The sequence below is a fragment of the Aquarana catesbeiana genome, linkage group LG03, assembly GCF_042186555.1.
Source record: "Aquarana catesbeiana isolate 2022-GZ linkage group LG03, ASM4218655v1, whole genome shotgun sequence".
Lineage (NCBI taxonomy): Eukaryota > Metazoa > Chordata > Amphibia > Anura > Ranidae > Aquarana > Aquarana catesbeiana.
In genome coordinates this window covers 228,852,042-228,996,220 of record NC_133326.1, presented here as the reverse complement: position 1 = coordinate 228,996,220, position 144,179 = coordinate 228,852,042, and the positions used below count along the sequence as shown (strand labels likewise).

General features: G+C 44.3%; 2 protein-coding genes, 1 long non-coding RNA gene and 1 pseudogene across 3 annotated transcripts in view; 3 read left to right on the top strand and 1 right to left on the bottom strand.

The window, feature by feature from the left end:
* LOC141131967 (F-actin-capping protein subunit alpha-2) overlaps positions 1-29,205 on the top strand; it is a 75,518-nt gene extending 46,313 nt beyond the window's left edge. The window contains exons 5-10 of the mRNA XM_073619839.1: positions 16,280-16,486; positions 16,604-16,683; positions 18,476-18,554; positions 20,186-20,257; positions 21,925-21,987; positions 28,917-29,205. Coding sequence (XP_073475940.1) covers positions 16,280-16,486; positions 16,604-16,683; positions 18,476-18,554; positions 20,186-20,257; positions 21,925-21,987; positions 28,917-29,057 — 642 coding nt within the window. The 3' untranslated portion in view covers positions 29,058-29,205. The remainder of the gene's footprint in view (positions 1-16,279; positions 16,487-16,603; positions 16,684-18,475; positions 18,555-20,185; positions 20,258-21,924; positions 21,988-28,916) is intronic.
* A 49,422-nt stretch (positions 29,206-78,627) lies between these two features.
* Positions 78,628-135,681, top strand: LOC141131965 (F-actin-capping protein subunit alpha-2-like). Its single transcript, XM_073619838.1, has 10 exons — positions 78,628-78,781; positions 83,782-83,845; positions 94,672-94,723; positions 102,828-102,891; positions 106,501-106,707; positions 106,848-106,927; positions 125,589-125,667; positions 128,026-128,097; positions 131,220-131,282; positions 134,735-135,681. Exons 1-10 carry the CDS (start codon positions 78,743-78,745, stop codon positions 134,873-134,875), a joined length of 861 nt encoding a protein of 286 aa, XP_073475939.1. The 5' UTR covers positions 78,628-78,742; the 3' UTR covers positions 134,876-135,681.
* LOC141131966 (uncharacterized) lies at positions 115,377-124,860 on the top strand. Its single transcript, XR_012242845.1, has 2 exons — positions 115,377-120,116; positions 120,150-124,860. It is a non-coding gene; the product is annotated as an uncharacterized lncRNA (long non-coding RNA).
* LOC141135835 (U2 spliceosomal RNA) lies at positions 124,348-124,480 on the bottom strand (annotated as a pseudogene).
* Positions 135,682-144,179: the final 8,498 nt, after the last annotated feature.

The window sequence follows — 144,179 nt, the reverse complement described above, 5'->3', positions numbered from 1 at the left end:
CCACATTTCAGGCTTCAAACATAAAGATATAAAATTTTAATTTTTTGTGAAGAATCACCAACAAGTGGGACACAATTGTGAAGTGGAACGAAATCTATTGGATATTTTAAACTTTTTTTTATTAAAAAACTGAAAAGTGGTGCGTACAAAATTATTCGGCCCCTTTACTTTCAGTGCAGCAAACTCACTCCAGAAGTTCAGTGAGGATCTCTGAATGATCCAATGTTGTCCTAAATGACTGATGGTGATAAATAGAATCCACCTGTGTGTAATCAAGTCTCTGTATAAATGCACCTGCTCTGTGATAGTCTCAGGGTTCTGTTGAAAGCGCAGAGAGCATCATGAAGACCAAGGAACACACCAGGCAGGTCCATAATACTGTTGTGGAGAAGTTTAAAGCCGGATTTGGATACAAAAAGATTTCCCAAGCTTTAAACATCCCAAGGAGCACTGTGCAAACGATCATTTTGAAATGGAAGGAGTATCAGACCACTGCAAATCTACCAAGACCTGGCTGTCCCTCTAAACTTTCAGCTCAGACAAGGAGAAGACTGATCAGAGATGCAGACAAGAGGCCCATGATCACTCTGGATGAACTGCAGAGAACTACAGCTGAGGTGGGAGAGTCTGTCCATAGGACAACAATCAGTCGTACACTGCACAAATCTGGCCTTTATGGAAGAGTGGCAAGAAGAAAGCCATTTCTCAAAGATATCCATAAAAAGTCTCGTCTAAAGTTTGCCACAAGCCACCTCGGAGACACACCAAACATGTGGAAGAAGGTGCTCTGGTCCGATGAAACCAAAATCGAACTTTTTGGCCACAACGCAAAACGATATGTTTGGCGTAAAAGCAACACAGCTCATCACACTCAACACATCATCCCCACTGTCAAACATGGTGGTGGCAGCATCATTGTTTGGGCCTGCTTTTCTTCAGCAGGGACAGGAAAGATGGTTAAAATTGAGGGGAAGATGGATTCAGCCAAATACAGGACCATTCTGGATGAAAACCTGTTGGAGTCTGCAAAAGACCTGAAACTGGGACGGAGATTTATCTTTCAACAAGACAATGATCCCAAACATACAGCAAAATCTACAAAGGAATGGTTCACAAATAAACGTATCCAGGTGTTAGAATGGCCAAGTCAAAGTCCAGACCTGAATCCAACCGAGAATCTGTGGAAAGAGTTGAAAACTGCTGTTCACAAACGCTCTCCATCCAACCTCACTGAGCTCGAGCTGTTTTGCAAGGAAGAATGGGCAAGAATTTCAGTCTCTCGATGTGCAAAACTGATAGAGACATACCCCAAGCGACTTGCAGCTGTAATCGCAGCAAAAGGTGGCTCTACAAAGTATTAACGCAAGGGGGCCGAATAATTTTGCACGCCCCACTTTTTTCATTTTTTTATTAGTTAAAAAAGTTTCAAAAATCCAAAAGATTTCGTTCCACTTCACAATTGTGTCCCACTTGTTGGTGATTCTTCACAAAAAATAAAAATGTTATATCTTTATGTTTGAAGCTTGAAATGTGGCAAAAGGTTGAAAAGTTCAAGGGGGCCGAATACTTTCGCAAGCCACTGTAAGCAGGCTGTTCATATACAGTATAAGACAGGACTTAGACTTTTTTTTCAGTTTGTTTTTAAAGTGTAACTTCACTTTCAGGCTGGGTTCACGCTTGAATGCAGCGGCTCACAGCAGGAGTCCGGTGTGTCTGCATTCACCATTTCAGGTCCGATTTTAGCCCAAATTTTGGGCTGAATTCGGACCTGAAACGGACCAAAAGATGCACAGGACTCTTTTGCATTTCGCACTTGAGCCGCTGCGGAGATGTGTGAACCGGCTCCATAGAGAGACTGTCACGATCTCCTATGCAAATTGGATGAAGGGGGAAACCTCCATCCAGTTCGCAATAGTGTGAACCCAGCATTACAGAAAATCTGTGAGGTAAACTTACAAGGGATCCCTCCCCCGTCCCGGAGTCCCGTGATCACTCGCTGTGAGACATCAGGTTGTTGCTTTACTGGTCCAGGGATTTGAAATCCCTACAGCTTTCTCCTCGTCTCCAGCGCTGTCCATGTGACTGCGCCAACCAATTAGAGTGCCTCCTAATACGTACCTTTTTAAAAATATGATTTTTATAACAGCTTACCTGTAAAATCCTTTTCTTGGAGTAGATCACGGGACAAAGAGCCACAGTAGTAACTATGGGTTATATGGCACCTTCAGGTGGTGGACACTGGCACACCCTAAACAGGAAGTTCGATTCCTCATATAACCCCTCCCCTTACGAAAGAGAGGAGGGACCTCTGTGTCCCGTGATGTACGCCAAGAAAAATTTTTTACAGGTACGCTGTTATAAAAATCCTATTTTCTTTATCGTACATCGTGGGACACCGAGTCACAGTAATAACTGGGATGTCCCAGAGCAATGCCACCTGAGGGGAGGGGACACAGACAAAAGTAGGGTGCAATCAGACCTGAGGACCTACACTGCGCCCAAAGGCGATATCCTCATGCCTTCTTACATCCACCTGATAGAATCTGGTGAATGTATGGACTGAAGACCAGGTTGCGGCCTTGCAGATTTGAGCCATGGAGGCTTGGTGATGCACTGCCCACGAAGCACTGACAGCCCTGGTGGAGTGCGCTTTGACCTGAAAAGGTGGGACCTTCTTCAAGCCATAAGCTTGAATAATTACCTGCCAAATCCATTTGACAATAGTGGATTTTGATGCTGCCTGTCCTTTTCCTAGGACCTTCAGGCAACACGAAAAAAAAATCTGTTTATCAAATCTGAGCAGTCGCCTTCAAATAGATCTTGACTGCTCTCACTACATCCAAAAAGTGTAGTGACCTTTCTTTCTTAGAACAGGGTTCTGGAAAAAATGAAGGTAAAACAATATCCTGGTTTAGGTGAAAACCTGAAACCACCTTTGGCAGTAAGTTAGGATGAGGACGCAATACTACTCAATCCTTGTGAACGACTAAATATGGCTCTTTACAAGAAAGAGCCGTCAACTCTGATACCCTTCTTGCAGAAGAAATGGCTTCCTTGTCAAAAGGACCAAAGGAATATGTTGTATCGGTTTAAAAGGCTGTTTCTGTAATGCCGACAGAACTAAATTCAAGTCCCAAGGGTTCAGGGATGCCCTAACTGGTGGATTAATCCACGTTACCCCCTGTATAAAGCTTCGGATCAAAGAATGAGAAGCAAGCGGAAGGCTGAAACAATACTGATAAGACCGAGACTTGGCCCTTGATAGTACTCAATACCAGTTTCATTTCTAGCCCGATTTGCAGAAAGGCAAGAATTCTACCTTTGACATACCTCCTAGGACGACAACCCCTGGGTTCACACCAAGAAACATATGCCTTCCAGTCTCTAATAAATGACTCTGGAAGCTGGCTTCCTTGCATTAATCAAGGTAGGTATCACTAGCCTGAAAGCCCACGATCCCTTAGAATGTGGGTTTCAATAGCGAAACCGTTAAATTTAGCGTTCGTAAAGTAGGATGGAACACTGGTCTCTGCGATAGCAGGTCTGGACGTGGTGGTAGGGGCCATGGGGCCCCTACCACCATCTTTACTATTTCTGCATACCAAGATCTTATGGGCCACAAGAGCTACTGACTTCCTTTATCGCTTGATCCTGCAAAAGAGTTGAGGTAGCAGCAGAATAGGAGGAAATGCATAAATCAGTGAGAACTGATCCCACGGGGTCACCAATGCATCTGTTCCGCATGCGAGTGGATCCCTTGTTCTTGACACAAAGTTGTTGATTTTTTTTTGTTGAACCTGGACGCAAACAGATCTACATCCGTGATCCTCCATCTTTGGCATATAGCCAGGAAGATGTCGGGGTGAAGGGACCATTCCCCCGGGGAACAACTGCTGGCGACTTAAGTAGTCTGCCTGCCAGTTCTCTACCCCTGGAATGAAGATTGCAGAAATGCACGGCACATGTTTTTATGCCCAGGTTAGGATATGGTTTACCTCTCCCTGGGCTGCCTGACTTCTGGTGCCCCCTTGGGGATTTATTTAAGCCACTGCTGTGGCATTGTCGGATTGAATCCTGACAGGAGAATTCTGCAACCTGAATGTTCAGGCCCTTAGGGCTAGATGTGCCTCCCGAATTTCTAGAATGTTGATGGGCAAGGTCCTTTCGGTTCTGGACCATTTCCCTTGGACAGATGCTTTTTTTCAAGACTGCTCCCCAACCTGAAAGGCTGGAAACTGTTGTTACCACCTTCCAGGAAACCGGTAAGAAGGATTTCCCCTTCTGCAGATTCTCGGATATCCTCCACCCACTGAGGCTCTGGCGCACTTTTGGTGACAAACGCATTGAAAAACTTAGTGCCTGAATCTTCTTGTTCCAGACCAATAGGATACTGTTTTGCAGCAGGCTCGAATGAAACTGAGCATAGGGGAACTGAAAATTAAGTCCTTCTACTTCAAAACGCAGTTGCTTCTGGTGAGCGGGGAAAATAGGTACATGCAGGTATGCATCCTTGATGTCGATTGATGCCAGAAGCTCTCCCCCTTGTAGGATGGAGACTACTGATCGGATTGATTGCATGCGAAAAGAGCGAATCTTCAGGAATCGATTTAGATCTTTGAGATCTAGAATGGGCCTGACATCCCCGTTTTGGTACCGTGAAAAGGTTTGAATAAAACCCTGACCCCTGCTCTTCCACAGGAACCACCATGATGACCTTTTGCGACAAAAGTCGGTCTAATGCTAGAAAGAGAGGTTTCTTTTTCTCTGGATCTTTGGGGACATTTGACCTGAGGAAGCGAGGAGAGGGGAACTCTCTGAACTCTAGTTTGTAACCTAGAGCTATTGTGTAGACCACCCATCTATCCCGAATTTCTTCCTGCCAGACCTTTTTGAGAACTGCAGAAGTCTTCCCTCTACTCGAGCGAGCGGGGGCGCCCCTTCATAAAGAGCCTTTAGCGTTCTGTCTTGTGGGGCTTCCTCCCCCAGGACTTCTTTTGTCCCTGGGGTTGACCCTGAAGTTTACCTCTTGAACCTGACGGTGAAGGCCGTCGTGACTGCCTGGAGGCTGATGCCCCTGGCACTGGAGAAAGAGCCCGTTTAAATGAGGGACGTTTACTCTTTTTCTTAACTGACAAAAGGGTATTTCTTTTCATACATCAGGGGACACAGAGCCATAGTAATTACTATGTGGGTTATAGGCCACCTTTAGGTGATGGACACTGGCACGCCTTAAATTAACAAGTGCACTCCCTATATAACCCTCCCATTACTGAGAATATTCAGTTTTTTCGCCAGTGTCTAAGGTGATGGTCACGAGTAAAGATGTACTGTGCTGAGCTCCACTGGAACAATCCTTGCTGGGGCTAGCCATGCTGACCGGATCCATTCAGAGTGTCTTTCAGGCCAGGTTGAATGGTACCCGGGCCTCGTATCCAAAGAAACAAGGTTTTTGCTTGCGAATGCTTCTCTTTCTAGAGAGCTGGACCCGGGGATCCAGTACTTTTGGTAGTAAGGCCAATAAAGTTTTACTGGCAGGGTGCTGATGCAGGTCCAGGATTGTGGGATACCTCGAGGTTCCTGAAGGTTTTACGGAGCCCACTGTGAAGGATGAAGATTGGGTCTGATGGTTTACCACAGAAAACCCTGCGGCGGGAAAAGGTAAGTGGAGATTTTGAAATTTTTATGAAGTCTCCTTTAAGTGTATAATGTTGTCATGTCTATGTGTCACCACTGGGGGCTGTATTGAGCACTCACCGCCTCCTGCTGGAAACAGCCACTGTGTCAGGAGCGAACACTTCCTCCTTCTCCTCTGGCAAAGCAGCAGGATCCTCTGGTAAGAAGGGGTAACTTGTCCTCCTGTCGGTAGCCCCTGCGCCGGAATTCCCCCCTCGTGGGTATTAAAGGCCCAGATTCCATTTTAAAAAATAATACCGCTGCGGCCGCCTGGCGGTTGTTTTACCCCCCCAGCAACCTAACCACCCCCACCCCCGCCGGACCGCTTCGGGATTCCAGTGGAACCTATAGCCCGCCGCTCGCGCTGGAAAACCCGTCCTTTTGAAAAGGGGGGTGGAGCCGTAGAACATCACGGAGGGCCGGGGCTAACGGGGTTGGCTTTCTCCAACGCCGGGAACACATGGAGGAAGTTTTTAAAAGCACACTGGGTGCTGCTGCAGGCTGTGAAGGGACACGAGCAAAAAGGTGGCATTACTTCAGGTTGGTGACACAGGCATTTCCTTTGACACATTATTACTATTGCTTCAGGCTGGGCATTAATAGCAGCATTTTTTATTGCTGGACTATAGCCTAGCAGTGTATGCAGTGTATGCATTCTTTTGGTAGTGCCTCTGTTTTGAACATTAGGCTTTGAGTGGTAGTGGTTTGATTATTTTACAAACAACCTAAATCCATGTCCAAAAGAATGTCCTCCTCAGAGTGATGCGATCGGTCAGAATGAGCTGTCAGGGGAGACTGGTGTTGCAGCAGCGCTGAACACTTCAGTCCCTGTATATATATCACACAGGAGGTGTTTGGTTTTTTTTTTTTTTTTTTTTTTTTCTTCTACCATTTCTAGTGGAAAAGAAGATTGATGCTAAGATAACTTTCCATAGTGGGTTCAATCATAGCAGATCCCCATCCAGTGCTCAGGACCCTCATTTTGAGGTACAAGAGGCAGGGGATCAGGAAGGTCTTCCAAAGAGACCCGGAAGATACTAATATATCCTCTTCTGAGGATCCTCGTATGGAGGGAGTAATCTCACATTTCTGGTACACTCCCTCACTAGATTAGTTCGTTTAACCCTTTTGCTGCCTGTAGTGCAGTCTAGTGATGAGCCCACCTCTGGTTGGGATCACTAACCTTCCCCGTCTGGGGACGCTTTTCCTATCCATTCATGGCTAAAACAAAGCTGATATATTCAGAATTGGAACACCTGGATAAACTGTTTTTTTTCCTCCAATAAAGTGTATCTATGAAGGAAGAATTCTATAAGAAGTGGGAGGTTCCAGCAATTAATGCTGCAATCACCTCGGTGAATAAAAATCTCACTTGTCCGATAGACAATGCGCAAATGATAAAGGATCCAACAGTTAAAAAGTTGGAACTCCCGTTTAAGAACAACATGTCTCTGGCAGGTTCAGTAGCGCAGCCGATCCTTAAGGCAATTGGGGTATCTCAGTCCATAAAAGGATCAGTTTGTAGAGATACTTGGGATTCTTCCTGATCAGCAGGCCCAACCATGGGATGGCGTATCAGATGCACTATGTTTTTTACGGTGGATGCAATGAAAAGTTCTATCATTTAAGCCTCACGGCTTATGTTGGGACTAGTACATACAGAGTCCTGTGGCTGGTAAATTGGTCAGCCGAAGCACCATGTAAAAAAACTCCGAGCCAGTTTGCCTTTTCATGGTGAGCGGTTATTGGAGACGATCTGGACAAATATATACCGTATTGGCGTATAACACGCACTTTTTTCCCCTTAAAATCAGGGGAAAATCGCGGGTGCGTGTTATACGCCGATCCCCTGCGATCCTGACCTGTCAGAACTAAGAAATCGCCGACCGCGATTTGAAAATGGCGCCGCCGGCGCCGAAATACACAGTGGCGGTCCTCGGCTCTTCTGGGCCACTTTCGGTTTCACTCGAGCGCCGCCCGAACCTAGCCGAGTATACTCGGCTAGTTTCGGATAGCTCCGCTCACCGTCCGAGTGGAGCCGAAAGTGAACGAGAGCCGCCGGAAAGAGCCAAGGACCGGCTCTGTGTATTTCAGCGCCGGCGGCGCCATTTTCAAATCGCGGTTGGCGATTTTGAAGCTCAGAGGCTTCAGCAAGGCTGGACTGGGGCAAGGCTGGACTGGGGCAAGGCTGGACTGGGGCAAGGCTGGACTGGGGCAAGGCTGGACTGGGGCAAGGCTGGACTGGGGCAAGGCTGGACTGGGGCAAGGCTGCACTGAGAAGGCTGCAATGATGGGCATTTAAATGTAAGTTTTTTTCCCTTCAAGTTCCCTCCTAAAAGTTTTTTTCCTTAAAATTCCCTCCTAAATTGGGGTGCGTGTTATACGCCGATAAATACGGTATATCCAAAGGATTTCTAATGGGAAAAGTTCTCTTTTTTGCCAGTAAAAGAAGAAGTTCAAACATTTCTCTTTTTAGCATGCTGCCTCTCCAGTACCAGGAGCATCTGCCCCTAGGCAGTCTCGATGGCCTCCACCGTCAAGGCCAAGAGTCCCAGGGCCAGAAGAGGTCTTGGGGCAGGTAGCCTGCAAAGCAAAATGCTAAGGCCTCCTTATGAAGGCACGCCCCGCTCGCTCGGTTGGAGGGACGCCTTCTGCAATTTCCAAATCTGGCAGGAACAATGTCAGGGCAGTGGGGGGGCTTACTCAGTTTCTCTAGGTTACAAACTAGAGTCCCGAGAATTCCCGTTTCCTCGTTTTCTAAAATCAAATGTTTCCAGAAATCCAGGGGAAAGAAAGTCTCTCTTTTTAGCTCTGGATTATCTTTTATCTCAAGAGGTGATATCGGAGGTTCCCTTTAGAGGAACTGAGTTCAGGGTTTTATTCAAACCTTTTCACGGTTTCAAAACCAAACGGGGAGGTAAGTCCTATTTTAGATCTCAAAGATCTGAACCGGCACTTAAATATCTGGTCCTTTCGCATGGAGTCAATCCGATCGGTGGTCTCCATTTTGCAAGGAGGAGAGTTCTGGCATCAATCGATATCAAAGATGCAGATTTCCACGTACCGATATTTCCCGCTCATCAGAAATTTCTACGCTTTGAAGTAGAAAATCACATTTTCAGTTTGCGGCTCTGCCATTTGGTCTAGCCACTGCTCCATGGGTATTCACAAAATTCCTGACACCTCCCTTAGTCAGGTTAACGGCCCAGGGCATAAGTCCTAGCCTATTTAGATGATCTGCTTTTAGTAGATCAATCAGTCTCTGGCCTAAACCAAAGAATCTCTGCTGTAAGCTACCTGGAATGCCTAGGTTGGATACTCAACCTAGAAAAATCTTCCTTAAAACCATCAAGGAGATTACAGTACTTGGGGCTAGTCATAGATACCATACAAAGGAGGTATTCCTACCTCAGGCAAGAATCGGTTCCATTAAAGAACTGATTCAACTTGTCCAAGCAAAGAGAAATCCTTCCATTCAGATGTGCATGAAATTGTCAGGGGAAAATGGTGGCCTCCTTCAAGACCGTTCCTTATGCGCAGTTTCATTCAAGACTGCTACAAAACGCTATTCTGTCGGTCTGCAACAAGAAGGTTCAGGCTTTGGTTTTTTCCAATACTCTCATCCATCTAGGTGTGTCTGAGCCTCAATTGGTGGTTAATATCAGCAACCTCCAAAAATGGAAATTCTTTTTTTACCAGTATCTTGGAAAATTGTAACAATGAACGCCAGCCTTCTAGGTTGGCAAGCAGTCCTGGAAGAAGCTTCTGTCCAGGGGAAATGGCCAAGAACCAGAAAGGACCCTGTCCAACGTTCTAGAAATTAGGGCAGTACATCTGGCCCTGGAATTCTGGACGCTCAGGCTACGGAATTGTCCTGTCAGGATTCAATCCAACAATGCCACGGCTGTGGCTTACATCAATCACAAGGGGGCACGAGAAGTCGTGCAGTCCAAAAAGAAGTGAATCATGTTCCAGCTTGGGCAGAAAGCAACATACCTTGTCTATCAGCAATGTCCATTCCAGGGATAGAGAATTGGCAGGCGGACTATTAAGTCGCCAACTATTATTTCCAGGAGAATGATCCCTTCACCACGACATCTTCCTCTCGATATGTCAAGAATGGGATTATCTGGATGTAGATCTGTTCGCGTCCAGATTAACAACAAAGTCGACAACTTTGTGTCTAGGACGAAGGATCCACTAGTGTTCGGAACAGATGCCTTGGTCTTCCCATAGGATCAGTTTTCACTGATCTATGCGTTCTTCCGGTTCTGCTACTTCCGCGCCTTCTCCGCAGGATCAAGCAGGAACGAAAAGAGGTGATTCTGGTGGCACTAGCGTGGCGCCGAGATTATAAAGATGAGAGTCGAAGTCCCTTGGACCCTGCCATTATGGCCAGACCTTCTAGCTCAAGGTTCGGTATTTCATCCTACCTTACAAACGCTATATTTAGCGGTTTTGTTATTGAAACCCACATTCTAAAGGATCGTGGGTTATCTCCTTCAGTAGTGTCTACTTTGATGCTAGGAAGCCGTCCTCCAGAGTCAGTTACTTAGAATCTGGAAGGCACATATTTTCTGGTATGGATCCAGGGGTTGGCACCCCAGGAAGTATGTCATAGGTAGGATTCTTGAATTCCTGCATATGGGATTAGACATGAACCTGGCCCTGAGTACGATCAAGGGCCAGGTCTCGGCCTTATCAATATTTTTTCATCGGCCTTTTGCTTCTAACTCTCTGGTGCGTACTTTTATTCAGGGGGAACAAGAATTAATCCCCCTGTCAAGGCACCACTAAATCCTTGGGATTTGAATTTTAGTCTTGTCGGCTTTACAGAATCAGCCTTTTGAACCTATACGGGAAATTCCCTTAGTTCTTTTAAAGAAAAATAGTCTTTTTCGTTGCCATATCTTCTGCCAAGAAGAATATCGGAATTGGCGGCTCTGTCTTGTAAAGAGCCATATTTTTAATCATGCATAAGGATAAGGTGGTATTGCGGCCTCATCCTAAATTTCTACCGGAAGTGATGACCGGTTCCCATTTGCACCAAGATATTATTCTGCCTTTTTTTCCCAGAGTCTCGATCTAAGGAAAAGGAGGCACTACATTCCCTTGATGTAGTAAGAGCGGTTAAGGCCTATTTTTAGGAAACCGCTCAGATTCGCAAAAACAGATATTTTGTTTGTGCTGCCAGAAGGTCCTAAAAGAGGACAAGCAGCATTGAAATCTACTATTTCCAAATGAATTAGTTAAGTGATTGTTCAATCTTATGGTCTGAGGAAGAAAGTTCCTCCTTTTCATGTTAAAACACATTCCACCAGGGCTGTTAGTGCCTCATAGGCGGTGCGTTACCAGGCCTCTATGGCTCAGATCTGCAAGGCCGCAACTTTGTCTTCAGTCCATACACTTACCAGATTCTATCAAATCGATGTAAAAGGTCATGAGGATATTGCCTTTGGGTGTAGTGTACTGCAGGCTGCAGTAATAAGTCCTCTGGCCTCTTAATGCCCAACCTTTTATTGTGTCTCCCTCCCTTCAGTTGCCATTGCTATGGGACATCCCACATGGTAATTACTATGGCTCTGCGTCCCCTGATGTATGAAAAGAAAACAGGATTTTTAAAACCGCTTACCTGTAAAATCCTTTTCTTTGAGTTACATCAGGGGACACAGAGGTCCCTCCCTTCTTGGTATACACGTGTATTGCTTGGATACAAAACTGAATACTCCCAGTAGTGGGAGGGGTTATATAGGGAGTGCACTTGTTAATTTAGGGCGTGCCAGTGTCCATCACCTAAAGGTGGCCTATAACCCACATAGTAATTACTATGGCTCTGTGTCCCCTGATGTACCTCAAAGAAAAGGATTTTACAGGTAAGCTATTTTTAAAATCCTGTTTTTTCCCACTTGATATTTTTTGGATATATTTGTTCAAATCCTCCCCAAACAGCTTTTCACAGCGAAAAGGAAAACCAGCCAGGAGCTTCTTGCATGGCGCTTTGGCTGACCAACCTTTTAACCATAAGATTCCAAGCATATGTACCAACCCAAGCGTAAAGCGAGAGGTTTGAAGAATAGAATCTGATTGTGTCAATTGCAAAGCACAAAGCTGCTGGCAGCTCAGCTAATTTCTGGGCCTGCTGTTCAGGGAACACCTTGAGCACGCTTCAAGTGGTCTCTCAAGGATGACATACCCCAATTGCCGCTGATGCAGGTTGAGCCACTGAACCTGCCAGGGAGAATTTTTTTTTTTAACAGGAATTCCAATTTTTTATCAGTTGTATCCCTAAGCATTTGCGCATTGTCAACCAGACAAGTCAAACTTTTATTCACAGAGGATATAGCAGCGTCAATTGCTGATATACTCCACATCTTAGAGCCCTTGCACACTGGGGCGGTGGGCGGCGTGGGCGGTAAAACACCGCTATTATTAGCGGCGTTTTACCGTCGGTATGCGGCCGCTAGCGGGGCGCTTTTACCCCCCGCTAGCGGCCGAGAAAGGGTTAAATACCACCGCAAAGCGCCTCTGCAGAGGCGCTTTGCCGGCGGTATAGCCGCGCCGTCCCATTGATTTCAATGGGCAGGAGCGGTATACACACCGCTCCGAAGATGCTGCTAGCAGGACTTTTTTTACCGTCCTGCCAGCGCATCACTCCAGTGTGCAAGCCCTCAGGGCTTGCACACTGGAATGAAAGCAGCGGCACTTTTGGGGCGGTTTGCAGGCGCTATTATTAGCGCAATAGCGCCTGCAAACCGCCCCAGTGTGCAAGGGCTCTTAGTGAATTTTTCCGCCATAGGATAAAGTGTTGAAAACATCTTAAGAGGAAAAAAGTGCTTATCTGGGTGATTCCACTCAAAATACATAAGCTTTTCTAGTAATGAATGGACAGGAAAGGCACGCAAGGCTTGCGGGGGCTTTAGTGAACCTAAACAAGAAGTGGGCTCTTCAACCAACTCTATTAGGGTAGCTTAAATGTGGCGTGGACCATTTCAGTAAGAGAATGCACCAGCAACTTCTCAGCATGTGAAGCTGAAGAAGGTCCTTTCTCACTTGATCCCTCGGAAGAGGAATCATCGGCCTCTTCACAGTCCCCTGAGGGGGTTTCATCTTCCCCCTCCCACAGTTCCTCCGTTTGAGGATCCTAGGTGGTAGAAGGGGACCTAATGCATTTTCTTCCACTCTGTGAAGATGTGATTAAAGCCACTAATCTTTCCTCTAAGCCACTCATAGCTAAGGAGAAAACCTGCTCAGTCATATAGACAGGGGCTGAAGTGTCAGAAGCAATTGCAGCCCCTTATGACCCTGATGGTTCACTCTGACCAGCCTCCTTAGTACGGATGGTGTTGCAGAGGGAGGGTCCTTAGGACCTGAGGGCGACCCCTTTTGTGTCCTTGGTCTTTGCGGAATTTGAACCACCTCCTCTGGTCTGCCGAGCACAATAGCAGAGGTACCACCAAAAAAATGCACCCACTGCTGAGCAATAGTCCAGCAACTGCCGCTGCAATTAAGCTCAGCCTGATGCTTAAAGTAAATGTGCCTGCGAATGCCTGTGTCACTCACATGCCACCCGTTCGGTCTGTGTCCCTCCTAGCTGTATGCACCTAAAAAAAAGTGCATTTTAAAGCTATGCAGCCCACGTTGTGGACGCTAAAGCGCGCCAACGCCGCTAAGCCCCGCCCCCTTCCGACGACCCATCGTGGTTTCCCATGCAAGCGGGCTCCAAATCTGACCGCAGCGCACAGAGGAGAGCAGCTGCCCATGGGAACCACTGTAATGGCGGGAGCGGCACGGCACACTGCCGTCTGATGCCATGCTCCTACTGCCTGAAGGAAAACTATCCAGGTGAGGGGACATTCCTAGGAGGAGAACCCCCCCTTTCCACGATTTTACCTGGAGCCTGGGCCGGAGGGAGCGTGCAGCTTGTACACAGAGATTAGATTGACAAGCAAGGAACAGGTACGTGCTCTTGACAGCCCCCGGTGGTGACTATAGGCATAGCAACATTTACTTTAAAGGAGAAAACCCACAGGAATTAGAAAAAATCCTTAGGAATCTCCCTTACCTTATCCAGCTGCAAGGTTCTGTGGTAGCAGACCCAATCTTCACCTCTCACGGTGGGCTCAGTTTAGAAAACCTTCAGGGACTGGGGCCCCTTTTTTTTTTTTTTTTTTTTTTTTTTTAATCGGGGGAGTCATAGCCCTGGGCCTGTAAAAAGCACCCGCCCGGAATATGGCTAAAAAAAACAAATACTGGATCCCGGGGTCCAGATCTCTAAAAGGAGAAGGGTTACAGGCAAAACCTTGTTTCTTCGGACACAAGGTCGGGTACCATTCAATTCGTTCTGGAAAAGAGAATTTGGATCCGGTTGCATGGCTTGCCCCAGTAAGGAATATTCCAACGGAGCTCAGCACAGCACATCTTTACTCTTGACCAACACCTAAGACACTGGCGAAAAAACTGAGGTACTCCCTGGTAAGGGGAGGGGTTATATGGGGAATTGAACTTCCTTTTTATGGTGTGCCAGTGTCCACCACCTGAAGGTGCCATATAACCCATACAGTTATTACTGTGGCTCTGTGTCCCGTGATGTACGATAAAGAAAGGTATGTTTAGGAGATTAAGCCGTGGGGATCTCAAATCCCCAGACTGGTGAAGTGGTGACCGAATGTGTCACAGCGGGTGATCACGGGACTTTTGTATAGCAGGACTGGGGGGGTCGCCAGTGTAAGTTCACTTTACAGATTTACTTATAACTAATCTTCCCATTATGGGATAAGGTCTTACTTGAACTTAGAAAACTGAGCACTGCCCGGCTATTGCAAGCTAAAAATCTTTTGTTTATGGGGCAGGTACTCTCATATGGTACAGCGAAATCCAACTCCCAGTTGGATTCTGGCTATGATCTTTCCTGCAACTTAGGCAAGCACCGTAGTTTCCATTTCAGGACCAAATCCCTAATCCCACTGATTACTTGGTACAGATGATACAGGAAAGATTTAATAGGAGACCTTTTACAGATTGTTGCAGCTAGTTGGCAGGCACAAGGGCCAAGCTCACATTTCAGAAGGCCTATGAGACCTGGTTATAGGAAATTATTGATCCAGGAAAGGACTGATAGGAATGTTTATGGGCACCTGCTAATGTGTACTTATATGCAGGGGGAACGTAAAATTCAAACTTGCATTATTCATCAGGCATTCATAACTCTGGCCAAATTCTATAATTTTTTTTTTTTTTTTTTTATAAAATTCTATAAAGCAGAAAGAATGGCAACAACAACCAATGCTGTATTTTATGGAAACCAAGCTAGGAATGATGGCAGACACAGAAAGTGAGTTCATGGGAGCCATCTACTCTTTTTATAGTGGGTAGCTTTAAACGTTAGGTTTTTTTGATAGTTTTTTAGCAAAACGTGTACCTAATAAATGAGGGGGCTGCCACTGGCTTAAAAGAAATTAGTCAGTATGGAAACAAGGAAGTTGCCATTGCTAAGCTCTCCTAAAAATGCCAGTTGCCTGGCTATCACACTTGATCCTCATTCTTCAGTGTATCCAACCAAAGAATCAGATTCTCTCTTCTAGCTTTTTAAAATTGTTCTTGTGGGTCAGTTTAAAATTGGACAAGTGTGTGGATCAAGATATATAATATATACAGCTGTGTGGTGTGTTTAGTTTTTTTTTTTTTTTTTTTTTTTTTTTTTTTAGTTTTGGCGAGGTCATAGAACCTCTGTCAGCTTTATATGGCTGCCTGTGCCCACATTGGGGGAGATTCGCCCTCCCTTGAGGATGTGAAGCAACTTTACCATAATTCTGGTCTACAACTATAACAGTTTGCTGTGACACTATAAAAAAAAAAAATTACATTAAAGTAATTCTAAAGGAAAGTTTTGCAAAAATAACATGTTCTACTTACCTGCTCTGTGAAATGGTTTTGCACAGAGCAGCCGCAAGCCTCTTCTTTTTGGGTCCTCTGCTGGTGGTCCTGGCTCCTTTCCCCTGCCACAGGGGCACTCAAGCAGGCTTGCTTCTGAGCCATGCTCTGTGTATCCATTCACATAACACGCCCCGTCCCTGCACTCTCTTCATTGGCTGTGATTGCCAGCAGCAGGAGCCAGTGGCTCCCTTTGCTGTGTGAGCCAATGAGGAGAGAGACCCGGGAAAGCCGCTGCTCTCGTGCACATGGATGGCTCCTGATGGGGCTCAGGTATGTATAAGGGGGGGGGGGGCTGCACCCCAAAGGTTTTTTTACCTTGGTGCATAGAATGCATTCGGTAAAAAAAACCTTGAGGCTTTAGAACCACTTTTAAGATTCAATTCGATTTTTAGGGGTGAAAAGCATCTACTTCAAGATAATTTCACAGCGGGAACCTCCCCATTTCCGCTCCCAACTACATCAGCAATTGTCTAGTTAGTAGGCATTACTCTTGTTGCCTCTTATGTTTACTTTGTATACAGGGTTCTCAAGTTGTAAAGTGTCTATACAGAACTTTCGGAGGGAAACACGATAGATTACCAGCTAAAACTGAACAAACCGCTTGGGACATCGAGATTTGTAGTTGTCTTCTCAGGATAATTGGTGTGAGAATAACAGGTTTCTTTTCCCCTAGGTATTAATAACTGAGCATGGAGACCTTGGTAACGGGAGGTTTTTGGATCCAAAGAACAAGATTTCATTCAGATTTGATCACTTAAGAAAGGAAGCCAGTGATCCCAGGCCCCATGAGGGAGAAAATGCCATAGAATCCTGGAGGAATGTTGTGGACACTGCAGTGAGATCCTATGTGAAAGATCATTATCCTAATGGAGTTAGTACTGTAAGTATAACTCTTTGCATTTTCAGGATTTTTCTCTCATAGTGCAAAAATTGGATGAAAAAAAATATTTAGTCACGTAGCGTTGTTTACTGACCATTACATTTTGTTACCTTTTAGGTATACGGCAAAACAATTGATGGACAGCAAACAATAATTGTATGTATAGAGAGTCATCAGTTTCAGGCCAAAAACTTCTGGTAAGTGTTTTTCCTAGAAAGATGAAGTCCGCTTTATTTCTTGCTTTTATTTGAATGACGGTTTAGCCTGATATAAAAAGTTAGTAATTTGAATGCAAATGCTTTAGTCACTTAAAGGGTAATTCCACTTTCATAAAAAAAATCATATACAATCCACTGTAATTTTCTGTAAACTTATTGCAATAGGGCAACCTGGAGGTGTTCTTTACTCTATTGGGGTACAGAATGCCCCAAAAATTGTAATTTCCTGCTTTGTGTGATTGGCTGATTTTTTCAGATATCTGCACTAAGCCAAGTTTTAGGCACCTTCTTCAATGGACGTTTTGGTGATATACTCTACTAGGGGTTAAACGCGTCTAAAGGTATGCAGATCCTGCAGCTTTTCTCATTGAAACAGAGTGCACCAGGCCATTATAATGAAGCAGTCACTCCTATTCAGAGACATTACTCAAAGGACATAGTGGAACAAGCGGCTTTTCCTTCAAAGACATGGGTAGGAATCAGCTTGCTAAAACCCCTGCAATGTACACTGATCACCCAGAGAGGATTGTGTTTTTTTTTTTCTCAACAAAAGTGGAGTTATATTTTAAGTTTTGAATGCCCCAACAGCTAGCATATATACTTTCTAGAAGGGGTGTGTGTATATAAAATGTACCAGTGCTTCTTTAGGTGTTCTCCAAAATCAACCCCTCCCTCAGCAGCTGTTTCGGATATCCCCCAGATATCTGAAATTTTAAGTGTACTGCACTTACCCAAAAATGACTGCATGTTAATTAACCACAAACGTGTCAACTAATAGGTGAAAAAAAAAAAATAGAAACAATATAAAAAATGAGTAATTACTAAAGCACAGTGGACTTGCCTAATAATTTAAGGGGTCTTTACTCTCTGGTGAGGTCTCCTATAGTTGTAGTGGAAGTGTCAATACAAGTTAGGATGTGCATGAAGTGACATATACATCACACGGCGTATTGTTTTGGGACATTAAAGAGCACTAATGGTGCAGTGTTTGCATAATAATTCTGTTGGTGAATTGCACTAAGGTTTTTAAAAATTAATTGTACACATTGCAAATATGAGTGAATTTGTTACTTAAGTCACTTTATGCTATTGATTTTGCACATTTTGCGTGTTTTGGATATTAGGAAATGTTACATGTAATATTTGGATTTAATATTTAAAAATATTTTTACACATTTTATTTGCACTGGGGGGTGGTGGTGTTGCATTGTAATTTGTCAATTATATATTTTTTATTTTTTTTATACTATTTCTATTTTATTTTTTCCTCCATTTTATTGGTTGGGACATGTTTGGTTAATTAACATGTGGCAGTTTTCAGGTTAGAGCTGTGAACTTTTTATATAAAATATACTATTTTTAGGGTATATAAACATGGAATTTGAAACATGGAATATAAACATGGAAATCCAGTCATGATTACCTCTTAAAGGGGGGCTCTTCATTAGGGTGAATGCGCAACCAGTCTCTACACAGCTTCCTTTTAGTGGTGACTAGGGCAGTCAAGAACTTGCTGGTGAAGGGTGGACAAAAATGCCATTCAATTTTTCTACATCCTACAGTGATGATGGAAGTGCAGTCATACTGAAGTTCCCATACTGTCTTTTTATCTGCATCACAACTACATTTGATCATTTGCTAGAATTTGAAATAATACATTTTTTTGATGATATAAAAATAGTCAATTTTTAGGGAACTGATGCTTGAATTTTATTTTACTAGGCTGTAGTGATTACTACTGTTAAAGCTTATTTTATTTTTTAATATATAGGAATGGACGCTGGAGGTCAGAGTGGAAATTTACCATAACACAATCTACCACAAAGGTGGTGGGAATTCTAAAAATTCAGGTACTTGACTGGCCTGCCTTCTGTGGTGGTAAAACAACCTGTATACTGTCTATTGCAGTCCGTTCTGTTCATCATTTAGATATCATAAAAGTCCATTTGTACTGCTTATTTGTATTTATGTGAATACTAGAATATGAAGTTAGTGTTTTTGTGGATTTGTATGTTTTGAAGCTTTGAGTTTGTTGATGTTAAAGAGACCACTATAGTTTCTTACCCTAATATGCGCATGACATTTCTTTAAGGGACTATTCACAATTGTGCATTTATAAAAAAAGCACCATTAAATGCATGCGTTGCCATAACGGATTGCAACACACACTCATGCACTGCCTTTCTTTGTGATTGGAACCCTAACACTGTGCAGTAGAGTGCAATGTAGCACACAACATGCATACCATATGTTGTAGTGCACTGCATTGCTAATATAGGATTATTTGTTTTTTTATCTGTTGTGTGTTGACATCTTATTCATAATAACTTTCCTCAACACCGCGCATATTAAAACGTTGCCCTAAAAAAACAAAAACAAAACGTATCCTGTTCCTTTAAAGCATGAATAACAGCACAGTGCTTGTGCTGTGTAATTTGGCCCCCATAACACCTGAAATACCTGGCTGATCCTGCCTGGTTTGGCCCCCCTTGTTAACTGACCACGGTTTATAGCTTGAATTTGTAGAAGGCCAGTTTGTCTACAAGTGTGTGTGTGTGTGTGTGTGTGTATGTATGTGTATATATATGTGTGTGTGTGTGTATATACATATTGTATGTATATGTATATATATATATATATATATGTATATGTATGTATATATATATATATATATATATATATATATATATTCTCTCATTTTTTTTAATTTTTGTAAACTTCCCTTGTAATAGAAGAATGACAGGTCCTCTTTATGGAGAGAGCTGGGGTCTTTTTAAAAAGAAAAAAAAAAACTCCAAAAACATTTTTGATCTGTTGCGTTAAGGAAGTGATGTCATTATGTCGCTCTGGTCCTCCAAGGCCATAGAGACAATCAAAGACTATCTAGTCTCTTTGCCTCTGTGACCAGCCAGCAGCACCATCGTTTCTCGGGTGTGCCAGTGCAAACGGTAAGCCCAAGAAACAGTGGAGGGGGGGGGGGGGGGGTTATGATCCCCTCCCACTGCTTCTGAAAGCGACTACTGAGCCAATCGGACTGCTTTCATGAGAGAGCCAGCCGTCGGCTGAAAAAAAAAATACTGGGGTTACCAACCATAGCACCATAGCAACCACTTGCAAACCACAACGTTTATATGTATGTATTGCGGTCGGCAAGTGGTTTAAAAAGGTTCCTGCAATACTTTGTTCCAACTATTATGCAAATTAAGTGCCATGGACTGCAATGTAAACCCTCAAAGTCGCACCTGAATGTTATACATGCAACAGTATTCCGTTATCATTGGTCAAAGTCGCATCCAAGTTACACCCATCCAAAGTCGCACAACTTTGGAGTCTTACAAGTGTGAATGAAGCTTAAGTGTTTCCTAAATAAGCATTAGTTTACTGATGGGTTACACATGTAGTCTGTAATTTCTTTAATTAAAACCTTCATCATGGTAGTACTAACTGTAGCATATAACAGAACTTTGTAAATTTTATATAGGTCCATTATTATGAAGATGGAAATGTACAGTTAGTGAGTCATAAAGATATTGAAGAATCGCTAACAGTGTCTGTAAGTATGTTCTTTATCCATCCAGATCAAATGCCATGTTGTGTGTTTCAGTAATAAAGTGGGAATATCTGTCAATCTTGGATACTAATAGGTATCAGGTTGACTCACAAATGCTATCCAGTGTTTTTCCCCAGCTTCTAAATATGTTCAGACAAGTAAATTATTTGAACAAAGTACTACTAAGCATGGGTCGAATAAGGGGATTATTCCAGGATAGTGGCCAGAGACCTGCAAATAATTCCTTTTTATCCCGTTAGTTAACTGTACATCCAGAAACACTGGTGTGTAGCACAGATACAATCATTGTACATGTTATTTCAGTAGCTGAGGAGTGTTGTCGGTTATAGCCATTGCTTTCTGTTGTTCAAATGGACACATATTAATGATATTGTGCTCAGTGTAAAGACCACTTACAATGCAGCTTTTTGTTTAAGGCTCACATCTTGGCATTTATGGATCGCGGGCGGAATCGCCGTAATTCTTCCCACGATCCCGAATCACGACACATCACGGGACACCCGTGCGATCACTGTCACTTCCAATGGCACCCCAATCACGGAATGATTTTACCGCGATTCGTTGGGTGACAGTCGCGGTAAAATCATGCAGAATCGTTGGACGCCTGTCGCCCAAAAGAAGTTCTTGTACTTCTTTTGGGCGACAGGTGTCCCGTGACTCTGTTTGCGTGATTGTACCGCGATTTGTCAGACGACATTCGTGGTAAAATCGAGCCGAGATCAGGGTGGCGTTGGAAGTGACGGGGATAGCACAGGCGTCCCGCGATTTGCAGTGATTCAGGATCGCGGGCAGAATCGCGGTGATTCCGCCCACTATCCGGAACACCAAGATGTCGACAAAGCCTAAAATGTGTTGTGCCTTTGTGTCTAGAAACTTTAAAAATTACAGGACTGCAGTCCCATTTGATAAGATACAAATGGTTAGATCAGCAGATGCCTGGGAATGTCATTACGAATCGCCTATGAAAGCATTAGAACATGTAGTGATCCATGGCCAATAAGATTTCAGTAACTGAAGTCAAACTTAAAATCTAATCAGCTGGTATTGATTACTGCACATTTAGGCCCATGCAGGTCTATGGAGCAACAGATGTCAGCAGTTACCATGTCCACTGAGATCCGATCCGCTAAAATCAGACGTATGGCCCTACGTTCGCATCCGTCCTGGCGGATCGGATGAGATCTGATGAAAACTGACATGCTGTCCATTTTCGTCTGATCCCTCCATAGGAATCGGCGGCGCTCTGACAGGCCCCTCCCCCGCTCAGTGAGCAGAGACGGACCTGTCATCCGCCGGCTCAGCGGAGATCAACAGAGATCTCCTGCTGAGCTGGCGGACAGAGCTGAGCGGATCCGCCTCGTGGGAATGTGGCCTTCATGATATGATACTTAATTAGCCTGAAAGTGCAGAGCTGCAGGACACCAGGCACAATTATATCCATTACTTCAAAATAAATAGTGGCTGCATGCTGTTGTGCTTGTAAATTAGAGTTTGGTTGGCAACACGTGTCTTTGCATTTTATGGAAGATTGTCATAAAAGAAAACTGGGTCATGGTATAATAAGTGTGAGGAACTTTATTGTCCGACAACAACCTTCCAGTTTCTCTTTTGCACACATTTCAATTTTTAAATGTATTTGTATTTTTCAGAATGATATTCAGACTGCAAAGGAGTTCATTAAGATTGTAGAGGACGCAGAAAATGAATACCAGGTATGTCTGTTAAGGCTTAAAGTTTAACCAAATGCAAAACTTTTTTTAGTTTTGGATTGACATTGGAACAGTAATAGAGGGGAAATCTTCCAATGGGGACACTAGTTCTGATGACGTGCCAGGATTCCTTCACTTTGGAGGGATTTATTCTCACTTCCTTTTTTGGCTATGGGACAGGAACGGAAGGAAAATCTCCCGTATGGCACACAGATGGCAAAAAAAAAACCCTGACAGGGGTAATAACCCTCCATTGCTCTATCCAAAATAAGTTTTTTTTGTCCTTAGGGCTTGTTCACATTGACGGACCAGCGCAGTGTTAATGGACTAATACTAGCGCATCGCAATGTTCATTTTATTTTTATTTTTTTCAGTGCGGTGATCTACTCTGCACTGGAAAAAAGTTCTTTATGCAGTACATTTTTTTTAAGGGCACACCACCGCAGCACCCCCTGACGATTTTGTCAGCAGGTCCCAGAATTAACACTTTTTAGACTCGCTCTTAACCTATTACCCTGAGATGTTCACCCCTTCCCAGCCAGTGTCTTAAGTACAGTGACAGTGTATAGTATTCTTGCTGATCACAGTATTGGTGATGCCAGTCAGTTCCCACCCAGCGTCGGTTAGTGTCAGATTGTCCGCCACACTATGACAGCCCCACTGCAAGTCGCTAATCACCACCATTACTAGTATAAAAAAGAAAAATTAGATAAAAATTCCATTATACACACCGTACATGACTGGCTCTTGAAATGTGATTTAATGCAGCACTTCAGAAGAGGGAAGCACATGCTATAGGAAAAACAAAGCTGAGAAGGCGCTTCTAAGTGCAGTAATAAAACACTTTAATGAGAAGGAAGTGTAAAAAACACTTACAAGATGGAAGTGAAAAACAGGCATATCAATGAATCCATAACGTCCAGCGGGATGCCTCCTGGGAGTAAAGATAGCTGCAGGTGGACGTTCCAGCCAACCAGTGGTGGTAAACCCTGTCTCTCTGATCCAAGATGGAGAGCTGAGCTGTCAGGACCAGCATGGAATCCAGGCAACGGAAGTGACACCAGAGTGGACGGGACATGTTTCAGAGCGTGCCCAGTCGCTCCTTCAAACCAATGGAATAATACAAGGGAAAGGGTTTATGAGAGGCAGGGGTGGGACAAATGGGCAGGGGGTAGGCAGGACTGATAATGACTGCCAGATCACTAGATGTCAGTATGCAATGGAATAAAATACAGTAAAATAAAATAAACTTGCTGCAGTAAAGGTAAACTGCAACAAGTAAAACATAGATAAATTAAATTCCAATATTTAGACAGAGTGTAGACACTCCTATGGGATACAAGGTGAGCAGCATGGGACTACAAGTGTCAGCAACACCATAGATGGGTAAATATGACAAACATGTTATGTTATACTTACCTGCTCTGTGCAGTGGTATTGCTCAGAGCAGCCCAGATCCCCCTCTTTGGTGATCTTGGCTTCTACTCCTCTTCTTCTGCGGGACTACCATAGCCAGTCGTTGGCAATGGTAGCTCCCGAGCTGTGTCTACGGAGCCGCGCTCCATAGACTTGCACAGTGGGACTTAGCCAACCCCCACCCCACCCCACACACTTCCTGGATCCTGCTGCTGCTTGAATGCAGTGTAAAGAGGAAGTAAGGGGAGAAAAGATGCAGCCCTGCACAGTGCTGATCTCTTCTCCCCTCTCTTCCCCTTCACACAGGGAAGGGGGGGGGGGGGGCACAGGGACAATGAACATTTTTTACCCTAATGCAAGCAATGCATTAAGGTAAACATTTTTAGGTTCAACACTTTAACCGACCAGCCGCCGTATACTGCGGAAGGTCAGCACAATTCCGCGAACCGTCATAGCTGTGCGTCGGTCCCTTTTAAGTGGGATAGCAGGCGCGTGCCTGCCCGCTGCACTGTAGGAGCACCGATGCCAGAACAGACGTGTGTGTAAGCACACAAATCCCTGTTCTGTGAGGAGAGGAGAGAGAGATTGTGAGTTCCTACTACCTAGGAACAACGATCTGTCATTTCCTCCAGTCACTCCCATCCCCCTACAGTTGGAACACACACTAGGGAACACAGTTAACCCCTTGATCGCTCCCTAGTGTTAACCCCTTCCCTGCCAGTAACATTTACACAGTAATCGGTGCATTTTTAAAGCACTGATCTCTGTATAATTGTCAATGGTCCCAAAAATGTGTCAAGTGTCCAATCTGTCCGCCAAAATGTCGCAATCCCGATTAAAAATTGCAGGTCACCGCCATTACTAGTAAAAATAATAATGCCATAAATATTTCCCCTATTCTCAGATGCTATAACTTTTGCGCAAACCAATCAATATACTTATGCTTATTTGATTTATATTACCAAAAATATGTAGAATACCTATTGGCCTAAATTTGCTTTTTTATTTATTTATTTTTTTTTAAAACGCAAATAATAAAAACCGCAGAGATGATCAAATACCACCAAAAGAAAGCTTTGTGGGGAAAAAAGGACGTCAATTTTGTTTGGGTGCAGCGTCGTATGACCACAATTGTCAGTTAATAGAGCAGCCAAATCTTCTGGGGCTGAAGTGGTTAAGGTAACTGGACAGATGAAATGCTGTGCAGCAGGGGACAGTAAGTTTCAGCAAAATCACAAGTAAGGAAAACTATATATAGTTGTGCTCATAAGTTTACACACCCTGGCAGAATTTATGATTTTTTTGGCCATTTTTCAGAGAATATGAATAACACACAAACTTTTCTTTCACTCATGGTTAGCTTTTGGCTGAAGCCAGTGGCAGCTGGTGTAGTTTTAGGATGGGGGGGGGGGCTCCAGATCCCGCCCTTTTTGACCCCTCCCACTTGGCGAATATGGGTGTGGTTCCAGCTTAATAGTGAGCGTGGCTCTAAGGGGGTGTGGTTAGCGTCTTAGATGAACGATGGAGGGACAGCAGGCCCAGATCCTACACAACAATAGAAATGTGTATTCCAGAAAGTTTAACTATCGGCAAATAAAGATACTCCAAACACCTGGTGTTAGCGCTTCAATCATCCCGCCTCCATGGTGGTTATGGCGTCAGGATGATTGAAGCGCATTATTTCTATTATTACATTGTAATATAAAATGAAATCCTTTAATGCACCATAATGCAGAATCAGTGGGAGCCATGAGCATGTCATCGGCCAAGTCGCATGCCATCAGGGGCACCCGGCGGTGGAGTCCCTCCTTGCATCAGGGGCCCCCGGCCTACCCCATTAGGGAATTTTACACCTGTTCCTCCTATTATGTTATCTATTGCTTATCCTGTGGTCTCCTTTATGTGGGTAGAACCATTCGAACACTGTGCAAGCGCTTCGGTGAATACCGCTGCTTCATTTCAAAAGGCAAGGACCATCATAGTGTACCCAGACATTTCTTGGAACACCACCATAAATCCACCAAAGATTTAAAAGTTTGGGTCATTGAGGCCGCTCCTCAGGACCTCCCTCTGGCGGAGTGATTCTGTATGCTCTACCAGAGGTAGACCTATTGGATATACGCCTTGGATATCCCCCGGAGGCTTGAATGAGGAGCTGGAAATTCATACTCTGCACTAGCCCCTAAGCATGTCCACTTATGCCAATTGACACCATGGATTTTGCGTATGTACCTGTGTGTATGTGTGGTTATAAAAAAAGAGGGAGACCCCCCTGCAGGGGTAGCCCTCTGGATATATCCATTCATCCACCACACTTACATTGTCCCTGATGTATAATGTTCATATGCTCACAGCAATGACCCTTATTGTATTGCGTTGCCTCTGTTCAGCAGTGAAAAACGTTGGATCCTAGGTGTAAGGGGAGCAGTCCAGACAAATAGGGCCTCTCTGACTTACAGTCCACTAACCGTTCTGGAGCAGCTTGCAGTATCCCTTCTCCTAGGACCTGGAAAGTCTGGACCATTTTCTCCTGAGTCAACACATTTGGTGCCTTCAATAGCCCTGTCAGGTGTGACCCCCTCATCTGCCTTATCCACAGAGGAATTTTCAGCAACCATGCTTGTGTTAATTGATCAAATTGCTTGCTGACTTAGAACACAGGTGCCATAAATGTACTTCTGCCCCCCCCCCCCCCCCCCCCCCTCCAAAGAAAAAAAATCTGTCTTGGAAATATATGCTGGGATAGAGGCCTTTAAGCCTTCTGCCATTGAGGATCTGTCTTACGAAGTGTCTCACAAATCCTTAATACTTCAGTACTGGACACTTTCGCCCTTTTCCTTCCCAGGCCAATCTTCAGCTTTCAGCGCTCTTTCAATAAGATTTGCGTGGTCATACAACACTGTACCCAAATGAAATTTGTATCATTTTGTTCACACAAATAGAGTTTTCTTTTGGTGGTATTCACAAATCAGGTTTTTTTTTCTTTTTTTTTTTTTCGCGATATAAGCGAAAAAGAGTGAGAAATTAAAAAAAAAAAAAAAAACATTTTCTACTTTCTGTTTTAAAGAAATCCAATAAAATCTAATGTTGTCATAAATTTAAGCCAAAATGTATTCTGCTACATGTCTTTGGTAAAAAAAATCCTGTTAAGTGTATAATTGGTTTGTGTGATCACGGACATATGTACGCAGATGATCATGTACAGGTGTGCGCAGATGATCACAAACATATGTGTGCAGATGATCATTGGGACATATGATTTTACTTTTACATATGTGGGGGACAGGTGTTTTTACTGTGTGGGGACACTGGGCTGGTGATCAATGTGTAAAAAGCTGTAAAAAAACAGCTCATACTCACTGATCACCGGCTGGCTTCAGCGATCCGCTCTCCTCTTCTCGCTGAAAACTTCCGTGTGAAGAGAGGAAAGCCGATCGCCTAGCAACTGGCTCTCTATTTACGTCACATGACGGCTGTGATTGGACACGGCCGTCATGTGATCAGGAGGGCCAATCACTGCCCTCCTGCCGATTGGAGATGCGTCGTGTCCGGGTGATGCAAGCACATTGGGATCGCACCGCTGCATGGGCACACACGCGATCCCCCCCCCTCCTTCTGAGGGACGTTCCTGAACATCCACTCAGGAGGAAGCGCTAACCTGGCCGTATATGTGCAGTGGGAGGTGGTTGAAGTTATTCTGAAGGTTGTATTTTTTTTTCTTTTTAATACTTTCGTGTTTTAACAAACATGGTTTTGCACAGAGCAGCACCGATCCTCTTCTTTGAGTCCCCCACTGGTGATCCTGGCTCCTCCCCCCTGCTGAGTTCCCCCAATAGCAAGCCTCTTGCTATGGGGGCACTCGAGTAGACTTGCTCCTGTGAATGGACATTGTCTATTCACACACAGTGAATATTGTGGCTCGGCCCTGCTCTCTCCCCCTTGGCTGTGGCTCCTGGCAATGAGGAGAGACCCGGGAGAGCCACTGCTCTCATGCACGTCGCTTAATAGAGATAGGGCTCAGGTTAGTATAAGGGGGTTGTAGGGGGGGGCTGCACCCAGAAGGGGTATTTTTTTTTTTTTTTTTTTAACCCTAAAGCAAAGAATGCATTAAGGTAAAAATATCTTCTGCCATTAGTATCGCTTTAAAGGAAAATTTTGTTCTTGAGGAGCCACATAGTTCCTGCAGCAGCTGAGAGGTTGATTTAACCACTTGTCTACCATGGCGTTTATAGATGTGCTTCGGTGGTTCAAGAGGGAACATTTAAGGAAAGTCATTTTGGTAGGCATAAAAGGTGTTCATACTTCCCACGTGGCTTCCCCTACCTTTTTAGCCTGGGTTTACACTATAGCGATGCAGGAACCAGCGCGATTCCAGCATCGCATCTCTCCCGCAGGCAGTTCACACTGCCCTCTGTGAACCTCCGCGGGTGTCAATACAGTGTTAATGTGGATTAAGATAGGAATCTGATTGCATGGGTGAGAACACCCATGCAATCCAATTCCAGTGCAGGGAAAAAGTCCCTGCACCTTTTTTATGCGAAGCCAATGTGAGTTCAGCCATACAACTGTATGGCTGAACTCGCATTGCACAGACATCACATGTGATCGGCACAGTGCGAATCACACGCAATGTCTGTGTTTGTAATAGTGTGAACCCAGGCTTAAAAAAGCTAACCGTTGCAGTGCCATTGTAAGTGAACAAGAAAGTAAACCTTATTTTCTTGCCATTACATCCATTTCTTAGAGTTCATTAAAGAACACAGATCCCAACCGTCTGTATTTGTGATTTACTCCTGCTTTACTACAAAACCAAAGACAGGATTGGAGTTGGAGGGGTATACCTGGCTGGCCAATGGCTTTTTTGCTTGTCAGTTTCTAATTCCTCTTTAAAGGAGAATCGTGGCCAAAGCTTTTTTTGGCTATACTTCTCCTATGTATCACAGGAGTGCAGTTACTTCTGCACTGCTGTGACCAGTTTTCACTCAGACAGTCCAGCTTGGACCAGCAACTGGCTTAGCCTCTCAATTGTGTTGCTTGGAGACTAAACCAGCCCCCTCCACAGCCCAGAGCTCTAGTGATTGCCGGAGGAGCAGAGAACTGGTGACAGATTGTCACAGCTCTGCTCAAAGCAGAGGGGAAGAACTGAGCAATCAGGGGTCTCTGATTGCTCAGCTCTCAGTGCAAGGGGGTGGGGAACAGATGCAGCATCGGATCAATGCTGCATCCACCAAGGGGAGTATAAAGCTTTTTGTTTTGTAAAACTGAACCTCTTTTATAGCGAAAATATAACACAATTCTCTCAAAATAACAGAATTCTGTATCCCTAAGTAAGGCAAATACAAAAATTAGATTTTTCTAAAGGCATTTTGGCAAAAGGTTGATGTCAGAATAACCCTGCAAAATTGAGTTTTAAACGATGTCTGGTCTTGAACATTATCATGAATAAATTCATACAGCCACTTTGTAAATGCATTGATTGTCGTGATTTTAACCGTTTGTATTTCTTCTTGTCTTAGACTGCAATCAGTGAGAACTACCAGACTATGTCTGACACTACTTTCAAAGCCTTACGCCGGCAGCTGCCAGTGACACGCACGAAGATTGACTGGAACAAGATTCTTAGTTACAAAATTGGAAAAGAAATGCAAAATGCCTAACAGGAATGTTGTGTGACTTTAGTGTCAGTGTACATACAAATAAACATGGCTGCAAAAGTCTTTGAAGCTGCCAACTTCCCTGGTCAGCATGGCCCTTTGCTATACATATTAAATTACTGTAATTAAAAAAAATTCAGCTACAGCACAATTTACATTATGAATTTGTTTACATTTTTGTTTTGAGGGTTGGTACATGTACTGCATTTATGTCCTTTCCCTTGTTTACATTTTTAGGAGGTCAGAATGATTTTTAAGATTTTTCTAAAACTCCGTTCAAATAATATAAGAAGTCCAAATAATCCTGGTAAACTGCCATGCGAAAAATAAAACAAATTTTGGTGCCAGCGTAGAACAAAATTGCTCACTATGGCTTCAGCAGTTACTGTAGGTAGTCACAGGTGGGTAATGCTCTAGAAGCCAAATGGCTTCCATCTTTAGGATGGGAAAACTCTGCTTCATAGACCTTTTTGACAATTTTGTTCTGTCAAACTGATCCATTTCTTAAAATGCAAACTTTGCAAGGCCAAGTTCTCATGTTACATTGAGAATTTTTCTATAAAGCAAACAACGCTTGAATATATTAAATGCTTTGTTCTTGTGATAGCATTTTCAAATTGGCTTGAAATTCGTCTGCATATAACTTCCTACTTTTACAATATAATCTCCGCTGTTTTATAACAAGGCAAATTGTATAATCCTGTGATCTTTAACATTTCTGTCATTTTTTATTTTTATTTTCTATTCTCTGCCCTTGACATGTATGACAAGTTATTGTGACATTAAAATGCAGATTTTCTATTTGTACGAGTAGAATGTACTTGCAGGCATCCATCACATTTGGTTCTTAAAAATGAATTATAGGTAAAACTACTTCTCTCCAAAATAAAAAAAATCAAGTTTTAGAACCCCTGTCAGATTTTTTTGTCACCATCTGTGTCCCATTGCTGAGATCTTCACTTCCTGTCCCATAGTTTAAACCAGAAGTGAGAGGAAATCCCTGCCAATTAATCACTTCAGCCCTGGAAGATTTGGCTGCTCAATGACCAAAGCATTGTTTGCGATACGGCACTGCATCGCTTTAACTGAAAATTGTGTTGTCGTGCGACGCTGTACCCAAACAAAATTGACGTCCTTTTTTTTCCCACAAATAGAGCTTTCTTTTGGTGATATTTGATCATCTCTGCGGTTTTTATTTTTTGCGCTATAAACAAAAAAAGTGACAATTTTGAAAAAAACACAATATTTTGTACTTTTTGCTTTTGTACTTTGTACTTTTTTAAAACTTTTTAAAAATCGCAATAAGCGTATATTGATTGGTTTGCGCAAAATTTATAGCGTCTACAAAATAGGGGATAGATTTCTGGCATTTTTATTACATTTTTTTTTTTTTTTTTTTTTTTGTGATTGCGACATTATGGCGAACACATTGGACACTTTTGACACATTTTTGGGACGTTTGACAATTATACAGCGATCAGTACTATAAAAAAAAATGCACTGATTACTGAAAAATGTCACTGGCAGGGAAGGGGTTAGCTGTGCCCTGACTGTGTGTTCTAACTGTAGGGGGAAGGGACTGACTATAGGAGATGACAGATTGTGATTCCTAGCTATTAGGAACTCACAATCTGTATCTCCTCTCAGAACTGAACTTTGTGAAATTTACACACACACACGTCCTTGTTCTGCCTCTCATGCCCGCGTTTGCTCGTGGCTGGCAGTCATTGCTATCGCCGGCCATGAGCATTGGCACCCCCTCAGAGTGCTATTCCACTTAAAGGAGCCGACGTATAGCTACGACGGCTCGCGGGAGCATGCGACCTGCCGCAGTATAATGACGATGGCTGGTCGGCAAGTGGTTAAGGGAATTGGAAGATTTTCCCCTCTTACTTTTCTGGGGACAAATTTAGGATTTTCTTTTACCTTCTCTTTCAATGGTAATGGTAAACAGGACAAAAAGAGAGGTTCAATCTACATAACGGGGGCACAGACAGCAGTAAAAACAGACAAGCGTTCTAATCTCTCTACACCCTATCCAAAAAAAAAAAAATAGCCTTTAATTATAATTTACATTTTGTGACACTCAAATGCAGTATACAGCCATGTACCCTCAATCACAGCCAGTACCCCTTGACAGCCCTGTTGTCCCCAATCATAGCCAAAACCGCTTGGCAGCCACTTACTCTGGCCATTCACAACCAGCAGCCCAAAACGCTGTGATAGCAGTTTGCTCTGATTCACAGCTGGTACTGCCATGCACCTAATCATTCCCCATGTGCCACAGTCTGCATCTGTCACAACTTGTAAAATTTAAGTGCATGCCAAAAACTACACTGTAACTTACCATTTATTATACTCCATGCTGCCATGGTTGGCATGTGTGTACTGCAGCTGAGATTACTGTGGTAGAAGGCGGAAAGCCAGGCTACAAAAGGTCTGCATATAACAAATGTTTCATCTGGCTTTGGAAGTCAGGTGGAAGTAAGAAAGCAACCTGTATTATTTGGGTGCTGCACTGGCAGAATGAGGATGATGCATCTGGGACAGAACAGAGACTTGCAATATCCAATTGCTATAATTCCAGTCTATTCCTTTCTGGTTATATCTATTGGGTAGTTCCCATCTTTGCGTGCCCCAACACCTGCTTTTACTACATTTTCTATCATAAAACAACTTCAAGGAGAGTGGTGAAAATCTCATAAAGACCACAGCAGGCGTGTGGACCCAGGAACCCAAGTATAGACATCGAACCAATAGTAACACTCTGACTCACAGTGACAGTGTTCTGTGGATGAATCGACTACAAGTCCCATCTAGCCATTATCAATGGAAAGCAAGTGCAGTGCTTACTGCACTCGTAGTCCATTGACACTTCCACCAGCTCAGTAACTGAAAATTGATACCTCAGTATGGACACAGAGCTGGATAGAGTCTGCAGGAGTCTTTGCATTGCCCTGGCAATACACGGATAACATAAATGCAGTTTGTTTTTTGTTTTTTGCAAAAGGGGGACTTGGCTTTTAAGCCAGAGAATTAGCATAACAGGCAACCAGATAGCATTTTCAAAGGAAGGACAGCAATGGAAGCCTCCATATTCCCTTCATGACCAATTACTTTTAAGTTGTGAATCCAGTTACAACACTTGTAAAACCAAATTATTGAGTAACATATGGTCTAATCAAGTTGTGAAGTTTTCACATACTGCTTATCCGTACAATAAACACTCATGTTACTATTTTAGTAAGGTAGGTGTTCAAATATCCCTTGTAATGTACAAGTCAGCAATCTATGATTTTCCTACACAGGTGCAGAATTGAAATAGCAGTTCTAGAGTTGCCACCCAGTGACTTCTGATAGTTGCTCCGAGTATCCTAGAAACCTAATTGTGTAGTAATGTACTTCTGATCTCATTTACTTCAAAATAATACCATCAGATAAAATCACTTACACTCCTGGAGTATATTTTTAATTATGCATAGATAAATATACATTTCTACTAAATTTGTACTTTGTGTTTGGGTCTTGCATTTTATTTTCCGCTTTGACCTTTTCTGTATACCCAAAAAAAAAAAACTATTAGCTGGAATACTGCCTGCAGATTTTGAAAATAAATACATGCTTTTACATGTATAAGCTTCTTTCTGTGGTCTGTAAAACCATATTATTCGTATTGCATATATGTAAAATTAGATATACAGCTAAATGATGCCATTACATTCTTCCAGTTGTATCTCTGTAATGAAAAAAATTTACTAAGTGTTTGTTTTTCTGTGGAAAAAAAAAAGGCACCCCAATAGACTTGCTTTTAACGGTACGTGCTCTGAGGTTGTCATCCTGACACTGTCTTCATTACTTAGAGAGTTACTTATCTTGAACAAGTATACAGGAATGAAGTCTTAAAACAGTATTTAACCCAAAGCCTTTGCTTACCAGTTCTTGGATTTGATGGCTACATTAGTTTTATTTTTTTTAGGCTTTCTTTTCATTTTTCACCTGGTGACCTAGCCAGTAGGTCTGTTATTTTTCAACAGAACAAACTCTCTTGCAAATGTGGCAGTTAGTGTGTTGAGACAAACCATTTACCGGGGTTGCTTACAACGATCCGTTTTATTTATTCATCTAAAATCTTTTATCCCAAAAGGTAAAACTGCAGTGGGACCTGGAGTTTGGCTTCAATTTGTTAGTGTATATAAATCTGCTAGTACGTCTAACACTCCCTTTCCCCCCCAGACTGACAGTGCTGCTGTCCAAAGGTGCCCCTGTGCTTCTCCATGTGGGAGCATTCTAATACATGTGTGTTATTGGGCAGATCACAAGGTGACAGTAAATAGAAAAAGGTGTAGAAAGAAAGAAAACTTATGCAGCCACCACATCCAATGATTGGTAAGCTGCAATAGATTACATTTTTGGATTTGGGTTTATTACTGCTTTAACCACTTGACGACCGCCTCACGCCGATGTACGTCGGCAAGGTGGCACGGACAGGCAAAATCACGTACATGTACGTGATTTGCCTTCCGCGGGTGGGGGGGTCCGATCGGACCCCCCCCCCCCCGGTGCCCGAGGCGGTCGTCTTTTGTCCCACGGCGATCGGAGGTGAGGGGGAGGCCATCCGTTCGTGGCCCCCCCCCCCCCTCGCGATCGCCGCCGGCCAATCGAATCATTCCTTTGCTGCTGTATGCTAAACAGCAGCAAAGGAAATGATGTCATCTCTCCTCGGCTCGGTAATTTCCGTTCCGGCCCGAGGAGAGAAGACAGGTATGTGAGTGCACAACACACACACACAGTAGAACATGCCAGGCACACAAAACACCCCCGATCCCCCCCCCCCCCTGTCACAAACTGACACCAGCAGTTTTTTTTTTTTCTGATTACTGCATTGGTGTCAGTTTGTGACAGTTACAGTGTTGGGACAGTTAGTATTAGCCCCCTGTAGGTCTAGGATACCCCCCTAACCCCCCCTAATAAAGTTTTAACCCCTTGATCACCCCCTGTCACCAGTGTCGCTAAGCGATCATTTTTCTGATCGCTGTATTAGTGTCGCTGGTGACGCTAGTTAGGGACCTAAATATTTAGGTTTGCCGTTAGCGTTTTTATAGCGACAGGGACCCCCATATACTACCGAATAAATGTTTTAACCCCTTGATGGCCCCCTAGTTAACCCTTTCACCACTGATCACCGTATAACTGTTACGGGTGACGCTGGTTAGTTTATTTTTTATAGTGTCAGGGCACCCGCCGTTTATTACCGAATAAAGGTTTAGCCCCCTGATCGCCCGGCGGTGATATGCGTCGCCCCAGGCAGCATCAGATTAGCGCCAGTACCGCTAACACCCACGCACGCAGCATACGCCTCCCTTAGTGGTATAGTATCTGATCGGATCAATATCTGATCCGATCAGATCTATACTAGCGTCCCCAGCAGTTTAGGGTTCCCAAAAACGCAGTGTTAGCGGGATCAGCCCAGATACCTGCTAGCACCTGCGTTTTGCCCCTCCGCCCAGCCCACCCAAGTGCAGTATCGATCGATCACTGTCACTTACAAAACACTAAACGCATAACTGCAGCGTTCGCAGAGTCAGGCCTGATCCCTGCGATCGCTAACAGTTTTTTTGGTAGCATTTTGGTGAACTGGCAAGCACCAGCCCCAGGCAGCGTCAGGTTAGCGCCAGTAGCGCTAACACCCATGCACGCACCGTACAGCTCCCTTAGTGGTATAGTATCTGAACGGATCAGTATCTGGTCAGATCAGATCTATACTAGCGTCCCCAGCAGTTTAGGGTTCCCAAAAACGCAGTGTTAGCGGGATCAGCCCAGATACCTGCTAGCACCTGCGTTTTGCCCCTCTGCCCGGCCCAGCCCAGCCCACCCCACCCAAGTGCAGTATCGATCGATCGATCACTGACACTTACAAAACACTAAATGCATAACTGCAGCGTTCGCAGAGTCAGGCCTGATCCCTGCGATCGCTAACAGTTTTTTTGGTAGTATTTTGGTGAACTGGCAAGCACCAGCCCCAAGCAGCGTCAGATTAGCGCCAGTACCGCTAACACCCACGCACGCAGCATACGCCTCCCTTAGTGGTATAGTATCTGAACGGATCAATATCTGATCCGATCAGATCTATACTGGCGTCCCCAGCAGTTTAGGGTTCCCAAAAACGCAGTGTTAGCGGGATCAGCCCAGATACCTGCTAGCACCTGCATTTTGCCCCTCCGCCCGGCCCAGCCCACCCAAGTGCAGTATCGATCGATCACTGTCACTTACAAAACACTAAACGCATAACTGCAGCGTACGCAGAGTCAGGCCTGATCCCTGCGATCGCTAACAGTTTTTTTGGTAGCTTTTTATTGAACTGGCAAGCGCCAGCGGCCTAGAACACCCCGGTCGTAGTCAAACCAGCACTGCAGTAACACTTGGTGACGTGGCGAGTCCCATAAGTGCAGTTCAAGCTGGTGAGGTGGCAAGCACAAGTAGTGTCGCGCTGCCACCAAGAAGACAAACACAGGCCCGTCGTGCCCATAATGCCCTTCCTGCGTTGTTCGCCAATCCTAATTGGGAACCCACCGCTTCTGCAGCGCCCGTACTTCCCCCATTCACATCCCCAACCAAATGCAGTCGGCTGCATGAGAGGCATTTTCTTTGTCCTCCCGAGTACCCCTACCCAACGAACCCCCCCAAAAAAGATGTTGTGTCTGCAGCAAGCGCGAATATAGGCGTGACACCCGCTATTATTGTCCCTCCTGTCCTGACAATCCTGGTCTTTGCATTGGTGAATGTTTTGAACGCTACCATTCATTAGTTGAGTATTAGTGTAGGGTACAGCATTGCACAGACTAGGCACACTTTCACAGGGTCTCCCAAGATGCCATCGCATTTTGAGAGACCCGAACCTGGAACCGGTTACCATTATAAAAGTTAGTTACAAAAAAGTGTAAAAAAAAAAAATATATATAAAATTTAAAAAAATAGTTGTCGTTTCATTGTTCTCTCTCTCTCTATTCTCTCTCTCTATTGTTCTGCTCTTTTTTACTGTATTCTATTCTGCAATGTTTTATTGTTATTATGTTTTATCAGGTTTGCTTTTCAGGTATGCAATTTTTTATACTTTACCGTTTACTGTGCTTTATTGTTAACCATTTTTTTGTCTTCAGGTACGCCATTCACGATTTTGAATGGTTATACCAGAATGATGCCTGCAGGTTTAGGTATCATCTCGGTATCATTCTTTTCAGCCAGCGGTCGGCTTTCATGTAAAAGCAATCCTAGCGGCTAATTAGCCTCTAGACTGCTTTTACAAGCCGTGGGAGGGAATGCCCCCCCCCCACCGTCTTCCGTGTTTTTCTCTGGCTCTCCTGTCTCGACAGGGAACCTGAGAATGCAGCCGGTGATTCAGCCAGCTGACCATAGAGCTGATCAGAGACCAGAGTGGCTCCAAACATCTCTATGGCCTAAGAAACCGGAAGCTACGAGCATTTTATGACTTAGATTTCGCCGGATGTAAATAGCGCCATTGGGAAATTGGGGAAGCATTTTATCACACCGATCTTGGTGTCGTCAGATGCTTTGAGGGCAGAGGAGAGATCTAGGGTCTAATAGACCCCAATTTTTTCAAAAAAGAGTACCTGTCACTACCTATTGCTATCATAGGGGATATTTACATTCCCCGAGATAACAATAAAAATGATTAAAAAAAATAAAAATGAAAGGAACAGTTTAAAAATAAGATAAAAAAGCAAAAAAAATAATAAAGAAAAAAAAAAAAGCACCCCTGTCGCCCCCTGCTCTCGCGCTAAGGCGAACGCAAGCGCCAAACGTCAAACGTAAACAGCAATTGCACCATGCATGTGAGGTATCGCCACGAAGGTCAGATCGAGGGCAGTAATTTTTGCAGTAGACCTCCTCTGTAAATCTAAAGTGGTAACCTGTAAAGGCTTTTAAAAATGTATTTATTTTGTTGCCACTGCACGTTTGTGCGCAATTTTAAAGCATGTCATGTTTGGTATCCATGTACTCGGCCTAAGATCATCTTTTTTATTTCATCAAACATTTGGGCAATATAGTGTGTTTTAGTGCATTAAAATTTAAAAAAGTGTGTTTTTTCCCCAAAAAATGCGTTTGAAAAATCGCTGCGCAAATACTGTGTGAAAAAAAAAAATGAAACACCCACCATTTTAATCTGTAGGGCATTTGCTTTAAAAAAAAATATATAATGTTTGGGGGTTCAAAGTAATTTTTTTGCAAAAAAAAAAATAACTTTTTCATGTAAACAATGAGTGTCAGAAAGGGCTTTGTCTTCAAGTGGTTAGAAGAGTGGGTGATGTGTGACATAAGCTTCTAAATGTTGTGCATAAAATGCCAGGACAGTTCAAACCCCCCCCCAAATGACCCCATTTTGGAAAGTAGACACCCCAAGCTATTTGCTGAGAGGCATGTCGAGTCCATGGAATATTTTATATTGCGACACAAGTTGCGGGAAAGAGACAATTTTTTTTTTTTTTTTTTTTGCACAAAGTTGTCACTAAATGATATATTGCTCAAACATGCCATGGGAATATGTGAAATTACACCCCAAAATACATTCTGCTGCTTCTCCTGAGTACGGAGATACCACATGTGTGAGACTTTTTGGGAGCCTAGCCGCGTACGGGACCCCGAAAACCAAGCACCGCCTTCAGGCTTTCTAAGGGCGTGAATTTTTGATTTCACTCTTCACTGCCTATCACAGTTTCGGAGGCCATGGAAAGCCCAGGTGGCACAAAACCCCCCCAAATGACCCCATTTTGGAAAGTAGACACCCCAAGCTATTTGCTGAGAGGTATAGTGAGTATTTTGCAGACCCCACTTTTTGTCACAAAGTTTTGAAAATTGAAAAAAGAAAAAAAAAAATGTTTTTTCTTGTCTTTCTTCATTTTCAAAAACAAATGTGAGAGCTGCAAAATACTCACCATGCCTCTCAGCAAATAGCTTGGGGTATCTACTTTCCAAAATGGGGTCATTTGGGGGGGTTTTGTGCCACCTGGGCATTCCATGGCCTCCGAAACTGTGATAGGCAGTGAAGAGTGAAATCAAAAATTTTCACCCTTAGAAATCCTGAAGGCGGTGATTGGATTTTGGGGCCCCGTACGCGGCTAGGCTCCCAAAAAGTCCCACACATGTGGTATCCCCATACTCAGGAGAAGCAGCTAAATGTATTTTGGGGTGCAATTCCACATATGCCCATGGCCTGTGTGAGCAATATATCATTTAGTGACAACTTTGTGCAAAAAAAAAAAAATAAATAAAAATAAAAAAGTGTCACTTTCCCGCAACTTGTGTCAAAATATAAAATATTTCATGGACTCAATATGCCTCTCAGCAAATATCTTGGGGTGTCTACTTTCCAAAATGGGGTCATTTGGGGGGGTTTTGTGCCACCTGGGCATTCCATGGCCTCCGAAACTGTGATAGGCAGTGAAGAGTGAAATCAAAAATTTACACCCTTAGAAATCCTGAAGGCGGTGCTTGGTTTTTGGGGCCCCGTACGCGGCTAAGCTCCCAAAAAGTCCCACACAAGTGGTATCCCCATACTCAGGAGAAGCAGCTGAATGTATTTTGGGGTGCAATTCCACATGGGCCCATGGCCTGTGTGAGCAATATATCATTTAGTGACAACTTTTTGTAAATATTTTTTTTTTTTTTTTTTTGTCATTATTCAATCACTTGGGACAAAAAAAATAAATATTCAATGGGTTCAACATGCCTCTCAGCAATTTCCTTGGGGTGTCTACTTTCCAAAATGGGGTCATTTGGGGGGGTTTTGTACTGCCCTGCCATTTTAGCACCTCAAGAAATGACATAGGCAGTCATAAACTAAAAGCTGTGTAAATTACAGAAAATGTACCCTAGTTTGTAGACGCTATAACTTTTGCGCAAACCAATAAATATACGCTTATTGACATTTTTTTTACCAAAGGCATGTGGCCGAATACATTTTGGCCTAAATGTATGACTAAAATTTAGTTTATTGGATTTTTTTTATAACAAAAAGTAGAAAATATCATTTTTTTTCAAAATTTTCGGTCTTTTTCCGTTTATAGCGCAAAAAATAAAAACTGCAGAGGTGATCAAATACCATCAAAACAAAGCTCTATTTGTGGGAAGAAAAGGACGCAAATTTCGTTTGGGTACAGCATTGCATGACCGCGCAATTAGCAGTTAAAGCGACGCAGTGCCAAATTGGAAAAAGACCTCTGGTCCTTAGGCAGCATAATGGTCCAGGGCTCAAGTGGTTAAGGGTGGATTTACACGTGTGACAGAGTAACGTGTGCTGCGGTGCCATTCATTGTAAGTTTTTTCTGTTTTGTTTTTTTTTTTTGTTTTGTTTTTTTGTACTTTCTGTTCAACATGAGCAATTAGCCCCTTCCCATCTGCGCTATAGCCGGAATGGCGGCTACAGTGCGAACCTACTTTCCTGGGAGGGCTTTTTTCTCACGCTGATGGCTAAAAGCCGATCACCGGTGTCTGTCAGAGGGACATGGTCCCGATCAAGGAGAGCAGCTGTGGAGTCATCTGTGCCCACCAGTGCCACCTATCCATATCACCAATGAGTGCCTCATCACCAGTGCTGCCCATCAGTGACACCTATCAGTGCTGCCTTATCTGTGCCCATCATTGCATCCTCATCATCGCATATCAATGAAGGAGAAAAATTACCTGTTTACAAAATTTTATAACAAAACTATGAAACTAAATAAAAACCCCAGTAGTGATTAAATGCCACTGAAAGAAAGCTCTATTTGTGTGAAATAAATGATAAAAATGTAATTTGGGTACAGCATTGCATGACCGCGCAATTGTCATTCAAAATGTGACAGCGCTGAAAATTGGTCTGGGCAGGAGGGGGGTTTAAGTGCCCAGTAAAGTGTTTAACAGGAGTGAATTTCAATTTCTAAATGCCACCTGCATTGCAACGCACTAATGTGCCTTAAAGCAATGCATGTTAAACACTTCCGGACCACCCACTATATATACGTAATTTGTTTGTAATTTTTTTAAACCACAGGCGATCCTGCGTCAGATAAAAGTGGTCCCAGCACCGGATTCGCCATGGGATCACTTTTATAGGCAGCGGAAGAGGTGCCTTCCCACCGCTTTCCGACCCATTACCAGAGCCAGTAAAGTGTGAAGTGATCCGATCCCTGGGAACGATGTGCAAGATGGCCCTCACTGGACTCTATGCCCTTGGAGGACTTGAGCGACGCCAAGCGTCACTTCTGGCCTTAAAGGGCCCTTTTTTATTTTTTGTGTTAAAGTAAAATGCCTTTCTCTTGCGTTCATTGATGACACAGCGCTTCATGTGCAGAACCATAGGGTTATATCACCCCCTACAGGAGTAGGACACTAGGCAGAAAAAAAAGACTTGGCTACACCTATGGGCAGTCCTAGGTGGTATACATCCCCCTCTCTGCTATAGGCCTTCAGTTTTTATTTTCTTCTGCCTAGTCAGGAGTAAGCGCCTAGTTTCCTGTTGGGATCTTTGGTCCTGGTAATTTTTTTCCCTTTTTAAATGTTTTTTTTTTCGTATGATCTGCAATCAACTGCTGGACTGAATAGCTAGATCCAGTGGTCCCCTCAGTCTGGCCAGCGAGAGTGTTCTGGTTCGGCCACAACATGGCCCCATCAGAGGGGGGGGGGGGGCTGGCCTGTGAGTTAAACGCCTTGCAAGGTTGCATACGACTGGGTTGTGGCCTGAGACGCAGTGGTCCTCTAGCCAACAGCCCCCCATTTCGGTGGTGAGGGGTTCTGGCTGGAGCAGTGCCTGCCTGGTTCTGAGGTATGGTGAGTAAATGTCTCCCCTCTCCCTCTGGATGCAGTGGGGGAATGTTGGTGGGTGTGAGCTGGTGTGTACAGACATTGGGGCGGGCGGCAAAGCCGCCAACGGGTCGAACTTCCCTGCTGGGGTGGGTGCTGTCAGGGGGTCCTCCTTGCGTGCTGGCCTGGGCTCCAGGGCTTCTCTCAGGGAGCCTTGTGGGTGGCAGCCATTTTGCCATGGTCGGTGTCATTGCTTTGGGGACTGTGCTTTTTTTTTCTCTGTATCAGTGGCCATGCTTGTGTAGTTTGGCCGACATTTTTGGTTGATCCGGCGTGCATTGAGAGTGGTGGCCACGACAGTGGAGCCTCTGGGTGGTGATTATGGCTGTGGGGACTCCTCCCTTTCCCCTGGTGTTGACTCCTGGTTCATTTTTCCCCTGGACGCCGCATGTGGAGACAGCTATCTCTGGTGCAGACCGGTGCTACTCTGGAGTGGTGAGTTCTGGTGGGGTCCCTCCCTCTCTCTGCTGCAGGTTGTGGGGGTGCTCTGTTTTCATGTGCCCTTGCAGTGATACGTCTGCGGTGGGTGAGTCCCTTGGCGGTGCTAGACACTTTTGCTGGTGGTTTCTTCCCCTTTGCCTTATGAAGTCTCAGGAGCAGGTTTCTGCACCTGACCCCCTCTCAGAGGCTGCAGGTCCCTCGGTGTCCCAGCCTTCCATTGATGCACTGACAGCAGTCCTGCAATCTTTTGTTTCCCATGTGGAGGGCTAGCAAAAAGCGTCTCCCGCCTTTCCCTGCTTCATCTGTCTCGTTAGTTCCTGAATCTGGCACTGTGGACATGGCCCACCCTGCGGGGTTTGTAGCCGCGCTCCCTGATTATTTTTTTTTTAGATACTAAAGATGATTCCTCTGTGACTGTAGCTGCGAGACTTTGAAGATGGAGGATGCAGCTAAAGTGGCTGCTGAGGTGGCCGTTCTGACCATTGCCCTAGGTCTCAAACTCTTGCTGAATAGGCTAAACTTTTGCGTCGTGAGCTGGGGGGGTGAGCAATTTCCCCCTGCCTTTGTTGAGTTGGCGGACCAGCTGATTGAGGGGCTGCAGTTTGTCTGCAATGCCTCTCTAAATGCAGCCCCCTTGCTTTCTAAGCTATATGTCTCTGCAGTGGTGCTTAGGCGTGTGTTGTGGCTTAAGTGTTTGCAGACACCGAAAACTCTGATTTGCCCTTTCAAGGCGATCGCCTGTTTGGGGCTACCCTGGATGATATCATTAAGAGTCTCAGGTGGGGGAAGAGTACTTTTCTTCCACGGTCTGGGAAGGATAAAAAGCCTTGTCATTGGCGTGGCCCTTCTTTCTCAGCACACAAAGTTTTTTTTCGTTCTTCAGGGTCCACTGACAAGGGTTCAAAACCTTTCAAGCCCTCCTCGGGAGGTTCCAATCGGCCGTGGACTGGCAAGCCCAGAGCGGGTTTCTCTAAACCCATGGACAAGGCCCCTTTAGCATGAAGGTGCCCCTTCACCCATTACTGGGGTGGGGGGACATCTCTGTTGGTTTCCAGGCCCATGGATTTCCCTGGTGAACGACAAGTGGGTCCAGAAAGTGATTCTGTCCGGTTACAAGATAGTTTTGTTCTTTCCTTCCAACGTGTGTCTGTCTCTGGACCGGCTGCAAGCTTTCTTCGGGGTGGTGCTGGACCTGTTGTTTCAGGGAGTACAGAACAGTTTCAGAACAGAACAGTTTCAGGGTTTTTATTCAAACGTGTTTACGGTCCCAAAAGAGGAGAGCAAGGTTCTGATTCCGAAATTCAGAATGGAGTTCATTCACATGGTGGTGGCATCCCTACATCAGGGGGATTTCCTAGCCATTATTGACATAAAGGATACCTACTTGCACATTCCAATATGTGCCCGACACCAGCGGTTTCTCCGCTTTGCCGTGGAAGAGGAGCGCTGTCAGTTTGTGGCGTTACCCTTTGGTCTCTCCTCTGCTCCCTGGGTCTTTTACGAAAGTGTTGGCCCCCAGTTCTGGCGTTGGTACGTCAGGGGGGGATTGCGTTACTGGGCTACCTGGAAGACCTCCTTGTGAGCGGAGTCCTCTTCTGCCTTGATGGATGACGTGGAGATCACTATATAGACCCTGAAGGAGTTCAGGTGGCTTCTAAACTACCAGAAGTCTGCTCTGGTTCCATCCAGGAAATTGGATTATCTGGGTCTGACTCTGGATTTGGCTCTAGCCAGAGTGTTCCTTCCTCTAGACAAACTCCCTCCAGAAGTTGCATGCTGCGGTTCATCTATTGCTGTCCAGCAGGTGGTCCTCCCTCCGGACTTGAATGCGGGTGCTGGGCCTGATGGTGTTAACCTTTGAGGTGGTTCTGTTTTGAACAGTTCCATACGAGATGCCTCCAAAGGGAGAGCCTGGTAAAATGGGACAAGTGTCCGAAGTCTCTGAACAATCGGATTCAGCTGAGCCAAGAAACTGGGGGTTCCCTGGTCTGGTGGCTTCGCTCTCCAGCTCTTCGCCAGGGCAAATCTTTTCTCACCTTGTATTGGACAGTGGTCACTATGGATGCCAGACTGTCAGGGTGAGGAGGTGTCCAGGGACTGAGCTCCGCTTAGGGTTGTTGGATGCTAGAGGAATCCAGACTACCGGTTAATGTCTTGGAACTTAGGGCGATCAGGCTGTGTCTGGATCACTGGACAGATTGGCCCTGGGGGCTCCTGGTATGGATTCAGTCAGACGGTGCCACAGTGGTGGCTTATGTCACTCGCCAGGGTGGAATAAGAAGTTTGTTAGTAGCTCTGGAAGTAGCCGGCATTCTCTGGTGGGCAGAACACTTTCTTGTCTTTGTGGTTCCTTCTGCCGGACGTGCTTCATCTGAAATGTCTACGGCAGCGCACCCCCAAGGTGGATCTGTTGGCGTCTCAACTCAATGGGTACCGAGGTTTGTGGCAAGGTCACGGAATTCTCTGGCAGATTCCACAGATGCTCTGGTGGCCCCATGGGGCCAATATCGTCTGATTTATGCCTTCCCTCCGCTCAGGCTTCTTCTGTGGCTTCTGCACAGGATCGATGCTAAAGGGATTCTGGTGGCTCCGGACTGGCCTCCCCGGTCCTGATACGCCGACCTGTTGCAATTGGTTGCTGATGTCACTTGGAGACTGCCTCTCAGGGAGGACCTGCTATCCCAAAGGCCTATCTTCCATGCTGCTTTCGTTGCTGGCTTTGATGGCTTAGCTGTTGAAAGCCAGGTGCTGAAGGATAGAGGTTTGCCTGGGTCAGTTGTTCCGATGCTGCTGAAGGCTCGGAAGTCTACCTCCTAGAAAGATTTACCATCGTACGTGGGAAGCCTACATTTCGTGGTATGAGTCAATGGGTGTTCACCCTCGTTCCTTTTCAGTGGCTCAGATTTTAACCTTCCTTCAACGAGCTGTTGAGCAGAAGTTGGCCTTAAGTACCATCAAGGTCCAGGTGTCTGCCTTTGTGGTCTTCTTTTAGCAACCCCTAGCCACGCATTCATTGGTGCGTACTTTTTTTTTTTTTCAAGGCGTTTGACACCTGACTCCACAGGTACGGTCTCCTTTACCACCGTGGGATTTGAATTTGGTGCTCTCAGTTCTCTAAAAGCCTCCCTTTGAAAATATTTGGGAGATTCCCCTGCTTACGCTGTCACAGAAGGTAGCTTTTTTTGGTGGCTATCGTGTCTGAATTGGTGGCGTTATCTTGTGGTACCCCTATTTGGTGATCCTCAAAGATATGGGGGTTTCTATGTCCACGCCCATCGTTCCTACCTAAGGTGGTCTCTGACTTCCATTTGAATGAGGACATCGTGTTACCTTCATTGTGTCCCAGGCCCACTCATTCTAAGGAATTTGCGTTGCATGCCTTGGATGTGGTTCGAGCGATTCGGGTGTATATGGCAACCACAGAGTCTTTTTCGGGGGTCAGACTCCCTGTGATCGTGGACAGGCCAAAAAAAGGGCTGTCTGTTTCTCTTGCGACCATTTCCAGCTGGATCAGACAGACGGTGACTTCTATCAAGGGTCAGGTTCCTCCTTTCCCTGTAACAGCGCACTATACTCGGGTGCTTAGTGCTTCTTGGGGCTTCCGTTATCAGGTGTCAGTGCAACAGGCTTGCAAGGTGGCCAGTTGGTCGTCAGTGCACGCTTTCACTAAATTCTACAGAGTGGATGTGTTGGCACCGGCGGATGCTTCTTTAGGCCGCAAGGTTTTTCAGGCTGCTGTTTAGAGGGTCTGTTGTTCGGGTTGGGCTCCAGTTTTTTTTTTTTTTTTTGAGCTCCTGTTACAAGATTGGCTCTTGTGTTTAGCCTTGGGGTTTTTTGTTATCCCACCCCTCATGTTTGGCACTGCTTGGGGACGTCCCTGTGGTACTGAATATGGAGCGCTGTGTCCGTCAATGAACGAAAGAGAAAATTGGATTTTTGTACTTACCGTAAGATCCATTTCTCGGAGTTCAACGGACACAGCACCCACCCCTCTATGGTGTCTTGATATTTCCAATGGTGCTTGTTACGCAACTGAAGGTTTATACCAGAGAGGGGGCTGTATACTACCTAGGACTGCCCATAGGCATAGCCAAGTCTTTTTTTCTGCCTAGTGTCCTACTCCTGTAGGGGGTGACATAACCCTATGGTTCTGAATATGGAGTGCTGTATCCATCAACGAACTCAGAGAAATGGTTTTTACGGTAAGTACAAGAGTGGACATGAGCACTTTACTGTTTTATCATCTGCAATGAGCACCAGAAGAATGGAGTAGTTAAGAATGGCCTTTATGCTGCGATTTTATGGACACATTGTACATTGATTATTGTATATTGATGCACAATATAGATTGATGTAAATTACAGGTTGTCACTGCAATTATGGCAGTATCGCAATTATTGCACAGGGTTGCAAATTTCTCTATCGCATATGAATGCTACATGTGTATATAGAGGTGTGTGTGTGTATGCTACACAGGTTGTCATTGGGAGGATCGCATAGGATTGTATTTTTAATTGTTCATGATTGCAAGTTATAATCGCATAAGATTGTTATTAGAGTCACTCGATTTTTTTTATTTATTTTTTTTATAGGATTAGAATATCTCACCACCACTATTTAACTGCAACCAGTCATATTATGATTTAGTATGGTTACCGTATGATTATATTTGGATAGTGCAGCATTATATTGGTATAAAACTTTTTGGCACGAGTATATGCGATGTGATCAATGCTAGCAGCTGTCCTTTAATCATCTCTAATTATCATTTGGATTTTCACAAGGTTCAGTTTGTTTTTTTACAACTACAACCCTACCAAGACATGGCCTTCCACCTAAACTGACAGGCTGGGCAAGGAGAGCATTAATCAGGGAAGCAGCTAAGAGGACCATGGTAACACTGGAGGAGCTGCAGAGATCCACAGCTTAGGTGGAGAATCTGTCCATAGGACAGCTATTAGCTGCACACTCCACAAATCTGGCCTTTATGGAAGAGTGGCAAGAAAAAAGCCATAAGAAGTCCCGTTTGCAGTGTGTCATGTGGGGGACACAGCAATGTGAAAGAAGGTGCTCAGGTCGGATGAGACCAAAATTGAACTTGTGGCCTAAAAGCAAAATGCTATGTGTGGCGGAAAACTAACCGCGCATCACTCTGAACCCACCATGCAAAAGACTTGAGATTGGGGCAGTGGTTCACCTTCCAGCAGGATGACCCTAAACATACAGCCAGAGCTACAATGGAATGGTTTAGATCAAAGCATATCCATGTGTTCGAATGGCCCAGTCAAAGTCCAGACCTAAATCCAATTGAGAATCTGTGACAAGACTTGAAAATTGCTGTTAACACATGCTCTACATCCAATCTAACAGAGCTTGAGCTATTTTGCAAAGAGGAATGGGCAAAAATGTCACTCTCTAAATGTGCAAAGCTGGTAGAGACATACCCAAAAAGACTTGCAGCTTTAATAGGTGGTTCTACAAAGTATTGACTCGGGCGGCTGAATAAAAATGAATGCCACACTTTTCAGATATTTATTTGTAAAAAAAATTGAAAAGCATTTATCATTTTCCTTCCACTTCACAATTATGTGTCACTTTGTGTTGGTCTATCATATAAAATCTCAATGAAATAAATTTACATTTTTGGTTGTAACATGACAAAATGTGGAAAATTTCAAGGGGTATGAATACTTTTTCAAGGCACTGTATTCAAGGTCATTAGTGAGTACAGGCTGGAGTGAGAAATCCTTAAGACTGTGTGCTACTGCCATCCCTCTTGTGCTAGAGTCAGTTTTATCCAAAGGGGACACTGTGTGTGGTGTCCTGAAGAGCTCAGTCCACTATTTGCTGCGAGCAAGGTTTTTATACTCGCATTTTTTCTGCTGCTAAATCTCTTATAATAGAGTCAGTTCTACCTAAAGGGAATTCACTACTAAAGTGTTCCTGAAAAGCTTGATCCAATATTTGCTGCAAATAAGGACCTTTGCTCTATTTGCTAAGAGGAAGTTTAGTGTTCTCAAATTCACTACTAAAAGTTACTGGAGTATCCTACATTTACTCTGAACCTATCCAAGTTCAAGTTCTGCAATAAAGTGTCAGAAAAGCATACCCCTAGACTGTTCATTGAGCTATAGGAGCGACTGTGTGCTTTGCTGCAGGAAAATGACTGGGAAAAGAACCCCGGCATCTATTCAGTGGCTCCTGCAGGGTGAGCGCTGCACCTTCATACATTCAAAAAACCTTTAGTGTGCATCTTCCCCCTCCCAGCCCCCCTTATACTTACCTGAGACCGATCTTGATCTAGCAATGCGCCTAAATGAGAGCAGCTACTCTCCTGGATCTCTCCCTCCTCATTGGCTCAGACACAGCAGTGTAAACCAATGGCTCCCACTGTTGTCATACACAGCCAGTGAGGGGGGCAGGGTTGAGCCCTGTTCTCTGTGGCAATGGACACAGAGCCGGCTTGAGAGCGAGCATGCACGAATACCCCCACAGCAAGTGGGGGGAGGGGGACCCGAGTGCTGACTTTTTTTTTTTTTCCTAAGTTTTCCTTTAGTAGTGTGCACTAAAACTAACTTAACCCCTGCTGGCTGCCTCCTGGCCCTTTAAGGGTTCTAAACACTAGGAGGCGGGCATTCGGGCCATGTGATCGCTGTGATTGTCTGTCACCTGATTGGAAAGCTCCCGATCACTAGCATGCATCTGGAGTTTTCCGGTTAACACCAGGTACTGTACGGTAAGTGTTTTATACAGGCAGGGCCGGTGCTACCACTAGACGGACTAGGCAGCCACCTAGAGCACACTGCCGCCTAGGGGCGCAGCCATGGCTCCTGGGTCCCCTCCAGAGGATCAGTTCCCCCCCCTGGCAGGTGGTGGCACAGTGCGGAGTGTAGTGGGAGGAGCAGGAAGCGGCTCCATCTGGCTGGCTGGCTGGCTGCTAGTGCAGAGTTGCTGGGCAGGGAGAAGGAGCAGGCAGATTTCCCCCCCCTCCCCTGGAGCGGCGCCAGGTGGGTGCTTAGTCCTCCATCCCATTTGGTCGCAAAGGGTTCTGGCAGGAGCAGCCTCTTACTTTGTCTTCAGCTGCAGTACCCGGCGATTAACCTCATAGGGCTGGCAGCTGGTGTCCTCTCTGGCTGAAAATGCACTGCACTGGGAGGAAGAGCCGAGATGGCAGTCCCCGGTATCTTCACCTGTAGCCATGAGGTGAGTGACTGAAGTTTTTCCCTGCAGGAGTTCCTTCTGTCTATAATGCTTCCCCCACTACATACTGCCCCCACTACATACTGCCCTCAATACATACTGCCCTCATGACATACTGCCCCCACTACATACTGCCCTCAATACATACTGACCATACTATATACTGCCTTCACTACATACTGCCCATACTACATACTGCCCTTAATACATACTGCCCTCACTACATACTGCCCTCACTACATACTGCCTTCATTGCATACTGCCCTCAATACATACTGCCTTCACTGCATACTGCCCCCACTACATACTGCCTTTACTGCATACTGCCCTCACTACATACTGCCCCCAGTACACACTGCCCTCACTACATACTGCCCCCAGTACATACTGCCCTCACTACATACTGCCCCCAGTACATACTGCCCTCACTACATACTGCCCCAGTACATTCTGCCCTCGCTACATATTGCCCTCGCTACATATTGCCCTCGCTACATACTGCCCTCACTGCATACTGCCCCCACTACATACTGCCCTCACTACATACTTCCCCCACTAACGGAGTTAATGTTGGCAAGGAGGTGAGAAAGTATCCCTGTAAAAACATGGGCAGGGAAAAGGGGGTGGAGTCAGGGGCAGAGCCAAGGGGCGGCAAAATGAGGTTTTGTTTAGGGTCTCAAAAATTCTTGCACACAGGGCTGCATTAAAGCGGCTGCTCGGCGTGAAGGCCCACACACCGAGAAGCCACATATGTGCATTCAGCGTGAAGAGGTTAAATATGTTTATAGGTATATTTTACTGAAAATATGGGCTTGATAAACTGTAAGACTAATATTGTGTGATATAAAAAAATTGGCACTACCACCATTTTATTCTCCAGGGTCTTTGCTTCTAGAAAGTATATCATGTTTGACATAGGTGTGCACAGCCCATTGCATTAGGGTGTGCACCCAAAGCTCAAACGCACACACACAATGAGATTTTTATATATAAATAAATATATACACATACATATATTTTTATATACAGTGGGGACGGAAAGTATTCAGACCCCCTTCAATTTTTATTGATTTGGGCATTCTCTGCCATTCCTTCTTGCAGATCCTCTCCAGTTCTGTCAGGTTGGATGGTAAACGTTGGTGGACAGTCATTTTTAGGTCTCTCTAGAGATGCTCAATTGGGTTTAAATCAGGGCTCTGGCTTGGCCATTCAAGAACAGTCACGGAGTTGTTGTGAATCCACTCCTTCGTTATTTTAACTGTGTGCTTAGGGTCATTGTCTTGCTGGAAGGTAAACCTTCGGCCCAGTCTGAGGTCCTGAGCACTCTGGAGAAGGTTTTCGTCCGGGATATCCCTGTACTTGGCCGCATTCATCTTTCCCTCGATTGCAACCAGTCGTCCTGTCCCTGCAGCTGAAAAACACCCCCACAGCATCATGCTGCCACCACCATGCTTCACTGTTGGGACTGAATTGGACAGGTGATGAGCAGTACCTGGTTTTATCCACATATACCGCTTAGAATTAAGGCCAAAAAGTTATATCTTGTTCTCATCAGAACAGAGAATCTTATTTCTCACCATCTTGGAGTCCTTCAGGTGTTTTTTAGCAAACTCCATGCTGGCTTTCATGTGTCTTGCACTGAGGAGAGGCTTCCGTCGGGCCACTCTGCCATAAAGCCCCGACTGGTGGAGGGCTGCAGTGATGGTTGACTTTCTACAACTTTCTCCCATCTCCCAACTGCATCTCTGGAGCTCAGCCACAGTGATCTTTGGGTTCTTCTTTACCTCTCTCACCAAGGCTCTTCTCCCCCCGATAGCTCAGTTTGGCTGGACAGCCAGCTCTAGGAGGGGTTTTGGTCGTCCCAAATGTCTTCCATTTAAGGGTTATGGAGGCCACTATGCTCTTAGGAACCTTAAGTGCAGCAGAATTTTTTTGTAACCTTGTCCAGATCTGTGCCTTGTCACAATTCTGTCTCTGAGCTCTTCAGGCAGTTCCTTTGACCTCATGATTCTCATTTGCTCTGACATGCACTGTGAGCTGTAAGGTCTTATATAGACAGGTGTGTGGCTTTCCTAATCAAGTCCAATCAGTATAATCAAATACAGCTGGACTCAAATGAAGGTGTAGAACCATCTTAATGATGATAAGAAGAAATGGACAGCACCTGAGATAAATATATGAGTGTCACAGCAAAAGGTCTGATTACTTGGGACCATGTGATATTTCAGTTTTTCTTTTTTAATAAATCTGCAAAAATGTCAACAATTCTGTGTTTTTCTGTCAATATGGGGTGCTGTGTGTACATTAATGAGGGGGAAAAAATGAACTTAAATGATTTTAGCAAATGGTTGCAATATAACAAAGAGTGAAAAATTTAAGGGGGTCTGAATACTCTCCGTCCCCACTGTATGTATGTATATATAGAGAGAGAGAGAGAGATCTCTCTATCTATACACACAATATTATTTATATATATATATATTTTTTTTTTTTTTTAATTACAGGATTTATATAGCGCCAGCGGTTTGTATATGTACTTATACACACACCAGCTACACTTTATTAGGTACACCTGTTCAATTGCTTGGTAACACAAAATGCTAATCAGCCAATCACATGGCAGCAACTGAACTTTTAGGCATCTAGACGTGGTGAAGACAACCCAGTACTAGCAAGGTGTACCTAATAAAGTGTCCGCTGAGTGTATACAGCTGCATCTTTGAGGAAGATTGGACATCCCTCGAAAATGCATCAGCTCTTTTGAACTCTTTATTCCACGATGGGCACTTGCCAGCAGACCATGCTGGGTGGACCACCTAGTGGACTGTATTTAGCTTGACATATGCCTATGTTCCTTTTCTTGATAAAGTACCTAATAAAGTATACGTATATATCATTTTTGTTACATTTTTTTCTGTCCACCACACTAGCTTAGTATGGATCACTATGGATCAGAACAGAACCAAGTGCTCCATACACTAGTTTGAGATCTATAAGGATCTCCAACTATTTATACGCAAGCTTATTTTAAAAAAACTATATCATAAGCAGGAAAGACCCACCAATTTGACGCCACAGGAACACCAAGCATTAAAGCAGCTGGTGTCCCTTCTGCCAGGGCCGGATTAACATAGGGGCTGATGGAGCTGCAGCTCCAGGCCCCTGCCTTAAAATCGGCCCTCCCAGTCAGCAGTATAAGCCTGATTTCTCCTGTCCATAAACTTCTATGGGACAGGAGAAGCTGTGTGTAAATGGAGGGGTGTCTGGCTGCATCTGTGTTGGCTCACTGTGTTTATTACAGTGTCAAAGTGCACAGTTCCCCCCCTACACAAATGGCTCTGCCTTCCCCCTCCCCTCTCTCCTCTCTCTCTGTGTGCAGTGAAGGAGCCGTGTGGGCTGGGAAATTATGAACAGAGCAGCCGGCAGATATGTGAGTGATAAGCTTCCCATCCAAGTGTGAGCTCAGTGACTGGACTCTTATCTCCCTTCTCTCCCCCTCTTTTACCTTTATCTTCAGCAATGGCTGTTATAACTGCAGTCAATATGTAGACTCGGCTCCTTGTGCTTTTAGGTGGGTTCACACTTCTTTGCTGTGTTTTGGCCCATTGCTGGTGTATCCGCAGTTTTCCTGCGTTTTACCCACAGTCCTATTGATTTCTATTAGGTTGCATGTTTTTTCTGAAAGCGCACCAAAATCAATAGGACTGCAAGCTAAAACTGCAGATACACAAGCAGTGCGCCCAAACTGCAGCAAACCAGTGTGAGCCCAAAGGCTGTACACACAACCCTCTATAGAACTTGGTCTGATCAATACTCCTGGCATTCATTTTACACACAACCATACCATCCCAGATCAGGAGGGGTGGGGGCTTCAGGGATTTGTTTGACTATGCAGGCCCTGTCCCTTCTACCCATCCTGGAAGAGTCCTGGAGGAAGTGGCAGGCTGCTGGTGGCAAGTGGCACACTGTATCTGGTGGCAGGCTGCTGGTGGCAAGTGGCACACTATCTGCTGGAAGGCTGCTGGTGGTAAGTGACACACTGTATCTGGTGGTAGGCTGCTGGTGGCAAGTGGCACACTGTATCTGGTGACAGGCTGCTGGTGGCAAGTGGCACACTGTATCTGGTGACAGGCTGCTGGTGGCAAGTGGCACACTGTATCTGGTGGCAGGCTGCTGGTGGCAAGTGGCACACTGTATCTGGTGGTAGGCTGTGGTTGGCAAGTGGCACACTGTATCTGGTGGCAGGCTGCTGGTGGCAAGTGGCACACTGTATCTAGTGGCAGGCTTCTAGTGGCAAGTGGCACACTGTATCTGGTGGCAGGCTGCTGGTGGCAAGTGGCACACTGTATCTGGTGACAGGCTGGTGGTGGCAAGTGGCACACTGTATCTGGTGACAGACTGCTGGTGGCAAGTGGCACACTGTATCTGGTGGCAGGCTGCTGGTGGCAAGTGGCACACTGTATCTGGTGGTAGGCTGTGGTTGGCAAGTGGCACACTGTATTTGGTGGCAGGCTGCTGGTGGCAAGTGGCACACTGTATCTGGTGGCAGGCTTCTAGTGGCAAGTGGCACACTGTATCTGGTGGCAGGCTGCTGGTGGCAAGTGGCACACTGTATCTGGTGGCAGGCTGCTGGTGGCACACTGTATCTGGTGGTAGGCTGTGGTTGGCAAGTGGCACACTATCTGGTGGCAGGCTGCTGGTGGCAAGTAGCACACTGTATCTGGTGGCAAGTGGCACACTGTATCTGGTGGCAGGCTGCTGGTGGCAAGTGGCACACTGTATCTGGTGGCAAGCTGCTGGTGGCAAGTGGCACACTATCTGGTGGAAGGCTGCTGGTGGTAAGTGACACACTGTATCTGGTGGTAGGCTGTGGTTGGCAAGTGGCACACTGTATCTGGTGGCAGGCTGCTGGTGGCAAGTGGCACACTATCTGGTGGAAGGCTGCTGGTGGTAAGTGACACACTGTATCTGGTGGTAGGCTGTGGTTGGCAAGTGGCACACTGTATCTGGTGGCAGGCTGCTGGTGGCAAGTGGCACACTGTATCTGGTGGCAGGCTGCCGGTGGCAAGTGGCACACTGTATCTGGTGGTAGGCTGTGGCTGGCAAGTGGCACAATGTATCTGGTGGTAGGCTGCTGGTGGCAAGTGGCACACTGTATCTGATGGCAGGCTGCTGGTGGCAAGTGGCACACTATCTGGTGGAAGGCTGCTGGTGGTAAGTGACACACTGTATCTGGTGGTAGGCTGCGGTTGGCAAGTGGCACACTGTATCTGATGGAAGGCTGCTGGTGGCAAGTGGCACACTGTATCTGGTGGCAGGGAGCTGGTGGCAAGTGGCACACTGTATCTGGTGGCAAGTGGCACAATGTATCTGGTGGCAGACTGCTGGTGGCAAGTGGTACACTGTATCTGGTGGCAAGTGGCACAATGTATCTGGTGACAGGCTGCTGGTGGCAAGTGACACACTGTATCTGGTGGCAGGCTGCTGGTGGCAAGTGGCACACTGTATCTGGTGGCAATTGGCACAATGTATCTGGTGGCAAGTGGCACAATGTATCTGGTGACAGGCTGCTGGTGGCAAGTGACACACTGTATCTGGTGGCAGGCTGCTGGTGGCAAGTGGCACACTGTATCTGGTGGCAAGTGGCACAATGTATCTGGTGGCAAGTGGCACACTGTATCTAGTGGCAGGCTGCTGGTGGCAAGTGGCACACTGTATCTGGTGACAGGCTGTCGGTAGCAAGTGGTACACTGTATCTGGTGACAGGCTGTGGTTGGCAAGTGGCGCACTGTATCTGGTGAAAGGCTGCTGTTGGCAAGTGGCACACTGTATCTGGTGGCTGGCTGCTAGTGGCAAGTGGCACACTGTATCTGGTGGCAGGCTGCTGGTGGCAATTGGCACATTGTATCTGGTGGCAGGCTGTGGGTAGCAAGTGGCACACTGTATCTGGTGACAAGTGGCACACTGTATCTGGTGGCAAGTGGCACACTGTATCTGGTGGCAGGCTGCTGGTGGCAAGTGACATGCTGCATCTAGCGGCAGGCAACTGTGGAAAGTGATACGCTACATCTGGTGGCAGGCTATGGGTGGCAAGTGACAAGCTGCATCTGGTGGCAAGTGACAAGCTCAGGTCCCACTAATTCTGCACGATGGTGAGTTGAACTATTTCACTATATATTACGATGTAGTAACTGAAATAATGGAATTTGATCATCCTGACACCATATCAAGCATGGTGTCAGGATGATTGATTTTAAGTACTAACACCAGCCATTTGCCTGACAAATCACCTCCACTGCCGATTTCCCTGCCAACCCCGAGACTACATCCTCCACCCTCATCTTTTTTTTGGGAAAAGGGGGATGTCCCTAAATGACAGTTTGGAAATGTGGTCTCCCTATGTTGCTGCTGGTGAGAGACCGCATAGCAGGTGGTATTGGTGGTGTTGCTGCTGCTCAGAGGCTGCACGGCTGGTATTACTGGTGAGAGTATATTTAATTCGTTTTAGCGAAAAATTGTTTGCATTTTCATTTTGTTTCCATAAAAAGGCCCACCGAAATTCTCAGCACCAGGCCCATGATGCTCTTAATCTGGCCCTGCCCTTCTCGATGAGAATGACCCAACCGACCTCATAGATGAAATCAGTCTATCCCAAATACTAGAATCCATCGAAATACCTAATTAACCCCCCAAGGGAAGTATTTCCACACTTAAAAAGAAGTCTGATTTCTGCCCGGTGCCAAGTACCCATCCGAATGCGGCGGCATTCCTAAGGTTAGTTGGCAAAGAACTAGATAAGATAAGAATCTATAATAAATCCCCTGAAAATCTTACTATAAATGAAAAGGCAGCACTCAAATCATTGTCAAAAAATGATAGCATTACAATTAAAAATGCAGATAAGGGTGGGAACATTGTAGTGTTCGATAATGAAGACTACATTAAGATGTGTAACAGACTATTGGACAACCGAGAGTGGTATCGCCCTATACCGGCGAGCTTGGTCAGTAAATATAATCAGGATTTCTATACACTGATAGATACGGCATATTCTAACTCTACTATCACTAAACCCTTATGGCAACTTATTAGAAATAACTTTCCACGTACACCGGTTTTTTACTCATTACCTAAAGTTCATAAAGATATAAAAAACCCCCCCGGCAGACCCATCATCTCCGGCATAGGGGCAATCAGTGAAAATGCAAGCAAGCTGATAGACGATGTACTAAAACCATTTGTCCATGCCCTCCCCTCCTTTGTTAAAGATACAGTGCACTTCTTACAAATTATCGACAAACAAACAATCCCCGAACATGCTATTTTCGTTACGATCGATGTCGAATCCCTCTACAGTTCCATTCCTCATGAGAAGGGTGTAGCAGCCATAAAACATGTTCTCTGCACAGCCAGAGACTTGGACCCCACATATAGTGAGTTCATTACTTCGCTATTGGAATATATTCTTAGCCACAATGTGTTTACCTTTAACGGCTCCCACTACCTCCAGGTGCAGGGGGTTGCGATGGGGACATGCTGTGCCCCATCTTATGCCAACCTGTACCTGGGGGAGTGGGAGGCCATGTTCCTCAATGATGAGGGCCTGTCGATGTACACGGACCACATATTGTGTTGGTACCGGTACATCGACGACCTTTTCATCGTGTGGGACGGATCGATTGACCTTCTTAGGGAGTGTCTACTGAGGATGAACTGTAACGACTTCAACCTCAACTTCACTATGTCGTTTGATAAACAGTGCGTCACATTCCTTGACGTAGAGATCTGTAGGGGTGAGGAAGGTAACATCACAAGCAAACTATACAGAAAATCCACCGCAAGTAATGCTATTTTGCATGCGAGTAGTTTTCACCCCAAACCCCTCCTTAATTCTATCCCATATAGCCAGTACCTGAGAGTAAAACGAAACTGCTCCGACGACAACACCTTCAAACTAGAGGCAAACAAGCTACGTGATAGGTTACTATTAAGGGGGTACTCCCACGCGTCATTGAAACGTTCCTTTAAAAAAGCCCTTATGCAGCCAAGAGAGGAGCTATTATACTCCAAAAAAGCAAATAAACCTGACAAGAACGATACCGACACTCTTAGAATCATCACCAAATTCAATAATCAACATAGACAGGTTAGGAACATTGTGACAAAATATTGGCACATGCTACAGTGCGACCCAACACTAGGACCACTGGTCCCACAGAGACCCCTCTTCACGTTCAAAAGAACTACCTCCCTGGGAGACAAAATCACAGCCAGCGAGTTCAAGGCAGGGATCAATAAAACACACTGTAAGTATAAGGGAACATTTATGTGTGGCAAATGTAGATATTGCAAATACATGCTTACAACTAAAAACCCGATTCTTCCAAATGGCCAGCCCCTCCATCCCAAACATTTTGCCAATTGCAGGACCTACGGGGTGATTTACCTACTTCTATGTGAATGTACATGCTTTTATATAGGGAAAACCAAAACAGAATTCTGGAAGAGGGCATACAGACATCTAGTCAGCATGGAAACCTGCGATCCCGATCTCCCATTGGGGAGACATACCCTAACAGTACATAATGGCAAATGCCCAAAAATCAAATTTCTTATCTTAGATCGGGTACATCCAGAGTCGAGGGGAGGGGACTGGAACAAGACACTTTTACAGCTAGAGTCCCGGTGGATATACAATTTAAGAGCCACTCAACCCCCAGGCCTAAATGAAACCATTTGGTTTAAACCCTTTCTCGAAGGCTTTTCATCAGGCGGTAGAGAGCAGTAGAGAAGACAACCTTACAGACAACCATATATCCATATTTGGACTATAGATTAAGTCATTTACATCCTGCCTATAACTACCCTTTATGTAGAGGATACCACTATTCGCCTTTCTGGTTATTCATTTGTCTGTCGGGTGGACCCTTCTCTACCTGCTATCTATATCATTTAATAAAGGAGGGGCTTCTAATTGAACAACATATGCAGCAGTTTAGTTGGGCCAATACTTACTGGCCCTCTTTATGTCTTTACAGAAGTGAGACTTTTATTATACTATAGGACATTTATTCTGCATACTGTATATTATGTTATCCCAGGTCACGGACCAAACTGTTGCCATTTATTTTGTATACTGTACATTATGATATTTTAGGTCACAAATATCCGGACCATATGTATGTATGACTTAGTGATACCCTTGATCCCTACCCATGTGGCATACCTCTCAGTTTTACATTTCCTATGTCTATCCTATGTCTATCTATTTATTTTGTATACTGTACATTATGATATATTAGGTCACAAATATCCGGACCATATGTATGTATGACTTAGTGATACCCTTGATCCCTACCCATGTGGCATACCTCTCAGTTTTACATTTCCTATGTCTATCTATGTAAGTACTGTCTAATATTATATGTCCCTCCAGTAAGATGCCATCCCAACCCGTATAATATTGCCCATCAGTATTGCTTCCCCTGCTATGGCAACTAAATTTACTATACATGCATCTTTTTTCTCTTTATAAGATGCACAATTTATGTGCTTCAATCTACTGTATACTAGCCCTATATTGGGATCTGTTATCCGCCCGGCACACAAAGCCGCCTGAGCGATTTGTGGCTCACGGCGGCGCTGTGTGAGGTACAGTGTCATCCACACTGTCCTCCATCTTGCGACCCCAACGGACATGCGCAGTCCGTTGGGGAAGCTAGACGTGCCGGCGGGTGTAGTAGGCGTGGCCACACCTCACGACGTCTGCGTACGCATGCGCTGTGAGGGCCTGGCGGCTCTCGCTCCACCCGGGGGGCCAGTTAGAGCGCGTTCGTCCCTCCTCCACCATCCACGATCAGCTGTTGTCCCTTTCCTATCAACAGCTGATTGGTGGGGAGGGCTCTATATACTCAGTTCTTGCTCACACCAGGCGTCATCTGTAGGGATGAGCTTCGAGTTCGAGTCGAACTCATGTTCGACTCGAACATTGGCTGTTCGCAAGTTCGCCGAACAGCGAACAATTTGGGGTGTTCGCGGCAAATTCGAATGCCGCAGAACACCCTTTAAAAGTCTATGGGAGAAATCAAAAGTGCTAATTTTAAAGGCTAATATGCAAGTTATTGTCATAAAAAGTGTTTGGGGACCTGGGTCCTGCCCCAGGGGACATGGATCAATGCAAAAAAAAGTTTTAAAAACGGCCGTTTTTTCAGGAGCAGTGATTTTAATAATGCTTAAAGTCAATCAATAAAAGTGTAATATCCCTTTAAATTTCGTACCTGGGGGGTGTCTATAGTATGCCTGTAAAGGGGCGCATGTTTCCCGTGTTTAGAACAATCTGACAGCAAAATGACATTTCGAAGGAAAAAACTCATTTAAAACTACCCGCAGCTATTGCATTGCCGACAATACACATAGAAGTTCATTGATAAAAACGGCATGGGAGTTCCCCAAAGGGGAACCCCGAACCAAAATTAAAAAAAAAAAAATGACGTGGGAGTCCCCCTAAATTCCATACCAGGCCCTTCAGGTCTGATATGGATATTAAGGGGAACCCCGGCCAAAATTAAAAAAAAAAAATGACGTGGGGTTCCCCCTAAATTCCATACCAGACCCTTCAGGTCTGGTATGGATTTTAAGGGGAACCCCGCGCCAAAAAAAAAAAAAAAACGGCGTGGGGTCCCCCCAAAAATCCATACCAGACCCTTATCCGAGCACGCAACCTGGCAGGCCGCAGGAAAAGCGGGGGGGACGAGAGTGCGGCCCCCCCTCCCTCCTGAACCGTACCAGGCCACATGCCCTCAACATTGGGAGGGTGCTTTGGGGTAGCCCCCCAAAACACCTTGTCCCCATGTTGATGTGGACAAGGGCCTCACCCCCACAACCCTGGCCGGTGGTTGTGGGGGTCTGCGGGCGGGGGGCTTATCGGAATCTGGAAGCCCCCTTTAACAAGGTGACCCCCAGATCCCGGCCCCCCCCCCTGTGTGAAATGGTAAGGGGGTACTTATACCCCTACCATTTCACGAAAAAAGTGTCAAAAATGTTAAAAATGACAAGAGACAGTTTTTGACAATTCCTTTATTTAAATGCTTCTTCTTTCTTCTATCTTCCTTCATCTTCTGGTTCTTCTGGTTCTTCCTCCGGCGTTCTCGTCCAGCATCTCCTCCGCGGCGTCTTCTATCTTCTTCTCCTCGGGCCGCTCCGCACCCATGGCATGGGGGGGAGGCTCCCGCTCTTCTCTTCTTCTTTTCTTCTCTTCTTCTCTTCTTCATTTTCTTCTCCGGGCCGCTCCGCAATCCATGCTGGCATGGAGGGAGGCTCCCGCTGTGTGACGGCGCTGCTCGTCTGACAGTTCTTAAATAACGGGGGGCGGGGCCACCCGGTGACCCCGCCCCCCTCTGACGCACGGGACATGACGGGACTTCCCTGTGGCATTCCACGTGACGTCACAGGGAAGTCCCGTCAAGTCACCGTGCGTCAGAGGGGGGCGGGGTCACCGGGTGGCCCCGCCCCCCCGTTATTTAAAAACTGTCAGACGAGGAGCGCCGTCACACAGCGGGAGCCTCCCTCCATGCCAGCATGGATTGCGGAGCGGCCCGGAGAAGAAAATGAAGAAGAGAAGAAGAGAAGAAAAGAAGAAGAGAAGAGCGGGAGCCTCCCCCCCATGCCATGGGTGCGGAGCGGCCCGAGGAGAAGAAGATAGAAGACGCCGCGGAGGAGATGCTGGACGAGAACGCCGGAGGAAGAACCAGAAGAGCCAGAAGAACCAGAAGAACCAGAAGATGAAGGAAGATAGAAGAAAGAAGAAGCATTTAAATAAAGGAATTGTCAAAAACTGTCTCTTGTCATTTTTAACATTTTTGACACTTTTTTCGTGAAATGGTAGGGGTACTTACTTACCCCCTTACCATTTCACACGGGGGGGGGGGCCGGGATCTGGGGGTCACCTTGTTAAAGGGGGCTTCCAGATTCCGATAAGCCCCCCGCCCGCAGACCCCCACAACCACCGGCCAGGGTTGTGGGGATGAGGCCCTTGTCCTCATCAACATGGGGACAAGGTGTTTTGGGGGGCTACCCCAAAGCACTCTCCCAATGTTGAGGGCATGTGGCCTGGTACGGTTCAGGAGGGAGGGGGGGCCGCACTCTCGCCCCCCCTCTTTTCCTGCGGCCTGCCAGGTTGCGTGCTCGGATAAGGGTCTGGTATGGATTTTTGGAGGGACCCCACGCCGTTTTTTTTTTTTTTTTTTTGGCGCGGGGTTCCCCTTAAAATCCATACCAGACCTGAAGGGTCTGGTATGGAATTTAGGGGGAACCCCACGTCATTTTTTTTTTTTAATTTTGGCCGGGGTTCCCCTTAATATCCATACCAGACCTGAAGGGCCTGGTATGGAATTTAGGAGGACTCCCACGTCATTTTTTTTTAAAATTTTGGTTTGGGGTTCCCCTTTGGGGAATTCCCATGCCGTTTTTATCAATGAACTTCTATGTGTATTGTCGGCAATGCAATAGCCGCGGGTAGTTTTAAATAAGTTTTTTCCTTCAAAATGTCATTTTGCTGTCAGACTGTTCTAAACACAGGAAACATGCGCCCCTTTACAGGCATACTATAGACACCCCCCAGGTACGAAATTTAAAGGGATATTACACTTTTATTGTTTGACTTTAAGCATTATTAAAATCACTGCTCCTGAAAAAACGGCCGTTTTTAAAACTTTTTTTTGCATTGATCCATGTCCCCTGGGGCAGGACCCAGGTCCCCAAACACTTTTTATGACAATAACTTGCATATAAGCCTTTAAAATTAGCACTTTTGTTTATTCATGTTCGTGTTCCATAGACTTTAACGGTGTTCGCGAGTTCGAACGAACTTTTTTCCTGTTCGCATGTTCTGGTGCGAACCGAACAGGAGGGTGTTCGGCTCATCCCTAGTCATCTGCTTTGACAGGACGCTGTTGGTGTGAGCTGCTGTTACACATTGTGAGTAATCTGGATATTTATTGACTTAGACTCTATCACTGAAACTACTAGCCACGAACTTCAACTGACACTTGTACTCTCTATGTGCTTCTTTCTTCCTTCTACTGCTTTCTTTCCCTGTTTTCTTTTCCCATTCCTCCTCCCTCTCTTGTCCCCCCCCCTTCCTTCCCCGTCTCCTTTCTTCTCCCCCCCCTCCTACCTCCCCCCCTCTCTCTTTTTCCTAAAGCCCCCCCCCCCTTCCCCCCCCTTCTCTCTCCCCCCCCCTTTCCCCCCCCCCTTTTTCCACCCCACCCCCCTTTTTTCCTTTTCCCCTCCCCCTCCCTCCTATTCCCTCTTCCTCTATTTTTTCTTTCTCTTCCCTTTCCCCTCCTCCTCTCTTTCCTACTCCTGTTCCTTACCTCCTCTTCCTCCCTCCCCCTTTTTCCCCCCATTCCTTTTCTTTTCTCTTTTCTTCTTCTTCCTCCCCCTTTCTTCTCCCCCCTTTCCTTCCCCATCTCCTTTTCTTTTCTTTCTCCCCCTTCTTCTTGTCAGTAACACTCAATCAGGGTTTTGATATACCCTTTTTCTCCAGGTTGATTCTCCAGCCATTTGGGTCTCACCTGATCAACACCCATCACCAGCTGTTGATTCCTACACTGTAGGCTGACCAGGTAGGATACATCCTAGGACTCCCTACCTATTACTCTAGCTACTTATATGTTTGGCCAACTTGTACTCATTTACATATTTTCATAACCTACAGGACCCGCATTTGGCCTCAGTGTGATTTCAGATCCAAACATTCATATGCCCCTGACTAATGGGCTTCTCTTCCTATTGAATAGGAAGTAAAACTACCCCATACATTTCTACCTATTGATTTCCACCTCGATAGAGGCTATACGAATATCTTGGTTACACCCTACTAAAGCTCTACATACCATGACCAGGGGACGCGTCTGATGGGCAGTATATGTCAACACGTCTGTCTTCTTTTAAACCTCTTTGGAATGCGTAACCAATATCTATAGATACCAATGTAAGTGTAAACGAATATATGTATATTAATGTAATTATATGTTTTTTGGTTTGGATTTTTACGTATATTTACTATGTCTATGTTGCATATGCCATTCCCCATACAGAAATTTCTGTTTAAAACTTACAATCACCCCTGAAGAAGGAGGCAAAAGCAATCTCCGAAACGCGTCGGGTGCAAGTGTATTGGTATCACTAGCTTTATATCTATGGAACTGCATTCCCTGTTTTTATTCATGTTATTTGTTTGATATTTACTTGAGGAACTTTTTTGTAATAAATAAACTTCTGTTTACTCTATATACTCTCTTAAACATTCCTTTATATGTGCCTTTAAAGTCCACCAGGGGAATTTTCTCTGTTTCAATTTGAATCTAGGATGTGGCACAATCTGCAGATAACTAGCCGATCAAACCCTTGTTCTCAATTAAACTGGTAGTAGATACCGCTCCCCGCATTAGATCGACAATTATCTGTGCATGGCTATCCAGAACTCTTTATGAGTACTCTGGATCGCTAAAAAAACCTTTTTTCTGTTTTTTATTTCTCTGTTTTTTATTGCTTAGTGAAAAATACTACTTATACTCCCTTAGTATCTTTTTTATCTACTAATAAGGCAAAAATGACCAACTTTACGGGTGATGGATGGGAAACACTGATGGAGGGGTACTTAAAAGACTTTGGAGACAAGGAATCTGTTGACTCCGAGATATCCTCTCTTTTCTCCAGACTCTCTAAAACTCTGGAGAAAAAATCATTATTTTACTGGCATGTCAGGTCCTTTCAGGACTACATTAAAGAAGATATCAACCCTGCAGGATTGCGAGTCCAGATCTTCCCGACACTGGAGGGCCTGGACTCGGAATTCAAAAGCAAGTGGGAACAGGCACTACGGGCATGTTCACAAAGCTTAATGGAAATCCTGATTGAGGAATATAGAAAGAGATCTAATATCCTAGACTTAGACATTGTATCCCTCTGCAACAAGCTACAGCAGTTAAAAACGCAGAGACCCCTTACTAATAAAGAAGATAGACTAAAAACACACTTAGAAACATTCAATAAGGATGTACTCATTAAAAAAACGACAGAAACTCATCCGTGATAGGAATGCCTTTAAGGATGGAAGGGCCTATAGATGGACTCAAAATAGGGCAAACCAAAACAGAAACTATCAGCATCAGGGACATCAAACCAACCCCTCACAACCCACCCCCAATCCACCTCAAGCCCACACCCAAACGTTCCAGAAACCCAACACGGGACATAGTACCAAACGCACATTTCGTGGTGACCCCAATGAGGGGCAACAAGCAAAGAAATTAACCCTTGATATCCCCAAAAAAACTAATCCTTCCACAGTTACACAAGAATCAACCCTAAAAACACTAAACGCACAGAGCAATACACACACCCCGATAAGGGAAACGAATCCTCAATCCAATCCCTCAACAGTCACAACACTGGACACAATTTCCAATGACCCATCTTTTTTAGAAAAAATTCTGATGGGTGTACAACCCACACAATCCAATCCCAATACTTACACTCAAATAGCATTAACTGTCCCTGATACCGATCAAGAATCTAAATCAAACAACTTGAATATTATCAATCTCTCATCCCATGAACTCTCTCATGATGAAACCAATGTCCTGAAAAAAGGCCTAAACTTTTGTCCCAACCAAAATTTGGACAAGTTTGAGATCTATAAGGATCTCCAACTATTTATACGCAAGCTTATTTTAAAAAAACTATATCATAAGCAGGAAAGACCCACCAATTTGACGCCACAGGAACACCAAGCATTAAAGCAGCTGGTGTCCCTTCTCGATGAGAATGACCCAACCGACCTCATAGATGAAATCAATCTATCCCAAATACTAGAATCCATCGAAATACCTAATGAACCCCCCAAGGGAAGTATTTCCACACTTAAAAAGAAGTCTGATTTCTGCCCGGCGCCAAGTACCCATCCGAATGCGGCGGCATTCCTAAGGTTAGTTGGCAAAGAACTAGATAAGATAAGAATCCATGATAAATCCCCTGAAAATCTTACTATAAATGAAAAGGCAGCACTCAAATCATTGTCAAAAAATGATAGCATTACAATTAAAAATGCAGATAAGGGTGGGAACATTGTAGTGTTCGATAATGAAGACTACATTAAGATGTGTAACAGACTATTGGACAACCGAGAGTGGTATCGCCCTATACCGGCGAGCTTGGTCAGTAAATATAATCGGGATTTCTATACACTGATAGATACGGCATATTCTAACTCTACTATCACTAAACCCTTATGGCAATTCATTAGAAATAACTTTCCACGTACACCGGTTTTTTACTCATTACCTAAAGTTCATAAAGATATAAAAAAAACCCCCGGCAGACCCATCATCTCCGGCATAGGGGCAATCAGTGAAAATGCAAGCAAGCTGATAGACGAAGTACTAAAACCATTTGTCCATGCCCTCCCCTCCTTTGTTAAAGATACAGTGCACTTCTTACAAATTATCGACAAACAATCCCCGAACATGCTATTTTCGTTACGATCGATGTCGAATCCCTCTACAGTTCCATTCCTCATGAGAAGGGTGTAGCAGCCATAAAACATGTTCTCCACACAGCCAGAGACTTGGACCCCACATATAGTGAGTTCATTACTTCGCTATTGGAATATATTCTTAGCCACAATGTGTTTACCTTTAACGGCTCCCACTACCTCCAGGTGCAGGGGGTTGCGATGGGGACATGCTGTGCCCCATCTTATGCCAACCTGTACCTGGGGGAGTGGGAGGCCATGTTCCTCAATGATGAGGGCCTGTCGATGTACACGGACCACATATTGTGTTGGTACCGGTACATCGACGACCTTTTCATCGTGTGGGACGGATCGATTGACCTTCTTAGGGAGTGTCTACTGAGGATGAACCGTAACGACTTCAACCTCAACTTCACTATGTCGTTTGATAAACAGTGCGTCACATTCCTTGACGTAGAGGTCTGTAGGGGTGAGGAAGGTAACATCACAAGCAAACTATACAGAAAATCCACCGCAAGTAATGCTATTTTGCATGCGAGTAGTTTTCACCCCAAACCCCTCCTTAATTCTATCCCATATAGCCAGTACCTGAGAGTAAAACGAAACTGCTCCGACGACAACACCTTCAAACTAGAGGCAAACAAGCTACGTGATAGGTTACTATTAAGGGGGTACTCCCACGCGTCATTGAAACGCTCCTTTAAAAAAGCCCTTATGCAGCCAAGAGAGGAGCTATTATACTCCAAAAAAGCAAATAAACCTGACAAGAACGATACCGACACTCTTAGAATCATCACCAAATTCAATAATCAACATAGACAGGTTAGGAACATTGTGACAAAATATTGGCACATGCTACAGTGCGACCCAACACTAGGACCACTGGTCCCACAGAGACCCCTCTTCACGTTCAAAAGAACTACCTCCCTGGGAGACAAAATCACAGCCAGCGAGTTCAAGGCAGGGATCAATAAAACACACTGTAAGTATAAGGGAACATTTATGTGTGGCAAATGTAGATATTGCAAATACATGCTTACAACTAAAAACCCGATTCTTCCAAATGGCCAGCCCCTCCATCCCAAACATTTTGCCAATTGCAGGACCTACGGGGTGATTTACCTACTTCTATGTGAATGTACATGCTTTTATATAGGGAAAACCAAAACAGAATTCTGGAAGAGGGCATACAGACATCTAGTCAGCATGGAAACCTGCGATCCCGATCTCCCATTGGGGAGACATACCCTAACAGTACATAATGGCAAATGCCCAAAAATCAAATTTCTTATCTTAGATCGGGTACATCCAGAGTCGAGGGGAGGGGACTGGAACAAGACACTTTTACAGCTAGAGTCCCGGTGGATATACAATTTAAGAGCCACTCAACCCCCAGGCCTAAATGAAACCATTTGGTTTAAACCCTTTCTCGAAGGCTTTTCATCAGGCGGTAGAGAGCAGTAGAGAAGACAACCTTACAGACAACCATATATCCATATTTGGACTATAGATTAAGTCATTTACATCCTGCCTATAACTACCCTCTATGTAGAGGATACCACTATTCGCCTTTCTGGTTATTCATTTGTCTGTCGGGTGGACCCTTCTCTACCTGCTATCTATATAATTTAATAAAGGAGGGGCTTCTAATTGAACAACATATGCAGCAGTTTAGTTGGGCCAATACTTACTGGCCCTCTTTATGTCTTTACAGAAGTGAGACCTTTATTATACTATAGGACATTTATTCTGCATACTGTATATTATGTTATCCCAGGTCACGGACCAAACTGTTGCCATTTATTTTGTATACTGTACATTATGATATTTTAGGTCACAAATATCCGGACCATATGTATGTATGACTTAGTGATACCCTTGATCCCTACCCATGTGGCATACCTCTCAGTTTTACATTTCCTATGTCTATCCTATGTCTATCTATTTATTTTGTATACTGTACATTATGATATATTAGGTCACAAATATCCGGACCATATGTATGTATGACTTAGTGATACCCTTGATCCCTACCCATGTGGCATACCTCTCAGTTTTACATTTCCTATGTCTATCTATGTAAGTACTGTCTAATATTATATGTCCCTCCAGTAAGATGCCATCCCAACCCGTATAATATTGCCCATCAGTATTGCTTCCCCTGCTATGGCAACTAAATTTACTATACATGCATCTTTTTTTTCTCTTTATAAGATGCACAATTTATGTGCTTCAATCCACTGTATACTAGCCCTATATTGGGATCTGTTATCCGCCCGGCACACAAAGCCGCCTGAGCGATTTGTGGCTCACGGCGGCGCTGTGTGAGGTACAGTGTCATCCACACTGTCCTCCATCTTGCGACCCCAACGGACTGCGCATGTCCGTTGGGGTCGCAAGATGGAGGACAGCTAGACGTGCCGGCGGGTGTAGTAGGCGTGGCCACGCCTCACGACGTCTGCGTACGCATGCGCTGTGAGGGCCTGGCGGCGCTCGCTCCACCCGGGGGGCCAGTTAGAGCACGTTCGTCCCTCCTCCACCATCCACGATCAGCTGTTGTCCCTTTCCTATCAACAGCTGATTGGTGGGGAGGGCTCTATATACTCAGTTCTTGCTCACACCAGGCGTCATCTGCTTTGACAGGACGCTGTTGGTGTGAGCTGCTGTTACACATTGTGAGTAATCTGGATATTTATTGACTTAGACTCTATCACTGAAACTACTAGCCACGAACTTCAACTGACACTTGTACTCTCTATGTGCTTCTTTCTTCCTTCTACTGCTTTCTTTCCCTGTTTTCTTTTCCCATTCCTCCTCCCTCTCTTGTCCCCCCCCTTCCTTCCCCGTCTCCTTTCTTCTCCCCCCCCCTCCTACCTCCCCCCTCTCTCTTTTTCCTAAAGCCCCCCCCCCTTTCCCCCCCCTTCTCTCTCCCCCCCCTTCCCCCCCCCCTTTTTCCACCCCACCCCCCTTTTTTCCTTTTCCCCTCCCCCTCCCTCCTATTCCCTCTTCCTCTATTTTTTCTTTCTCTTCCCTTTCCCCTCCTCCTCTCTTTCCTACTCCTGTTCCTTACCTCCTCTTCCTCCCTCCCCCTTTTTCCCCCCATTCCTTTTCTTTTCTCTTTTCTTCTTCTTCCCCCCCCTTTCTTCTCCCCCCCTTTCCTTCCCCATCTCCTTTTCTTTTCTTTCTCCCCCTTCTTCTTGTCAGTAACACTCAATCAGGGTTTTGATATACCCTTTTTCTCCAGGTTGATTCTCCAGCCATTTGGGTCTCACCTGATCAACACCCATCACCAGCTGTTGATTCCTACACTGTAGGCTGACCAGGTAGGATACATCCTAGGACTCCCTACCTATTACTCTAGCTACTTATATGTTTGGCCAACTTGTACTCATTTACATATTTCCATAACCTACAGGACCCGCATTTGGCCTCAGTGTGATTTCAGATCCAAACATTCATATGCCCCTGACTAATGGGCTTCTCTTTCTATTGAATAGGAAGTAAAACTACCCCATACATTTCTACCTATTGATTTCCACCTCGATAGAGGCTATATGAATATCTTGGTTACACCCTACTAAAGCTCTACATACCATGACCAGGGGACGCGTCTGATGGGCAGTATATGTCAACACGTCTGTCTTCTTTTAAACCTCTTTGGAATGCGTAACCAATATCTATAGATACCAATGTAAGTGTAAACGAATATATGTATATTTATGTAATTATATGTTTTTTGGTTTGGATTTTTACGTATATTTACTATGTCTATGTTGCATATGCCATTCCCCATACAGAAATTTCTGTTTAAAACTTACAATCATCCCTGAAGAAGGAGGCAAAAGCAATCTCCGAAACGCGTCGGGTGCAAGTGTATTGGTATCACTAGCTTTATATCTATGGAACTGCATTCCCTGTTTTTATTCATGTTATTTGTTTGATATTTACTTGAGGAACTTTTTTGTAATAAATAAACTTCTGTTTACTCTATATACTCTCTTAAACATTCCTTTATATGTGCCTTTAAAGTCCACCAGGGGAATTTTCTCTGTTTCAATTTGAATCTAGGATGTGGCACAATCTGCAGATAACTAGCCGATCAAACCCTTGTTCTCAATTAAACTGGTAGTAGATACCGCTCCCCGCATTAGATCGACAATTATCTGTGCATGGCTATCCAGAACTCTTTATGAGTACTCTGGATTGCTAAAAAAAACTTTTTTCTGTTTTTTATTTCTCTGTTTTTTATTGCTTAGTGAAAAATACTACTTATACTCCCTTAGTATCTTTTTTATCTACTAATAAGGCAAAAATGACCAACTTTACGGGTGATGGATGGGAAACACTGATGGAGGGGTACTTAAAAGACTTTGGAGACAAGGAATCTGTTGACTCCGAGATATCCTCTCTTTTCTCCAGACTCTCTAAAACTCTGGAGAAAAAATCATTATTTTACTGGCATGTCATATCCTTTCAGGACTACATTAAAGAAGATATCAACCCTGCAGGATTGCGAGTCCAGATCTTCCCGACACTGGAGGGCCTGGACTCGGAATTCAAAAGCAAGTGGGAACAGGCACTACGGGCATGTTCACAAATCTTAATGGAAATCCTGATTGAGGAATATAGAAAGAGATCTAATATCCTAGACTTAGACATTGTAACCCTCTGCAACAAGCTACAGCAGTTAAAAACACAGAGACCCCTTACTAATAAAGAAGATAGACTAAACACACTTAGAAACATTCAATAAGGATGTACTCATTAAAAAACGACAGAAACTCATCCGTGATAGGAATGCCTTTAAGGATGGAAGGGCCTATAGATGGACTCAAAATAGGGCAAACCAAAACAGAAACTATCAGCATCAGGGACATCAAACCAACCCCTCACAACCCACCCCCAATCCACCTCAAGCCCACACCCAAACGTTCCAGAAACCCAACACGGGACATAGTACCAAACGCACATTTCGTGGTGACCCCAATGAGGGGCAACAAGCAAAGAAATTAACCCTTGATATCCCCAAAAAAACTAATCCTTCCACAGTTACACAAGAATCAACCCTAAAAACACTAAACGCACAGAGCAATACACACACTCCGATAAGGGAAACGAATCCTCAATCCAATCCCTCAACAGTCACAACACTGGACACAATTTCCAATGACCCATCTTTTTTAGAAAAAATTCTGATGGGTGTACAACCCACACAATCCAATCCCAATACTTACACTCAAATAGCACTTTAACTGTACCTGATACCGATCAAGAATCTAAATCAAACAACTTGAACATTATCAATCTCTCATCCCATGAACTCTCTCATGATGAAACCAATGTCCTGAAAAAAGGCCTAAACTTTTGTCCCAACCAAAATTTGGACAAGTTTGAGATCTATAAGGGTCTCCAACTATTTATACGCAAGCTTATTTTAAAAAAACTATATCATAAGCAGGAAAGACCCACCAATTTGACGCCACAGGAACACCAAGCATTAAAGCAGCTGGTGTCCCTTCTCGATGAGAATGACCCAACCGACCTCATAGATGAAATCAATCTATCCCAAATACTAGAATCCATCGAAATACCTAATGAACCCCCCAAGGGAAGTATTTCCACACTTAAAAAGAAGTCTGATTTCTGCCCGGCGCCAAGTACCCATCCGAATGCGGCGGCATTCCTAAGGTTAGTTGGCAAAGAACTAGATAAGATAAGAATCCATAATAAATCCCCTGAAAATCTTACTATAAATGAAAAGGCAGCACTCAAATCATTGTCAAAAAATGATAGCATTACAATTAAAAATGCAGATAAGGGTGGGAACATTGTAGTGTTCGATAATGAAGACTACATTAAGATGTGTAACAGACTATTGGACAACCGAGAGTGGTATCGCCCTATACCGGCGAGCTTGGTCAGTAAATATAATCGGGATTTCTATACACTGATAGATACGGCATATTCTAACTCTACTATCACTAAACCCTTATGGCAATTTATTAGAAATAACTTTCCACGTACGCCGGTTTTTTACTCATTACCTAAAGTTCATAAAGATATAAAAAACCCCCCCGGCAGACCCATCATCTCCGGCATAGGGGCAATCAGTGAAAATGCAAGCAAGCTGATAGACGAAGTACTAAAACCATTTGTCCATGCCCTCCCCTCCTTTGTTAAAGATACAGTGCACTTCTTACAAATTATCGACAAACAAACACTCCCCGAACATGCTATTTTCGTTACGATCGATGTCGAATCCCTCTACAGTTCCATTCCTCATGAGAAGAGTGTAGCAGCCATAAAACATGTTCTCCGCACAGCCAGAGACTTGGACCCCACATATAGTGAGTTCATTACTTCGCTATTGGAATATATTCTTAGCCACAATGTGTTTACCTTTAACGGCTCCCACTACCTCCAGGTGCAGGGGGTTGCGATGGGGACATGCTGTGCCCCATCTTATGCCAACCTGTACCTGGGGGAGTGGGAGGCCATGTTCCTCAATGATGAGGGCCTGTCGATGTACACGGACCACATATTGTGTTGGTACCGGTACATCGACGACCTTTTCATCGTGTGGGACGGATCGATTGACCTTCTTAGGGAGTGTCTACTGAGGATGAACCGTAACGACTTCAACCTCAACTTCACTATGTCGTTTGATAAACAGTGCGTCACATTCCTTGACGTAGAGGTCTGTAGGGGTAAGGAAGGTAACATCACAAGCAAACTATACAGAAAATCCACCGCAAGTAATGCTATTTTGCATGCGAGTAGTTTTCACCCCAAACCCCTCCTTAATTCTATCCCATATAGCCAGTACCTGAGAGTAAAACGAAACTGCTCCGACAACAACACCTTCAAACTAGAGGCAAACAAGCTACGTGATAGGTTACTATTAAGGGGGTACTCCCACGCGTCATTGAAACGCTCCTTTAAAAAAGCCCTTATGCAGCCAAGAGAGGAGCTATTATACTCCAAAAAAGCAAATAAACCTGACAAGAACGATACCGACACTCTTAGAATCATCACCAAATTCAATAATCAACATAGACAGGTTAGGAACATTGTGACAAAATATTGGCACATGCTACAGTGCGACCCAACACTAGGACCACTGGTCCCACAGAGACCCCTCTTCACGTTCAAAAGAACTACCTCCCTGGGAGACAAAATCACAGCCAGCGAGTTCAAGGCAGGGATCAATAAAACACACTGTAAGTATAAGGGAACATTTATGTGTGGCAAATGTAGATATTGCAAATACATGCTTACAACTAAAAACCCGATTCTTCCAAATGGCCAGCCCCTCCATCCCAAACATTTTGCCAATTGCAGGACCTACGGGGTGATTTACCTACTTCTATGTGAATGTACATGCTTTTATATAGGGAAAACCAAAACAGAATTCTGGAAGAGGGCATACAGACATCTAGTCAGCATGGAAACCTGCGATCCCGATCTCCCATTGGGGAGACATACCCTAACAGTACATAATGGCAAATGCCCAAAAATCAAATTTCTTATCTTAGATCGGGTACATCCAGAGTCGAGGGGAGGGGACTGGAACAAGACACTTTTACAGCTAGAGTCCCGGTGGATATACAATTTAAGAGCCACTCAACCCCCAGGCCTAAATGAAACCATTTGGTTTAAACCCTTTCTCGAAGGCTTTTCATCAGGCGGTAGAGAGCAGTAGAGAAGACAACCTTACAGATAACCATATATCCATATTTGGACTATAGATTAAGTCATTTACATCCTGCCTATAACTACCCTCTATGTAGAGGATACCACTATTCGCCTTTCTGGTTATTCATTTGTCTGTCGGGTGGACCCTTCTCTACCTGCTATCTATATCATTTAATAAAGGAGGGGCTTCTAATTGAACAACATATGCAGCAGTTTAGTTGGGCCAATACTTACTGGCCCTCTTTATGTCTTTACAGAAGTGAGACTTTTATTATACTATAGGACATTTATTCTGCATACTGTATATTATGTTATCCCAGGTCACGGACCAAACTGTTGCCATTTATTTTGTATACTGTACATTATGATATTTTAGGTCACAAATATCCGGACCATATGTATGTATGACTTAGTGATACCCTTGATCCCTACCCATGTGGCATACCTCTCAGTTTTACATTTCCTATGTCTATCCTATGTCTATCTATTTATTTTGTATACTGTACATTATGATATATTAGGTCACAAATATCCGGACCATATGTATGTATGACTTAGTGATACCCTTGATCCCTACCCATGTGGCATACCTCTCAGTTTTACATTTCCTATGTCTATCTATGTAAGTACTGTCTAATATTATATGTCCCTCCAGTAAGATGCCATCCCAACCCGTATAATATTGCCCATCAGTATTGCTTCCCCTGCTATGGCAACTAAATTTACTATACATGCATCTTTTTTCTCTTTATAAGATGCACAATTTATGTGCTTCAATCTACTGTATACTAGCCCTATATTGGGATCTGTTATCCGCCCGGCACACAAAGCCGCCTGAGCGATTTGTGGCTCACGGCGGCGCTGTGTGAGGTACAGTGTCATCCACACTGTCCTCCATCTTGCGACCCCAACGGACATGCGCAGTCCGTTGGGGAAGCTAGACGTGCCGGCGGGTGTAGTAGGCGTGGCCACGCCTCACGACGTCTGCGTACGCATGCGCTGTGAGGGCCTGGCGGCGCTCGCTCCACCCGGGGGGCCAGTTAGAGCGCGTTCGTCCCTCCTCCACCATCCACGATCAGCTGTTGTCCCTTTCCTATCAACAGCTGATTGGTGGGGAGGGCTCTATATACTCAGTTCTTGCTCACACCAGGCGTCATCTGCTTTGACAGGACGCTGTTGGTGTGAGCTGCTGTTACACATTGTGAGTAATCTGGATATTTATTGACTTAGACTCTATCACTGAAACTACTAGCCACGAACTTCAACTGACACTTGTACTCTCTATGTGCTTCTTTCTTCCTTCTACTGCTTTCTTTCCCTGTTTTCTTTTCCCATTCCTCCTCCCTCTCTTGTCCCCCCCCCTTCCTTCCCCGTCTCCTTTCTTCTCCCCCCCCCCCTCCTACCTCCCCCCCTCTCTCTTTTTCCTAAAGCCCCCCCCCTCCCCCCCCCTTCTCTCCCCCCCCTTTCCCCCCCCTTTTTCCACCCCACCCCCCTTTTTTCCTTTTCCCCTCCCCCTCCCTCCTATTCCCTCTTCCTCTATTTTTTCTTTCTCTTCCCTTTCCCCTCCTCCTCTCTTTCCTACTCCTGTTCCTTACCTCCTCTTCCTCCCTCCCCCTTTTTCCCCCCATTCCTTTTCTTTTCTCTTTTCTTCTTCTCCCCCCCCCTTTCTTCTCCCCCCCTTTCCTTCCCCATCTCCTTTTCTTTTCTTTCTCCCCCTTCTTCTTGTCAGTAACACTCAATCAGGGTTTTGATATACCCTTTTTCTCCAGGTTGATTCTCCAGCCATTTGGGTCTCACCTGATTAACACCCATCACCAGCTGTTGATTCCTACACTGTAGGCTGACCAGGTAGGATACATCCTAGGACTCCCTACCTATTACTCTAGCTACTTATATGTTTGGCCAACTTGTACTCATTTACATATTTCCATAACCTACAGGACCCGCATTTGGCCTCAGTGTGATTTCAGATCCAAACATTCATATGCCCCTGACTAATGGGCTTCTCTTCCTATTGAATAGGAAGTAAAACTACCCCATACATTTCTACCTATTGATTTCCACCTCGATAGAGGCTATACGAATATCTTGGTTACACCCTACTAAAGCTCTACATACCATGACCAGGGGACGCGTCTGATGGGCAGTATATGTCAACACGTCTGTCTTCTTTTAAACCTCTTTGGAATGCGTAACCAATATCTATAGATACCAATGTAAGTGTAAACGAATATATGTATATTTATGTAATTATATGTTTTTTGGTTTGGATTTTTACGTATATTTACTATGTCTATGTTGCATATGCCATTCCCCATACAGAAATTTCTGTTTAAAACTTACAATCACCCCTGAAGAAGGAGGCAAAAGCAATCTCCGAAACGCGTCGGATGCAAGTGTATTGGTATCACTAGCTTTATATCTATGGAACTGCATTCCCTGTTTTTATTCATGTTATTTGTTTGATATTTACTTGAGGAACTTTTTTGTGATAAATAAACTTCTGTTTACTCTATATACTCTCTTAAACATTCCTTTATATGTGCCTTTAAAGTCCACCAGGGGAATTTTCTCTGTTTCAATTTGAATCTAGGATGTGGCACAATCTGCAGATAACTAGCCGATCAAACCCTTGTTCACACACATTTAACAACTATATTGATACGTCTTCCTTAAATAGCTGTAAAACTTTATTTTCTTGTGCTTGCTGTAAACACATATTTCTCCTTTCTCTGCCAGATGTCTCTCTTCACTACAATTCCCTGAACTTCTGGTCAGGCAGCACACACTAAGCACATCAGAGGTAGATATGTGATCTAATGCATGTAGGGTTACCACTTGTTCAGGATTCACCCGGACAGTCCGGGTTTTGAATCATGTGTCCGGGTTTCAGGCAGACTGAAACCCGGACACAATATTCAGACCAGGCTGTGGCTCCCCAAGTAACCAAGATAGTCACACACAAATCTATTGCCACCCGGGAGCTGTGGGAGGCTGTCTAGGGGCAGTTTCTTCATCAGGGCGATGATGTCAGCAAGAGAAAAATGGCCACACCCACTTTTTTGCTGCAGCACACTATGCTGACTGCATTACTACTCTTCTTGGGTCACCCATAGGTGTCCCAGGCCACCAAAGTGTTCGGGTTCGGCTTAAAGAAAAGATGGCAACCCTAATGTATAGTCCGCACACACTCCCTCTGACTTCTTCTGCTCAGCGCACAAGTGACACACCACCAGAAGAAGGCAGGCCCAGTATGATCTCCGAGGCTGGCGCATCCCCATCCTGCCCACTGAAACTTAATTGCATTACTAGAAGAAAGCAAGGAGGAGGCCTTGTTCCTGCAGTCCTCCTGAGAGCTGGGAGCACCTGAAACTGCTGGGGGAGGAGGTAAGGGGGATGAGATTCATCCCAGTAATGTGCATGTCATCCAGGACAGTTGGCAACTGTGGGTGATTAGGGTGTGCCCAGGCACACCTGGCACACCCTGTGCGTAGGCCTATGATGTTTGAGCATTAACCACTTCCCAACCTTGCTATAGCTGAATGACAGCTACAGCGCGGTCAGCCAGTTCTGTGAGGCGTCATATGACGGCCTCCCATGATCATACCTGCCATGCACCCACTGCAGTGCGCTCTGTGATCACTGTGTCTTTGGGACACAGCTGATTACAGATCAGGGTAAAGGGCCAGTCACAGCGGCCCTTTACCACATGATCAGTGTCTTATCACAGCTGATGTAAACACAAGCCGGTTATTGGCATTCCTTTCCTCATGCTGACAGTGTCCTGATTATCAGTGCAGCCCCAACAGTGCCCATTAGTGCTTCCAATCAGTGCCTCCTCATCATTGTCACCTATCAGTGCTGCCTTCCAGTGCTACCTATCAGTGCCCATCAGTGCTGCCTTCCAGTACCACCTATCAGTGCCCATCAGTGCTGCCTTCCAGTGCCCATCAGTGCAGCCTATCCGTGACCATCAGTGCTGCCTATCAGTGCCTCCTCATCAGTAGCCACTGGTGCCGTCCCATCAGTGCAGCCTATCAGTGCCTCATCAGTAGCCACTGGTGCCGTTCTATCAGTGCAGCCTATCAGTGACCATCAGTGCTGCCTATCAGTGCCTCCTCATCAGTAGCCACTGGTGCCGTCCTATCAGTGCAGCCTATCAGTGACCATCAGTGCTGCCTATCAGTGCCTCCTCATCAGTAGCCACTGGTGTCGTCCTATCAGTGCAGCCTATCAGTGACCATCAGTGCTGCCTATCAGTGCCTCCTCATCAGTAGCCACTGGTGTTGTCCTATCAGTGCAGCCTATCAGTGACCATCAGTGCTGCCTATCGGTGCCTCCTCATCAGTAGCCACTGGTGTCGTCCTATCAGTGCAGCCTATCAGTGACCATCAGTGCTGCCTATCGGTGCCTCCTCATCAGTAGCCACTGGTGCCGTCCTATCAATGCAGCCTATCAGTGACCATCAGTGCTGCCTATCAGTGCCTCCTCATCAGTAGCCACTGGTGTTGTCCTATCAGTGCAGCCTATCAGTGACCATCAGTGCTGCCTATCAGTGCCTCCTCATCAGTAGCCACTGGTGTTGTCCTATCAGTGCTGCCTATCAGTGACCATCAGTGCTGCCTATCAGTGCCTCCTCATCAGTAGCCACTGGTGTCGTCCTATCAGTGCAGCCTATCAGTGACCATCAGTGCTGCCTATCGGTGCCTCCTCATCAGTAGCCACTGGTGCCGTCCTATCAATGCAGCCTATCAGTGACCATCAGTGCTGCCTATCAGTGCCTCCTCATCAGTAGCCACTGGTGTTGTCCTATCAGTGCAGCCTATCAGTGACCATCAGTGCTGCCTATCAGTGCCTCCTCATCAGTAGCCACTGGTGCCGTCCTATCAGTGCAGCCTATCAGTGCCTTCTCATCAGTAGCCACTGGTGCCGTCCCATCAGTGGAGCCTATCAGTGACCATCAGTGCTGCCTATCAGTGCCTCCTTATCAGTAGCCACTGGTGCCGTCCCATCAGTGGAGCCTATCAGTGACCATCAGTGCTGCCTATCAGTGCCTCCTTATCAGTAGCCACTGGTGCCGTCCTATCAGTGCAGACCATCAGTGCAGCCTATCAGTGACCATCAGTGCAGACTCATCAGCGCAAAAAACAAACAAACAAAAAAAACTGCGGTGATTAACCACTTCAGCCCCAGAAGGATTTTCCCCTTAATGGCCGAGCCCTTTTTTTGCGATACAGCACTGCGTCACTTTAACTGACTTTTGCGCGGTCGTGTGACGCTGTACCCAAACAAAATTGATGCCCTTTTTTTTCCACAAATAGAGCTTTTTTTTGTTTACAAACTTTTTTTGTTTACAAATAGAGCTGTCTTTTGGTGGTATTTGATCTCTGCATTTTTATTTTTTTTTATGCTATAAACAAAAAAAAGAGCAAAAATCTTGAAAAAAAAAAAAAATAAATAAAATATTTTTTTACTTTACTTTAACCGGTTGCTCGGCAAGTGGTTAAAAGAAAGACTAAGAAAGCTCTATTTGTGTTAAGAAAAATGATAATAATATATGGGTAGAGTGTTGCATGACCGCGCAACTGCCATTCAAAGTACGACAGCGCTGAAAGCTGGCCTGGGCAGGAGGAGGGTGAAAGAGCCCGGCAGGGCTAAAATTGACATTTTACTGTGAAAACAAAAAAAAGGCTCAGGCAGTAAAAGGGTTCACATCACTTCAGAATTGTAACAGGTGACATTACACTGAACTGACATAGTGTGGCCGGTGAGGGCGCTGTTCTGAGACATGACGTCTCATCCTCTCCTCCCGCCCCGGTCACAGCACAGCGCGCTCCCGTCACCCCAGCCCGAGCGCGCCCCCCTCCCTCCCTTCTCCTGTGGGCGGGCCGGCGGAGGGGACATCAGACTCCGCCCACATGTGTCGCGCGCAGTCAGTCAGGAAAAGGGGGTGAAGAAGATGGCGGATGTGGAGGAGCAGCTGTCTGATGAGGAGAAGGTCGGTGTTGTGTGATGTGTGTGAAGGATGAGCTCCGCTCCTTGTAGAGGGAGGGGTGTGGGGGGAGTCCTGTGTAGGGGGTCCCCGGTATGTGGCGGGGGGGAGGGGCCCGGCTGAGGTGTCTCAGGTAAGTGGGCTCCGGTCAGGGTGGGGTTGGCTGACTTCCGCCTCTTCTTCCTCCCAGCCGGTCCGCTCCTTGTACGGCCTCAGCCGAAAATAGGAGACAGAAGGGCGGAGGCTGTGAGTGTGTGGGACATCCCCCTGTCATCCCTGTCACTGGTCACCCTCAACACCCCCCACTCCTCCTCATTAGTCTGATCATTACTGATGGGCAACTTCCCCAACTACTACATGGGGGGGATTGTCTGCTACTATCCCAGTGATCTCTATACAGGAAATGGGGGTCTATGTGATTACATGGCTGTCATTTTATATGTTGATAGAACATAGATGATAAAAGGGGAACTTAAATAAAACACAACACCCCTGTGCTTAAAGCGCTTGTATACCACTTGACTTTTTTTTCTGTACCCTGCAAGGTAATGTCATAATGTGCTAGTATGCATCTTATACTAGCACATTATGTTAAACTTGCCTTTAAAACAAATCCCTTCCAGTGCTGAGAAGTCAAAGCATCAGGTGCTCCTATCTTCACCCGTCTTCCTGCAGAGTTTGTGGACTCAGTTTATAGGCTTACCAATAGGTAAAAATCAGTTCACTCCCACTTTAAGGGTACTTTCACACTGGGGCGGCGGGTCCGTTAGCGGTAAAGCACCACTAGTTTTAGTGGCGATTTTCGGCCGCTAGCAAGGCGCTTTTAACTGCCTCAGTGTGAAAGTACCCCAAAGCAGAACTAAACCCTTCACCTTAAAAAAAAAAAAATTCCTGGCACTTGCTGGGAATATAACCGTTACATGGTTTGACAGTACAAGCAAGCTATTGTCTGGTGTCAGAACTGATCACATGTGTAGCATCATGGCAGTTGCAGATCAAACAAAGGCTAAGATGGCAGCTTCCTTGGCTGAAATGGATAGGAGGGTTTAGTTCCACTTTAAAGTGGTTGTAAAAGAGATTTTTGCCAGCCCCTCTAATTCTACAAATCTATACAACATGTATGTTTGTTGTTGGTTTTTTTTTTTTTTAATATGATGCCCCTAAATACCTTCTTTTAGATCGGTTCTCTTCAGTCACGTGACCTCTGGCTGCTCTAGTCCTCCGATCTACAGCAGGAGGGGCTGAGATCCCCCTCTGATGTCAGTCGGGAGGTCATGTGACCGCTGTGCTGTCCGCCTGGCCCCTCCTGCTGTAGCCCTTGCAACGGAGGAGAGGAGTGGCTGGAGGTCACGTGACCAAAGAGAACGGACCTAAAGGAAGAGCAGAAGTGGTTAAAACTGAAGTGCAGGAATACAAAAAAAAAACGCACACATTTTTACCTATGTGGATGTATTATCACTCTGATGTCACATCTGTCCCTCACCACTTCTAAGACGTGAGCGATCACATGGCAGCCGATCACTCAGCTTTCCGTCTTCATTGAGCAGAGAGCTAGTGACTGTCAGTCACTACTCTGCGCTCTATCTTCCCCTCCCCCAGTGCTCACTGGAGCGCCGGGCTGTGGAGGGGGTGGCAGCGACTGGCTCCGGCTTTCAGCAGCGCGCTGAGAGGCTGAGCCAGCTGTCCGTCAAGAATCTGAGCAGATCCCGACATTATTGCTGTCACCGTGGATGAATACCTCTGCCCTCTAAACCGAGATCTGTTTGGCCGCTTCACTGACCTATACCGGCCAAGGGAACGGCACTGAAACCTGAAGTATCATAATTGCTGTTGCTTCCATGGTCATTCATCACAGAGGATGGGGAGGAACTGATATTCTTTCCCTTCCTCTTTCAGCAGCTGACCTGACCATTTGTTTTGGTCCTTAGCTACCCAGGGGGCATAGAGGAGCCCAGGAACAACAGTGGGAGGGGCCCATTTCCGTGCCCTGTAAAAGTGATTTGGCGGCTGTAGAACCACACTCTCACTTTTACATGAAAGCCGGTCACCGGCTGAAAATGCAGCTGCAGCCACGATCCTGGTATAACCATGTTCAACCAAGGTCATATATACACTCACCGGCCACTTTTATTAGGTACACCTTGCTAGTACCGGGTTGGACCCCCTTTTGCCTTCAGAACCACCTTAATTCTTCGTGGCATAGATTCAACAATGTGTTGGAAACATTCCTCAGATTTTGGTCCATGTTGACATGAGAGCATCACGCAGTTGTTGCAGATTTTTCGGTTCAAGAAACCAGTGAGCTTTGTGACATGGTGCATTATCCTGCTGAGAGTAGCCATCAGAAGATGGGCACACTGTAGTCATAAAGGGATGGACATGGTCAGCAACAATACTCAGGTAGGCCGTGGCATTTAAACGATGGTCAATTGGTACTAATGGGCCCAAAGTGTGCCAAGAAAATACCCCCCACACCATTAAACCACCACCACCAGCCTGAACTGTTGCGCCAAGGCAGGATGGATCCATGGTTTCATGTGGTTTACGCCAAATTCTGACCCTACCATCTGAATGTCACAGCTGAAGGCAAGATTCATCAGACCAGGCAACATTTTTCCAATCTTCTATTGTCCAATTTTGGTGAGCCTGTGCGAATTCTAGCTTCAGTTTGCTGTTCTTAGCTGACAGGAGTGGAACTTTACCTTTATTTTAAAACTTCCAAGTAGAGCTGCATGATTCTGGCCAAAATGAGAATCACGATTTTTTTGCTTAGAATAAAAAGATCACGATTCTCACAATGTAAAATCTTTCACATTATACAAAAAATGGGCTAACTTTACTGGTTAGTGTGTTTTTTTTTTTTTTTTTTTTTATTCATTAAAGTAATTTTTTCCAAAAAAAATTGCATTTGAAAGACTGCTGTGCAAATACAGTGTGACATAAAATATTGCAACAACCACCGTTTTATTCTCTAGGGTGTCTACTAAAAAATCTATATAGGTGTAGAGTTTCTAAGTAATTTTCCAGAAAAAAAAAAAGCTTGAAATCAACAAATGTCAGAAAAAGGTTTAGGCCTCTTTCACATGGACTGTCCGTTCCGGTCCGCCTGTCAGTTTTTTAGGCGGACCTGAATGGACACTCCATGGAGGTCTATGGAGCGTCGGATGTCAGCGGTGACATGTCCGCTGACATCTGACCCACTCCGATCCGAAAAAGTGTAACGGAGGAAAAACCTACTTTTCCATCCCATAGGGGAGAGCGGCGCTCTGACAGGTTGTCGCTGCACAGTGTGCAGCGATGGACCTGTCATTTTCCTGCTCAGCGGGGATCGGCGGAGCGATCCCCGCTGAGCAAGCGGATGTTCACGGGGCGGATCATCAGTGATCCGCCCCATGTGAAAGAGCCCTAAGTGTTTAAGTGGTTAAACATGTTTCACTTACACACAAAGTCTATTCCATTGACAAATTGTTACAATGTTCATACTTAAGTTCAACTGATAAAGAATGTTTTGATTCTTGGCAGACCGCCTGTTTTTTCTCTTCCTTTTTTTTGAGGGCTGTGGCTTCAGAAGAGGAGAGAGAATTCTTTCATAGAAACAATCTGGAAACACTTTAGTCAAGATCACGATAACGATTCTTGACAATTGTGCAGCTCTACTTCCAAGGCACATTTAGAAATGTTTACAAATGGCAATCTGCAAACGGATAAGAAATGTAGATATTTGCAGGCTTTTCATTCTTTGTATACATTATATTTCTGAACTTCCCCATTCTTTTTACACTGGCCCATTTCAATAAAGGAAGATGAAACCATATTTCAGCATTTAGCCGCGTTTGCTTCTAGAAGTGTTTTAAAAAAAAAAACAAAACGAAACGTGGCTAAACGCGAGTTATCGCGTTTAGAAGCTTTTGGCGTTTGAAATGCCCCTAAACTCAACTGCATAGAAACGACTAAACAACCCTGTGTACATGTACTGATAAGATAACATAGAGGACGTTCAGGGGCAGTTGAAAAAAACTCCCAACTGTTCCTAAACGTCTGTTTACCAGCAGCAGTGTACATGAGGCCTAAGTAAAAGCAAGGAACGTGTGATTTAAAAACAAAATGCCTATACTTACCTGCTCTGTGCAATGGTTTTGCACAGTGCAGCCCTGATCCTCTTCTTCTGGGGTCCCCTGCCAGCGCTCCAGGCCCCTCCTCTTCATTGGGTGCCCCCACAGAAAGCCGCTTTCCGTGGGGGGCACCTGTGCGTGCTCACTCCTGAGCCCCCCCCCTGCTGTGTCCATTGACAGTGGGACTCGGCCCACCCCACCCCCACATCACAGCTTTTGATTGACAGCAGCAAGAGCCAATCTGTCCAATGAAGTGAGAAACATCGGCTGACCAGTCTACAAACCAGAGAATTCTCAGTCCCGATAAACTGGGGTTCAGTAAAAATATACATATTTTTTGCTTATTTGTTTCATTCTGAGCAACAGTAGAAAACCTCAGTTTGGCATACGCTGCAGAGGAATTTTATCTGTGTGGAAGCAGCAGACTCTCTGCTGCATGTTGACCAGCCCTACTGCCAACACCGCCTAACCCTGCAGAATCGAAGCTAGAGCTCTCCAATCAGCAGAACTCAATCTGCGCTTTGACTTAGAAGAGGTCCATACTTTATCACTCCACTGAGACTACTTCCACATGGATAGCTAATTGTTTACCTGTTTTTTTTTCTTCTGCAAGATAAGGCTTTCTGAAAGCAGAAATGAGAACTGTGGAGGGGATTTTCTGAAAACTAGAGCAGACAATCAGGAGGAGCTGTGCATGGCAACTATCCAGTTTCTAGTTTTCATTTTCAAAGCTTAACTGAACAAGCTAAATGTAGAAGCTGATTGGTTGCTATGAACAGTTGCTCCAGATTCAGTCTGCCCCAATTTAGACAAATTCAATGTCAAGTACACTTTAGTGTTGTGTTTGTCATTGGAAATTTATTCCATCATTTTTTTTTTTTTTTTTTATACCAGGTACGTGTAGCAGCACAATTCATTATCCATTCTCCACCAGGGGAGTTCAACGAAGTATTTAATGGTGAGTAACTCAGTTCATTTGGCAATCTGCTCACCACACACTACTTTGTTTGACATTAACAGATAAAAACAATGAGCCGTATTTTAAATGCACTACAGCCCCTCAGTGGTTTCTAGGGTAATCTAAATAATGACTTTCAACAGAGCAGATGAATTGGACATATTTTTAATGCATCTTTGTTTAATTTTTGGCAAAGAATAAAACGTGGCATAGAAAAGCACAGCAGCCACACAAAATGAAAGTCTGGCTGTTACTACAGTCTTATTGGTACAGATCTGCAAAAAGTTACTTGTGTTTATCAAATCATGTCCTCTTGACAAGTAGACCCGAGGAATTATTTCTTTACTGACTGAGACATTAAAGTGGTTTGTTCTTAAAAAAAACCCAAACATGTCATACTTACCTCCACTGTGCAGTTCGTTTTGCACAGAGTGGCCCTGATCCTCCTCTTCTGGGGTCCCTCAGCGCCGCTGGTGGCTCCTCCCCGCATCGAGTGTCCACATTGGAGAAGCGCTCTCCATGGTGGACACCCCTGCGGGCGTTCTCCTGGGTCCTGCATCTGTGTCCATTCACACAGAATGCAGGACTTGGCGCCACGTCATTGGATTTGATTGACAGCAGCGGGAGCCAATGGCTGCACTGCTATCATTCTATCCAATCAGGACATGAGACATCAGATAGAGCTGATGTGCTTGTTCCTGACCGGACAAGGATTGGGGTCAGGTAAGTAAAACGGGGGCTCGGGGGGGGGGGGGGGGGCTGCAGCACCACAGAAGGTTTTTCACCTTAATGCATAAATCCATGAGGGTTTACAACCCCTTTAAAGTGTTGTTTGTTACCCCAACAATTCATATTTCTGTGATGTCTGTTACCATGTACTTGTATGATAAAGTATCTCTTTTTGTTTACCTTGCTTTGTATGAAATACCTGGTGATCCCACCAGTCCCTCTACCTTCCTATTTCAAACTGACCACGCTAGGCATGTAAGCACATCTGTCCCAGCATGGTCAGTTTTCTTCTTTGCCTTCTACTTGGGAGAACAGTCTGCCTGTACTCCAGTGATCAGATTGTGCTGACATGCCCCCTGTACAGCTATTAATTGGGAATATCAATTAATTGTTGTTTCTCTGCCTCTAGCTAGACAGGTTTACCCTCACTTCCTGACCTTTTCCTGTCCAAATGGAACTTCCAGGGGTTCTAACCTTCTCCTACTCTACTAAAGAAAATCCTTTTATTTCTGTCTGTAGTTGGAGTGTTCCCTTCACTCTTGTCTAGTAAATTGATGTCAGGAGAAGAATAATTGTGGAATCTATAACCGAGCCTCAGCTGTAAAAGCTGTTGTTCATTCAAAACGAAATAAAGCTCTGCATTCTGTCAAATCGGTTACATCTGGAATCGACCGTGTCAGCACTGCTTGTTTTTGGTGCAGTCTGGTTATCTCCAGGCAAAACTTTTTATTTTTTTCTACATTTTTGATAAAGTGGGGTGGGTTATAACCTCTGTCAAATTTTGTATTGATGTCAGTGTCCCCGTTGGTGAGACTTACCCCTCTATTTGTACCGGTAACCATTGTCTCAGAGAGGAAATTGGGGACAATCTAGGATTGTAGAGCTATTCCCAGAACATGAAGCAAAGGGAAATGTTCCAAATGGGGACACTTGTTATGGAGACAACCTGTCTAAAGCCGGCCAAACACGGATCGAAATTCGGCAGAATTTCTATCCGTGTATGGGCAGGCTGATTGTACCCAAATTGATCGCTGTACAACCAGTCTTTCTGAAAATCAAGTAATCTATAGGCTGCTTCCCCTCCTAAGTTCCTGTTGCACTTCTGTTACAGGAAGTAAAGGGAAATTTCCCCAATAGTACACAGACCTCAAAACATAACCTGGCAGAAAGTTGTAAACCTCATACATGAAAAACAAACAAAGCACACTCTACTATAATGTGTACTGACCTGAATCCAAATCAGGAGAGTGGTTCCTCTCTGATCTGTCCTCCTATCTGAGTCACTGATAAGACTCTAAAGTGGCACTGTATAGTAAATATTGTGTGGTGTGTGTTTTTTATTTTTTTATTTTTTTTTATATCCTTCTGGTACAACAGTCTCTCAGGAGATGTCCCCCAAAGCTGTGTATAATTCCCTATATCATGGGTGTTTCCATTCCCACTCAAGAGTAGGTTTTGCTGGAGTTCTGTGCTCTGACACTGTAGTGTGTGTGTGTGTCATCAGATCCCCACCCTTTGCCTGCTAGAGCTGAAAAAGAAAATCCTTTTATCTGTATGTCTTTAGAAGATTCTGAAGGGTAAATGGTTTCAAATAAACAGTTACAACTTTTGTTGTTTCATATGTATCACCTGAGGCCAGTCACTTCGCTGGGTACATGTAACCCCTCCCTACTCTCTTTCTAAAACTACTGGGTTCTGGATACATATAAAATAGGGTGGTAAAACAAGTTCTTTGGTCCCATGCATACTCTTTCATTTTATTACATCCAGAATTTTAAAAGCAATACAAATAGTTATTTTTGACTCTCCAACGTAAGCTTGCTTGAAAAATCTCCTTTCATGTTGTGAATGCTGCCTGACTGCTGGCCATCTTTCCACAAATTCCTGTTTACGTTTTGATTTCTAAGGACTCCCATGGTACCTTGCTGCACTTATTCCTGTACCGACTCTGCCTCTTGAAACGCCTCACCCCCAGCACCTCTGTAGTTCAGAAGTCAGGCTCTGTGAAATCTGTGACACAGCCTACCCACAGGGCATAGAGAATAGGTGTCACAGAATTCAATGGGTAAATGTGTGGGATCTTCACAAAATAAGTTTACAAACTTTAAGATTGTTCAGATCAATAGGAGTGGGCTAGAAATAATTGAAATGCATCATGGAAATTAATATGATTTTAGGTTTTGAACACCTTTTCTTAAAAAGTAATGCTTTTTTTTTTTTTTTGTGTATTTATTTATTTATTTTCTATGGAGCCTGCAGAGCATTGCAACCTTTCACCAACAAGCAGCAGATCATGGGTGCAATGCAGGGCTCCTTCAGACTCTCAAGATAGCGGTCTGCCTGCAGGCAGTTACTTAAAAAAGCAGGAACAATTGCTGAACTACGAAGGCACTCATTGAGAACTATAAGCCGTCAGCCGCAATGGCTGACGCTAGGTGTAGTCCATTCATTCCCAGGAAACTGTGAAAGAATGATGCGTTCTTTTCAAAAAGTGAAGGGGGGGGGATCTCCTGCTCGCTGTTACAAAGTGGGGGTGATCGGTGGGCGGCAGAAGCTGGAACATGTTACCTGTTCCAAAAGGTGAACTTCTCCTGTAAAAAGGGCTTGTCGTTCTGCCTGTGCGATATGTAATCAGCGAATATCGTGTCCGTTTTGTGATACAGCTTAATTTTCTAAACACAGGATTCCAAGCAAATGTTAAATTGAATTTTACGAATTTATGTGGATGGCCCTTCCTCGCCATTTATCATTATTTCTATAGACATGTTGGCAATAGCTATCAGATCCAACCCGAACATTTGCAGCATTTTCAGTGACAGTAAAATCCACTCATGCGCTCTATTTTCCAACGACCTGTAATATTTATTACAGAACCTATCGTGACCCTATCCAATCTAATCAAATCTTGTCTGGCTTTGGTGCCATTTTGAGCCTGCAAGTGAACTGATGAAAATTGGAGGCACTCAGCCTTCCATCTCTGATCCTGGCATCCATTAAGGCCTCCTTCTTTTTTAAATGGAGTACACAAACTCTCCTGTATCTTGGCATAAAACTTGCCTCGGATATCTCGTCACTATGTTGGGCCAACTATGTTCCTCTTTACTCCTCTGTAGAAGCTGCATTGAAAACTTGGAATACCTACACCCCCTCCTGGATGGGCAGGAAAGCTGCAACAAAAATGACAATACTCCAGAGAATATTGTACTACTTCCGCTCACTACCTATACCGGTACCTTCAATTGTTTAAATTTATATATAGCTCTGGAGGCTGTCGAGTCACCCGCTCAACACTGTACACTCCTAAGCAGCTTGGGAGTCCCTCAACTTCAGAGATATTATAAGGCAGCCCAGTTGAACGCAGATCTTTTCCAAAACCAGACCAGATTGGATAACACTTGAATCTCAAGCGGGCACGCCACATCAGATTGGTCTCCTTTTGTGGCTTTCCTCTAGATCAATTCTGAGCCCCACGTTATCGCACTCTCTCCATCCATGGGACACGGCTTGTGTCCCATGGATGGAGACCTATACTCTTAAGTCTCTGCTCATGCCTGTGGCTCCCCTCTTCAATAACACACTCTTTCCTCCAGGTCTTTCTCATCAGTTTGATGGTGAATTAATAAAGGCCTGTATAGGATAGCGTGGTGTTCCCCTTAAAATCCATACCACACCCAAAGGGCATGGTATGGACTAGAGGGGGGGTCCCACTCCTGGCAGTACATTTCAAAGGCTAAAATAAAAACCTATGTGGCTCATGGCCAAAGTTAAAAAAAAAAAAAAATAGAGATAGATATAATATAAATATAGAGAGAGAATAAATGTAGATAAAGTACCTGGATCAGATGGCATACATCCACGGATCCTAAAAGAATTGAGCTCTGTCATTTAAAAGCCATTGTTTCTAATTTTTAGGGTGTCTTTTATGACTGGCATGGTACCACCGGATTGGCGTAAGGCCAATGTGGTGCCTTTTTATTTAACTGCTTGCCGACCAGCGCATGCCGATGTACGTCGGCAGAATGGCGCTGGTAGGCAAAAGGGCGTACAGGTACGTCCCCTTTAAGAAGCGCTATCGCGGGCATGCGCCTGCCGCGGTCTCTCTGACCGCGGGTCCCACGGACTCGATGTCCGCCGGGTGCCCGCGATCGTGTCACGGAGAGGAAGAACGGGGAGATGCTATTGTAAACAAAGCATTTCCCCGTTCTGCCTTGTGACAGGACAGAGATCACAGCTCTCTGTCTTTGAGAGCTGTGATCACTGTCCTGTGTGTTAAAGCCCAGCCCCCTAACAGTTACAATCACTCCCTAGGACACACTTAACCCCTTCACTGCCCCCCCAGTGATTAACCCCTTCACTGCCAGTGTAATTTACACAGTAATTTTATAGCATTGATCGCTGTATAAATGACAATGATCCCAAAATAGTGTCAAAAATGTCCGATGTGTCCGCTGTATTGTCGCAGTCCCGATTAAAGATTGCTGCCATTACTTTAAAAAAAAATAAAAATGCCATAAAACTATCCCCTATTTTGTAGACGCTATAAATTTTGCGCAAACCAATCAATATACGCTTATTGCGATTTTGGGGGGAAAAAAAAAATATGTATAAGAATACATATCTGCCTAAACCTGAGGAGAAAAAAACGTTTTTTTATATATTTTTGAGGGATATTTATTATAGCAAAAAGTAAAAAATATTGCATTTTTTTGCCGCTGTTTTTTTGTTTATAGAGCAAAAAATAAAAACCGCAGAGGCGATCAAATACCACCAAAAGAAAGCTCTATTTGTGGGAAAAAAAGGACATCAATTTTGTTTGGGTACAATGTCGCACCACCATGCAATTGTCAGTTAAAGCGACACAGTGCCAAAACGCAAAAAGTGCTCTGGTCAGGAAGGGGGTAAAATCCTCCGGGGCTGAAGTGGTTAAAAAGGGATCAAAGTCTTTACCAAGTTACTTTAGTCCTGTTAAACTTCTATAGTTTGGAAGATACTGGAGAGTTTTATTAAAAGACCACATAGATAAGTTTTTGCTAGGAAAAAAATAAATAAAAATGTAAGGAATAAACAGCCTGGATTTATGAAAGACAGAAGTTGTCAAACAAATCAGATTTTATTTTTTTTAATTTTTTTATGAGGAGATAAGAAAAACCTTAGACAAAGGAGTGTAATCTGCTTTAAGGGACCAGAATCTACATATTATTTTATTTTTTTTGGGTTAACAAATGCTTTAAAATGTCAGGTTTCTGTGATGTAATAAAACAAGATGAAGATTTTTATTTATTGATAATGAAAACTCATTTCAGAACTTTTTTCACCTTTTTAATGTTACCTATAAACTGTACACCAAACAGAAATATTTTAGGTGGAGGGAAGTATAAATAAAAAACTAATAATATGGTTGCAAAGGCGTGCACACTGAGTCTATCAGCATGGCACATCTTGACTTGCAATATTTGCCCACTCTTCTTTGCAAAAACACTCCAAATTTGTCAGATTGTGAGGGCATCTTCTGTGCACAGCCCTCATCAGAGCACCGCACAGATTTTCAATCTTGTTCAGGCCTGGGCTCTGGTTTGGCCATTCCAAAACTTTAATCTTTGGGTCATTGTCATGCTGAAAGATGAAGTTCAGCTTTCTAGCAGAAGCCTGAAGGTTTTGTGCCAATCTTGACTGGTATTTGGAACTGTTCCCTCTACCGTGACTAAGGCCCCTGTTTCAGCTGAAGAAAAACAGCCCCAAAGCATGATGCTGCCACCACCATGCTTCACCATGCTTTACAGTGGGTATGGTGTTCTTTTGATGATGTGCAGTGTTGGTTTTGCACCAAGCATCATTTGGAATTATGGCCAAAAAGTTCAACCTTGGTTTCAACAGACCAGAACACTTTTCCCACATGCGTTTTTTTAGTTTTACTTCCATCCTCTTAAAAGATTTCAGCTTGTTTTTCAACCGAGTTGTACAATTTATAGGTCACATTAAAGGTGGAACAAGTTCCAAAATTATTTATCTTTGTCTCCATATCTTTTTTTTTTTTTTTTTTTTTTGTTTTTTTTTGTTTTTACATCAGACACCTGACATTTTAACAGAGGTGTGTAGACTTTTATATCCACTGTATGTGTGGGACCAGTTTGCAGTATGATTTCAAGCCCCGTTCGACGCACCTTCGTTCAGCGGTTCAGGTGCGAATTGCTAAATTGTATGACATTGATTTTTTTTTATTTTTTTTTATTTTTTTTTTTTTTTTTTTTAGCCCCTGAACGGTCTGAAAATCGTACTGGACTTTTTTTTTTTTTAGTAAACAACGCACTGAGGCCAGCCCGCACATCGGTTTAATTGTAAGGCCGTATGCACATTGGATGTTTTTACAGCTGCTTCTAGGGACGGCTGGCTTTTTTTTTTTTTTCTTCCCCCCTGCCTCCCAAGACTCCTTTTTAATGTTCTATTTGTCCCTACCCACAGGAGCTTTTATCAGCATTTAGTGGCAGGAGCTTTAAGAGGCCTTTTACAGGCAGGAAAAAAAATAAAGCCCACTAACAGTGCATCCAGGAGCAGCAGCATTTTGGTAGAAAAAAAGCTTGACGCTACTGAAAGTTGCTAATGCTTGCGCAATAATTAATTTCAGTGGCCAGAATAAATTATTATTCTGGTCAATTAAATGAATTAACACTCAAGAGCTGGACTCCTGTAAAAGCTTTAGACACTTATACAAGCGTCAGGCATTTTTTCTGCAAAAACGCTGCTGGCTTTTAGGAGAGTTAAACTGTATGCATGAGGCCAAAGAGTCAGGTATGATTTTTAGTCTGGTTCAGTTGCAATTTCCAGTGTCGTACACTTTAGAAAATCGCACCTGAACCGCTGAACAAAATCGCACCTGACTCCTAAAGGTATTGGAGCATATGCACGAGAGTACTTGGTATCAGCACCGATACCAATATCTGTATCGGTGAAACGCTAATACTAGGGGGAGTACAACTGGGGGGAATCAGTGGTGGAGAAAAATCTAGGACTAGGTGTTTCCAAACAAGCAAAATGTATTTATTGTATTAAAAGAGGTATAGACTGCAGAGAAAGACCTCATTTTGCCCCTGTACAAATCATTAGTAAGACCTCAGCTGAAATATACATATCAGGTTTGGGCACCAGTTTACAAAAAGGCTATTGAGGAACTGGACTGATAAGAGGCATAGAGGAGCTCAGCTACGAGGAAAGATAAGCTAAACTGAATTTATGCTCTCTTGAAAAGAGGTGATGAAGTCCCGGTTCACACTGGTGTTATGCGGGAAACCCAGCTAATCAGTGCCGGTTCCCACATGGCACCTGAATCTCGCATTGACATCTGCGATCAGATCAGTGTGAACTGTGAAATGGTGCAGGAATTGGATCGCATAAAGGGTCCTGCACCATTTTGGTGTGAATGCGATACGATTTCAGCAATACAGTTTGGCTGAATTTGCATCGCATAAACATATGTGATCTGCACAGCGATGCGAATCACATGTGATGGCACAAGTGTGAACCCAGCCTAAAGGAGGATGCATGTAAATTCATAAATGGTTTCTATAGTGAACTTGGTGTAGAGTTGTTCACTTTTTAAAGCGGAGCTCCACTGGTTTTTGAGTTTATTAAAAGTCAACAGCTATACTTTTTGTAGCTGCTGACTTTTAATAAACAGACATTCACCTGTCCCACGGTTCAGCAATGCAGCCACCCGAAACCTCCGTTCTCCCCCCCCCCCCCCCCCCCCCTAAAAAAATGACATGCCAATTGTGGCATGTCAGGGGGCGAGGAGTACTTAAATCGGTAGTTCCACTTTTGGCTTTAAGGTCATCACAGAGGACTAGGGGCACTCTTTAGGTCTGGAGGAAAAGAGATGTAATCTCCAAATACTGAAAGGCTTTTTCACAGTAAGAGCTGTGAAAATGTGGAATAGACTTCCTCAAAAATCCATTCTGGTCAGCTCAGTGTTTTAAAACAAAGTCTAGATTCTTTCCTAAATGCACATATTATAACTGGATACTAATATTTATAAGTAAAGTTGATCCAGGGAACATCCGATTGCCTCTTGGGGATCAAGAAGGAATTTTTACCCCCCCCCCTCCTTACTGGAGCAAATTGGGTCATACTTTATTGGGGGGTTTTGCCTTCCTCTGGATAAACTGTGGCTATAGGATAGTGTATATGGAGTTTATTTTTATTTTTTTCAACCAGATTTAAAAAACAGTATATGTATAACCAACAGGTGCTTGTTGCAAACCATGTATAAAATAATAAAGATCTAATTTTTAATGCTACAGATTAATTTTAAATGTGAAAAAAATGAGCATTCACACACAACTGCAGTTTCAAGGAGGAAAAAGTGAGTTACCCAGAGGTATGGCAGAGAATGGCAGGCTGTTTTGGAAAGCCAAAATAAAGTAATGTCATAGTCGGGGTGGATTTGATTAAAATGAACTCAATTTAAATCCATCATTTTTAAAGAGCATCTGTCATCTCTGTCCCGCAGCGGCTCCTCCTCTGACCCGCTGTTGACTCACCCTCAGTCCCATTCACTTTAATGGGATGGCTGGTGATGCGGCAGTGACACAACAAGGTGAGGGACGTGATGGCAGCAGGTGAGTGGATGCCCACTAACAGGCACTGCCATGATGGATCTTAAATGACAGGTGCTCTTTAAATGTAAGGACTTATTCTTGCTGGTAGTTAGAATCCTTTAATATTTAAAAAGAAAATGAAGGTTTCCTATTTTGAATAATAAACTGTCAGGTTAGTAAAACAACAATACCAGAATCAATTCAATCATACACTTTGTAGTGTACATAGATTTGCAAAATAATGGGATAAAGGAATATTCCTGAACTTTTTTTATCTCATTGTTACTGTGAAATTGTGTGAATGTATCGATGCAGTGCATGTTATCTCAGCTTGCAGAGCTTGCATTCATTGAATGGGTTTACCAAGAAATGTAAATATTGCAGAATATACAGCCTCATGCTACATAACTAAGCTCCATTTCATGTTGAATAAACAAAATTATTATTGTATCTTAAATAGAAAACCATCTTTTTTAGAATTTTTTTTTTTTTTTTTACTCCAAAAGCATTTTGTTAATTAAAAAAAAAAAACTCCAGATTTAAATTTAAGAAACAGATCTCCTTCCCTTTTTTTTTTTTTTTTTTTTTCCCCACCCTGGTCATAGTAGATCTGCGCTTCCTGATGGAAGGCGTGGATCTACTATGGATGTTTTTAACTGTTGTTCTATGCATGTACATGTAACTGTTTGCACATGTGACAAACACTGCTTTGTTTATTTTAAAATTATATATTTTCCCATACTCCTGTTGGGAATATATTTTAATTAAATCCAGCATGGTATGTGGCTGCATCAGAGAACACAGTTTGTTCACTTAAATTTTTCTCTGACGATTCAGGAGCTTTCCTACCTGTTCTATGTCAACTCTGTAGAAAAGATTCTGCACATCTGTATGGTCACACCTTTTGTGTCTGCCTATTTTGAAGGTTTCAGTGTTCATTTACAATTTCAGTACTGGATACAGTATAACTCCTCATAAAATATTTGTCACTGTAGTGTCTACATGTTGTGGCAAACATCACAGGAAGTTATAGGCAGCATAGTGCCACATTAGAGGGGACTTTTTATAAGGCTGAATACAGAGCATTCCATATAAAATCCTTCTTCACTAGAATGCTTAAGCAAGCCATACATTTCGCCTCTCCTCCTCCCTGATCAGTGTTGCCGTCTATAGCACAACCAGCTAGCCCAAACACGGATCGCAATTCGGCTCAACCAGCTGAATTTTCGATCCAAGTATGGCTGGCTTTAGAGGCCGGTGTTGCATACATCTAAATGTTCATAAATTGATACATAGCTGGAAACGACTACATCTAGCTACAAGTTTTATTTTTATTTAAGTATGTATGTAAAAATATAATTTACTAATTTTATTATTGAATGCTATTGCGCAATTCTTTATGTATAATTTCCATTTACAGCAAGTATATGTTTACTATACAGCTGAGGCTCTTATATCAGAAGATGGCTAATGATTCCTTTTTTTTGTATGTGTTTTCCTGTACAGATGTTCGGTTCCTACTTAACAATGACAACTTACTCAGGGAAGGTGCTGCTCAGTAAGTGTTAATGTCATTACAGTTCTTCCAGAACCTCTAACACACTGATGAAATCCTGTACAGCACAGCTAATGCCAATTCACACTTGTGGATGGGGCTGTGTGCAATTACACCCAAGATCAGCTGCAGGAGGAAGCCCCATTTAGAACGGCTGTTTGCATGTAATCTGTGAGTGTTCAGCCCTGGGCATAGACTGTCTGCATCCAGGGCCGATCACTCACAGGCAATTGCTGCTTGAGCGATTACCTGTGAGCTACTGTGATTGGCTGTGGGAGCTGTCCGCTTCCCATTGCTTTCAGTGGAGCTTTCTCCTGCAGCTAATCACTGTGAATCCCCTGCTGGGGTTCCCCCATGTAATCATGCACACAGCCCTATTTGCATGTGTGAATGGGGCCTTTAAGTACAACTGCCTAAAAGCCTAGAGGTGTAATTAAGCCAGAAATGCAGCAGTGTGAACACTATGAAGGTTATAAAGTCAAGTGAGTGGATGTTATCCCTAAAGTGGCCTGACTGATTCTGCTATTACAGCTTTATAACCATGAATACTTTATAGCTCCAGGCAAGCAGGTAAATGCACATTCAAAATTCATATATGGGAGATGACTTGCGTAACTGCTAAAGGATTTGTGTTTCTGTCTCTCTGGTCCTGAGATTTACACAGCCCCTATAGATGGCACAACCACCCTGGTGGTTGGTGGCCTGAGGTTTCTTCTTTGCTGCAGTTAAAGTATAACTAAAGGCAAACTTTTGTTTTTTTTTGTTTTTTTTTGTTTTTGGATAGAGTGGAGATAGGATGGAACACCTGTCAGTTTTTATTGCTGTCTATGCCTCCATTAGGGAGATTCACCCTCTCTATTTATCCCTGTTTACTGTTATTTAAAAGTAAAAGAAAATCCCAAATTTTGGGTTGTTTTCAGAAAAGTAATAGCTGGGAAATCTTCTAACGGGGACTCTAGTTCTGGTAACCTGGGAGTCCCCAAGGAATTCCCTTCATTTGCTGGGATTTCCCCCTCACTTCCTGCTTGGCTATGGGACAGGAAGTGAAGCAATCTCCACAGTGGGACACAGATGAAGAAGAAAAATCTGACAGGGGTTATGATCTTCCCTTGCTCTATCCAAAATGAAAAAAAAAAAAGTTTTGCCTATAGTTTTACTTTAAGCAATAGATAAAGCTAGGCGTTTCAACCTTGCCTTTAGGCAGTGATTGGGCAGTGAAGGGACAACAACATACTGATGAGGTCAACTTTGCTTTCTCTTCTCTCGTTCTTTGAATGCAGGATACATATGTGACTCTGTGTTGCTCGTCCCCCATCCATTTTGAGTGCTGCTGTCTAGGGGATTCCAAGAGCCTGAAATCCAAGTTAAATTTATAATATTAGTTTGTGTTAAATTTATCACTGCAGTAATTGGGAGTGTAACATCTGCCTGGAGTCCTGCTTTGATAAGTAAGGCTGGCCATATATTATACAATTTTCTTGTTCAATTTTCCTTTAGATTTACCTTCAACTATACAGTGCATCCGGAAAGTATTCGGAGCGCTTCGCTTTTTCCACATTTTGTTATGTTACAGCCTTATTTCAAAATTGAAGAATTTTTTAGCAAAATAATGAATGTAAGCAATACCCCATAATGACAACGTGAAAGAAGTTTAAGTATGAGCTGAGCACCTGAGCTCAAAATTGAGCTCAGGTACATCCTGTTTCCACTGCTCATCCTTTGAGATGTTTCTACAACTAAAAGTTGTGCTCATTTGTCACCCCCCCCCCCCCCCCTCCGATGCCACATTTGGCACCTTTTCGGGGGGGGTGCAAACCTGTCTTTGACGGGTATCCTGTTCCCACTTCCCGGAGCTGCGGCCGTTGACATCACCGATCGGCTCCCTCCTCCTTCCCCTGCTGACGGGCCAGTAGGAGAGAGGGGCGGAGCCTCGCGCATGCGCAGTAGGGTTCCTGGCATGAAGCCGTAAGGCTACACTGCCGGGTTCCCTTGCCCGACCCGCAATGGCGGTGGGAGCACCTGAAAGCTGATGCAATCATCAGCTGCGGTGCCGGCATCGCTGGACTCCAGGACAGGTAAGTGTTCTATCATTAAAAGCCAGCAGCTGCAGTATGTGTAGCTGCTGGCTTTTAATTTTTGCAGTGGTGGGCGGACCTCCGCTTTAAATGGAGTCCACCTGTGGAGAGAGGAGAACCTTCCAGAAGAACAACCTTCTTTGCAGCACTCCACCAATTAGACCTGTATGGTAGAGTGGCCAGAAGGAAGCCACTCCTCAGTAAAAGGCACATGACAGCCCACCTAGAGTTTGCCAAAAGGCACCTGAAGGACTCCCAGACCATGAGAAACAGAATTCTCTGGTCTGATGAAACAAGGATTGAACTCTTTGGCCTGAATGGCAAGTGCCATGTCTGGAGGAAACCAGGCACCGCTCATCAACTGGCCAATGCCATCCCTACAGTGAAGCATGGTGGCAGCATCAAGCTGTGGGGATGTTTTTCAGCGATAAGAACTGGGAGACTAGTCAGGATGGAGGGAAAGATGAATGCAGCAATGTACAGAGACATCCTAGATGTAAACCTGCCGCAGAGCGCTCTGGGCCGAAGTTTAATCTTTCACCAGGACAACAACTCTAAGCACATAGCCAAGATAACAAAAGAGTAGCTATGGGACAACTCAATGAATGTCCTTAAGTGGCCCAGCCAGAACCCAGACTTGAACCCGATTGAACATCTCTGGAGAGATCTGAAAATGGCTGTGCACCAATGCTCCCCATCCAACCTAATTGGAGCTTGAGAGGTCCTGCAATGAAGAATGGGAGAAACTGCCCAAAAATTGGTGTGCCAACCTTATAGCATCATATTAAAAAAAGACTTGAGGCTGTAATTGGTGCCAAAGGTGCTTCAACAAAGGATTGAGCAAAGGCTGTAAATACTTGTACAATTTTTTTTGTTTGTTTTTTGTTTATTTTTTTTAGTTATTTTTAATAAATTAACAAAGATTTCAAACAAACTTCTTTCATGTTGTCATTATAGGGTATTGTATGTAGAATTTTGAGGAAAATTAATGAATTTAATCCATTTTGGGGAAAAAGGCTGTAACATAACAAAATGTGGAAAAAGTGAAGCGCTGTGAATACTTTCCATATGTAGTGCAAGGGCCTGCCTGATTGCAAAAAAAAGTGTTTGTTTAGGTTTGACCTCCATGTTCTATGGTTTTGATAAATCTAATGGAATGTTGTACAAGAAAATTGTATAATGTATGGCCAGCCTCAATTAGTATTTAGCCATGCTGGCATTATCAGAAATTTTATAGACAATCTGTGTGCCTTTCCAGTTACACAGATATACTCGCCACTGTTAATGCCATAAGCAATATTTTTTCATATTAATAAACTTGGTGGCATTCCAAGGCAAAACATTAATGATATGCAGTCTGTCTGCGATTGGTCTTGAATACAGAATGTGTAAAACCTACATAAAAACAGAATGCAATGATTCGAAAATCTCAAACTCATTGTCCTAGAAACCACCTTGACTTGGGCTCCTGGAGGGGCCCGGGACCCAGCCTTCTTCCCACCAACTATGGACCCAGGACTACGACACCATTTCCCCAAAAGGAATATATCACTTCCCTGGGTACATGGCTGGTCATAAATTATACCGCCTACCCTTTCCATGCATTTAGGGCTGGAGGGACTGTTTTTTTTTGGGACCCCTTGGCATACTGTGCATAGTGGAACTATACTCCTGGAGTGATGTGTTGCGTGCAGGGGGTGAATTCCAGCATTTGTGGGGTTAAGAAACTTTATTTTCTGTTACAAAATAAAAAATTACATTAACATTCGCCAAAAAATCTTTAAAAAAACATTTGAAAAAAAAATTTTTTTTTACTTACCAGAAACGCCTGTTGCTTGGCAGTCTTCCTAATCTGCCTCTTCCTGTTCCGCGGAGCAGTTCGGTTACTTCCTCCTCTTCGGTGAGCTGCCCCGTTGTCTTCTGGGACCTGGGGGTTTCCCAGAAGACGACAGGGCCATTCACAAAGCGCCGCGCGTCTCGCACATGCGCAGTAGGAAACGGGCAGTGAAGCCACAAGGCTCCACTGCCTGTTTCTCTTAGTTAGGATGGCGGCGCCGGCACCCGATCCGATGGACAGATCGGCCTCGGGGGGCCGACATCGCGGGCTTGCTGGATAGGTAAGTGCCCTTTTTTAAAGTCAGCAGCTACAGTGTTTGTAGTTGCTGACTTTAAAAAAAAAACAAAATGGCTGGAACACCGCTTTAATCACCTCCAGAGTCCAGACTGCCAGGTAGGAATCCACTGTTTTCTTGTATGTGTGTGTGGTTGTGTTTTATTTATTTTTATTTTATTTAATGTTCTCATGGGAGGTTTTTGGGTATAAATGCTGTGCTGTTTGTTTATAGTCAGTCCTGTTTCACTCCAACATTGGTTCTGTCTGATGTTTGGGGTAAATTTTGCTATCTACAGCCCTAACCCAATATATTGGTCCTGTCTGGTAATTAAGGAGGTTTGGGCTGAAATTGCTATATTCTGGTTCCAAGGTGGAGGAACCTGTAGTTTGGTGGAGATACTCAGTCGAGGTGTCAGGCAGTCCATCACACTCTTATTTTATCCACAATAGAAAACATATCAAATGTTTAAAATGTAGTATTTTAAGAAGAAAATAATGTAATTCTGAAATTTTATGTCTTAGCAGCATGTCTCAAAAAAGGTGGGACAGGGCCATCTTTGCCATTTATGTAGCATCCACTCTTCTTTTAACAACTCTGTAAATGTCTGGGAACTGAGACCAGTTGCTGGTATATTAGGAGGGGAGTCCCATTCTTGCCTGATATAGGATTCTAATTGTTAAACAGTCCTGGGTCGTCTTTGTCGTATTTTTCATTTTCAATTGGTGTAAGGTCTGGACTGCAGGCATGTCAGTTAAGCACCCAAACTATTCTACTATGAAGCCATGCTGTTGTCATAGATGGAGTATGCGGTTTAGCATTGTCCTGCCAAAATACAAGGTCTTCCCTGAAAAATATGTCGTCTGGATGGGAGAAATATGCTGGATATATCTTTCAGCATTGATGGAGCCTTTCCAGATGTGCGAGCTGCCCATTCCATACGTATTATGCACCCCCATACCATCAAAGATGCAGGCTTTTGAACTGAATGCAGAAAACAAACCGGAAGGTCCCCTCTCCTCTTTAGACCAGAGGATGCAGCGCCAATTGTTGCCAAAACAATGCCAAATTTTGATTTGTCTTGACCACAGAACTTTCTTCTACTTTGTAGCAGACCATTTTAAATGAGCTTTGGCCCAGAGAAGATGGTGACATTTCTGGATCATGTTCAGCTACAGCTTGTTCTTTGCATGGTGGTGTTTTTTTACTTTGCATTTTTGGTTGACACGGCAGACTGTTTTCACAAAGATTTTTGGAAGTATTCCTGAGCCCATGCAGTGGTGTCCATTACAGAACTATGCCTGTTTTTTAATGCAGTGCCATCCGAGGGCCCTTAGATGACGGGCATCCAATATTGCGTTTTGGCCCTGTCCCTTGCGCACAGAGATTTCTCAAGATTCTCTGAATCTTTTGATATTATGTACTGATGATGATGATATAATTAAAGTTTTTGCAATTTTACATTGAAGATTTTTCTGAAATTATTTGACATTTTTTTTTAGATGCAGCTTGGAGAACCTCACCCCATCTTTACTTCTGAGACACACTGACTCCCCTGGACTCTTTTTTTTTTTTTTTTTTTTTTTTATACCCAATCATGTTACTGACTGATTTAGGTGGAGTTTACACAATGTCACAACTTTTGGAACTAGGGTTGTAGCAATATCCTAGCAAAAAATACTCAGTATTATATTAGCAACATTATCCATTCACAAGCAACTGGTACCATCATATCCTACATAGAGAGGAACACTCCATATTTTTTTTTTTTTTTAACTAAAATTGGTGCTGCCAGCCCAGCACACCAAACACACGGGCTGCTGTCCCAATAGCTTGCAGGCATTCTGCCCAGTTATTGGCAGCCCATTTTCCCTTAGACTTGGCCCTTTAGTCCCAGTGATGGGAATGCTTAAGGCTTCGATATACCAAGAAATTTTGGACTATTTTATGCTCCCAGCTTTGTGGGAACAGTTTGGGCATGGCCCCTTCCTGTTTCAACATGACTGCGCACCAGTGCACAAAACAAGGTCCATAAAGACATGGATGAGTGAGTTGGGGGTAGAGAAACTTGACTGGCCTGCACAGAGTCTTGACCCCAACCTGATAGAACACCTTTGGGATGAATTAAAGCAGAGACTGCGAGCCAAGCCTTCTCGTCCAACATCGGTTCCTGACCTCACATATGTGCTTCTGGAAGAATGCTCAAACATTCCCATAGACACACTCCTAAACCTTGTGGACAGCCTTCCCAGAAGAGTTGAAGCTGTTATGGCTGCAAAGGGTGGGCCAACTCAATATTGAACTCTACGGACTAAGACAGGGATGCCATTAAAGTTCATGTGCGTGTAAAGGCAGGCGTCCCACAACATTTGATAATGGTGTATATGCAGAGGACCTTACCTGACAAAAGATTTGTAATTCTGTTCATGCAGCCTTGAAATCCTTACAGTACAGGACGGTTCTTCAAAGTGATTGTAAGGGTTCACTTTTGTTTTTTAAATAACAAACCTGTCATACTTACCTCCACTGTGCAGCTAGTTTTGCACAGAGTGGCCCTGATCATCCTCTTCTGGGGTCCCCTGGTGGCTCTCATGGCTTCTCCCCAAATCAGATAACCCCCGAGGAGAAGCGCTCTCCTGAGGGGGTTACCTTGCGGGTGCGCTCCTGAGTCCAGCATTTGGTGTCCATAGTCGCCTAATGTATGACTCTGCCCCGGCGCTTGCGTCATTGGATTTGATTGACAGCAGCGGGAGCCAACGGCTGTGCTGCTATCAATCTATCCAACCAAGAGCCGGGAACCCCCTGCAGAAAGACAGTGTGTCCCCTCCAGTTCAAGGGCTCAGGTAAGTAAAACGGAGGGGGCTGGTCACTGCCAGGTGTTTTTTCACTTTAATGCATAGGATGCATTAAGGTGAAAAAGCACGAAGGTTTACAACCCCTTGAACTTCCACTGCAGTCAGTCAGCACAGCTTCACTAATGACCCTCCCCAGGCTGTGAGTAGATAATGAAGGAGCAGCTGATCCTCCCTTGATTCTGTAGTCAAGAGCACTGCTGTGTAAAGGACTATAGTTTAATAAAATTTAAATAGACCAAATTCGTGTACATGCTTTAGTTAAAATACTTAATGGTCTTTTTGTCAAATGGTATTATCTGTTAGTTTTTCCTTCCTTCATTCAATATGAGACATGGTAAGAAACTTTGCAAAGACAATAAAAAAAAAAAAAAGACCTGAAGCCGGCAAAATACTGGCAGAGCAATTTTATTTCCCTATTATTAAATACCGGCTATCTATCGTCATTCTGCAGACTATAGTAATCTAATATACTGTACCTGGTAGTAATGCCTACAATAGAGGATCAAAGGTTGGTAAAAAGAGTGACAGTTTATCACATCAATGGCAGTATGCAGCAATTAATGTTCATGGCACATGTGCAGTATCATTATGTACTTTCCATCCATGAGTTCAGCTACATACTAAAAGGTAGAGAGACTGGGGAAGGGTTAGAACCTCTAAGGTTTTCATTGCTGTCTGTGTCCCTGCTATGATGATTAGCCCTTATTTCTTTATGCCTTTATGATCACAAAAGAAATTCAGTGAAATCTTCCCAACAGGGGCACAGATACCAGTAACCATTTGACAGTGGCCCTTATTCTTGTTTTACTAATTTTCTTCACTCAATCCAGGTCTTCCAGACATGGTCTATCTGGTTTAAAACCAAGACTTTTCAGTCTCTGACATCCAACATTTACAGTTCTGGGTCCAGAGACCACATGACTTTTGATCCAGGAAATAACATTTCTTCATTCATGGGAAGGATAAATTAATGTAATTTGTCATGGTCCATTGATTCGTGTGATGTAAACTTTGTTTTAGGATATTTGGCATTCAATATTTACGGTTATTTTTTCTTCACATCTAGTGCTTTTGCACAGTACAACTTGGATCAGTTCACCCCAGTAAAAGTTGAAGGCAATGAAGATCAGGTATGTCTTTGCCTGCATAGCTTGATATTTATCCTTCAAGTACTGTTGGTTTGTGTTGTAGCGTTTTATTTTTCTATTGTTAATTTTTCTAAACGTGTTGTAAGGTTTATGGAATCATTAAAAAAAAAAAAAAGTAAGCCTATGGGCCACGTTCAGATATAGCAATTTAAAAGAGTAGCCAACTATGTAGAACGACAGCATCAAACTATTTCCATTGCAAATAATGTTTAGGTACACCTGTGAACAAAACATATTTGGCTGCCATTGCTTTTGAAAATTGGCGTTGCCTGCCCATCTCTGGCTTCAGTGATCTCTGAGGAACAGATCTCAAATGAGCATGCAGCAAGAATTTAGAGTAAAGTCTTCACATTTGTTCTTAGTGATGTGGAAAATGATTAACCTCTTCCTGCCACCTTAACACATACATGCAGTAGTAGAAAAGTGATCCTTAACACTCAGCCACCGCACATATGCACCCATGGCTGTCTAAGGTTCAGGGCTGGCTCACACCAGATGCATTCCAGTGATTTTTTTTTTTTTTTAACTTTGCATCAAAAATGCATGCACAGTGTTTTTTCCATGTATGCCAATGACCCTAGTTCACACCAGTGTTGTCAGTTCCAGTACAGTCAACAAAAGTAGAACCTGCTGAATTTTTTATTTTTTTTTTTAACCACTTCAGCCCTGGAAGATTTGGCTGCTCAATGACCAGGCCATTTTTTGCGATACGGCATTGCGTCGCTTTAACTGACAATTACACGGTCGCGCAATGCTGTACCCAAACAAAATAAATAAACGTATATTGATTTATGGCTTTTTTTTTTTTTTTTTTTTTTTTTTTTTTACTAGTAATGGCGGTGATCTGCTTTTTTTATGGGGGCTGCGATATTGCTACAGACAAATTGGACACTTTTGACACATTTTTGAGACCATTGACAATCATACAGCGATCAGTGCTATAAAAATGCACTGATTTACTGTATAAATGTCACTGGAAAGGGGTTAACACTAGGGGCAATCAAGGGGTCAACTGTGTTCCCTAGGTGTGTTCTAACTGTAGGGGGAGAGGACTGACTAGGGGAGGAGAGAGATCGGTGTTAATACTTAGTATGAACACACGATTTGTCTCCTCTCCCCTGAGAGAACCGGGATTTGTGTGTTTACACATACAGATTCCGGTTCTTGCTCTGTCACAAGCGATCGCGGGTGTCCGACGGTCATCGCGCCCGGCCGGCACTTCCGTCGGCTCCGGGTGCGCGCGCCTCCTACAGCGTCTTAAAGGGCCGATGTACAGTTATGGCGGCTCGCCCAGGGGAGCCATCCTGTCACAGTACAACCGCGGCGGCTGGTCCAGAACTGGTTAAGTCATGTATTGTAAGGCAACTTACAACATTTACTATATAGTGTATGTACATATACTGTTTTTATATACAGTGTATGTATATGTAAACACTTTTCAATTGACAACTGTGTAAACTTGAAAAGCTTTTCAGGGTGTTGACAAAGGGCTTTATACAGTGTTCAAAATTGACCCTTGCTTCTTCGTTCCATCAGCAGTGGATGTACCCAATAACAACTGACAAGTACGTAGTGTTAGGAGTGCAACAGCCATCAGCATAAAAAGGCAGCCCATATATGAGTCAGTTTTTGTTTGTTTTTATTTGTTTTTGTTTTGTGTTTTTGTTTTGTGTTTCTGTTCAGCTAGCAGGTTGAAAAAAAAACTGACTTGATTTTAGGGGGACTCCCCGTCATCAGAAAACGCTGATCAGCGCTGCCAGCGGCACTGATCAATCAGCGAAAATCCGACAGGGTGGTTATACAGAAGTTGATTGATAGATCGACGTCTGTGCAACCTTCCTGCCCATATATGGATTGAAATTCAGCCGCTTCCTGCTTAAACCAGTCAAATTTTTATCCACGTATGGCCAGTGTTCTGCCGAGAAAGTTCCGCTCGGCGGATAAGGACCCCCCTCTACTGCGCAGGCGCTGCGCAGTAGGATCTGGCGGAAATAGCCGAAGATGAATAGGGGAAAATCAGCTGTACACGGCGCCTGTAAGAGGGCCCCTCGCGGGCTCGCTTCGCTCGCCACGCTTCGCTCGCCACACTTCGGGCACGGCCTCGCTTCGCTTGGCTCTTTTTTTTTATTCCCCCTCTAGGTCCACTTGGATGGTGGGGAAGGAACCTGGACCTAGGGCGCAGGCGCTGTGTACAGCTGATTGTAGATTTTGTCCTTCGGCTATCTCCGGCGGCTGATAGTAGTTCGTACTGCGCAGGCGCTGCGCCTGCACAGTACAGGGGGGGAACTTATCCGCCAAGGGAACTTTCTCGGCAAGACACTGGCTTAGGGCCTACAAGGGCAGACATTGGGTTTGGTTTACTAAAACTGGAGAGTTCAAAATATGGTGCTGCTCTGCATAGAAACCTATCGGCTTCAAGGTTTTTTAATAGCTTAATTGAACAAGATGACGTTTAGAAGCTAACTGCCTACCATGCACAACTGCACCAAATTTTGCACTCTCCGAGTTTAGTAAATCAACCCCAATGTTTATAATATGCACATTCTCTAAGCAGCTGAACACACCAAGCAATGGAGAGGTCAGAAGGAGAAGCAGGATATGACCTCAAAGGAAAGCATTGTCCTAATAAAATTATATAATGAAAATTTAAAGAATTTTTTTTTTTTTTCGCCACATCTAACCTGCTCCACTACCTCCCCTTTCTTGTTTTTCCTTCTTATTGAAGTATATAATTCATACTTCTACTTCCGCAGACTACTTAATACCAAAACCTTTACATCTTTTTTCTAGTTCATCTTTAAGTTGGCTGACCAATGTGTGATGTGTGATATGCTACTTTAGTTGTTAATTGCTTAAAATGTCTCAAACATTTAAATCCTATACAGACTGAATCTGTTTTATTGTTACTAAACCAAAGATGTTTTGTAGGCTTTGTTACTCCTCTTTTTGAGACTTCATAAAATGATTGAATAAGAAAAAAGATTTTTTAAGTCAAAATTACAAAAAAGAGGAAAAAATGCACTGGAACGCATTTAAAGGTGTATGCAGAAACGCATCTGGAACGTACAAATTCTGGTGTGACCCAACCCTCAGTCCTGGGAGGGTGTTCACTGCACACTGACCGAGCTTCTCTGTCAGCTTTCAGTTATTTTGTTGTAGGGAGCCAGCGGGATGGACTCCTGATTATGTGACCACTGTGAGAGCTAATCGTAGCAACTGTTCTCTGACAGGCTTCCTTTTAAAGTGTTCTTGTCACCAAAACCCTGTTTACCAGCCGCTGCAGGTATTTTGCAAATTCTATTGTGTGGATACCCGTTTTCTCTCCTGCATGCTATATTTCCTCATCTACTTCAAGAGTATTTCACAATGGAATCTCCCCATTCCCCTTCACAACTATATCTGCAAATGATTAGTTAGCAGGCATTACTCTTGGTCCTTCTCATGTTAGGTTTATTTTACAGGGTTCACAAGTGTCAGTACAGAATCTCCTGAGGAAATAGCAATGGTTTACCAGCTGAAACTAAGCAAAAGTTTTGCAGTCTTCATCTCAGGATAATAATAGAATTGAGAAAAAATATTTGTTTTCACTAGGTATTAATAACTGAGCATGGAGACCTTGGTAACGGGAGGTTTTTAGATCCAAAGAACAAGATTTCATTCAGATTTGATCACTTAAGAAAGGAAGCCAGTGATCCCAGGCCCCATGAGGGAGAAAATGCTATAGAATCCTGGAGGAATGTTGTGGACACTGCTGTGAGATCCTATGTGAAAGATCATTATCCTAATGGAGTTAGTACTGTAAGTAGAAAAACATTTTTGCATTTACAGAATGTTTCTCTTAACGGTGAATATTTGCATAAAAATTGTGTTTTTTGTCATATAGCCCTGTCAGTGGTATTTTACCTCTCATTTCATACCAATTGCATTTGTTACCTTAGGTATACGGCAAAACAATTGATGGACAGCAAACAATAATTGTATGTATTGAAAGTCATCAGTTTCAAGCTAAAAACTTCTGGTAAGTCTCCTTTTTTTTTTTTTTTTTTTTTTTTTTTCTAAGATAGATACAGTGGATTAAGTATTGAACATGTCACAATTTTTCTAGGTAAATGTATTTCTAAAGGTGCTATTGACATGAAATTTTCACCACGGGTCAGTAGCAACCTCTGAAATCCCATACATACAAAGAAACCAAAACAAATACGTTCAGAAATTAAGTTTTGTGTGTAATAAAATGGAATGACACAGGGAAAAAGTATTGAACACATGAAGAAAGGGAGGTGCAGAAAGCCATGGAAAGCCAAGACACCAGCTGAAATCTATCAGTAATTAGAAAGCAATACTGCCCCTATTCACTGCTAATTAATATCAGCTGGTTCAGTCTCAACTGATGGGCTTTAAAAAGGTGTCTCATTACCAAGGTGTTGCACAAGAAACTCATTTCATGATGGTTAAAAGCAAAGGTCTCTCTAAGGCCCCTTTCACACTTATACGACTTAAAGTCGCGCGATTTCGCCGCAATTTTCCGCGATTTGGGAGCAGTACGACTTTGCCACATTTTTGGCATTAACAAATGAAAACATACAGTAGTTGGTATGAATCATAAGGGGGAACTCCATGCCAAGTTTTAAATTAAAAAACTGGCGTGGGTTCCCCCCAGGGGCATACCAGGCCCTTAGGTCTGGTATGGATTGTAAGGGGAAAAATCCATACCAGACCCTTATCCGAGCACGCAGCCCGGCCGGTCAGGAATAGGGGTGGGGACGAGCGAGCGCCCCCCCCCCTCCTGGACCGTACCAGGCCGCATGCCCTCAACATGGGGGGGTGGGTGCTTTGGGGCATGGGGGGCGCCCTGCGGCCCCCCCCACCCCAAAGCACCTTGTCCCCATGTTGATGAGGACAAGGGCCTCTTCCCAACAACCCTGGCCGTTGGTTGTCGGGGTCTGCGGGCGGGGGCTTATCGGAATCCGGGAGCCCCCTTTACTAAGGGGGCCCCCAGATCCCAGCCCCCCACCCTATGTGAATGAGTATGGGGTACATGGTACCCCTACCCATTCACCTAGGCAAAAAAGTGTCAATAAAAAAACACAGTACACAGGTTTTCAAAGTAATTTATTAGGCAGCTCCGGGGTCTTCTTCCGACTTCAGGGGTCTTCTTCCGACTTCAGGGGTCTTCTTCCGACTTCGGGGGTCTCTCCGGCGTCTTCTCCCGGTGTCCGCATCTTCTGCCGGCTCCACCGCTATCTTCTGCCGCTCTTTTGCCAGCGGTGGTCCAGACTTCTGGATCGTCTTCTTCCCTCTTCTCTTCCAGAGATGTTGACACAACGCTCTCTCCAGCTGCAATGGTCTCTGAACGCTCTGCAACGGACTTATATAGGCGGTGACCCCGCCCCCTTATGCCATCACAGTCCCTGGGCATGCTGGGACTGTGACGGTTTAGGAGGCGTGGTCACCGGGTGATGACCACGCCCTCTTATGACGGCACAGTCCCAGCATGCCCCGGGACAGTGACCTCATAAGGGGGCGGGGTCACCGCCTATATAAGTCAGAGACCATTCCAGCTGGAGAGAGCATCGTGTCAACATCTCTGGAAGAAAAGAAGAAGGCAGAAGTCCGGGCCACCGCTAGCAATTGAGCTGCAGAAGATAGCGGAGGAGCCGGCAGAAGATCAGGACACCGGGAGGAGACGCCGGAGAGACCCCAGAAGTCGAAAGAGGACCCCCGAAGTCGGACGAGGACCCCGGAGCTGCCTAATAAATTACTTTAAAAACCTGTGTACTGTGTTTTTTTTTATTGACACTTTTTTGCCTAGGTGAATGGGTAGGGGTACCATGTACCCCATACTCATTCACATAGGGTGGGGGCCGAGATCTGGGGGCCCCCTTATTAAAGGGGGTTCCCGGATTACGATAAGCCCCCCGCCCGCAGACCCCGACAACCAACGGCCAGGGTTGTCGGGAAGAGGCCCTTGTCCTCATCAACATGGGGACAAGGTGCTTTGGGGTGGGGGGGCCCGCAGGGTGCCCCCCATGTTGAGGGCATGCGGCCTGGTACGGTCCGGGGGGGGGGGGGGGGGCGCTCGCTCGTCCCCACCCCCATTCCTGACCAGCCGGGCTGCGTGCTCGGATAAGAGTCTGGTATGGATTTTGGGGGGGACCCCACGCCAATTTTTCTGCGTAGGGGGTTCCCCTTAGATCCATACCAGACCTAAGGGCCTGGTATGCCCCTGGGGGGAACCCACGCCGGTTTTTTCATTTAAAACTTGGCGCGGCGTTCCCCCTCAGGATTCATACCAGACAGCTGTCAGCACTGCCTGTCGCTCATCGCGAAAGGAAAAAAAAGTTTTTTCCTTTCCCGACCAGCGAGCCAGGCTTGTGCTTACAAAGTCGTACTGAAGTCATGTCTATATTATTCAGGCACGATTTGCATGCTACTTCAGGGTTTAACATTGAGGTCTATGGAGTACAACTCGCATAGAAGTTGGACCAAAGTAGTGCAGGGACTACTTTCAAGTCGGCACGACTTAAAGTCGTGCCAATATGAATGGTAGTCATTGAAAATCATGGAGAATGACTTGTCATACGATTTTGCAGTACAAAATCGTGGGACAAGTCGTATAAGTGTAAAAGGGGCCTAAAGACCTTTGCAATCTTGTTGTTGCAAAACATGCCGATGGCATTGGTTACAGAAGGATGTCTAAACTTCTGAATGTTTCAGTGAGCAGTGTTGGTGCCATAATCCGGAAGTGGAAAGAACATAATTTCACCATAAACCGGCCACGACCAGATGCTCCTCGCAAGATTTCTGACATAGGAGTGAAAAGAATTCTCAGAAGAGTTGTCCATTAGTCAAGGACCACTTGTGGAGAGCTTCAGAAAGACCTGGAATTAGAAGGTACAATTGTTTCAAAGAAAACATAAGTAATGCACTCAACCGCCATGGCCTGTATGCACACTCACCACCCAAGACTGAAGAAAAAGCACATTAAAGCTCCTTTAAAATTTGCTACACAACATTTAGACAAGCATGTGAAATACTGGGAGAATATAGTCTGGTCAGATGAGACCAAAATTGAACTCTTTGGATCCATAAAACACTCCATGTTTGGAGGTCAAATGGCACTGCACATCACCCCAAAAACACCCCAATACCAACAGTGATGTTTGGAGGTGGGCTGTTTTTCAGCATACCGTACTGGCAAACTTCAGGTCATTGAAGGAAGGATGAATGGAAAAATGAACCAAGACATTCTTGATAAAAATCTGCTGCCATTTACCAGGATGATGGAGATGAAACTAGGGTGGACATTTCAGCAAGACAATGATCGCAAACACAAAGGAAAGAAAACGCTCAATTGGTTCCAGGTTCACACCAGATGCAGTTCCGTGCTCTTTTTTTTTTTTGTGCAGAAATTGACCGGAAACTGACTGCATGGTGTGAACTAAGAGCCATTGGAATACATGAAAAACACTGCATGCCTTTTGTGCAGAAAAAAGCGCACAAAACTGCATCTGGTGTGAACTGGCCCTCAAAAAAAATAGAATGGCCCAGCCAATCACCTGACTTAGAATAGACAATAGAATATCTATGGAAAGAACTAAAGATCAGAGTTCATAGAATAGGCTCGTGGAACCTTCAAGATTTGAAAACTGTGTGGAAGAATGGGCCAAAATCACACCTGAGCAATTCATGTGACTAGTTTCTCCATACAGGAGGCATCTTGAAGCTGTCATTAACAAATGTATTTAATACCAAGTATTAAATACATTTCAGTTAGCATGTTCAATACTTTTTTCCTGTGTCATTTCATTTTATTACACATAACCTCATTTCTGAACTGATTTGGTTTCTTTGTATGGATTGCATGGGTTGTTGCCGACCATGTGGTAAAAAGTCCATAGTGCCTTGTAGAAATCTATTTACCTAGAAAAATGGTGATGTTCAATACTTGTTTTAACTACTGTATTTGAAGATATGGCCTCCTAGGTTTTGAATGCCCCAATAGAATGAAGCTGCAGATGCAGCTTTGCAGACTTTGCATGTCCCATTTTTTTTTTCGGTGTATATACATTTAATGCATTGTTAGAAACCATGTAAACACTTTCCAATGTATGCATTTTACACACACATTTTGCATCCATTTGCTGGGGAAACAGCTGAGGAAACAACCTTTTGCACTACAGCAAGATGCATAAAAACAAAGCAGGTGCAACAGATGAGATGGGTTCACTGATTTCTTCAAATCAAGTGTATAATGCAAGGCTTTTATCCTTATATTTCATGTTGTTCATTCTCAAAATGGTTTTTGCTCGTGGGTTTTAGATATGTTTTTACATTTTTACAGTAGTTTTATACAATATGCATGCTTCAGCGTTTATAGAAGATCTGAATTTAGTGCACTGAAAAAGGATCTCATGGGTACTGGGGAAAACATTTTTCAAATCCAAAGGGTTTAATGCTTAAAGAGTAAAATCAGTCTGTATATGCAGCATAGCATGTTTGTTATACTCATTGTGGAACTTAAGGGGTTAATCCTCTGCATTGTGTAAAAAGGCTGTTTTATCCTGTATGCATAGATCTACCCCCCCCCCCCCCCCCCCTTTTTGCACTGTATCTGGGGAAGGCCAGCTAACACAGGCACATTAGCCAACCTGCACATGCTCAGTTGCGTCTTTTATGCTGGAGAGAACAGTTACTTTGTTCTCAGAGATAGCCAGGTCACATGATATTGGCATCATACATGTGGGTGTGTATACAGGCTGCAGTGGAAATCTCCTTCCTGAACTCATAGCACTGGATAAACTGTGCAGTTTATCATGTAACCGTGATGTACAGATCATCCAAAAAGGTATATAGTGGCAGTATTTTAATGTAAAAAGAAGATTTAGAAGCTGTGACACTGGGGGGGGGGCGGATGGACTATTTTCATATTACTGGGTTTAGTAACACTTTTTAAGGCTTCATGTGCACTAGCATCTTCTAAACTTGAGTTCAGGACCTTTTTGGTGTGTGTGTGTGTGTGTGTGTGTGTGTGTGTGTGTGTGTGTGTGTTGTTTTTGTTTTATTAGTTTTTTGTTTTTTTGTTTGTTTTTTTTTTACACCGATGCTCCTAAACTCAACTCCATAAAAGCCTATGTGTCAATGTACACAACAGGATTTTTAAAACTGCTTACCTGTAAAATCCTTTTCTTTGAAGTACATCACGGGACACAGCGCCATAGTAATTACTATGTGGGTTATAGGCCACCTTCAGGTGATGGACACTGGCATACCCTAAACAGGAAGTTGCCTCCCTATATAACCCCTCCCATACCGGGAGTACCTCAGTTTTGTAGCAAAGCAATACACGTGTATACTAGAAAGAGGGGCGGGACCTCTGTGTCCCGTGATGTACTTCAAAGAAAAGGATTTTACAGGTAAGCTGTTATAAAAGTACTATTTTCTTAATCGTACATCACGGGACAGAGAGCCATAGTAATTACTATGTGGGATGTCCGAGAGCAATGCCAACTGAGGGGAGGGAGACAACAAAAGTAGGGCACCATGAGACCAGAGGACTTATACTGATGCCTGCAGCACACTGCGACTAAAGGCGACATCCTCATGTCTTTTTACATCCACCTGAATCTGGTAAATGTATGGATTGAAGACCAAGATGCAGCCTTGCAGATTTGAGCCATGGAGGCTTGGTGATGCACGGCCCACGAAGCACTAACAGCCCTAGTGGAGTGTGCTTTGATTTGAGAGGGTGGACACTACCTCTTTAAACCATAAGCTTGAACGCTTACTTGTTGAATCTATTTAGAAATAGTAGATTTCGATGCTGCCTGTCCTCTCTTAGGACCTTCAGGCAACACAAACAAAACATCAGTTTTCTGAATCTGAGCAGTCGCCTTTAAGTAGACTTTGACTGCTCTCATCACATCAAGAGGATGTAGTGATTTTTCTTCCATAGAACAGGGTTCTGGAAAAAATGAAGGTAGAACAATATCCTGGTTTAGATAAAAACCTGACACTTACCTTCGGTAGAAAGTTAGGATGAGGACACAATACTACCTTATCCTTGTGAATAATAATATGGTTCTTTACAAGAAAGAGCAGCCAACTCTGATACCCTTCTTGCAGAAGATATGGTTACCAGAAAAACTCATTTCCTTGTCAAAAAGGACTAAGGGAATATGTTGTATCGGCTCAAAAAAGGCTGTTTTTGTAATGCCGACAGAACTAATTAGAGTCCCAAGGGTTCAGGGGTGACCTAACCGGAGGATTAAGCCGTGTTACCCCCTGAATAGAGCTATGAAGCAAAGAATGCAAAGCAAGTGGTCGTTGAAATAATACCGATAAGGCTGAGATCTGTCCTTTTGAAGGTACTGAAGGCCAGCTTTATTTCTAACCCCATCTGCAGAAAGTCATTCTACCTATGACATACTTCCTGGGGTGCCAATCCCTGGGTTCACACCAGAAGACATGCCTTCCAGACTCTATAATATATGATTATGGAGGCCGGCTTCCTTGCATTAACCAAGGTAGATGTTAGTGAACCTGACAGCCCACGCTTCTTTAGAATGTGGGTCTCAATAGCCAAACCGTTAAATTTAGCGTTTGTAAGGTAAGATGGAATACCGGACCTTGCGAGATAAGGTCTGGACATGGTGGTAGGGTCCATGGGACCCCTACCGCCATCCTTATGATCTCTGCATACCAAGGTCTCCTGGGCCACAAGAATCAGACTTCCCTTCCTGCTTGATCCTGCGAAGAAGTCGTGGACACAGGCAGAAAAGGAGGCAGTGCATAAATCAGTAAAACTGATTCCACGGGAACACCAAGGCACCTGTTCCGCATGCTAGCGGATCCTTTGTTCTTGACGCAAAGTTGTCGATCTCTTTGAACCTGGACGCAAACAGATCTACGTCTGGGACCCCCCATCTTTAACATATTGTCAGGAAGATATCGGGGTGAAGGAACCATTCTACCGGGAACAACTGCTGGTGACACAAATGGACCGCTTGCCGATTTTCTATTCCTAGAATGTAAAACTGCCGATAGGCAAGGTACATTGTTTTCTGCCCAAGATAGGATATGATTCACCTCTCTCTGGGCTGCACAACTTCTTGTGCCCCCTTGATGATTGATATAGGCCACTGCTGTGGCATTGTTGGATTGGATCCTGACAGGACAGCTCTGTAAACTAAACGTCCAGGCCCTCAGGGCCAAGCGCTCTGCCCGAATCTCTAGAATGTTAATGGGCAAGGTCATTTCTGATCTGGACCACTTCTCTTGAACAGTTGCCTCTTCCAGGACTGCTCCCCAACCTAAAAAAAGGTTGGCGTATGTTGTTACCACGTTCCAGGTAACTAGTGGGAAGGATTTTCCCTTTTGCAGATTTTTGGTTATCAACCACATACTGAGGCTCCGGTGTACCTTTGGAGTCAGACACACTGGAAAATCTAAAGCTTGGACCTTCTTGTTCCAAGCCAATAGGATACTGTTTTGCAGCAGCCTCGAATGAAACTGAGCATAAGGAATGGCCTCGAACAAAGCCACCATCTTTCCCAACAACCTCATGCAAAGCCGAATCAAAGGATTCTTCTTTGCCATGACCACCTGAATCAGTTCCTTTTATAGCGCTGATCTTTCTCTAGGTTGAGAATCCAACCTAAATATCCCAGGTAGTTCACTGTATGGTGACCATACTTTGGTCTAAGCGGGCTGCCGACTGGTCTATCAAGAGCAGATTATCTAGGTAAGCTATAATCGTTATACCTTGGGCCCTTAATCTGGCTAGAGGAGGGGCCAGAACCTTTGTGAACACTCAAGGTGCAGTAGCTAGACCGAAAAGCAGAGCTACAAACTGAAAATTAAGATTTTCTACCTTAAAAAGTAGATATTTCTAGTAAGCGGGGAAATAGGCCCATGGAGGTATGCACCCTTGATGTGTCGATTGACGTCAAAAGTTCTCCTCGTAGGATGGAGACAACTGATTGGATTGACTCCAATGCGAAAGAGCGGATATTCAGGAACCGGTTTAGATTCTTGAGATCCAGAATGGGTTTGACATCTCCATTCGGTTTTGCCGTGAAAAAAGGTTTGAATAAAACCCCAACCCCTGGTGTTTCATGGGGACCACCATGACCACTTTTTGCCAAAAGATGGTCTAATGCTAGAAAGAGACACTTCTTTTTCTCTGGATCCTTAGGAACATTTGATCTGAGAAAACGAGGAGACAGGAACTCTTGGAACTCCAGTTTGTACCCTAGAGTTATTGAAGAAGCCACCCATCTGTCTCGACACCCTTTCTGCCAGACCCTTGAGAACTGCAAAAGTCCCCCCCCCCCCCCCCACTCGAGCGAGCGGGGGCACCCAGTCATAAGGAGGCTTTAGTATTTTGTTTTGTAGGTTTCCTCCCCCAAGACTTCTTTTGTCCCTGGGGTTGTCCCTGAGGATTACCTCTTGAACTTGACAGCAGAAGCCGTCATGACTGCCTGGAGGCTGATGCCCCTGGCACTGGAGAAGGAGCTTGTTTAAATGAAATAAATTTACTCCTTTTCTTAAATGGCAAAGGGGTACTTTTTCCACTAGACATTCTTTGGATGTATTGTCCAAAACATCCCAAACAGCCATTTCACCGCAGAAAGGAAAACCTACTAGCCAGGAGTTTTTTGCATGATGCTTCGGCTGACCAATTTTTCAACCATAGTATTCTATACATTCGTGTAATAAAATATTTCACATGTACCAGCCAGCGAAAGGCGTGAGGCCTGAAAGAGAATCTCTCATAGTGTCTATTGCAAACATAAAGCTACTAGGAGCTTGCCAGATCGTGGGCCTGCTGAACAGAGATAACCTTGAGCACCTGTTTAAACTGGTCTCTCAAGGATTGACATATAACAAATACTGTCAACACAGGCTGAGACACTCAACCTGCCAGAGAAAACAATGTTTTTTTAATAGGAATTCCAAACTAAGCATTTGAGCATTGTCTACCGGAAAAGTCCAAACTTTTATTCAGAAGATATAGCAGCGTCAATTGCTGGTATCCTTAGTAAATTTTTTCCTCCATAGGATAAAGTGTGAAAACTTTTTAGGAGGGAAAAAAATGCTTATCTGGGTGATCCCACTCAGAATACATAAGTCTTTCTAGCAATGAATGGACCGGAAAGGCATGCGCAACTTGAGGAGGTTTTAGCGAACCCAAACAAGAAGTGAACACTCAGTTAAGGGTAGCATAAATGTGGAGTGGACCAATTCAGTAAGAAATTGCACCCACAATCTCGGATTGTGAAGCTGATCCATCCGCATTTGACCCCTCAGAAGAGGAGTCATCAGCCTCTTCACAGTCCCCTGAGAGAAAATAATCTTTCTTTCTCGTACATCACGGGACACAGAGCCACAGTAATATCTGATGGGTTATAGGGTATCACTAGGTGATTGGACACTGGTACACCCTAACCAGGAAGTTCAACCCCCTATATAATCCCTCCCCCTACAGGGATACCTCAGTTTTTTTGCCAGTGTCTTAAGTGTTGGACGTGTAAAGATGTCCTGTGCTGAGCTCCAAAGGGAATATCCTATATCCTATACTGGGGCAAGCCAGGCGAACCAGGTCCATTTCAAAGTGTCCTTTCTAGGCCGAATTGGATGGTACCCGGGCCTTGTGTCCGAAGAAACAAGGTTTTACCTGTAACACTTACTCTTTTTAGAGAGCTGGACCCCGCATTTCAGAAAATTGTTTTTTCTAGCCTTATTTCTGGCCGGGTGCTTTACAGGCCCAGAACTGCGGATCCCCCTATCGGTAGGGGGCCCTAGTCTCTGAAGGTTTTTCCAAAAGGAGCCCACCGTGAGAGGTGAAGATTGGGTCTGTATAACAGAACCCTGCGGCTGGATAAGGTAAGGGAGATTCCACAGAATTTTTTATTTCTAGTAGGTTTCTCCTTTAAGTAAATGCATTCTATGCCAATTGTCGCCACCGGGGGCTGCCAGGAGCACATACCTTCTCACGCTAACTGTCTCGATGTTCACGCTGCACAAGCTCCTCCAGCTGAGCTCCAGGTAGGATGGGATGGGGGCTCTCCTCTGGATATTCCCCCCAGAATAGGGGAAGGCCGCAGGTGGTCTGTAAGGTGGTAGTATACCGCACTATCGCCGCCGCCATTGCCACATGCAGGCCCCATCACTGCAGGCCTCTCTCCTTCCTTCCCCACCCCCAGCCTTTCCTCCACGCCTAACCCAGAGGGTCGGCTCGCGCGGGAAGCGCACGTTTGTTTGAAAACGAGGGGGGGGGGGGGGAGCATCAGCGCGGCGTCCAGCGTGCTTAGACACCCACATTGCCAGCTGCAAGGCTATAAAAGGCACACTTTACAGGTGCACACAGCCTTTTGGAGGGACACAGAGCTGACGGTCGCATGTAAGGTGGGACACAGGCATTCTCCTAGGCAGCATTTATTAAGGAAACACTAGACTGGGCATTGGTAGCAGGGTTGTTGCTAAGACTACATCACTCAGCAGTCAGTGTTCATTTTGTGATACCTCCACCTTGTTGCTTTGCACTATGGGTAGAAGAGGTTCAAAAACCCCAAGAACCAGAGACTCTAGGGGATCTTCTTCGGGTTCTGAGGGCCCCCTGTCTGCAGCATCCTCCCCCCCTGAGGGGCCAGGGACGGCTAGCCAGAGAGAGCCGTTGGGGTCAGGGGCTACACCTGCTTCTGGCACTTCAGCCCCTGTATACATTACACAGGAGGTTTTCTCCTCAACCATTAATGGTTTAGAGGAAAGATTAATGGCCGTGATTACATCTTCACTCAGTGGAAGAAAACGCACTAGGCTTTCCTCTGCTACCCAGGACCCTCAGGCAGAGGAGCTCTGGGATAAGGGAGAAGAATCCCTTTCAGAGGATCAGGATGGGACGGATGATTCCTCTTCTGAGGAATCAGGTGGAGAAGGGCCCTCTTCAGCTTCTCAGGATGAGAAAGTCTTAGTGCAGATCCTTGCTGGATTGGTCCGCTCCACATTTAAATTGCCCGTATCTGAAGCAGTTAAAGAACCCTCTTCTTCTTTGGGGTCACTGAAGCCTCCTCAAACGGCACTAATTTACTTGAAAAGCTCCTTTATTCTGAGTGGGATCAACCAGATAAACGTTTTTTTCCACCGAAAAAGTTTTCAACACTTTATCCTATGGAAGAAAAGTTTATTAAGATGTGGGGAATACCGGCCGTTGATGCCGCCATTTCCTCCGTAAATAAAAGTCTGACTTGTCCTGTAGACAATGCTCAGATGCTCAGGGATCCTGTGGATAAAAAGATGGAATCCCTGTTGAAGGATGTTTTCGCCTTAGCAGGTTCAGTGGCTCAACCTGCAGTAGCAGCGATTGGAGTCTGTCAATACTTAAGAGACCATGTTAAGAAGGTCATCAAAGTTTTACCTGAACCACAGGCCCAGGGGTTGGCTAACCTTCCAGCGGCCTTATGTTTTGCTGTTGATGCCATCAGAGATTCTATCATGCAAACCTCTCGTCTTTCACTTGGGTTGGTGCATATGCGTAGAATCTTATGGTTAAAAAATTGGTCAGCTGAAGCACCATGTAAGAAGCTCCTGGCTGGGTTTCCATTTCGTGGTGCAAGGGTGTTTGGAGAAGACTTGAATAACTATATCCAAAGGATCTCTAGTGGGAAAAGCACTCTTTTACCTGTTAAGAGAAAGAGTAAGCGTCCCTCTTTCAAACGGACTCTTTCCCCAGCGCCAGGGGCATCAGCCTCCAGGCAGTCGCGGTGGCCTCCTCCGTCTGGGTCAAGAAACAAGAGTCAACCCCAGGGACAAAAGAAGTCCTGGGGGAAGAAGTCTACTAGACAAGACACTAAGGTCTCTTTATGAGGGGGCGCCCCCGCTCGCTCGAGTGGGGGGAAGACTGCTACAGTTCTCAAAGCTCTGGCAGGAGGACTTCCAGGACAGATAGGTAATCTCCACAGTAACCTTAGGTTACAAACTGGAGTTCCAAGAATTTCCCTCTCCTCGTTTCCTCAGATCAAATGTCCCCAGGGATCCAGAGAAAAAGCAGTCGCTCCTTCTAGCGTTAGAGCGTCTTTTGTCGCAAGAGGTCATTATGGTGGTTCCCACGAAGGATCAAGGATCGGTGTTCTATTCCAACCTTTTTATGGTCCTAAAGCCAAATGGGGATGTCAGACCCATTCTGAATCGATTCCTAAGGATTCGGTCCTTCCGCATGGAATCAATTCGGACAGTAGTCTCCATCCTGCAGGGAGAAGAATTTCTGGCATCGATAGACATCAGAGATGCATATCTGCATGTGCCCATTTTTCCTGCTCAACAGAAGTTTCTGCGCTTCGAGATAGGAGGGCGCCATTTCCAGTTTGTGGCTCTGCCTTTCAGGATAGCCACTGCACCTCGAGTGTTTACAAAGATCTTGGCTCCTCCTCTGGCCAGATAAAGGGCTCATGGTATAACTGTCACAGCATACCTAGACGACCTGCTCTTGATAGACCGGTCGGTAGCCTCTTTGAACGGGAGCTTGAGGACCACAGTCAAGTATCTGGAACACCTAGGTTGGATTCTCAACCTAGAAAAAATCTTTCCTAAAACCTGCAAGAAGACTGGAGTATTTGGGTCTGATCATAGGTACAAGCCAGGAGAAAGTATTTCTACCTCAGACAAAGATCACTGCTTTAAGGGAGCTGATTCTGGTAGTCAGGACCAAGAAGGGTCCTTCTGTCCGCCTTTGTATGAGGCTGCTAGGAAAGATGGTGTCTTCATTCGAAGCAGTTCCCTATGCTCAGTTTCATTCAAGACTGCTGCAACACAGTATCCTGTCGGCCTGGAACAAGAAGGTTCAGGCATTCGACTTTCCGATGCACCTGTCTCAGGCTGTGGGTCAGAGCCTCAATTGGTGGTTAATACCCGAAAACCTGCAGAAGGGGAAATCCTTTCTACCGGTTACCTAGACGGTGGTAACAACGGATGCCAGTCTTTCGGGTTGGGGAGCAGTTCTGGAACAGTCTGCGGTCCAGGGGATATGGTCCAAATCCGAGAGGACCTTACCCATCAACATTCTGGAGATCCGTGCGGTATATCTAGCCCTAAAAGCCTGGACTCTCAGGCTACAGGGTTGCCCAGTCAGGATCCAGTCTGACAATGCCACAGCAGTGGCTTATATCAATCATCAGGGAGGCACCAGGAGCCGAGCTGCTCAAAGAGAGGTGACCCAGATCTTAGTCTGGGCAGAGAAGCAGGTGCCATGCATATAGGCAGTTTTCATTCCAGGGATAGAGAACTGGCAGGCGGATTATTTAAGTTGCCAGCAGTTACTCCCAGGGGAATGGTCTCTGCATCCCGACGTCTTTTTGGGCCATATGCCAAAGATGGGGGGTCCTAGATGTAGATCTCTTTGCATCCAGATTCAACAAAAAGATAGACAGATTTGTAGCAAGGACAAAGGATCCTCTTGCATACGGGACGGATGCGTTGGTGATTCCGTGGCATCGTTTCTCACTGATTTATGCATTCCCGCCTATTCTGCTACTGCCGTAACTTCTTCGCAGGGTCAGGCAGGAAAGGAAGTCGGTACTTCTGGTAGCTCCCGCCTGGCCCAGGAGGACATGGTATGCAGAAATAGTAAGGATGACGGTGGGTTCCCCATGGACCCTACCGTTACGCCCAGACCTGTTGTCTCAAGGTCCAGTGTTCCATCCTGCCTTACAAACGCTAAATTTGACGGTTTGGCTATTGAAACCCACATTCTGAAGAATCGTGGGCTTTCAGGTCCTGTGATATCTTCCTTGATCAATGCAAGGAAGCCAGCTTCCAGGGTAATTTATCATAGAGTCTGGAAAGCTTATGTATCCTGGTGTGAATCCAGGGGTTGGCATCCCAGAAAATATGTGATAGGTAGAATTCTTGATTTTCTACAATTGGGGTTAGAGATGAAGCTAGCCTTGAGTACCATCAAGGGCCAGGTCTCGGCCTTATCGGTATTATTTCAACGGCCACTTGCTTCACATTCTTTGGTCCGAAATTTTTTGCAGGGGGTGACGCGTCTTAATCCTCCGGTTAAGGCGCCCCTAGACCCCTTGGACTTAAATTTGGTTCTGTCTGTTTTACAGAAACAGTCTTTTGAACCAATACGTTAGATTAATTTGGTCTTGTTGACAAGAAAGTTAATTTTTCTGGTAGCCATTTCTTCTGCTAGAAGAGTATCAGAATTAGCAGCTCTTTCCTGTAAAAAACCTTATTTGATTGTACACAAGGATAGAGTGGTATCCTAGTTTTTTACCGAAGGTGGTTTCAGATTTTCATCTAAACCAAGATATTGTTCTGCCTTCCTTTTTTCCAGATTCCTGTTCTTCGGAAGAAAGGTCACTGCATTCTTTGGATGTAGTAAGAGCAGTCAAGGCCTATCGGGAAGCAACGGCTCAGATTCGCAAAATGGATGTTTTGTTCGTGCTGCCAGAGGGTCCCAATAGAGGACAGGCAACGTCAAAGGCTACCATTTCTAAATGGTTTCGACATATGATTATTCAAGCTTACGATTTGAAACAGAAGATTCCTCCATTTCAGATCAAGGCACATTCTACAAGAGCTATTGGTGCTTCTTGGGCAGTGCATCACCGGGCCTCTATGGCTCAAATCTTCAAGGCCGCAACCTGGTCTTCAGTCCATACATTCACCAGATTTTATCAGGTGGATGTGGGAAGGCATGAGGATATCGCCTTTGGGCGTAGTGTGCTGCAGGCAGCGGTACAGGGTCCTCAGGTCTGATTGCACCCTACTTGGTTGTGGTTCCCCTCCCCTCAGATAGCATTGCTCTGGGACATCCCATCAGTTATTACTGTGGCTCTGTGTCCCGTGATGTACGAGAAAGAAAATAGGATTTTTTATAACAGCTTACCTGTAAAATCCTTTTCTTTTGATGTACATCACGGGACACAGAGGTCCCACCCCTCTTCTAATACACTTATATTGCTTTTCTACAAAACTGAGGTATCCCTGTAGGGGGAGGGATTATAAAGGGGGTTGAACTTCCTGGTTAGGGTGTGCCAGTGTCCAATCACCTAGTGATACCCTATAACCCATCAGTTATTACTGTGGCTCTGTGTCCCGTGATGTACATCAAAAGAAAAGGATTTTACAGGTAAGCTGTTATAAAAAATCCTATTTTTCCTGCCCCCAGATCCTCAGTTTGAGTGTCCTGAGTAATGGAAGGGAACCAATCGCATTTTATCCCACTCTGGGATGCGATTTAAAGCTGCTAACCTTTCTTCCAATCTTATCATGGCTGAGGGGAAAAAAACCTTTTTGCATTTAGTAATATAGACAGGGGCTGCAGTGTTGGAATCAGTTGCAAACATTTCATGGCCCCCGATGGCTCACTCTAACCAGCCACCCCAGAACTCTCAGGGGAGGATGCCATTGTAGAGATGAGTTTTAGGCTTTTCAGAGCTTGCGGGAGACCCTTTTAGCCCTTTTTTGGGGTGTTTCTACCTCCCCTTCTGACCATAGCCTGATGCATAAATGCAGAGGTACCACCAGAAGAAATCGCACTGCTTGCACAATAGTCCAGCAACTGCCGCTGCTATTAACGCTCAGCCTGATGCTTTTAGTAAATGTGCCAAGGGAATGCCTGTGTCACCAACCTCTTACATGCCCCTTTTTGCTCTGGTGTCCCTCCAACAGCTGCAGGCAGCAAAAATGGAGCTTTTAAACCTACTGCTGCCCCTTCCGTCACATCGTGCCCCCCTCTTTTCAAAGAGAATTTTCCCATGCGAGGCCAACGAACATGTGTCCACTCTACGTTTCTGCTTGCAGGCTTTGGGCCTCACGTTTTTCACCTGCAAGGAGGTTCCACATGTGCAGTTCCACACTTAAGTTCTGCCGAAGGCAATTCTATCTCTATGGGACAGGTCCCCTTCATCGTTGGCAAGACAGATTGATGTGAGACAGTCAGTCAAGTCCTCCCTTCGCTGATGGCATTGTTCGTTCCTCTTCATTGCTTGGGGGGGTGACAGATCAGCAGCCATCCCAGGGCCTCCGGATGAGCAGGACTCTCAGTTGGCTATCAATGTCCTGGAGCTACAGGTGATCGGGTTTGGTCTTTTCTGTTGGCTGGAGCATCTTTAGGGATGACCAATTGAAGGGGGCCACAGTGGTGGCCTATGTCACTCACCAGGGCGGAATAAGTAGTTTGGTAGCAGTGCTGGATGTTTGGTGGGCAGAGCTTCATGTCCCTGCTCCCTTTTTTTTAATTTAATTCTTTATTTAGTGGTATGTGACATACAATGAAAAGATAATTTCACAGAATAGGTGGTCCATACAATATAGCATACAAAGGATCAGCATCTAATTGCTGCTTACTCAAGATATGGACTCTCAGGGTAATTACAGGGGAATAGAACCGTAAGTGTGCAGGGTACCCAGGTATCCCTTTAAAATTATCGGCCGTCTCTTAGTCTGAAAGCCTATGGCGTGCATAACACACCCAAAAAACTTCACCCGGTTGGTCACAAAAAAGTGCAACGGGTACACAGACGTGCCAATTCCCTGATCCCCCAGGGCGTTAGGCTCCAGACGGGGACAAAGGTACTTTACAATGGTCTATCTGGCCGAAACCAGACAGACCACGTTCTCTGGGGGGTCTGCCGACACAGAACCCACTCAAGTACTAGGTGGGGCTCCCCCGAAGGGAGATCCCATGAGATAGGGCGAACTAAGCCAGAAGGCCATGTCCACCCCTTCCCAAGACTTTCAGGACTGGCCCGAGGACCCGTCCTTACTCGCCACACAGTGAGACAAACGTGTGCAAGACGTGACAAACATAGGTTTCAATCAAAAGAAAATAAATAAAAGAAAGTGGGGAGGGGATAGTGGAGAGGAGAGTGAAAAAGGTGGCCATTGTGTAAAACAATGACCAGGCCCTCTGGCCAGGAAAAAAAAATTCCTCTGGTCCCAGCCAAAAGGCCCAGCCAAAGAGGCAGGTGCTAAAAAAGCGTGTTTTTATGGTGCAGTGACCGTGGTGCCTCAAATCAAAGTGACTGCCACTCACAGTGATTTTATGGCACCCCTGGACTGCCACTCCAGGGGCACATACTCCATAGGCTTTCAAGACCAACCCTGGCCACCAACCCAGACCACAGCAGCCCCCACCCCAGGCAGGAAGGCATGGAGTTCTGGAATCTTGGTGAGAGCCCTTCACCATCAGGCCCCACCGTCGTTCCGTCCCTCCTACCTAATTACATTCGGGAAATACTGGCCGCTCCCCCGGTGGGAGAAAGGAGAGCCAGCGTTCTCTCCCGAATAACTGTCCGGAGCTAGAGCTGCCCCAATCCAGGCCAGAAGGCCAGGGTCCCGACCCTCCGGATCAGACCCCGTGGTTCTCCATCCCCATCAGAAGGCTTCCCTTTCGGCTACAAACCGCTCCGGGTCACCTTTTACTCCAGCAGGTTTTGCATAGCAACCGCTATCCCATCTCCATCTCGCCATGGATCAGGGACGGAAGCAAGCGCCACCTCCTGGAAACTGATAAGAACAGATACTACACTTGATCTTAGCCAAAAGGCAGAGAAGCGACCTTTGGCCGTCTTAGTGGTAATTCAGAGAGTATCTCTCAGAGTTGGGATCCGCTGTACATGGCCTGTGTCAGGTGTACGAGTAGTCGATGAGCCCTCTGAGGAGGTTAGGGAGACGTCTAAATGTAGAAGCATCATTAAAAGTAAAAGGCATAACAAAGTAATGGATGAGTTAAGGTAGTATGGAATCTAGGATCCGACATCTACCTTACCTGACCCTCTCAAAGCCCAACAGGTCCTAAAAAGGTTATTGTAACTACAATAGTCAAACAAATACTTTCCCCCCGCCAGCAGTGTGTGATGGGTCCATGACCTCCATCTGCATTTGTTTAGTGAGCCTGTCCATAGTGCTCCAACCTGGAAAAGAGAGACAAAAGAAAAATGGGGGGGGGGGCGCACACCCCACCCTGGTAATGGGTGCATTGTATATGCAAGAAGGCCTCTAGTATCGCCATTTGGGGTATACTGGGAAGTTGGCAGTTCAAGTCCCTCTAATTTGCATAGATGAGCAGGTGGACCCTAGTAGATGAGGTTAATGAGCATTCCTTGGTAGAGACAGGGCAAAGTAATGCAGTTAGAGAGGAGTGTTCACACACTACTTAGGAGGAGTCAGTTACCATTGTCGTCAGTTTGCATGTAGAGTCAAAAGACCAATTCCTGAAGAGCTTGAGATGGGCCTCTCTGGGGAAAGGAGACAGATCGTGTGTTCCTTGTATATAGGGACACCAATCGGTCACCTCCCCCAGTCAGTCCCCTCCCCCCACAATTAGAATTGCTCCCTAGGTAACACATCTAACCCCTTGATTGACCCCTAGTGTTAACCCCTTCCCTGCCAGTGACATTTATACAGTAATCAGTGCAGAAGCAGTGAGTCCGTCACCAATTAATAAAATGTTAACATTCTTGGAGCAAACATAGATCTTGACAAAAAAAAACTGGGCAGACTCGATAGACCACTTGGTCTTTTTGTGCCATCGCTCTGTTTCTGTGTTTCTATTCACAGTTTAATTCCTGCATGCAGTAAGGCAATCGTCTACTAATGTATTGTAGTCCTTTTGTTTGAACAGTAGTGCAGTATGAAACAATTTGTTGCCAAATTTTGTTTTCCAGGAATGGACGCTGGAGGTCAGAATGGAAATTTACCATAACACAATCTACTACAAAGGTGGTGGGACTTTTAAAAATTCAGGTATTTCACAATTTTTACTTTCTGTGGTGGTAAACCATCTTACATTCAATGAAGTCCATTTTATCCATTTTTTTTTTCCTGTGTACTTATATGTGAGTAAGAATGTTAGGATGTTGTTTAACCAGTGGGATTGCATAGTGTTCTCATTTCACTAATAGTTTTACACTATTTAAAAATTAACCTTGATTTTAATGCAGGTTCTGCAGCATTTCCCTTAATTAACCACTTCAATACAGGACATTTTTACCCCCTTCCTGCCCAGGCCAATTTTCAGCTTTCAGCGCTGTAACATTTTGAATGACCATTGCACGGTCATGCAACACTGTACCCAAATGAAATTTTGATATTTTTTTCCCCTTTCTTTTGGTGGTATTTGATCACCTCTGCGGTTTTTATTTTTTGCACTATAAACAAAAAGAGCGACAATTTTGAAAAAAAAAAAACAATATGTTTTGCTATAATATCCCAATTTTTAAAAAAATTCTTCCTCAGTTTAGGCTGATATATATATATTCTTCTACATATTTTTGGTAAAAAAAAATTGCAATAAGCGTATATTGATTGGTTTGTGCAAAAGTTATAGCGTCTACAAAGTAGGGGATAGATTTATGGCACGTTTTTTGTCAGGACTGTGATATTGCGGCGGACATATCGGACACTCTTGAAACTTTTTTGGGACCATTGACAATTATACAGCGATCAGTGCTTTAAATACGCACTGATTACTGTATAAATGTCGCTGGCAGGGAAGGGGTTAACACTAGGGGGCAATCAAGGGGTTAAATGTGTTACCTAAGGAGTGATTCTAACTGTGGGGGGAGGGGACTGACTGTGGGAAGTGACCGATCGGTGTCCCTATATACAAGGAACACACGATCTGTCTCCTCGTCCCTGCTATGTGATAAGCAATCGTAGGTGCCCGGCGGACATCGTTGCCACCGGGCACGCGTATCGGCTCCCAAGTGACGCAGTGTGCGCGCGCCCCCTAGATGGCCGGGAAGCCGAGGATGTCATATGATGGCCGCCCGGGATGACAGAGCCACTTTGTAGCCGTCATATTACTATGCGTGGGATGTAAAGTGGTTAAATGTTTTTCACCAGGGCAATATTGCACTGGAGTTCAACCAAAAAATTTGAATATGATTGGCGATACACAAAGTAAAGAGAAAGCCATACAGATAAGGCTTCAGAATGTACACTCCCAAATTGCATATCAAGTGCTTTCTTATTGCAGTAGAAAGCACATAACTTGGATTATTGTAAATTAAGTGAACATCCTAACCTTAACAGTGTTGGTGTTTCCTGAATAGCATTAGTTGCTTACTGATTGGTTAACATTGTAGCCTGTGATACCATTCATTAACCACTTCACGCAAAATCGCGCCTGCCGCTCCGCCCCGGTCTTCCATCCCACCGGGAGACCCGAGCGAACAGCCGGCACGTCCGGTGGCTGGCCGGAGTCCCGAACAAAGCCGGAATCTGCTTCGATCAGGTCTTCGATGTAGTAACCCAGAAGCGACGTCACAACGTCACTTCTGGTTTACTCAGCAGCCAACGACGCCGATTTAAAAAAATCTAAAGTATTCAAAAACGCTGAGGGGGTTTTTTTTATATTTTCAAGTGCAGAGGAGGAGTTTAGACCCCAGGTCCCTCCATAAAGAGTACCTTTCACTGCCTATTACTGTCACATGGTATGTTTACATTCCTTGTGACAGCAATAAAAGTGATCATAATTTTGTTTTAAAGGAAAAAGTTAAAAATAAGAATTAAGTGCCCCTGTCCCTGCGTGCTCACGCATCAAAGAAAATGCATTTGTAAGTCGCAAATGTAAACTGTGTTCAAATCACACGTGATGAATCGCCATGAACGTTAGCACAAGAGCAATAGTTCTAGCAAAAGAGCTCCTCTGTAACTCTAAACTGGTAACCGTGAAAAAAAATGTAAACGTCGCATATGGAGATTTTTAAGTACTGTAGTTTGTCAATTTTAAAGCGTAAATGTATCCATTTACTCAACATAACATCTTTCACAATATGCAAAAAAAGGGCTAACTTTACTGTTTTGTAAATTCAGTGAAGTGTATTTTTTCCAAACCAAATGCGCTTGAAAGACCGCTACGCAAATACATATGTCAATACTGTGACAAAATATTGCAACGACCGCCATGTTATTCTCTAAGGTCTTTGCTAAAAAATTATATATAATGTTTGGAAAGTCTAAGTAATTTTCTAGCAAAAAATACTGATTTTTAACTTTTAAACAGCAAGTGTCAGAAATGGGCTTGGTCCTTAAGTGGTTAAATCATTTGACAAGGTAGTATTTTCTGCAGCGTAATAAAATCTTGTATATTTTACATAGGTCCATTATTATGAAGACGGAAATGTACAGTTAGTGAGCCATAAAGACGTTGAAGAATCCCTAACGGTGTCTGTAAGTATTTTCTTCACCCATCCAGAGCACATGGCATAAAGTTCTGTGTTTTTATTAATATAGTGAGAATATCCCTCCAACTTAGATCCTTGTATGGTAGCAGGCTGACTAAAATGCTATTCACTATTTTCCAGAGTGTAAATATAGCCACACTGTTGCACACATCGATTGTACAACATACGAATGTGAATAAGAAAGTGTAGCGCTATAAAACCTAAATAGACTTACAAATAATGAAACCCATGTCAGAATCTCTATATCAAACAAAAATAATAAATCAGTGAAGAAATTCCAAAAATGCACAACTAAAAATATATTATCAAAATAAAGGCAGCAGTCCAAGCTTAAATTAGTGAAAACTGATATATGTTAAAGTCCAAAGATGAAAAAGAAATCCCCGAACACCAGAACAAGTATTCGTAAACATCAACGCTTCAAGAGAGACTAGGATAGAAAAGGAGCCACCACCAAGGATCTTAGGAGGCTTACCAGATGATGGTGACTTGGGGAGGCTTATGCCACCCAAGTCGCAAAGGCTTTTAAACCAGCTGGCTAGAAGGGTACATCTCCTTGGACAGCCACAAAGGATCCTAGGTCAGGACAGCAGATTGGCATCAACGATCACAGGCAGCGGCATGAGGAAAATGCTCAAGTCGCGGCCACTGGGCACGCGCATCGGCTTTTCAGTGAAGCGGCAGGCGCGTGTGCCCCCTTATACCCCTTAAAGCGGCCGCCATACAGCTACTGCGATTCACGCAGGAGCGCCATTCTGCCACTGTCAAACAGGCGGTAGGCAAGCGGTTAATTTAGTAATGTATTTACAAGGGTGGTTTAGTTTTTTCCACACAACCAGAATAAAAAATGTCTGAGAATGGCATAAACCTTTTGAGAAACCCACTGAAATGACAACAGCACAGAGCTGAGTGTAATCTGACACCTGAGTAGAAAACTAACAGAAGTGACACATGCAGATAGAGAGCAGCCAGAATCCACACTAGGTGTCATGGATTGAGGAACGTATACTTTATATGAGATTTGCTTTTGTTTTTTCATTTGAAAGGTTTACAACCACTTTAAAACATTGCACTGTGGCAATCTAGAACATTTGTTCAGAATTTAAAATCAAACGAATAAAAAAAATTGTGACAGGAAAGGTTTGCTCGGGCCTGCAGCACACCGCTCAGCGCCAAATGGATAGATTAATGTCCAAAAGTGAGAGAGTAGAACTAGAGAATGGGGGAGGTATAAACACTCAGTTTCTACACTAAGTGTTCCAAGAAGCAGCAGCCGTTTAAAAAAAAAACATAAAATTGCAAAGTAATAGTATATATAAACAATTCAAGTAAACATACACTACAAACAGCGCTATTGTTGAGCGAAAACATATAAATAAAAATCATGCGGCCAACTACGCACAAAAGTGATTAGACAGAGAGGTATAGAGTCTGTGAAGTGATCAGGAAAATGTCCATAAGTGATAATACAGCTGAATCACAGTGTGCGCCTTCCACCGGTCAGTAGGACTTCACCCTGTGTTGACACTCTCCCCCTAGGGGGTCAAACTCACCAAATATGCAAGTTAAAAAAGCCTCCAAGAGAAAAAGATCTCCTTAGCACATCTCTCTCAGTACCACTCCAGGGGGTTCAGGGGGGGTCACAACTCCTGTATAGCAGTAGTTGGTGACGGGCGACCAATTGGTGTTTCCACACCAATTGGATGCTGCTTGGGCCTGGATAGAAGTCACTTTCAGCCCATTGATGGTGTCTGATAATGGGAAATTGCAGTTATGGGTGCTCAGTCTTTGGCTGTGGAACTTTGTAACTTTCTGATTTCCACCCTACGGTCATCTGTGACAACAGTGCAATTACAGTCACAGTCAGTAAATGTGAGCTACAAGCACTTGGTCTCGACTCTTCCACAATTCATCTGAGGGACTCATCAAATAACTGCAATTTCCCATTATCAGACACCATCAATGGGCTGAAAGTGACTTCTATCCAGGCCCAAGCAGCATCCAATTGGTGTGGAAACACCAATTGGTCGCCCATCACCAACTACTGCTATACAGGAGTTGTGACCCCCCCTGAACCCCCTGGAGTGGTACTGAGAGAGATGTGCTAAGGAGATCTTTTTCTCTTGGAGGCTTTTTTAACTTGCATATTTGGTGAGTTTGACCCCCTAGGGGGAGAGTGTCAACACAGGGTGAAGTCCTACTGACCGGTGGAAGGCGCACACTGTGATTCAGCTGTATTATCACTTATGGACATTTTCCTGATCACTTCACAGACTCTATACCTCTCTGTCTAATCCCTTTTGTGCGTAGTTGGCCGCATGATTTTTATTTATATGTTTTCGCTCAACAATAGCGCAGTTTGTAGTGTATGTTTACTTGAATTGTTTATATATACTATTACTTTGGAATAAAAAAAATTGATAATTAGCTGCTATGGATCACTTTTCATGTTGCTTTCCTGAATTCTCCACTCCAGGGCTGCAAGATAAAAATGGGTCTTGCATACATGCACGATTGTTGCAACATACAGGCATACCCCTCATTTAAGTACACAATGGGACCAGAGCATGTATGTAAAACGAAAATGTACTTGAAGTAACGCAATACCTTTTTTTTTTTTTTTTTATTTCTCAATGCATGTAAATGCTCTAGCCCTATGGGAAATCTGCACTGCTCCTGAACCACAAGTGACAGGGACACCAAACTTGGGGAGCATGTTAAGGGGACCCAGGACTATGACATGAAAGATTACCTAGGCAAGCTGGCTGACCCCAAAATCGGATATGTTGTAGTCCTGTGTCCCCTCTCAGTGCTTCCCAAGTTTGGTGTTCCTTTCACTTATTGTTCGGGAGCAGTACCATGTCAAGCTGACCAAGATTTCCTATAGCTGCCAATGTGTATGTAAAGTGAGGGTACATAAAGCAGGATGCCTGTATTATTATATATTGAAATAGATTTTGATCATACTATAGTGCTTGGTAATTTGTCTGCATGTCAACACTTCCCTTTGTATTTCATGAATGCTTGGCTGTCGTAATAAAGTGCTGCTCCAAGAAAATTGGACCATGGGATGATGATTGTGACATTTTGATATAATGTATCTTTCAGAATGAAATTCAGACTGCAAAGGAGTTCATAAAAATTATAGAGGATGCTGAAAATGAATACCAGGTATGTCTCAATTATAGCTTTAAGATTTTGGTACTGGAAAAAAATCAAAATACAACCATATTTCTTTAACCACCCGTGGACCACTCACAGTAAATATACTGCGTGTGTGCGGCAGGTGCAGACTCTGCAACGTACCTGTACATCGCAGCCTTTCTTCTGTATTCGGGGTGTGCATGCTGTATTTGGCTACAGCACAAATTTGTCTGCAGGTTTTGGTCAATGATTTTAGCCATGAACCTGCTGATCGGCTGTAGCCAATCACAGCACAGCCCTCCATAAACTTGTTAGGCACCTTTTAAACTTTTGATTGCCCTGTCACTCAACCAGTGCCATTAGTACATTGTCGGTGTACAGTATTTATCGCTGATCACTATTAGTGTCACTTGCAACGTCAGATAGTGTCAGAGTCAGCTAGTGTCAGCGTTAGATTGCCGCCACACAATTGTAGTCACACTATAAGTCTCTGATCCCCGCCATTGCTTGTATAGTGTCTGTACGAATCAGTATCTTGATCGTGAACAGAATTATACTAGTGTCCCTAGAAACTCAGCGTTAGCAGGATCAGCTCCCTTCACTACTAGCACTTGCGTTTTAGTAGTGCTAGGATCAGCCCCCTTCACTACTAGCACTTGCATTTAGTAGTGCACGTGCAATGTCAGTATAATTTTTCTGATCACTACCACCTCTGATGCATTGTCCACACAACTGCAGCATTCTCAAGATCAGGCCTAATTTCTGCTAGCACTAGCACTTTATTTCTAGTGCTCAAGCAGTCCCTGATTGCTAGCCAGGAGCTCTTTTTCACTTAGTCTCCATTAGGTACCTGTAAATTTAGTGCCCAAAATATCCCAAAAAAGTACACTAGTGAGGAGCCCTACAGGATTTTGAGCATGACCGATGAAAGCAAAGGGGGAAGTCTCACTGCCCAAATCGGGCTCAGGACATGTACCTGTAGAAAGTAGCGGCACCCTGACAGCTAGCTCAGAGGGCGATTAAGAGTTCCCTGCAAAAATCAAGCGTACCTGACCCCATGTTGCTGAAGTGCTAGAAATGCAAAATTATTCTCATAGGCAGCAGGGCACGCAAGTATTCGCGATACACCACTTTATGGTGATTTGGCAAGCACCAGCGGCATTGTACATCCTGGCCTTTTAGACACCAGCACTGCAGTACAAGTTGGGGAGATGGCTAACGTTTGTAGGCCTGTAGGGGTCCATAGTAGCCCTCTAGAGGTGCTTGGCCCAGATTCAGTAGCACCCGTTATCCCCCCATTCACAGCCCACCCCAGGGATCAGGTTGAAACTGCAAACTTGGCAACACCCCTTGACTTATTTGAGCTGCTTTTTCACTGAAGACCTCTACAATTACATTATGGACCAAAGTAATATTTATGCCTGACAATACATCGCCCCCAACTCAAATTCATACCTTGGCAGGCCATTCGAGTGGAAATCTATCATGGTTTCCCAAATTAAAACTTTTTTTGGACATTACAAAAAAGAATGAATTGCGGTCATATTGGTCCACAGACCCAAATAATCATATGCCCATGTTCTCTGCTGCAATATTCAGGACAAGATATGAGACTGTAATGCGTTCTATTCATTTCAGGGACCATACCCTCTGTCGTCCCTGGGGTGACCCTGACTATGATCAGCTCCAAAAAATCCAGCTTCTCATAGATTACCTGTCCCAGAAATTCACAGATTTGTATACGTTAAGTCTGCCAAAATCCCTGTAAAGACTAGCAGATCTCCATGTTTTGACAAAACTCCTCTCTAACAGAGCCATTGCTGTTTTGGAACAAGAAAGATTCAGTGTTTCTATCCAAACCTGCTCGCTGTTTACAAGCAAAAGAGGTAATTTACCCCATTCTAGACCTAAAGACTCCCAATGTCTTCATTTGAGCAAAACATTTCCACGTAGAAACTGTTAGGTTAGTCATTGCTTCCCTCTGTCGAGGGGACCTTCTAGCCTCTGTAGATATTAAGGATGCCTGCTTGTATATCCCCTATTTCTTGTGTGTAAATCCTACAAGTCTGTTGGCCTTTTTTTTCGGTTTGTCCATTGCACCTTGGGGCTTCACCAAGGTGTTTGCTCTTGTACTTACCCTGCTTTGTTTACAGGGCATCCCCATGATGGGATACCTAGACAAACGTCTTTCTTCAAGTCCATGCAGGCCTTGTCTGCCAGTGTTGCATCAAGCTGTTTGGGAGGGCGAGTCCTGGACACCCTTTTTCATGCAGGGGCTTGGTGCTGGAAGAAAGTCCCCTCCCAATTGATATATTGGAGCGATTTGGTTATCTCTTCATTGCTGGAACCCGCAACTGCAGAGTCCTCTTACCCAGATTCAGATGGACAACACCACTGCAGTGTTGTTGTACAACAATCATTGGAGAGGAACCATAAGTCTTGCAGCTCAGAGATGATGACCAGATTCTGGTTTTGTTAGAACTTCATGCCACCCCTGTCCACCAAGCACATTACAGGCATAGAAAATTGGGACAGAGAGGGAGTGGTCTCTTCAAAATTCAGAGCTTGGCTCTTGCAGTTTTTTCAAGGGCTTTATGCCTCTCATTCTCTTGTGTATCCTTTAATACAGGGTGTCATAGTTCCACCTGTACATCCACGTTGACTACTTGGCTCCTTAACCTGGTTTGTTCACTTCTTCAGAAACTGCCTTTTGAACCCATCAGAGAGATTCCTGTCTACTCTGACAAGGTAGCTTTGCTTGTTGCCCTCAACTCTGTAAGTCGAGTTTGAATTAGCAGCCTTGTCTTTCTAAAGCATTCTTTCTGATGCTACACATAGACAAGGTTATCCCTGTTGCCTAAGGCTTCTCTTCTTCCTTAGGTGGTTTCTCTCATTTACATTAACCCAGGACATTGTGCATCTACCTTTCTGTCCTGCGGCAGTACATCTCAAGGAGATGTTTGATGTGGTGCGAGCGGTTCGTGTTTGTCTCAGCTTTCCTTCTAAGTGATTGACTTCCTCTTTGTCATTCATGAGGATCCCTGGAAGGGACAACCTGCTTCTTGGTTCACAATTCCTAGTTGGATTAGGCCGTACATCATCATTTTAAGCCTATTGATTTTATAAACGAAAAAGAAAACTGTTTTTTTTTACTTATCGTAAAATCCATTTCTTGGAGTTTATTAGGAAACGTGTGCGCACGTTTCAGTTTGTTAGTTCTTAGACTAATATTTCTCGAGCATATCCACTCTGTAGAAACGCTAGTGGGACAAGATGACCGCTAAACAGAAAAGGCTTGGTGCGTGAATGAAATTTTGTATTCTTTGGGGGCGGGGGGATAAAAAAATAAAGCTTATTCATTTTGTCTTGACTGCTACACACTACCATGAAATAAATGTATAAAGTCCCCTTTGCAAACATGGTCCTCTTCTGTACATTGACCGCCATGATTTTAACCCTTGTGTTTCTTCCCATCTTAGACTGCAATCAGTGAGAACTACCAGACTATGTCTGACACTACTTTCAAAGCCTTACGTCGTCAGCTGCCAGTGACACGCACGAAAATTGACTGGAACAAGATTCTTAGTTACAAAATTGGAAAAGAAATGCAAAATGCCTAACAGGAATGGTGTATGAATGGATTTTAGTGTCTGTATACATACAAATAAACATGGTTGTGAAGTTTTTCAAGCTGCCAGCTTGCTTGGTTAGGATGGCTCTTTGCTTTAAAAATGAAAATAATGTAATTAAATTCGGCTACAGCACAAGATTCACATTATGAATTAATTTCAGTTTACATTTTTATTTCAAGGGTTGGTACATCTACTACATTTGAGGCATTTTCCCTATGTTCAACCTTTTAGGAGGACAAAATGCTTTTTTTTTTTTCGTTTATAGTTTTTCTAAAATGAACTTGCATTTGTATAGTTCGGTTGAAGCTGCAATTCTAAAAAACTCATTCTTGTGCCAGTGTGGAACAAAAGTGCTCATTATGGCTTCAATATTCATTGATATAGTGTAGCCATATGTAATGTGCTAGAAGCCTATTGGCTTCCATCTCTTCACTAGGTGGGGATCAAAGCTTCATAGACTTACTATATTGTTCTGTTTAAAACTAATACCTTACTTTAAAAAAACACAAACCATGCAAGGCCAAGTTCTTATGCTTATGTTATTTCAGAATTTTTTGGCAGTGTTTAAGTATATTAAATGATTTTGTTTTTGTGATGGTGCTTTAAATTGGTTTGAAATTCATCTACCAGGCTATAACTTCCTACTGTATAGCATCCAATGTATTATAACAAAACAAATTGTAATATATTTAATCCAGTACTTGTATGTCTGTCAGTTTTTTATTTTTATTTTCTATTCTCTGCCCTTGAATTGTATTCCAACTCAATGTGACATTAAAATGCAGATTTTTCTATTTGTAAGAGTAGAACTTGCTTACAACAAACCATTATATGCTTTGGTCCTTGAAAATTATGTATAAGAACAGTATTGAAATATTCTGTTGCAAAATATGTATCTAAAAAGGGGGGAAGAGACAAAGAAGAGAGAAAGGAAGAAGGAAAAAAAGGTATGCAGCCTCCCCTGTTAGACCCACAAGGGGCTAAAGTATATAGTTTAGTAAAAATTGGGGTGGATGGCGCTCCCTTAAGGGGGAATAAATGAAGTGTGTAGAAGTTACCAATGTATATGTGAAATTAGTGAATAGATTAAATCCTCCCCCTACACACATATACCTGTGTAAATGCTATTAATAACGTGCAAGACTCCCATTAAACACACACAGTAGATGGTGCACCATCAGTAAAAATAAAACATCCCATCCGCATATACACTGAGGTGATATATGGTGCTGATCATATGTACAAAACGTGCCGACAACAAATTATATTTTGTTATAAATGTCTCTATATATAAAGGGTCCAACGTGCTCCAAAAGATCATATTAAATTCATAAAAATATCAAAAATAGTTCATAATATAAAAATTATAAAAAATGTGTCAGAAAAGTTCCAAATACTCTGGTGACTGTTGTGCTCAAAAAAAGGAAAGTCTGTGACTTCTATGCTCCCCATTTTGGTTCCCCACTCACCGGCTCCTTATACCCCTACAGGGGTGACGGGCAATCTGAGATTCATAGGCAGTCTTCACAGATGGTGTCCTGGACCGCACGCCGCGGGAAGGATCTTCCTGGTGATCGCTTTTTATTTATGGTGTAGTGCTGGTTTTATTTGTTCCCTTATGGGAATTATTTGTTTTGATAAAGCCTTTTAATTACTTGCTACACTATGAAGTGGTATTTCTTCCTATGAGGATTGATCTCTGGCAATCCCCTTCTTGGATGTGGTGGTGGAGGTTGCACTGTTAGATGACTGATCCGGATGCCCTGGGATAGTGGATACAGGGGTAACGAGAGCCACACTACAGCGACTACAGGACACCATCTGTGAAGACTGCCTATGAATCTCAGATTGCCTGTCACCCCTGTAGGGGTATAAGGAGCCGGTGAGTGGGGAGCCAAAAGGGGGAGCACAGAAGTCACGGACTTTCCTTTTTTTGAGCACAACAGTCACCAGAGTATTTGGAACTTTTCTGACGCCTACATTTTTTTAATAATTTTTATATTATGAACTATCTATTTTTGATATTTTTATGAATTTAATATGATCTTTTGGAGCACGTTGGACCCTTTATATATAGAGACATTTATAACAATATATAATTTGTTGTCGGCACGTTTTGTACATATGGTCAGCACCATATATTACCTCTGTATATGCGGATGGGATATTTTATTTTTACTGATGGTGCACCATCAACTGTGTGTCTTTAATGGGAGTCTTGCACGTTATTAATAGCATTTACACAGGTATATGTGTGTAGGGGGAGGATTTAATCTATTCACTAATTTCACGTATACATTGGTAACTTATACACACTTCGTTTATTCCCCCTTAAGGGAGCGCCATCCACCCCAATTTTTACTAAACAATATGCCTTTGAAACTAGGAGAAAAGCTAACATGGACAGGGCAATATATAGAGCAATACAAAGGGGTTCCCAGCACACTTTCCAGCTAGCCAGCAACAGCCAACCTTGTTGTGGCTTCAATGTGTATTTGCAAATGTATGCAACAAAAACCTGCTTTGTTACCTAAAGCCTTGTACACACTACCAGTTTTGTTTTTTTCGTTCAACCCAGCAGGTTTGTACGAAAAAAAACCTGACAGCTCTGGTCGGAGCCGCTGTACTAACAATCCGATGTTAATACAGTGATCTCCCCTGTTGTGCTATTGTGTTCTGATGGGGATGGCCCCAACGCCAGAACACTCCGGGCCAGTGCTCTCAGCTATTGGCTTAGCATGCTGATTGGGAGTCAATCAGCAGAAATATTTCGGTCATGTCCCTTCGACAGAAGCCAGCCTAATGGGTGTTGTTAAACTCTATTCACAGAAGAAAATTCATTTAATGCATGCACACCTGTTCATGCAGTATTTACTGATTACTACTTTTCAGTAAACCTCTTTTCTTTTTTTTCTTTTCTTTTTTTTTTTTTTTTTATTCCTGCGTTGTGGCGGTGCTGGCTTTTGGGGGTAAAACAGCTGGTGAGGAGGTGACATAGTGCCTTATCACTACCTGACAACCACCCTGTGAAAAGAGATCCACCACAAATCCCTTTTCTGAGGGCTGAGACATGTGTAAATGGAGCCCTTTATTAGCAGAGTTGTAATGCAAGAACAGTGGGAATTGGCATGGCTTTCAGCTGTTGAGCTTAATTTTTAAACCTTCCTGTCCTAATTCCGTTAGTAATTCAATCAGCTTGTGAGACTTCAGTGTTGACTTCTCTTATAGCATAGAGTACTGCATGCATGCACACTGATCTCAGAATGATTTTTATCTAACTTCAAACGCATGTGTTCGCCAGCCATTATAATGCTATTGATTCTTGCAACCATAGATAAGCGTAATCTGTTTTTGGTTTGTATGCTATATCATTTGTTGCATGCGGATTCTTCAGTCTCTAGTCTGATCCACTGCCTGTCTTCGGTGAGGTTGCTACCTCTGGCCGCCTATACCTTTCTCCATCTCAATCCCCTCTGGCTTGTGAGTATGCAAGACTTTGCCACTGTTTGAACTAGAGCTGCATGATTAATTGTCAAGAATCGTTATCGCTATTTTTTTTTTTTTTTTTTCCCCCGTTGCAATCTTGATAAAAGTGTTTCATGATTCTTGCTATGCAATCTGCCAAGAATCACAACATTCTTTAGCAGATGAACTGAGTCTAAACATTGTAAAAATTTGTCAGTGGACTAGACTTTGTTTAAAAGAATTTTTACCACTTAAACACTAAACCTTTTTCTGATATTTGTTGGTTTCAAATTAAAATCTTTTTTTTTTTTAAAATTACTTAGAACCTCCAAACGGAGAATCCTGATCTTCTTTTTTATTCTAAGCAAAAAAAAATCGTGATTCTCATTTTGGCCAGAATCGTGCAGCTCTAGTTTGAACCAAGTTTTTTACTGCAACAGGTGCATTATGTCCTAAAAGATGTTTAACCACTTCAATACAGGGCCTTTTCACTCCCTTCCTGCCCAGGCAAATTTTCCGTTTTCAGTGCTGTAACAGTTTGAATGCCAATTGCGTGGTCATGCAACGCTGTACCCAAATTAAATTTTAAAATGGGTTTTTGAAACAATGCTATCATCCTCATCCCAAGTCAACTCCATATTCAAGAAAACAAGGGTGTGGGCATCAACTGTGTGTGTAAGAACTGGAAATAGAAGTAACTGACAGCGCTCAGAGGCTGGACTGAAAATTAATCAATAATGCCTGCAATATCCCACAAATACTTTAAATAGGCTTGCTTGCAATTTATTCAGATAGATGAAGATTGTTAAAAACAGTACATGACTCGTAGATTGTGAGGTTGCAACGTTATCACGCTTGCTTTAAGGCTGGCTTGGGCACTGATCGATAACTGAGGCAGTAAATCCAGGGAAGGATGCCAACCATTGTAGCCGCAAACTGAAGCAGACTCAAGGGTATTTCACGCTGGACCTGCCGCAATGAATAGATGACGTCACTGGAGCTGGACTACAATACCCAAAGGGAAAAGCGCCATGGCGGAAGGTGTCACTGGATTCTCTCCACTCTTGTATGACGGCTGTGGTGGCCGGGGCCAAGGATCCCCCGCTGACGTCATTCAGGAGGGGAGGAGGAGAGAGGCGGCTCTCGTGTCCGATGCAGCTGTCATGCGAGAGAGGAGATAGATGGTCAGACAGTAGAGACCAAGAGTTTCCTTGCACTTCAGATGAGTGTGCACAAATATTACATACTTGGTAAGGTTGAATAAAGATGCTGGTCCATCCAATTCTACATGTGTGTGAGTTTATGGTACTACCATTTTCGGTATCCCTGTACAATGTGTTCGCTAAGAAATGGATCTAAACATTTTTTAATTTATCTATACTCCCTGCTGACCCCACCAACTGTGGAAGTTAGTTCCACATTCTTACAGCTCCAGCAGTAAAGAACCCTGTTGGGTGTGTGGATGGAGATAGGAGTTTGCCCCAAGTTAGAAACCACAAGCCATTTAAGTAATTTTCCACACTTCGGTTCCTATGGCAATAACCTCTTCATGCCAGGAACCAGCAGACACTATTATCTCCTGTCTCAGTATCCTTCAGTGTTTTAGGATGGGGATGCAGAACTTGACCCACTCCTCACCAGTCACTCATGACCCCCCTTGACACTTGAACATTAGTATTACTGTGTATTTAGAATTCACGTTGCCTTATAGGTACACACCACAGGAACCACTTGCTCTCAATTCTTACCAGGTCAGGTTCATAGGCCAACCCCAGGCCACAGCAGGCTCCAATATGGAGGTGAAGGACAGAAAGGACACAAAGAGCACCTGTCCTCTAACCTATGAGGACTGCCGTCACCTGCTTTCTACTCTGACTAGACTCTTTTTCCTTGAAAGAGTGCCCCAACCTAGAAGGTTAAATGTGTGGTTCATCATCTGTGCGTAAGCGCAAAAGATATCTTGGTACAAATACTTGGCAACAGCACAAGGCTGTTTAATTCGGAGGGTTGAACTCCAGAAGATGTGTTCTTTTGAGACACAAAGTTTTGACCACTTTTACTGACTATTTGAGGTTTACATGTACATCTTACAACATTCTCCACATACATGTATAAACACTTGCATTAAAATTGCTTGTATGATATGGCTGTACTGCTGAACTGGTACACCATCCTTGGCAGTTTGTATAGGAAAGGTGCATAGAGAACTTAGTGTGGCCCATATCTGAACTGGATAATGTCCATAAAAACAAAAAGTCCATGAAACTTGGATTCCCTGAAGAACGGCCCATGAAAGAGATGGCAAGGGAAAAAAAAAAAAAGAATTACATTGCAGCTCTTGGTCCTCACAGATCTGCTCCCATTGGACTCCCCTCACAAGGTCAATTTTCCTGCATTTATAGCCTATTAAGTGGAAGCGACATCCCTGCAAGGGAAACGTGTCACACACCACCTGGCTCCTGCAGCAATCAGCCTGAATATTTAAAGTAACATTACACCATAATAAGCTGGCCATCATTGGTGGCCCTCTCCCCTCCGCTGGTTGGTCACCAGTCCCACACTTACCCCATCTAGGTCGCGGGAAGCGGCTTCACCCGGCGTCTCCTCCTCGGCTTTATGGCGACTTCCCCTGTGTCTCCTTCTCTACCTCTCCTCCTCCAATACGAGGGCTTCTCCTCTCGGCCAATCAGGTCTCAGGACCTGCTTCCTGATTGGCTGGGAGGACAATTAGGAAGACAGCCCACCCTTTTTTGAAGCCAATTAGAGCCTCAGGCTCTAATCATTTAGGGGGGCGACACCCCTGCACAACATATGAACGGGCTGCCACTGCTGGCCATACATGTGTAGTGCTACACCTGCTGGTAATTTTGGGTCCTTTGCTCTTGTATGGCCCTGTGTGAGGCCTCACCTTGACTGACACAAACAGAATACCTTGTCTGTAAGCCCCAGCAGACACATAAGAATTGTATACACCACCTTTTAAACGATAAGAAGTCTGTATTGGCAGCTTAGAGTTATAAAGTATAACAGAAGGAATTAAAACATATATGTCAATACGCATGTAGCACCCTGGTGTTTAGGCAGGGTTGTTAAGTAAATTTAGTTTGCCAGGCAGTAGTTGCCCTGGTTAATTGTTAGTAGATCCACTGATTCCTCTCTAGTTCTGGACTTGCTGCACCTTATCTCTTCTGTCACTAGGTGGCGTTATGCTGGTGACATTAAATAGACAAGGGTTTAGCGAGATCAGTTTACGAATGGCTGGGTGTCTCAGCCAATTAGCGGGGGTTTCTTTAGTCCCTTTGTCTGCTGGAAGAGCCTATTTATTTTGGTGGAGTCAGGTGATCGGGGGTTCTGTGCCACCTGGATGGCTGTCTGGGTGGATGTGTGTTATGCTGCCCCAGGCTGTTAGGCCCGGAAGCCTGAGGCCTATCCTGGGGACTTCTGTCTGCTAGGCTGTCTGAGGGCCTATCCAGAAGCAGGAGAAGCAGCACAGGGTTGGGACTGCAGGATTGGAGTCCAACCGAGAGTAACAGTTCAGCCGGACGGGGAACCAGTTGAGGTTGGAGGTAGAGAGGAAGCTGTCGCCAATAATGGACCATCCACCTTGTTGCCGGAAATAATTGTGAGTAAGCGGGAGCCAGTACCAGAGCTGTCTTCTCACAAGCCGGGGACGGTGAAGAAGTGGGAAAACTTCAGCAAGTGCCAGGTCAGGGACCCAGTGGGACAGCAGAGGTGACACTTGAGAAGCATTGGTGAGTGCCAAGCCAGGGACAACAGGAGTGATAAAAAAGAAAGAAGGACGGCGCCCTCTAAGTGCAGCATGTATGTTAAAAATATTTATTACAATAGATAAAAACACTCACATTTGAGTTGCTAAAAACCAGCATGTAAAGTAGTTTCATCCGCGTGCTCTCGGGGGATGTGGGTGTCACGGGCCAGTGGGGGGGTTCCTGGGATGTGAGTCCTGTGACCTGGGTCCTGGTAGCTGTTCCGGTGGTGCCGAGGGTCCTCAGAGCCTCCGGGCGGCCAGGATATCGGTCATGGATCCTCAGTGGAGCGCCGTGCTGACCTGCGTCTTCACTTCCGGGAGCGGGGTGAGGCGGGCGGTGCTTCGCGTTCGGAGCATGCATGCTCCTTCATCAGGCTATGCTGGTGGCCATATTCAGGGTGGGAATTTATACCATAGGCAATGGGAGGGGTGGAGAGGTAATTGAGAGGAGGGCGGGACTATGTATAATGATTGGGCGCGTAGGTAACCATGGAGCTGGGGTGTACACAATGTGAAAGGGGAGTGAAGGGAGACGGGAGTGAGGAGGGGGGGGGGGGGAGGAGATATGCAAATGAGTGTGTTGTGGTAAGAACATATATGTGTGTATATGGACTGTGGGGTAAGGAGAAGGCGGTCTATATGAAGAGGAATGTTGTATTGATCATAGTGGACGGGAACAAATATATATATATATATATATATATATATACACACATCCACATATACACACACACATATACAAGTCAACATATATGGGAAGGGAATGCAAAAATGCAGAAAATGGTATATAATTAAATAGGTATATAATTATAGGGAGAGATTGGTGGTATATATGAGAAGAAATGACGCAATGATGGAAAAGGGATAAAACATGTACAATGTATATACGTGTGTAAACACAAAGAACCGTATAAAAAGGATCCCTTCACACACACACATACACATATATACACATTTAAATGATGCATAGGATTGGGACAAAAGCAGGGGGGAGTGTGTTTCCAGACGGGTATTTGGGAATGAGAGGAACGTTATGGGAAATACTGGGAAATAAATAAATAAAAATATATAGAAATATAAATATATATATATATATATATATATATATATATATATATATATATATAAAAATACAAGTACAAATAAATAAAAATATAAAAATAAAGAAATTAAAAATAAATTTTTTTTAATAAAAATAAATATAAATATAAAGATTAAAAATTAAAAATAGTAATAAAAATAAAAATGGTATGTGTTATACGCCAGGGCTATGTGGATGGGGGTAATGAGTGGGAGACGGGTATACCCATACACGTGTACCACGTAGACTGTAAGTTAATGGGGTAGTGACTAGATGATGGATAAAACAATAAATGAGACAACAGGTAGGACAATGGATGAAACAATACGTGGTGAATTGAGATGAGATGATGTGATGAGGCAGGGATATGGTTGGGGTCACAGCAAAATGTTAATTTCAATGCCTTCATTGAGGCCTCCTGGCGATAAAGTGTCCAGTGTGTATATCCAGTAGTTTTCTCTTTCACACAACCTTTTGTAGCGTTCAGCGGTAGAGAGGGTGGGTGGAATAGACTCAATAACCCACACGCGTAGCCCTGAAGATGTTTGTCCATGATGTTCTTTAAAATGTCTTGGTACACTATGCTTGTCAATGCCCTTCTCTACAAGGTTACGATGCTCACCAAACCTTTTGCGGTGCGGGCGTATAGGGGCATGTGAGGCAATAGACCACATAATCTGAACCACAGTTGAAGAAGTCGGAGATGACATATAGTTTACCCTTATGATGGAAGTCTTTTTGCCTATGTGTAACATGGGCGCATGTGAGGCAGAGGGGCTTCCTACATTGATACATGCCTTTGATGTTAAAGAAGGTTAACGGGGCACTGGCGGTGGGGCGTGCTGTTTTCACTTTGCTTGGTGCTATTTGGGCCTTTATATTCTTAGCCCGTCTGTAGGTGACCAGTGGTTTATCACTTATGGTGGGTTTTAGATGCGGATCCTCACGCAGAATGGACCAGTGTTTGGTGAAGATCT

Bases quoted from the DNA above. Each gene is read 5' to 3' on its own strand.
- LOC141131965 (XM_073619838.1), top strand. From the start codon at position 78,743: ATGGCGGATGTGGAGGAGCAGCTGTCTGATGAGGAGAAG. The intron at 106,708-106,847 runs GTAAGTAGAAAA...TTGTTACCTTAG, and splicing joins ATCCTAATGGAGTTAGTACT to GTATACGGCAAAACAATTGA. The intron at 128,098-131,219 runs GTAAGTATTTTC...TGTATCTTTCAG, and splicing joins AAGAATCCCTAACGGTGTCT to AATGAAATTCAGACTGCAAA.